The following is a 144,179-nucleotide window of genomic DNA, read 5'->3' on the forward strand; positions in this document are numbered from 1 at the left end:
TTCATGTACTTGAGTTGTTCGGTAAACACTTGCACACATACAGCCATGCGCATATGTATGTATGTGTATGTGAATAGCGTATGTGTGCAAATAGTTAATATAGGAGACACTATAGTTATATATATGTATATATGTACGTATGTACATATAGCTGTTTGTTAATTTAGTTGATTTACCTTTGAATTGTTATGTAATCAAAGCAAATAATTAAAGTAAAATTATTTGTGAACTTTGTAGTTAGTAGTAAGTACTTATGGAACAAGAATAGAGAAAATACCAAAGAATTGCGAAGAAATTCTTATGACAGTTTTTTCCTCAACCGAGCTTTTATATAAGTATATGCGCATGTGTATATGTTTTGCAGAAAAATCAAAATTTCGTTTAAGCATTTTTGAGTTGTCTCGATGTCTATGATAAACCATTATTTCCTAGAACAATATTAGCTAAATAAAGTTGTGACAGATAACTAGTTGACTGTATTTTTCTTACTGTAAAAATATCAGTCAATAAATTTTTTGTTTTGGGAATTTCTATAAAAAGCCTTATTTGTACAGTTACAGCTGTTCAGCTCGAACAAAAGTGATTCTCAGTTTAAGTTAATCGTTACTGGAAGTTGAAGAGCGAAAATGGGTCAGCACTGTGACTCCAGTATACCTGTTCGTCTTAACTACTGTTTATACACTAGTTCCCATATCATTCTAGATTTAATTACGTTTTACTTTTGGGCGTATTCAAAAACTATTGAAAGCTTTTATCGACATATTTATGTAAAAATATTGTGTATTATATAAATTATATATTTAATGTTATTTAATTGTATTGAAAGTTAAACTAAATTAGGTTAATTAAGCGGGAAAAATTCGCAGACAAACTGACGGATGATTTGTAATATGAATATAACTAAAGAAACTTGTGAAATATTTGAATCAATTTAAATAAAGTACCATAAGATCATATTATATTAGCTGTAAAGTCTTTCTCTGTCTATGGGCAATAATTAAGTACTTATTTCAGGGCATAAATATGAAGTACATAAAAATTGGGTGGCAGAGCGTTTCTACACAGTCAATTCTTCAAGCATAAGGACCACCCTCCCAGGTTGCGTATGGTTTCATAACTACATTGAACTTAAATGCAAAACCGTTACAATCAGAATCGAACCTATAACGTGTTTTTCAGTAGGGACGCTACAAATTTAGACCGATAGAGACAGCAAACGACGCCATATTGCTCCCGCTCTTTCTATATTACTCTTCAGTAAGGTTTGTCATTTCATCATGGAAAGATATATTGGTCCAACGACGAGTCGAAATTATTAAAATTTATTACCGAAATTCGGAATCAGTGGCCTCAACTTTAAGAGCGCCACGTCCAATTTATTGTCGTCATATTCGTCCTGTCAGATTAACAATTGAGCGTCTAGTGGGAAAATTTGAATCCACAGGCACGGTACAAAATGTTTCCGTGCCAGTGAGACAAAGAAGTGCTCGTAATGTCGACAATATTGCTGCCGATAGCGCATCAATTGAGGAAGACCCAAGTCAGTCTCTCACACTTCGTTCTAAAGCATTGGGCATCTCGGTGACGTCGTTGCGGCGAATTTTGCGAAAATATCTTGGCTTACATCTTCACAAGATTAAATTGGCAGAAGAACTGAAACCGTTTAAGACAGCATCGTCGTATGTTCGTGAATCGGGCTGAGAAATAACTTGAAAATGAAAACATAGAAAAAATCATTTTCAGAAATGAGGATCATTTCTGGCTTACTGTCTTCGTCTATAAGAAAAATATGCGTTATTGGTCAGACAGCAATCCACACGGACTCCCTGAGTCACCATTGCATCCCGAAAATCCCTTCTTCTTCGGTGATGAACAAAACCGGCACGTTACTGGAATCGCTACAGCTCAATTATAACCGAATATTTTTTGCCCGACTTGGATGGTATGGACTTGGACAATATGAGGTTTGAACAGGCGGGTGCCACAAACCAAACAGTGAATGTCACAATCGATTTGTTGAAAAGCCAGTTCGGTGAACGTGTTACCTCAGGAAATGACCTAGTCAATTGGCCGCCTAGGTCGTGTGATTTGACGCCTAGTTAAGTCTATCGTCTATGCTAACAAGCCAGCGACGTTTGATGAAAATAAGGAAAGGAATAAAGAATTTCATTTACATATATCCTAAACCTTTTCGGATTTATTAAAAATAAAGCTTGTGTAACGCTTTTATTGAAAAACCTGTTATGTAGTATCTAGAAACGAACTATAATCCATGACAAATTTGGTGAATTTTAGTAGAGCAGACAATTTTCAATGATTTCATTTTTTTCCATTGTTTTTCTTCTCCACCATTAATATCTTTTAAATGGTTAGGTTTGCGAAAAAATCGTTTTAGACCTTTTTTACAGAGCATTCAATTTCCTACAAAATCGAAAACTAAATATTTTTTCCAAAAGCTGGAAATGAGACACAAAGTTTTTTTAACTGATAATAAGAATAAACTAGATTAGGATGAAGTCCTGCCTGTTATAATTGAGTGCTCGTACTTGGAAAGTCTTTTTTCGAGGTGCCTATCAACCAATTAGTTACCAAGCGAAAAAAATGGACTCTAATACGGTATGCGAATGTAAAAAATTCCACTAATTGAAATATATGTTACGTTGAAAGAGTCTGAAGTATCAGTTTTCTCTACATATTGTTATTATGTTCACATATCATGAAATTTAAATTAACATCCACGGAATGAGTTGCAATTTAAGACTTTCATCGGCTCCTCTTCGCTCCGATATCGCGATGAAGTGCATACTCGAAAGCAGAGTGGTGAGCACCTCACGTATGATGAGCAGAGCAATTGATTTATTAACAGAGCTTGCAAATACGCAAACCAACATTATCACCCACCTTTCGCTCACTGCGTCTCTCACACTCTGCTGCTTTATCTCTGCATAAGAATAAAGTAAAGCTGCTTTCTATGTTGTGGATCTTCACTGTAAACAACATTTCCAGCTCATTCCTTGAGTGCCGGCGCTAGAGCAATATATGTTGTGTTGCCTTCCAATTGGACCACATTTCGAGTGCTGTCCGATCGTGACGTTAGTACTTGTGGATGTCATAATATTTTTCTCATATAAGCGCGCGCAGTAATCGATGGAAAATTAGTAGCCAGTGAGTATACGAGTCGCATTGTCAATTTTCAACAGAGCGCTGTGGAAATCGGAACGAAAAGTTGGCGGTCCGAATCGAGCGATAGTAAATTTTATTTGTAAGTAAATATTTGTGAAAAGTGTCTTGTGTTAAGAAAAATAAATATTTTTTTCAAAATTCATAAATATCATTTGACATTTCGATCAATTGACAAATAAAATAAAGCAATTCAGTACTAAAATAATAGTGTGATAGCTGAATTGCTGCTTAAGTCCACACAATCTTATCAATTACATAAATCGTTCATTATGCTCATGCCTTCATATGTACATATGTATGTACATATTTGATTACACATGTTTGTACCCGCATGGGCAGAGGTGTGACTTGCAGAAGCATAACAGAAGTGAGTTCTGTTACTGTTTTCAACAGTTCAATGATAATCATTGAAAAATTTGTTTAGCAGAAGAATATATGTAACTATATATATTCATATATATTCAGAATGATATTAATGGCAAAACGCGGGATTATGGCGCTTCTAAAATCACATTCGCCATAATACTTGTTCTGGTTCTGGTTCTGGTTCTGGTTTCAACTGCAACCTAATCGATTGTTTGTATGTATGTAAGCGATAATATACATATCAAATTAACAGGAACGTTTGTTTACCTTTAAAAAACAAACAAAAAAATTATTTATTTTGACTTTTTAAAAGCTGATTAGTAAGCTGATGACCTGGATGACTGAAATGAAATACACTTAGTTACCAAACATTATACATTATTATATTATATGAATATCGATGGTTATCAGCTATTTCAATAAATTGAAATTTCGTTGACTTACTCTGTGCATTTCAGCAGTAAGCAGAGCTTGGAACATTAATTTGTGACTACACTTGAGCCCCTATATATCTCCAAACATTTGTTTCACCCTTTTCATTTCGGGTTTCTAACGATAATTAATGGGAAATCTTCTGAGCGTAATCAAACTGATATATGTACTTCAATCTATCGACTCCAGTATTTATAACTTGTATTTGAAAAGTTAACTGAATTTTTCCAACTGTATTCCTATTTCTATACACTCAACACTTCACCGATCATTCCCGCCAAATCGAAATTACAAATAAATGAAGCGACTTACGAAGCAAAAAATTATATCTATATTCATTCTATTTGTTTATTCTAATAAAGTTGCGGAAACATTCCATTTCGACTGCTACCAAGTAAATTATAAAAACATGTCGCACTACGTAATTGATCTTCGTTCGGATACGGTAAGTCAGCCGACAGCGGAAATGCGCCAAGCCATGTTTGTGGCTGACGTGGGTGACGACGTTTATGGTGAGGACCCGACGGTAAATGCATTGGAGCAGAAAACGGCAAAGTTGTTCGAAAAGGAGGCAGGTCTGTTCGTGCCCAGTGGCACTATGGGCAATTTATTGGCTTGTAAGTATAGAAAATCTGGTAAACAAAAATGATATCAGTTGATATACTGTACATAGACATGACTCAAACGAAAAGTGCATAAAGTTAAAAACATGTATAACAAAATTACGAAACATTTAATAATATAGTTACTTATTTATAGAGGAAAATATTCCAACTATTGATCGAAGAAATACTGAAAAAAATTAAACTCAAATGCACTGACACTTATAGTTTTGGTTTGAGTGCAGCCAGGCAGCAAAACCACGGTTCCCAATTGAAACGAAATCTGCTATCATGGTCCCATAATCGAATAATCTACTTGTATAAGGGAGCCTTACAATCCTAAAGCAATTTAATTGCTGTTCCATATTTCCCTTGAACCCAGACACTATAGTCTAGAAAACCCTTTTCATTAAAAGTCCTTGACAAGTCCATAGGTAAGTCTGTATATTTCTGTTTAAGTTGCAATAATAAACGTCTTCCTCATAATATCTTACCTGTACGGTTTCTGCCAACAAGATATCAGATAATAGAAAATAAGTTTTCCAGACAAAGAGATTAATATTATTTTTCATTCGATGACCGAACATAGCTTGACAATCATACTGATTACGTTTTCGGGTAGCGCCTTAAGTGCAAACGAATTAATTATGTCATAACCTGGTGACTTTTTGTTTGCCAATGCGTTGAGCTTCTCCTGCACTTCTACAGCATCTATTTCAGCACTCGGATTGAGTCGTACATGTCTTAAGGCAGCTATCGCTTTATTTCCATTGCAACCTGAAACCAAGGATATTGTAAAGGTTCAAGTTTCATCTAAGAGATACCAGATTTTATAAGAACTACAGCTCCGTCTCTTGCCTTGCCACTAGGGTGATTTGATTTTGTAAAATCGTACCCTGCGATTTTAAAATATGACCAATCATTGAAATGATTTTCTGCTACAAGCAGAACATCGATGTTGTTGGTTTTGACATAGTGCTTGACTTCAGCCCTGCTCTTGTATAGCCCGTTGGTATTTCATATGGTAATTTTAAGTCTTATTTGCATTGTTCAGAGAGATGTCATGAGTTGAGTAATCATTTGTGTAAATTGAGCAGCCATCTGCATTACCGTTTGCTGAATAAGCACTACCATTTTTTCAACATTTATTCCTTATTAGCGACTGACTATGACGATCACGGGACTTGACATTCCATAACAAACTGACAAAGTTAGTAACAGGAATAATATGACTGAATGTAGCAGACTGAGTTCCGTATTGATTACTTGACTGATAGTTTCTGCTTTATAAACCCTTTATGGGTATAGGCTGCTGTTTTTTAGCTGCCTATCTATTTTGATATCTTTTAATGTTGAGCATGGTGGAAGTGGAATGTCATTGAAGGAATTTAGTTAAAACTGCTGTTCCTTGGCGGATTCTCGGACAAATATTATTCGTAAATGCAGAATATATATACTATATATATTGGATTTCGTGACTCCAGCACACAACCCAGTTGTGGCCGCTCGATACAACTATCGATTCAAATATAAAAACCCAACCTATATAACAGTACCGAAAACTTTTTTTCAACATTTCTCTAATTATTTTAGACCTTTCAAGAGAATCTCTTAGAGTTATCCGAAAAAATACCTCAAGCGACAGTATTCTTCTTTATAGAAAATAATGTTTTCTTTGCCGTGAGGTCACTTTACTGCTGGCCCTTGATTTATAGGCACATTTATGGTGTCAACTCTGTTTATGTTGGGAATTAAAAACGGCCATAATGCGCGTTAACGCCATTAAAAATTGTGACTTCAGTTAGTACGACCGTATTGTGGAGAATACGAGTGCGCTAGGAAATTATTTTCCTAAAATTGCCAAAGCGCTCTAATTCCATAAGCACTTAAGACCGCATACCTAATAAATATTTCAAGCATGGAATTTGAACACCTTGCTGTAAGGTGATATTTCTTTATGAATTTCATATAAAATTCCCTTAACAGAAGGCAGCCAGCACGACTTCTATTGCAATCGCTGCATAGTTGTTGCTGCTACTGTAGTTGCCGGTGCTGGTGTCAAGGAATGTAATTCACTTTCATGGTTTCTGCACATTTACACTGCGTTTGCGTTCCTGCCACTAAGTGCATACTGTTGCAGGCGCCTCACCATACACCCATTGGGGAAGTTAACTGGTGCAACATTGAAGGGCTTCTAGTGATTTTTGAGCCGCCATTGGTTCAACGTAATATTTCCATTAAAGTTGAGAAATAAGAGAGGTTAAGTTGAGAGTAGGCACAGACCCTATAAGATTTTCTAAAAAAGGTAACATCGCAGAGTTTTTATGTGCTTTTTTAGATTAGAGTCAAGCCGAAACTTATAAGACTAAAACGAAGAAGAGTCTTTATTTGTTTTAAAGGAAGTTGATGACTATCCTCCCTGTTTTCGTTGCCTGTTGCTTGATAAAGTCCTCTGATCACTTTCACAGATTTATATATCTCTAATTATTTATGTTACTAGGAACCTACACATTCCTGAAGACGAGGTTTTTCTTCTATTTTTAGGGTGAGCCTTGAAGTTCAATGCAGGTTCCTTTCATTCAATTTCACTAAAATGTACCATTCAAACAACACCAACCACATAGCGCTAGATGTAAATGCAATTTTTGTCCATCCAGCTATTAGACCATTTGTGTGGTCTCGCAAAGCCACAAGTGTCCTGCAGGATATCAGCATCCATACAAATGTGTGTGTGCATCAGAAAATGTGTTCCGGTGCACGCTTTCCACTAAAATACTTAGTTCGGCTAAAATCAACAAATTTATGCTCCCTTCAAGCATTCCGTTATATACGCACACACTCATACATACACATGGCATATATATCACATTCTTATCTAGCCATTTTTATACTTTTCAGGTATGGTGCACTGTCATCAGCGTGGCTCGGAAGCAATTGTGGGTGATTTATCTCATGTCTACCTCTACGAACAAGGTAAGTTTCATTTCCTAAAAGTACAGCGAGAAGAGTAAAAATTATAAGAGAAATTAAAAAAAAAAAGCGAAAACGAAGTCTAAATATAAAAACTTTAATAGTAAACGAGGAAACACGGAAACGTAGAAATGCCAAAAATTGGGAAAATGTTCGACTGCGTCCCAAGGCGTCCCGCTGATAGCGCGGCGCAAGGATAACCAGTGAGATCGGGTTAAAAGTGGTGTGGCAGTCGAGAATTGCGATAGTCTTCCGTGTTTGTGTTTTGTGTTTGCCTGTGTGTGTGTGTGTTGTGCCGGTGCTGCATGGCAGCAGCGCGCCGAGCATACACCGGATATGCGAGTTTAAAAGCCGCGCCATGTTCCCGCTTTCGATAGCAGCTACAGAAGACAGCGCACATATGCGCACACACACATGTGCCCACGCACACACAAACACATGCGCATGTGTGCTCACAGTTGCCTGTTTGAGTTGCACGTCTAATTGTTGCAATTGTTGTTGCTGTTGTTGATATTTCAGCTTTTTTTGCAGTTATTAAAATGCGCACAATAATGCAATTTGCAACACAAAAAACGGTGAAAAGTAATAATAACAGTAAACAGTTAATGGCAAAAAAGCGAGAGACTCTGCGCAAATATGTGGAAAGCTCAAACGAAAAAATTCACATTTCCCACGCTGGAAAAAAATGTAATTGCGTACACACATACAAACACGTATTAATATAAGCATTTCGATAAAGGCATACAAAATGAGAGTTTCATGTTTGTAACCCATAAATCATCGAAGGCATGAGGATTAAATAAACATTTATTTATGAGGATTAATTTTGTATCAACCTTTTCCAAAAAATTTCACAAGGTCACTAGTGACGTGTGTAGACGCTGCTTCTTCTTCTTCTTCTTTATTGGCGCCGACACCGCTTACGTGGTTATAGCCGAGTTTTCTTTCTTTCATTGGAAGTGTTTTTTACGTGGCGAGTCCCAAACCCAGGCCTTCACACTTTAGCCCACCTTCAAACGAATGTTTTTTGGCTACCCAGAGAATACTTGGTTTAAGGCCAGAAGTCGTGATCTGCTTAAGCTATAGGTAAAAGAATCCTTTCTGGACATTCCAAGTCAATGGCTCTGAGAGAACTTTCCTCACTTGCGTGCACTTCTACACATTACTTCATACTCCAGAAGCTGCTCTGCATTGGAATATTTTCTAATTTTTTTTTAACTGAACTTTAATGCCAAGTCTCAGAAGATTTTTGTAGTTATAGTTCAATCAGAGCGAAAATTTGTTTCTTGGGACTTAAATTTCATACAAACTTCTTCAAATCAGTTACTAATTTACTTGCGTGTCCTCTATTTCGAATCAATACAAATTAAAGTGCTTGCCTTGTTTGTTTTTAATAATTTTTCCACCTTATAGGCACGAAAACCACCCCATACAAATACACATATAAATTTCATGGTTTGCAAAAAAAGCATAAATATCCATGCTCGCACCCACGACTGACCAATGCAGCACGATTTGTTGTAAAAAAAAGTTGGAAAAACAAAACTTTTTTGATTTACCGCCGTTGAGTGCCCTCCGGGTCGCGCTGCGCATATACTTCTTCGCCTCGGTCCCGGCAGATTTGAATGTCGACATTGCTAATGAATGCGATGAAGTGCCGCTGGAATTGTTGCGCAAAAAAAAATTAAGTGCTTTGTACTTTAGAGCGAAACCAAACAAACTAATTTCAGCTTGTAAAGCTGGTAAAAAGTTTGCGAATCATATGCTACCACACCCGGGTGTATTGAGGCGCTCACTTTCGCGAATGCTCACAGTGAGCTGGTGATGATTACACTCAGAGCTTTGTTAATAATTATTTGCTGATTTAAGTTTGATGAACGGTTATTAGTGGGAGTAAATTATATTACATTATAATCCAATTATTATTTCCTCTACTTTATGCGAAACTTTTCCATTATGAAACATGTCAGGCAGTTTAAAGCAGGAAATTGCTTCTTTGATGAGAGAAATATGTATTGCCTCTATAGCTGCATAGTCGGTCAAAACTGACAGTTAAGTAACGGCATTTCATCTCTGCGATTCGATACTCTTTTTTAAAATTGTTATTTTGTTATATTCATAATCTTAGTCAAGCAAATAGTTCCCAATTTAGAAGGCTTGCAGGGCTTTGAATATTATAAGAAACTCACAGATTTCCTGGGGCTACAGTCATTTGAAGTCTAGAAAACATTGCTTAATAAAGTGGGTTCTTTTTTAAGGAGCTCTAAACTTTATTTTTACTTCAAAGCCGATGAAATATTTATCCATTAGAATTATTACAGCGCGCAAAAATTAGTAAGACTTTTTAATTTAAATTGCGCGAAAAATCTGTTTTTCCAGACTGGTATGACCGCCAGTGACATCTCTGCCAAATGTCACTTCAAAATAGTTATTAGTATTTATTATACGCTTGTCTTTCTGAGCTACGTAAAGTTCGGTGATTTTTACGATCAGTGCAATTATTCAACAAAAAAAACTGCATGGAAGGTTTTCTGTGTGGAACCAAATTTCTGGGGCCGAAACGTAGAGAATGTTGGAAAAGGTCTTCGGTGTGTTCCCTACAAACATTTGTGTTTGATTGACACAAATTATTCGAAGGGCGTCAAGAATGCGTTAACGAAGAACCACATTCAGGACGACCGCCAACATCAACTGGTGATCAATAGGTCCATAAAATAAAGGAATGGGAGCTTGAGAATCGGCGATTAACAGTCCAAGATTTTACCGGCATCGTTGGAATATCGAAAGGATCAGTGAAAACCATTTTGAAAGATTATTACAGAAAACTCACTCAATTTTTTCGAAAAACCGCGTCGCGTCTTTCTGTGTACCAATGAATTCCGTTTACCAGGATGTGATAAAACGTATTATTACTGGCGATGAGTCTTGAATCTATGCTTATGACCCGGACAAAGATGATCAATTGGCCAGATTTCGTTGCAAAAGGAAGCCAAAACCATGTCAAAGCAGGTCAAAAGTCAAGGATATGCTGACACTTTTCTTGGATTATCGAGGTGTGGTGCACTCCGAATTCCTTTCATCCGGCCAAACTGTCAACAAGGAATGCTATTTCAGAATTATGCGTCGTTTGCGTGAAGATATTCGTAAAAGAGGCCGGAATTATGGCCGCGAGACTTGGTCTTTGCAAGATGATAATGTACCGTCGCATACTGCAATTTCGTGCCACAATCACCGTGTTCGTCTGATTAAGCTCCGTGTGACTTTTGGCTATTCAGCAAACTCAAACGACCACACCATGGGAGCTGCTTTGACTTAATTGAAAACATTAGACGTGAATCGCTACGCGCAATGATGGCCGGAAATTGGCTTTAACAACTGTTTCGAGAACTGGAAGAAATGCTGGTACAAGTTATTTTGAGGGGACGAAATAAATTTTGTAGAAAAAATTAACAATTCTAAAATTATGATGAAACTCTTACTATTTTTTGCGCATATGTAGTTGTATATTTCTATAATCAGGCATGTTTTTCAAACCATCCCAAAATATTTATAATATTTGAAATGAGAATGTACCAGACTTCTAATATCCGCCATTTAATCAGAAACGCAGTTAAGTTTTGCAAAACTCCTCAGTGTCTTCTCATTCATTTTGGAAGTAAGGAATGTGCCCTTTTAATATTTAGTTCTTCAGTGCAATTATTCATGCTTAGTCCACATATCGCTTTGCGCCAGCAGCATATCCACGCGCACACCTACACACACACATACACATGTTGGTCTAATATTTGTACGCCTTCTCTTTTAGGTGGCGCTGCTCACATCGCTGGCATACAATTAGCCACAATACCCAACAACGTGGACGGCACATTCTGCCTCGAAGCACTGCGTCGCAAGGTGCGCTTGGAGGACGATCACGAGCCAATTACGTCCCTGGTAGTGGTGGAGAATACACACAACATATGCGGCGGCAAGGTGATTCCGCTGGAGTGGCTCGATAAACTGGCAGCGCTAGTTAATGGCGATAAACAGCTGCAACCCTACGGCAAGCGTATTGCGCTGCACATGGATGGGGCGCGCGTCTTTAATGCGGCCGCAGCGCTGCAGGTGCCTGTGGCACGTATTGCGCGCGATTTCGATTCGGTTAATATTTGTTTGAGCAAAGGGCTGTCGGCGCCGGTGGGCTCAGTGCTGGTGGGATCGGAGGCTTTCATTAGGCAGTGAGTAAAGCGTATTAGACGGTAGGCGATAATCATATAAAAGACGTGTGCGAGTGTGTCGCGACTATGTGGCAAGTGTTGCAGCTAAGGCGATTATTATTGCCAGCCGAAAGGCGATTGTTGGGCGATAGCAAAGGAACACAGGCAATGCTCTCAAACACTTATTTCATGGAATTAGAGTTTGAGTCTCCACTTTCGCGCCGAGTGCTTCGCTTTGAGATTAATGTCACAGACTAAATGGCACACACGCCCGCTCTGCACCTTTTGCTTTCCAATCGCATTCTTAATCTTCGCACTTGTGCTGTCTTTCTCTTGCCACTAACTTTTTCTTCGCGCTTTCATTTGTCTCACAGAGCACGCCGACTGCGCAAGGCGCTGGGAGGTGGCATGCGTCAAGCAGGTATTCTGGCGGCAGCCGGCATTGTGGCCTTGGACACTATTGTGCCGCGTTTGCAGGAGGATCATCAGAGGACTCGACGCATAGCAGAAGGTAATTTTTATTGCAGCCTAATAACAATACATCAATGTGGCAAGTTGCGGCAAGTGGCGGCTGATGAGGCGACTAATGGCTGCTGATAAATGCCTTCGATTTGGGCGAGTAAGCACTCTGGCTCTGACTCTGACTGCGTCTAGACACTTGCCTTTAAACTGCTATTATTCTTCCATCCCCACATTCCACCTCACTTTGCGTTGAAACAATTAATTTCCCTTAATTACGCCTCGATTAATTTTGCCTGCATTCGCTTCTCCTCTCTTTCAGCCATTCATAAAGCCAAAAGTCCCAATGTCACCGTCGATTTGGCGACTGTTCAAACGAACATTTTGCTGATTCATCTGCCGAATGCGAAATTCGGCGCCACGGCGTTCGCCGACCGCTGTAGCGAAGTGACGCCCGAGGAGCTTGCCGCCGGCGTGCATGCCGCACACAAGGAGCAGGGTATTAAGGTGAAAGTGAGCGCACGCGATTGGGAATTCGCTCGAATTGTGTTGTACCATCAGATCAGCGATGCGGATGTCGATTTGGTAATCAAGAAATTCAATTATATAATACGAGATGTGGATGTCCGATTGGCAGCATAACTGTCAGGTGACATAAACGTGAAATAAATATATTTTTTTTGCATTTTTTAAACGACATTTGTATATATAAGTGCATAAGTTCCTCCTTGGGTGAATGATATTCGTATTCATTTCACTAGACACACTAGAGCACTTTAAATAAGTCCCACAAATCGACCATTAAAGAAGACCTTTTTTGTATTTCTATTAATAAAGAAGAAGGAACCCTTAAAACTATGTTTATGGCGATATATGGAAGATTGAAATTTTTTGAAATAAAATTTAAATTTTTAAAAAATTTTTGTCAAAATGTAATAATGGAACTGAGTCATCTGTTTTATTTCATCTGGATACTTATTCGGGGTTAAGAAATTGGTCTTCTTGTTCTTTACTGGCGTAGACACTGCTTACGCGTTTACAGAAAAGTTAACAACAGCGCGCCAGTCGTTTCTTCTTTTCGCTACCTGGCGCCAATTGGATATTCCCAGCGAAGCCAGGTCCTTCCAAGAGAGTGGTGGTCTTCCTCTTCCTCTGCTTATCCCAGCGGGTACTGCGTCGAATACTTTCAGAGCTGGTGAGTTTTTGTTCATTCCGAAGTAGCACCTGTTGGCAAGAGTTATGCTGCGTTGGATTTCCAGGCTGACATTGTTGGTGGTGCTTATACTGGTTCCTAAATAGACGAAATTATCTACAACTTTTTAGTTATGACTGCCAACATTGACGTGGAAGTCTAGTCGTGAGTGCGACGACTGTTTGTTTGATGACAGGATATATTTCGGCTTGCTATCATTTACTACTACACCCATTTGCTTTGCTTCCTTATCCAGTTTGCAGAAAGCAGACCTAACGGCGCGGTTATTATGGCCAATGATATCGATGTCATCGGCGTACGCCAGCAGCTGAACATTCTTATAGAAGATTATACCTGTTCGATTAAGTTCTGGAGCTCGAATAATTTCTCCAGAAGCAGGTTGAAAAAGTCGCACGATAGGGAATCGCCTTGTCTGAAACCTCATTTGGTATCGAACGGCTCGGAAAGGTCCTTTTGGTATTGCTTAACGTCAATTTGCATAGCCGTATTAGTTTTGCGGGGATACCAAATTCAGACATCGCGGCATAAATGCAGCTCCTTTTCGTGCTGTCGAAAGCAGCTTTGAAATCTACGAAGAGGTGGTGTGTGTCGATTCTCCTTTCACGGGTCTTTTCCAAGATTTGGCGCATGGTGAATATCTGGTCGGTTGTTAATTTGCCTGGCCTAAAGCCACACTGATAACGTCCAATCAGTTTGTTGAAGGTGGGCTTTAATCTTTCACACAATACGCTCGATAGAATCTTATTATATACGCGATGTTGAGGAGACTTATCTCACGGTAGTTGTGGATTTGGCAAGCACACTGAAATTCCAATCGTTGGGCATGCTTCCGATTGGGGAATCGGGTTCGACATCGTCTGGTGGTATGTTTTCACTGCTTTTCAGCAGGCTGGAGAAGTATTTGCTTCACAATTTTAGTATGCTCTGGGCATCGGTTACTAGATCACCTCTGGGTGTTCTACAAGAGTATGTTCGGTATTGAAATCTCCTGTTAGTCGCCGCATATTATCGAAGAATTTTCTAGCATTACCCCTGTCGACCAGCTTGTCAAGCTCTTCATACCCACGCATTTCGACCTCTCTCTTTTTCCGTCTGCAAATACGTCTCGTTTCCCTCTCACGACTTTCTGTCTTTGACCAAGTATTCAGAAAGCATCTGTTTGAAGAGGAGCTAAGGTGAGAAGACGAAACATCCCTTACACAGGATTGTGCGCTGTGTTAGGGACGTAAAACACACTACCAATGAAAAGAGGAAAGCAGCCATATGTATATAAGTATTTATTAAGTATTAACCTTTTTCTTAAACATCTTTAAATACCATGCGTTGCGACTTATTGGACAAAGGAGCGCCGCCGTCTCCATTGCAATATCGCAATTTTTCAATTTGTGGCGCTTATTTAGTCACCCCAACAAACGCAGCAAGTCAGAATATATGAAGCGCCTAAAAGTATGTGACACGCTAATGCGCAGCAGATTTATAGCAAACGAGTATTTGATTGCGTTACAATTGAGCGCGGCTTCTATTATAGTTCTTTATTGACAGAACACATATGAACATAGCCGAATGGACGATTTACTTTTTCGTGAATTTTATTTCGGATAAATCTCTGTGCTACTTACACGCCTTTCACACAATACGGTACTTGTGACCACAAGATTTTTCCAAAATAGATTTGTTCGATATTTCCAAAGCACACACAATCAAAGTTGCTGCAGCAAAAGCGCAAGCGAGCAAATATTTAAGCACTTTCACATCATTTTTGAAATCAGCACGACCGAATGTACATATGTTCGTGGCTGTTCGAGTAAGACCACAAACAGGGGCGAGCTGGTTATATATTCTGCCGAATTAGAACGTCAGAAAAAGCTACACCGAAAGTTTGAATGGACTATTCACTTCCGCCAAGCAGCGCTGCTGCGCTTGCAGTGCTGTTGCTGCCTTTTCTTGCTGTTTGGCTTTGTGTCTTTCTTCTGCGTTTTGCCAACGATTTGAAAGTACAAATAATAGAATCTCCGGGCCATCGATCAATTTGAATTAATGGAAATTAAAATCGCATTGGCAAATGGAAAATCAATTTACTTAAGTGATGAAGTGCTGCAAGTGCTGCCTCTGCAGCAGCAGCGGCCGCAGTGAGACCCAAGCCGCGCGGCATGCCATAAACCAGAGTTGTTTGCGTCCATTTCCACCTTTTGATGGCGCGCAAAAGAAACCGGCAACAAACGCGCTGGTTATGGCAATCGCTCGAGAAGCATTTCCTCAACTCACTGCTGCAGTCGCGGTGTTAGAGAGCGCGCTTTTGCTGAAACGCAAGTTCGGCGCGATAATTGCCGAGCGCAAAAATTATGCAAATCTCATTTCAGACACCACCCGCCACCGCCGCCGCAGCGCCAACGGAATTTAGTCGAAATTTAATATAACAAATTTGTGCGCTCGCAGAACTTTCGCACGCTCGAGTGTTGTAATTATGCAGGAGCAATTTGGCGTTTCCCTCCTGCGCAGCATATCATGGCATGTCTGTTTGCTACACGCCTACTTGGGGCCTGCTGCCAGCACTTTAGCGGCGAAATTATTTGCATATCAAGAGTCGCTTCAGCGCTTTCGCGTGTTGTTGGCGTAGCCGCCTTAAGCCAACTCAGCGCTTTCATTTGGCATGCGGCTGCGCAGTCGCTGGGTGCGGAAGTTTTTTTTTGCACAACTCGTTACAAACAAAAACCAAAACCGAAAATGTGAAAATGCGAAAAAAACGAAAATAATAATTTTAAATTATATTTCGTTTTTTCAATTTCCCTTAAGACTGTTCTTCAAGCCACAGCAGCGGCTCGGTGCTGGCGCAAGCCGATGGCATGGTAAATTGCGGCTGGTGCGAATATTCTTATTTCGCGCCTTAAAATATGCCACTAAGCAACGAATACACGCATACTTCACGAAAGTATGCTCATTTTGTGGCTGCGCATGTGTGTATGTGTGTGCGTGCGTGCTTGTGTTCTGTTTGCTTGGCATGAAACGACTGTTGATGTTACAAACTTGGAGAATTCCTCAACGCCTCCAACTATTTTGCATGATGCATGGGTGCGTGTGCATAATTTGTATTCAAAATGGCGCGGCGGCCATAATGATACTTAAGCCGGTCGCTTTATGAGCAAACAGCGCTTCGCACAAGACACATAATGGCAATATAATCGAATGAGAATTAAGCTGCTTAAGCTTTGCGGAATTATTTTGGCGCTTAAAGATTTCAAAATACACGCTTTTATTGTTGTAGGGCCACAAAGGAAATCTGCAGCTATCAATTTCGGCTTCTCTCAAGACACTTGGGTATTAAGAGAAGGCTATAAAGCATTGTAATAGGTCATCTCAGTATTTTAAACTCGTTGAAAATCAAAGCGTCAGACGTTCATTTATAAGGAGAAATCCAAATTAGGCAAACAAAAAAAAATTTTCTGAAACCCTCAAAAGTTAAGGTTTCTTAACAGAGGAACCCATTTTTACTCCATACAATGTAGCTGCGTACTTATTACCAAACAAAAATTCGTAGCGCCTGAATATATGCTACACGCCTCATGCATTGCACATCTACTTGGTGAGCTCTTAAACAACAACAATGTGGTTTAGTTAAGCTATTAACTTCGACGCGGAGCAGCGCATGACTCACCAATCTATTTTTGTATTGCTTATTTTTATCGTGAGTGTTATGTCACTACTTCAGCTTTATTACTGGTGTTTATGCTGTGCTTGTTTTCTTGCTGAGCAACACTTGTGTGACATTTGGGCGCACTCATTTCGCATGTCAGGATGGCCGAGCGGTCTAAGGCGCCAGACTCAAGAGCGATTCTTGCTCACAAAATGTGCTCAATACGAGCGCATTGGATTTGTGAGTTTCAACTGAGCGTTCTGGTCCTCTCTGAGGGCGTGGGTTCGAATCCCACTTCTGACAAATCGTTTTTTGGTAATTTTTTATTTTTTTTTATTTTTATTTTTTCGGTGATTTTAGTGGAATATGTGATCACAAATTTATTTTTAAGTTCATGTATATAATTACCAAGGGCACATAGACATTTTATCGGTATAAATTGTTGTTATTATTTATAGTTGTTAATCACTTTTATCATAGCAACTCATTGGCAAGTAAAACACAGCAATAAATAAAACACATTTTCCCTTTTTCTTTATTTTTTCTCTCTGCACATCTCTACAAAAGTACATATTTGAATGTGACATGCATCATGTGTGAATTGCCGGCTATCAAAAGCCACGAAATGGTTTCGTATTCAGTTTACGAAAACAATATTGCAACATGTCATTCTGTCCGTAGTGATACTTTGAGGTTATAAAGATTCCAACATAATGACAATGTCAGCAGCGTGTACAAAGAAAATTAAAAGAAAATATTGTGCAAATAAGCAGTTGAAAGGCATACGAGCAAGGGAGTTTTGGAGCACACATACCTTCGTCATCAGCTCTGGGGACTCATTCTTCGAAATGACTGGCGCTGAAGTTGAAATGACGTGGAGAGGAAAGAGCGACTGCATCATTTGATTTTTGTGGCGTTTTGTTGGTCAGTTTGTATATTTTCTGTGTCAGTCAAACAGCTTAAGAAGTTGTTTTTCGATTTGTTCTTGACACATTTTTCAACTTGCGTACAGGTGCAGCGTTTGACGGGTTTTCATCTTACAACTTAACCGCATGCATGTACTTACTTACTTACTAGTATCTGTTAGAGTAGGGAAATTTGTGAAAATTTGGTTTTGTAAAAGGCGATCCATTTCGATCTCCATACTTAAAACAAAAAAGCACAGAAGCTTAAAATTTAATGGGGAATGCTTATTAATCATTTGAGAGAAGATACCTTGGCACTTATTTTTTGAATACTATCTCCACCAAATGTTGGTCGCGGCTATATCTCAGATAGTTCATCCGAATTGAATCCAATTTTCGATGACTGGCGAATGGCACACACCATGCTTTGCTCCATGGCCCGAATTAAAGCGTGATTGTCGGGGTAGATTTTAGATGCCCACATGAAAAAGTCTAACGGTGGCCAATTGACCTGCACAAATCTCCACATCGAAGTGTTCTGTCGATAAATCCACTGATTGATGCGATGTAAGGGAAGAGTTGAATTCAAATATCGCCTAGAACACGAGATTAAATTGCAGGCATCAAATATTCGGTTATCATAGCGCGATAACGGTCGCCATTGACGACTACGTTCTCACCGGCATCATTTTTGAAGAAATATGGACCGATGATTCCACCCGCGTTAATTGAATGAAGCTTTTGGTGAGCACATTATCTCGAGTCGTGAGTCTTTGACGTGACCTCCAAAATCGGGTGATTTATCAACGATGGACTATTTTTTTTTGTTTTGAGGTTATGTGAAGTCGCTTGTTTATGCAGATAAGCTCTAGGCGATTGAAACCTTGGAAGATCACATTCGGTGCGATATTGCTGATATATAATTATATATGAGGCGATATGAATATGTGGAAATAACTTTTTAACACAAACCCAGATCTGTACAAAAGCGGCCAAATATTATAATGTATATCGCGTGCAAAATGTTTATATCCCGTTATAAAAGGCAACGTACAATTAAAATTTTTGTGTCGTTTCAGCAGCAGGCCGTACATAAATTCAATTTGCCGCACAGCAAGCACAATCGAACAATCAAAGGGTACAATACACCGTCGGCAGTGCGGCGGAATGTGGCGCACGAACGATAAGAAATGCATGGGCCCACGCAGTGCATCCTGGGTCTCACGCAAGCAGTCCACAAATTGCGTTTCCTTGCTTGCATTCGGAATTTCAATTTTAATGCATTTGTACATCCACCGGTCCCACGGGCGGCGGCCAACGGACGGTGGACTAATACAGAAGAAAATCGTCGACTGAATTCCAACTTCCGTGGGGTCGTGCCGTTGGGCCGCGTACGAAATATGTTCGTAATACGGTGTTGTAATGATTTTATCCTGCCAGCGGAGCATTAAAGGAGCGCTGCATATGTGCTGTGTACTGTCAATGTTGCCCTCCATTGTGCGTCCCCTCTTATGCGGCCAGTACATGTGTGAGTATGAGTGAGTGCGTAGGCGTGCGTTGCCAGCAAAAATTTCGCTTACACTTTCATGTGTTCTGGTAAATGCACTGGGAAAACAACAGATAACAGTTAAAGTGCGTCCAATATAAAAGCGCTTAACTTTGGTACGCCTCCGTCGGCACCAGGACACAAGCACACGTGCGTATGGGTGTATATGTATATGTATGTATATACACGAGTGTAGTGGTTGTAGTACAAACAGTTTCGCAACCCACGGAAAATGGTAAATATTTTTACTTGCAAATTAATTAACTATTTATCCGGTTTAACCAGCACTATTCAAGCGTTTTCGATCCAAAACAATATGTGTACGTGTATTATTTTTTGTTCAATTAGATATTTTATGGAAACATGATCAAGTTTGTAGTTTGCTTTCGTACACTTAAATTTATACTAAAATTGAAACTTATTCTAATTTTCGTTAAAAAAAATATTAAATTAAATAATAAAAAAGAACGAAAAAATTATTTGTCAGAAGTGGGATTCGAACCCACGCCCTCAGAGAGGACCAGAACGCTCAGTTGAAACTCACAAATCCAATGCGCTCGTAATTGTGCACATTTTGTGAGCAAGAATCGCTCTTGAGTCTGGCGCCTTAGACCGCTCGGCCATCCTGACATGTGCGGAAACGGCGCGCTAAGCATTATGTGGATGCGCTGCGCTGACTATTAACACAAAAATAAACTAAATAATTATCACAATATTATTGAGGGATAAATCAAGTAAAATTATTGTATTATTTGATATTTGCTTTATCTGATTTGTTTGCTACATTTAGCACATTACTGTGCTTACGACAGTAAATACACATTTTTTATTTTTTATTCAATATAGGTCCCCTCAAGAGTGATATACTAATTTTAATCCAACTTTTCGATACAATTTTTGTGGTGCAATTTTCCTTTGCTTCAAAATAGGCAGCAGTTTCGGCGATCACCTCTTCATTCCATTCTACTGTAATTTTTTGGTAAATTAAGTATTTTTAAAGTATTTTTATCTTAAAATTTGGGATTTGTAAATTATATGTTATTTATTATATTAAAAAGAAAATAAAAACAATGCTTAAAAGTCTTAAAGAAACGCGATAGCTTAGACTAAACTTTTCTAAATATTCTACTTTGATTTTAAACAAGGAAGGAAAGACCACGATTGAAAAAAAAATTTTAATTAAGGTAAAAAGCATTGCAAAAAGATACTAAGACGCAGTTAGGCTATTTACTCACATAATTTTAAGCTAGAAAATATCAACTAGTTGTACTAAGATAACTCTTCATTCTAGTATCCAATATAACCTTACGTGACAGCACTTGTGTTATGCATATATTGTATCATTATCTTAGTTTTACTAAAGCTCTTTACTGTACGGAGGAGCAATCTAGAAGAGATATTGCTGAATAAAGTTCTCTGATAATTTTAATCAGAAGCTTAGATGTATTTATTTCTTATGTTTTAATATTTAAAAAATTTCTGCAGTAAAAAAAATGCATTATCTTTTGAAAATAAAAACGAATATATTTTTTACCCTTGTTACTCTGAAAAATAGGATCTTAGACGACTTTAAGAAAGTCTTTTCAAGGCTGAGTTCTTAATTGTAACTGAAAATTCCCTAGGTTATTCTATTTTTTTCTAATTATCAGTTAGAAGAATTCATACCTCGCTTTCAGCTACTTGAAAAAATATGTCGTTTCATAGATTTTGTAGAAATTATATTGCTGTATCAGGTAAAGTCATTTTCGGGTCTGTTAAATGTTCATAAGATATCCATCATCAAAAATCAACGATAAATAATAAAAAAACAAGTAAGGAACGGCTAAATACAGGTGCAACCGAACATTTTATACTCCATATATAAAAAAATGTTTTTTAGGTTTCATTAAAGGGTTACACGGGTTTCCTCGGCTCAAAAAACAGATTTTTTCCACAATTATTTTCTCATATAAAAAATAAATATTTTATTAGAATTTTTTATTTTTATAAATACACACAAATAACAAAGAAATTCTCAAATTTTTGAAAAAAAAAATTTTAAACTCGGCCATTACGAAGCCATTTTCGGTGACTCCTCGGAAAAAAGATGCGACCGCGATGGCACGATAACTCCTTGCAGGATCATCTAAAGTGAAAAAATACGTGTTTTGGTTAAAATCTTAACTTAGAACTTGGACGAAGAAAATAACGGAAAATTGGATTTTTGACATATATTCTTACAAGAAAATGAGTATTTTAGTAAAAATTTCGCGTAATTTTATTTCAAATAGTTGTGTAATCGAAAAAAATTCTCTGTCCAAGTCTTTAAGCATTGTATCTCAAAACCTGTGTAAAATTTCATGAAGATCTTTTGAGTAGTTCTCGAGAAATCTTGCTAACCGACTTCAAAAACACAGTTTCGAAAAAATCGCGTTTAAAGACGACGTTCTTAGCCTAACTATACGTAGCCTCGAGCGAACAAGTTCTCAAGGCTGTATCTCCGAAACTATTACTCGGATCACTGAATTTGGGACAATATTCTAGATGTGTTGTAGAAATCAACAAGACAATAAAAAATCGATTTTTTGAAACCTATAAGTAAACCCTTAAGGAACCTCACATACAATTACCAATCATATCGAGCAAAGTCAGCCGGATGTTCGAAAATCTTATGTTAGGTATATGGAGCTAGGGGAAATATTGACCCGATTCAATCCAAAGAATTTTCTCTAAATTGCAATTATATATCTCGTATATATATACATACATATATGTCTCGCATTTGAAGAACACTTGATTTCCTACAAAATTTATGAAACGATACGTGTTTCAAGTAGTTGGAAGGCAGATTTGAATTTTTCGAAATATTTGTTTAAGAGCTCATACTTGGAGATACTTTCATGGAAATGCCTAAGAAGCTTTTTTTCACCAACCCTAATGTGTGTATGTAAGAAATTAGCAATGAGAGTAAAGGAATAGTTAAACACCTTGTGATTATGCATTAAACTGGTTACATTTGTACACTTTGATTGGCATATTTATTTGCATAACTTTTCGAATTTTAACACTTACAGGGTTGCCACCAAACACGAAGGGGCTTGCACAACAGAAAAACACAAAAACAGTATGGGTATGGTGTGGCAACCATTTGCCTATTTAGATATTAAAAATTGCAAACATGCCCCTTTACTTATGTATATACTAATGTACAAGGTGCGTTCCAAAGTAAACAGGACTTTTTGAATCTAGCGCCCCCTGGTGGCTCCATCTATATGTCGACTGGTGGGAATCTGCTATCTTTGTCGATTGTCCAGTGAGACATTCATGACATTTCATCAATTGGAAGTGAAGTTATCGAGTTTTAAGTGTCAGTATGTTTGTGCTATCGGTGCGAAAATGAGCTTCGAACAAAGAGCCAACATTCAATTTTTGTTTTAAAATTAGTAAAACTTTTACCAAAACGTTTCTGTTGATGAAACAAGTTTATGGCGATGATTGCCTATTCCGTAACAGAACGGTTTCAACGATTTCAAAGTGGTCGTGAGGACATAAATGACGATCAACATGTGGGCCAATTAAAATCCGTGAAATGTAATTGAACATCTCCAAAACATCGATTTATCGCATTTTGGAGAAGCCCACAAAGAATTTGTTCTACCCGGCCAAAACGTTAATGCGGTATTCTACCTTGGAGTTTAGAAGCGTTTGGTGCGCCGTATTCGACGTGTTCGGCCCGAATATGACCGATTAATTGTCCAAAAATCACATTTTAACCATTATCCACTCCCCGTATTCACCTGATATGGCACCGTGCGACTTCTTCCTTTTCGGAAAAAATGCTTTTACCCATGAAAAGAAAGCGTTATGCAGACGTAAAGGCCATTCAAAAGGCTTGCACCGGCGTACTGGCGGCCATACCGGCCAATGAGCTAAAACACTCGTTCGACATGCTTTTGGACCGATCTGAATTGAATCAGAAGAAGACTATTTTGAATAAAATAAATTGATTTTGCCGAAAAAACTATTTGTTCTGTTTGTTTTTTTAGGCCTGTTTACTTTGGAACGCAACGTGTACATATGTATAAGTGAGCTTGTTTGTTAGCTAGTGAGGTTGGACGTCCTCGTAAGTACGGTATCAGTGTGCTTGTACTTACTTGTGTACATATAACATGTACTTCTATAACTTACAAGAGCAAGTGTAAATTGCTTTTTGCTCTCCATCAGCGGACTCCCCTGCACCCGATGAGCACTAAATTAGCTCACTGGCGTTCACAACAACACACACGTGCTTGTTATGTAGCATAATATTATAATTATGTACCCGTGCTCTGGCTAAGGACTGCACTTTCATTGTAGAGTTGCAAGTTGCAAGCCAAGCGCGCCTCGGCGTGCTTCTTAAGTTTGCCGGTGCCTCTAAATTTGAATGCCAACGGAACATGCTAATGCCGCCGGTGGAGCATATGGCGTGTCGGCACACATACACACTCGCTCGCTCTTTATAAACGAGTACCGTTATATGGCTGTGTAATATATTCACGAGGCAGGATTTATAGCGAGACAGAAAGTTGTGTGTGGGTCTGTGCAGGAGGCGCTGTTGCTGCGCAAGAAATGTCTTATTTATTTACTCGCTTCCACACAACTCTTTATTTCTCCGCACAGTTGCCGCTGTTTCATGTTATTTCGCCATTATGTTGTTGCACCTTTCGGTGTCGACTGTAATGTATTGCTTATTTTGTCAGACAGGAAATGCAACCGACACTGAACCAGCCGAGAAGGAGCTGAAAATATAAAAATGCGCGCCTGCAGGTGATCATTTAATTCATTGAGACGCTGTTTTAAACTGAAGCGGATTTATGGGAGGTTTTTCTTGGCCTATTTTTATGAATTTATAAGGTTATTTTAAAGCGTTGTACTTACTGGGAGAGATATAAAACCAGCATTCCTTACTTATTTATGTTCTGCACACATAACCACACATTTGACTAAATACTTTTAAAGACTTTCACTGCAATAACGGTTACCGTCAAATCATCATCGGCAATGACGCAGATTTCTAGTTTTATTTACCTGTTAGGCAAAATTACGGTATTAGAAGTGCAAACGCAAATATAGTCTTGCTTTCAAAAAGTTAGTGGTCTGTGGTCCGTATTACTTGCAACAATAATCATTTTAATGGTACTAAATGAGCGATGCAACTAATCTCGAAACCTGCTGAAACCAATACGCCAAAAGTAATATGGGATGGCGAGAAAAAGTCGTATAAAATGGGATCGATAAGATAATTTTCATAATCCACAATAATCATAACGATATTCTCGAAAATAGAGATTTATTCCAACTCTAATTTATTCACATATAACAAACTCGGGCATTGAGCTCAGGACATTGAGCATTTTTTTATGCAAATGATCAGCGTGATGAGCTAAGACAGTTCAGCAATTTCCGTCTGTTTGCCCGTAGATAAGCGATCAAATTTCTCAGTTTTTGAGATATCGATCAAGAGCAAGTTTTTGTATAGAAAACTTTTTTATTTGACAAGATACCTCCATTGGTATGGATCCTTTTATAAGACAATTCTACAATATTCGAATATATTGATCAGTTCGGACCAATATAACATTTAACTGTCATTCAAACTAATTGATCAAAATGAATATTAAGATTTTAATAAGAAATACACTTGCGAAAGGTAGTATAGCTCCGGTTAAGTTTAAGTTGCATGGCTCAATATTTCATTGATAACACTGGTCTATAGGGGTTTTAGACTTATAGAAAAAATATATATTATTAAATTTTTTTTTGTAATTTTCCAGTTGGCAATCTCCTTTCAAGGATCAGCAGTAATCTGCCTTCATCTGACGACCGCATCAAACTTGATACCTTTTTATACCCTGAACAGGGTATATTAAGTTTGTCACGATGTTTGTAACACCCAGAAAGAAGCGTCGGAGACCCTATGAAGTATATATATAAATGATCAGTATGTTGAGCTGAGTCGATTTAACCAGCCTGTCTGTCTGTCTGTCCGTCCGTCCGTCCGTCTGTCTGTATTTATACGAACTAGTCCCTCAGTTTTCAAGATATCGTTTGGAAATTTTGTAAACGTCATTTTCTCTTCAAGAAGCTGCTCATTTGTCGGAACGGCCGATATCGGACCACTATAACATATAGCTGCCATATAAACTGAACGATCGGAATCAAGTTCTTGTATGGAAAACTTTCACATATGACAATGTATCTTCACGAAATTTGGTACATATTCTTTTCTAAGGCAACAATGTAATCTCCGAAGAAATTGGTCAGATCGGTTAACTATAGCATATAGCTTCCATACAAACTGAACACATAGTTACTAAAAGAAATGCACCTGTGAATGGTATATTAGCTTCGGTGCAGCCGAAGTTAACGTTTTTTCTTGTTTCTATTACTTTTAGTTCCCGCTCTCCCTGCTCTTCACTACAATTTCCTGAATGAACGGAATATGTATACATATGATGGCGGGATATCCTAACTTGATATTCATATTTGCTCCTAGTGTCAACCAGTCAGTCAGTTTGTCAACCTAATTTGCATAATTTCTCCATAATTTGGTGCTTTATGATTACTTGAAAATTTTTGAGGCAAATATCTTTGATGTAGATGTTTCATTCTCTCACTTTTTTTGGTAGACTGTACCGATTTCTACGATTTTAACGACTGCATTTGTTCTGAGAGCTTGCCAATTACCTTTGAAAAGGAATGGAAGATTTTCAATAAGTAGAACAGGACATTTTGTATAGTGTAGATATGCCCTCGTTTGATTTTTTTATAACCTTATGCGTACTTTTTCGCATATTTTCGGTAAGAAAAACGGGGATCACGTGATATTTGTATGCGTGAAAAAGATGTGCAGAACCCCAATCAGAATCAAAAAGTGTATAATTTCTATGAGATTATTAAATCATAGCTTCCAGACAAAACCACTGTTTTTGTAAATCGACGGTCAAAGTGAATAATTACATACAAATTAAAAAACTGTAACTTATTATTATACACAAGGTTTTAGTTAGGATGTAAGATGAATTTACTGCAAGTTTTATACAACGAAGGAAGAATCCTTGAGAGCAACAACTGGTTCATGAGAGAATAGTACTTTTTTAAAAAACTTGCCGAGATACATTTAAACACGCAAAATTGAACATTTTGGAAAGTTAAGAGTGTGTGTATGTGTATGCGAAAAGTATATACGAAATCATCGGATGACGGGTTTAACTCGCTCGTTTTTCGACCATTTATTCGCTTATTACTTATTCACCTTTGGCTGGCGCATTTGCAAACGAACTTATCTCATTAGCAGCATATTTTTTGGAAGCGCTTCTGTATGTGTATGTGTGTGCGTGGCCGTGTGCATTTTACAGCGAACAAAACTGAATTAGCACAATTTGTGCAAGTGCGCCTGTGGGAGTGTGTGCACTTCCCCTTCCGTCACTCTTTCGCCAAATCACCCACACAATTGCGCATTGCCATAAGCACCACATACACATACATATGTGCGAATGTACTTGTGTGTACTGTCCAATATATTTGTTGTAATTGCACACTTTCTAATGGAAACACGCAAACTCATACACTCAACCGTATAAATATGTATACATGTGTGTGTGTGCATGTGCGATGTTGAGAATTTGGCATTGGCTCACCAAATGTTGCAAATACCATTCATCAGCAGAGAGGACTTAATATCCGTTAGACGGACTTAAATGTGTAGTACGTGTGAATGGCGCTCGGAGGCGCAACCGCTATCACCGCCGCAAACTATCGTTAACGTGCACGCTGCACATCCGCCAATATCGCCAACAGCTGGTCATTATTGAGCGCGCAGAGTTGCATGTGACATTAAATATGTGTGTAATGGCTTTGGCAGTACTGCTTTGGCTCAGCATGAAGGACACATAGCATTTGAATGGGTGCATGCCACATGTCGCACATACGTTTGTATGTACATATTAGCGAATGAGCAGTTTGTGAGTTTAGGGGTATAAACGGGTGCTTACTTAGGGGTGCATAGTGGGGACATGATAAACACATTATTATCGGAGCTGACCATCAGCAGCGGATTCAGCCCGATACTCAGAGATTTCAGAAAGTATATACTTCTGTATTTTATATAACTATATGTGGACTATCCATGTTTGATATACTTTTGATGGAACTTTTTCTGAGTTCCTTTTCTTTTTAAACTCCAAAAGCCTGCAAAATTTTGTACCGTTGGTCCATTGCTTGGACACAAGACGCCAATGAATATCTAACTCGACCTCAAAAGAGTCTGTTGATGAGTTATCTGATGGTATTTCAAGTGAGATCAGTCACTCCTTGACTAGACTTTAAGAATGATCACTTCCTTAAAGGAGGTCTTACTTCATAGCAATACGTCTCCCGCCACCTTGACAGCAGCCCCTTCTTCCTGAAAGATTCTACAGTGATCCGGTAGCCTAAAGCTAAGATTGATGGAGAGATCGTTACAGAAAACTTTCCCTCCAAGTAGACCTATCTTCTTACTCAAAATTTATATACGATTACAGCCCCCTCGCCATTATTGCCAGAAAACCTTTCAGATTTGCCTAGTGCAACTTTTTCTGCTTATCATCACATATTTATAACTAGAAAAGCATATGTGCAAGTGCCAGCCATCACGTCATTTACAATAGTTATTCCAACTTTGTTGTAAATGCATGTTGTTGTAGCCGCTGAATTGCTGCAGTTGTCATTTGAAATTACCGCATGCGAATTTTTCGGGGTTTCATCAGTAACTTTGTAGAAAGTTACGAATGATGTGCGTTTCGAGGTTATCCAAAGAACGCAAAACGAGTGAAAAAATACTCACACAAATGGGAGAACGACGGCATGATTCGCTGCGAGTGTTCGCTTGAGTGGTTAGTTGAATAAAAGAACAGAAAATAGATGAGCTAAATTTGCTTTCAAAATTAATGAAGGTCATAAGGTCATTAGGGCCGTTATTGTGGCGGGAGCACGTGGCGGCTACTAAAATATTAAAGTTATTCAATTTAAAATTTTTTAGTTTTCTGCTAAGAAGGAAAATATGTGTTTTTTATGGTACCATAACAAATTCAAATTGTGAAGATAATACTTATAACATATCTTGAAAAATATTTCGTTCGAGCATGCTATGGCAAACACTTCGACACCAGTGTTGAAGTCATAGCAGCCGTAGCTGAGAATGTACACGAAAACCGTGAAGAGTCGATTCGGCTTCGTTCGCAACAACTCGGACTAACTTATGGAACGACTTGGCGCATTTTACGTCAAGATCTTAAATTGAATTTGAAAGAACTGAAACCGCTTGACCTTCCCAAACGTCATTGATTGAGATGATACGAGGTTTTCGAGTAAAATTTTGTTCAGCGGTGCCAATTTCTGGTTCAATAAGTCCGTATACAAGGAAAATTGCATCATTTGGGACGAAGAGATTCAAGAGCTGCCATTTCATCCAGAAAAAACCGCGGTTTGGTGAGGTTTTTGTAGCCAATGGAATCATCGGTTCATATTACTTCAAAAATTATGCCGGTGAAAACGTAACCATCAATTGTGACCGTTATCGCGCCATGATAAACGACTATTTGATACCTGAAATTGAAGCTCATGACATTGGTTTCAACAAGATGGCGCCACTTCACAGACATCACATTAATCTATGGGTTTATTGAAAAAACACTTCGGTGAGCAGTTCACGTTTTGGGCCGGTCGATTGCCTACCAAGATAGTGTGATATCACACTGTTAGATTTTTTTCTGTGGGGCTATGTAAAGTCTAAAGTATATCCGGACACTCCAGCTTCGATTCAGGTCTTGGAGCTAAACATCTCGCTTGTCATTCGCCAGTTACCAATTTACCAGTCGAAATGTTCGAACGACTCATCGAAAATTGGATTGAACGGACGGACTATCTGAGACGTAGCCGCGGCTAATATTTAATTGAGATAATCTTCAAAAATTATAATAAACATTCCCCATTAAATTTGAAGGTTCTTTTTTTCTTTAAAAAGGTAGGGAACCTCGAAATGAATCACTGATTATATAGCCAGTGTTACAAAATTTTCGGAATAGTATTTTCACATCTGCATTCGTTGAATCGATAATCGAACTCAATAAAATCATCATAAAGGAATTAATCTCCAGGCTTAAGAAGGAAAAGTTTCACACGGAATTGAAAATTAGCTTGACTTCGTTTTCTAACCGACCGCATTTTAATAACTCTATTTGCACCTTTTTGCCCAGCTTTGTTCCTGTTTTAGATGTGTTTGCGCTTTTACATTGTGGCAAGTATCCAATTGACACCTGTGCCACTAATGTATGCACTTAAGAATTTCCAACTAACACTTGTGTATATGGACTTCGTTCCACTTTCCCCACAGCTGCCAGAGCTGCCAGAGCCGAGCGGTTCTTTATTCGAACCCAAAAAAATAGAAATAAACCAAAGTGAACAAAAGAGGGAATGAAAACACCAGCACATAACTAAATAGACGCTCGTTTTTCCGAAAGAGTTGTGGAAATGTTGCAAGTCTATGGCACAATAGCGTTAAATGTTGGTAACAAGTTGTTGCAAAGTGTTTAGCCGCGTCAAAGGCATCAAAAACTTCAAAGCTCAAACGGTACTACAAAACGCTTTTAGTACTCGCATTTAAAGCGGTCTTCTGGTCGGCAGAAAAGAACTTCTGTTACTGCGTACTTTCACATCTAAGAGTGTGTGAAAGCCCTGCAGGAAATTGGAATTTATATTTCAAGTTGCGACCTGCTGAGAGTTGTTTAGTCAGTGTGGCATGGAATTTGCGATTTCTTGACAAAACCGGAAAGATATTTTAATTTACATAGTTTTTTTGTGCCTAAGTGTTTCATCAGTTCTCACTAACTGGTATTTATATTTCGAGGGATTTTCCTGCTTGGTGCAAATGACAATATTTTACTCCTGTTACTCCTGGAAATATGCGTACCTTGAGCCTGCACATCTACAGCTATGCGCTTAAGCAACTAAAAAGGTAAAAACACCCGTTTACCTACTTATTTTATGAATTTATGCGATATATACCCACCTCTCCTTCTTGCCAATATCCCACCTTCCTGCAACGCCCTCATGAACCTGAAACTTGCGACTTACTTTTCGTATTGTGGACTCCATAACAGCCGCTTGCCTTCCTCTTCTTCCTCGGTCTTTTTCAGCATTTTTTACTTTCCCTATTTATCATTTACATACGTACATAACTTCATTCGTAATGTGAGTGCATTATGAGTCGTTGTTGTTGTTGAAACCACACCAACACACATGACTTCTTTGTCTTGGCGCATTCTGGAATAAGTAGTTCATGCGAGCATTTTTTCTGCTCGGTGTTTTCGTTATTACTTTATCCTTTTGTTGAGGTTTCGACGGAGAAGACTTTGTGGCATGCAAACTCAGAAAAAGGTGTGCAATGTGAAATGGTAGCATTCATCTTTACTTACCAGCACACATATGTGTTAAGGTTGTTGCCGTTGTTGGTGTATGCATGTGTGAGGGTATGTGCGTGCAGTTGATTTCCATCGACTTTGGGTTTAGAGCAATTTCATTGTGCATTTTCACTTAAGTTGATTACTATTTCGATTATGAGTCTGAGCAAGTAAATTTCCTGAAATTAATCTATGAGAAAGCACATAACCAATATACACACAAGTATATGCGAGTATATATATACATTACTTTCCGATGCGAGCATAAATGCAGAAATTGGACTAGGAGAACACTCATTGAAAAAGTGTATTAATTGTCTTAATAATGCTGAGTGAAAATAGCACTATAAAAGTACGAGTTATTCATTTTTCTTTGAGGTAATTATGAATGGATATATACAGCAGTGAGCCGGGAGCTGTTAAAAAAGAAATTCGAGCAAATAACATGAAGCAAACTAAACATAAATATTGATTGTCGAAAAAGTCTTTTCGTATTTTGTCAAAAGATTTCGTCACAGTCGTATATCTCGAGTGCTACCAATCTCAAAGTGTCATACTATATGGTGTTGGAAAGGTGATATTTTAAGCTTCTTTACTACAAAAAAATTAAATTCGCGGAAATTGAAAAAAAGTTTCAGCTGCTCAAAAATGAGTGAAGATAATGAAGAAATTCGGTGTTTTGAAATTTTTTTTTAAAAAGGGGAAGAATGCCACGCAAGCCACCAATAAAATTTGTGAAGTTTACGGTGAAGATTCTGTATCAGTTCGTGTAGCACAACAATGGTTCGCTCGCTCCCGTTCTGGAAATTTCGATATGAAAGATGCATCTCGCTCTGATCGACCTATCGTTGAAAAAGTCGATGAAATTATGAAAACGACTGACCAGGACCGTCACACAAGCAGTCATGACATCAAACTGTTTTGAACCATTTAAAAAAGGCTGGCTACAAACAGAAGCTCGATGTTTGGGTACCACATGAAATGTCTATGAAAAATTTAATGGACCGAATTAGCATCTGCGATTCTTTGTTGAAACGAAATGAAATCGAACCATTTCTGAAGCGAATTGTAACAGGAGACGCAAAGTGGCTCAAATACGACAATAATATGCGAAAACGATCATGGTCCAAGCGTGGGGAAGCTCAACAAACAGTAGCAAGGATTGACACCTCGAAAGGTTACGCTGAGTGTTTGATGAGATTGGAAAGGAACCATCCACTATGAGCTGCTCCAGCCTGGCCAAACAATTGATTCTACATTTTACTGCGAACGACTGATGAAATTGAAGCAAACAATCAAAAAAAACGGCCAGAACTGATCAACAAAAGGATTTCGTCTTCCATCTGGACAACGCTAGACCACACACATCTTCGACGACTCCGCAAAACTAGGAGAGTTTGGCTGGGAAGTTTTGATGCATTCACCATATAGCGCTGATCTTGTACCATCGGATTGCCATTTGTTTCGGACAATGTAGGACTCCCTTAATGGAGTAAAATTGGCTTCAGGAGAAGCCTGAGAAAATTACTTGTCGCAGTTTTTCGCCGAGAAACTAGAGAAGTTTTACGCTGATGGAATAATTTCTCTGACGGAAAAAAGGCAAAAAGTGGTCGGCCAAAATGATACATATTTGGTTCATTAAAGCAGATAACAAATATAAAAAAAATAATTTGAAGTCTGATTAGAAAGACGAAAAGACTTTTTCGACTACCCCGTATCATAAAACGGCTGAAAATGAGGTATATAAACTCGTGAATTTCAAAACTCCTTTCGTCTATACTGTTTGCAGAGCAAGCATTGAACAACTTCCCCCACAAATACTAACTTCACCTGCCGAAATTCCGGCAATAAAAATCTTTAAATCGCGTCATTTTCAGAAATTTTAAGAAAACACAAGAACATGATTTTTACAAAAAAATTATCTTCGGTTGCACCGAAACCATAATAACTTTCACAAAATAAGGGAACTTGATGTTGATTAACAAATGAACAATTGTTCCATACAAGCTCTTAATTCCGAACTTTCAGTTTGTATAACAGCTATATGCTCCTTTAGTTCAACTTATGCAGTTTTTCGGTGATCGCACCATTTTCATAGATAAAACTTCTGCCAAATGTCGAGAAGATATCTCGACACATCAAAAAGTTTCTCATTCTAGGATTTGATTGCGATCCTTCAGATTGCTTGACAGTTATATGCTATAGTGGTCCGTTATCGACGGTTTCGACAGATGAATAGCTTATCAAAGATTGAGGGACTAATTAGCGTACTATATGCAGACAAAAGGACATGGCTAAATCAATTTAGTTCGTCACGCTGATCTTTTATGAGATTATATTTCTAACCTCGAGAGATATCACTCCTAGCACCTCATGGCACCTTTTAACCTTTACTTATACGGCTCTTTTATAAATGCTGCTGCTTACACACAATACGTAACAATAGGAAAACTGAAGAGCGTTTGCTGGCACTTAAAAGCCATCACTATTTATATATGTGTGAGTGTGGAAATGAGCTGAGATGCCAAGTTCGAGAGAACACGCTGCCAACCGACCAACTGTAAGTACCACAGTAGCTCTAATTACTTGAATATGGAAGCCTAAATAACGGCAAGCGAGTAAGAGCTATATTTCTATTTGAATAGTTGTTATTGTGGGCTTCTACTGCTGTTGATGTCAATGAAAGTTATTACAGCCATATTCCACTGTGTTCAGCTTTGTTTATACACAAGTGCTGGGAAACAATATACAAACAAAAGCAATCAAGAAATAGCCCTTGGCAACTCCCAGGAATTGAATGCATTCAGGCGTTCATTAGAAGCAAAGCAAGCCTCGAGCCCTTCAAGTGTGCGCATAAAACACCTGTCTGATCCAGGCTTATAATTGAGATTTCAAACACGTGCTTACATAGGCTGACTTATAAATTTGGTGCCCCTCCAAGTAGGCTTTATTCAAATGAGTATGTGTATGTATGTAGCCAATGACTTGCGAAACAATAAATTTAGGCAATGTGTACGCCCACATTAAGTGGTAAACACAGAGGCAAATGTTTACAACAAAATGGTAGATTACCACGAAAACCGATTACAAGTTGGTGAGGGAGAGTGGAGGCCTTTGAATTATAGCAACCAGAATGAAAGGCAAGTGCAATGCAATTGATTGCTTTGCCGACGACATGAGGTAAATGACCAGTGGGCGCTGCCTATCGGCCAGGCACACGAACGAAGCGGAAATAGTCGCGGAATCAATTGCGCTCACCAAATGCACGCAGTCGCTGCTGAACCTCCTTTGCCTAGGGCATTGCGTGGTTTGCATTAAAAGCCGAATAACGGCGCTTAAAGCGCCAAACCAGACATTATGACTCAAGCGATGTTGCGTGAGGTGCTTGTGTATAAACATTCATAAGGAAATCGAGGGTTAATGTACGCAATAAATTCATTTCTATGACTTTTAGTGTTGCAATTAGAAATTACACTTTCTTCCTGCTTTGTGTGACTTTTGCATTTTTCGCCTGCTTTTAGTGGAATAAGTTAGATTGGACTCCAGAAAGTGATGACGAATGGACGACGCTCAAGCAATGCGCCCTAAAGGCATATTTAATTAATTTAATTGAACGAAAGGGTGGCTCAAATTGCAGCATTCGCTTCGCTGTGAGCCCTTTGCTTCGATAAGTGTTGAGAAAAGCTGCAGATACCAAACTATCAACGTTCGCAAAATAACTCTTCATCACTCTTCAACAATTTCACCTCACCCCTTAGAATTATACCAGCAATAAGGATATACCATAAGTAGACAGCAGCACGGATTTTCTATAAAAATTTAATGAAATTTACACTGCTTAATCGCACAGCCGGGGCAAACAGAAAGTGTGCTGATGGAAAAAGTTCAGAGCAAAATGTAGGCTATGCAATAAAAATAACGGCGAATCACAAAAAGTAAAAAAGTAAAGTGCGAATGTGTCTCGTTGTAGCTGCCAGACCTAAATAAAGTGTTAACCAAGCAGTAGCTGCCGCAATAAGTCAGCAAAGCCCCAACGATTACCTCCACAACAATTCCGCCATCACCGTCCCATCTTCGGCAAGCGCCGTTGCGCTGCTTTTTTCCCAAATACAATTTTACAACATTTCCACATTATTGTGGCGCTGCTGTGCAGCCTTGCCACCTCGCCAGCCGGCGCCGACAGCAATGCGAAAATCGATCGGGTTCCCAGTTGTGAAGCGGTTTTATTCGCTGCTCCCTTTTTTATGCTCCTCTAACTCTTATGGCCATATAGTGGTTATAGTTGTTGCATTTGTTGTTTTTGCAGACCTTTGCGCCGAGCAACTCCGTGAAATTATGTGCTTGCACTACTTTCCGCCGCGTGTGCGGATGTTATGCACTTGCCACACGTCGCCGCACAGTGCAACATTGCAAGTGCGTGCGCTCTTTCTCGTCCATTTTGTGCGAGAGTTTTGTTGCATTGTCGCACTTTAACCGTACGATTATGTGCAGCTGTCAAGTGGATTGTACGCGCTCCGCTTTGTGCAGGCTTGTTTGGCGTTTCCCTTAATTTCAGTGTTGCAATTATGATAGATCGCCGACACACTTGCTACACAAAGCCCAACCGCGGCAGCCGTGTCAAGATAATAATTACGATTGCTTACTCAACGCGGCTGGTGGCAGGAAGCTTTCTTCCCACTCCTTCGTTGCTGTTGGAATTGGGTGCTTTGATGATTGCGCTTGAAATATAAGTTCACACTCGTCCCCAAGTAAAATGCTAACTGCATTTATACTCTTTCATTAGGAGCATTCTGGTATACTTTAGCCACTTTTGAGCTGATGATTCAACTAATTAAAGCTCGCTACACTTATAATTTATAAAGTATGTACTACTCTTCGCTCTCTTGCTCCTGGATTATAGTAATGAAGAAAAAATGAGGACGAAGATATCAGCGCTCAGTTTGCAACTTAATTAATGGTCTTGATCTTCTTAAAATTAACTCTATTAATATATCCAAATATTATACTGTTATACGAGGTTCAAAATATATGGCATATTTGGTATTTCCAAACAAACTGTTTATTCATTCATGAATATGTAATTTCCCCCAAATATTTTGTAGTCGAAAAAGTCTTTTCGTAATTTGTCAATGGATGTCGTTGCAGTCGTCAATATATTCCAGGGCTACCAATCACATACATGTGACACAATAGTGTTGGAACAAAAAAGGAAAGGTGAGATGTTAAGCTTTATCTAACAAAAAAAATTAAATGCGGGAATGCGGAAAAGAAGTCACAGCTGTTAAAAAATTGGGGAAAAATAATGAAGAAATTCGCTTGAAATTTTTGTAGAAAAAAGGGAAGAATGCCACGCCAGCCACCAATGAATTTTGTGAAGTTTACGGGGACGATGCTGTATGACTTCGTGTAGCACAACAATGTTTGGCTCGCTTCCGATCTAGAAATTTTGATGTGGAAGATGCACCTCGCTCTGGTCGATCCAACGTTGAAAAAGTCGATGAAATTATAGAAAAGATTGATCAGAACCATTACGTAAGCAGCTATAATATTGCAAATGAACTAAGCACTCATCATCAAACGGTTTTGAATCATTTAAAAAAGGCTGGCTACAAAAAGAAGCTCGATGTTTGGCGACCACATGAATTGTAATGGACCAAGCTAACATCTGCGATTCTTTGCTGAAATGAAATGAAATCGATCCATTTCTGAAGCGAATGGTAACAGGAGACGAAAAGTGGCTCAAATACGACAATAATATGCGAAAACGATCATAGTCCAAGCGTGGTGAAGCTCAGCAAATTGTCGAAAAACCAGGAATGACGCCCCAAAAGGTTATGTTGAGTGTTTGGTGGGATTGGAAAGGAATCATCAACTATGAGCTGCTTCAGCCTGGTCGAACAATTGATTCAACATTTTACTGTCAACAACTGATGAGATTGAAGCAAGCAATCAAAAACAAACGGCCAAAACTGATCAACAGAAAGTGCTTTGCCTTCCATCAGGACAACGCTTAACCACACACATCTTTGATGACTCGGCAAAACTGGGAGAGTTTGGCTGGGAAGTTTTGATACATTCACTATATAGCCCTGACCTTGCACCATCGGATTGTCATTTGTTTCGATATTTATTCACAACAAGAGGTTATTATATAAATGATTTGTTTTTCAACTCGTAGGCTCCAAAAATCGTTTCTTAGTATATCATTACTGTCTGATCTTTTGTGTTTGCTGCGATTAAGTTGATAATATTTTCATACCATAACGGAATGAATGTCGAACTTTGCGTCTTTAGCCTCTCAATCGATATTTATTCCCAACAACAGGTTATATTTGAGGTAATTCCTGCTATTACTGTCTGATCTGCTGTAAGATTCATACCACGGAATGAATGCGCTTTGCGAGTCGATATGACGGTTTAATAAATTAAGCACTAGTACCAACCTTAACGAACTTCCGTTGTATGAAATTGAAACACATTTTTCGCAGTTTAACACAGACAGTTTTCTCATTAATTTATTTGCATTGCTCCACCCGCAGGCGATTTATAATCACCAGGCATTCCACTTGCAGCAGCGCCTGTCTGCTTCACTCTTGCTACATATGTATTGTATATTTGTTGCTAATACTCAAGTGTTTGGGTTAGTGAAATATAAAAATAAAGTAATCATTAAAGTAGTTGCACTAGAAGCGCAGATAATGCGAGTATTACACACATACACACAAATGGAAGCGGCTTATCGCTTAAACACTTAGCTAATACAACATTAATGAGATTTGTACATAATTAATATGAAATGCATTTACAGTACTTATTTCATCCAAAATCGCCTACCAAATTCCATATTTAGTCGAAGTAATTGCGCTTTAATGCAAACATAATTACATGCACCGAAGCACCGCCAGCCAAATTGAAACTCATATGTATACATATATGGTATATATTTAAATGTGTGCACTAAAGCAATTGGTCAATTTGGTTTAATGGTCTGCTGTCTTGCCGCTTTTGTTGCTATATTTGATGCGGGCATTTGTCTTATTATAAATATTTGCTTGTATTAATTTTTGTTCTTTGCTTCCAACTTGACATTTTAATTACATTTGTATATATTTACAGTCATCAGATTCAATTACTTCAATTATGAAATATTTCCAAATAATTATTTGTGGTTTTGCCGTGGCAAAGCAGGGCTGTCATTATAACCTTAGATGTGCGTAAAGAGGTCTAAGCAATGGCTGCTGTTTCTAAATGATTTTGGAGGAGTATTTCGGTTGTTCATAGATGGTCAAAGTGAATCTATCTCCGGACTTTACAATGAAGCAATAAATCTAGCTGACATACTTTTAAAACTATAGATGAGACGCTATAGTCCAAGAAGCGGAATGAACCATAAATACAAAGCCTCAAATAGGTAGGTATAATCGATTTTAACTTTCGAAGTCCCTGACTCTACCTAAAAATTATTTTATTTTCGAGATCGAAAAATTTACACCTTATCGGGAAGGAAAGTATCCGAGTCTCGGTCGCTTTTCAATACTAAATATCTTTACACCTAAATTCACGATCAAGCTTGATCTGGACTGGTACAATGAAACTGCAAGGGCTAACCGAATCGTTAAGTACGTTTTTCCTAGATTAGCATAACCTTTTTTTTAAACTTTATGTAAATTTTGATCTCTATACGCCATTCATTTATGATCTCTGTGAATAAGGTTTTGTTTGGCAACTATTTTTTAAAAAGCAAAAAGTTTGCCATTACAGCTATGAAATCGTTGAAAATGCTTCAAAAGTGTTTTGGGGAGTCAAACATACTTTATCATGAACACTTTACTTTATACAAGCACGAGTATTACAGTGTCACAAATCTTTAAGTGTAGAACGTGAATTCATCGAAAACTTGCCTCACAGGATTTGTCCGTCGACCTCTATTTTAATGATGATAACATCGAGAGATTTGAAGAAAAGTGCTTGTAAATCAACGTGTTGGCATCAGAAAGATGACAGAGGATATTAACAACTCATTTTGGTTAAAGTTTTGAGTATAAAGCCTACCAATGCTCGATTTGCACCAAAAGTCGTTAGGGTTGACTTTTTGACTAAATACGAAACGCGAGCTCAGTCTCCGCATTCGCCAGTTACTTTTTCTATTTCTTTGAATAAAAAATTAGCTTCGGGAATGCGCCTTGAACCTATTGACTTAATACATAAAATCACCAGGCAAACTTGCAGCAAATAGAATTTGCTTTTTTTTTGTAGAAATTGAAGGAATTCGACTTTCGAATGAGAAAAAATGTTTATTCAATTGAAATCAGTAAGCGAAAGTTCGAAAGAAAAATAACAAGCAGAGACAGCAGCCATTGTAGTAGTGTATTTAACACATTTTTCATTCTAATTTTAGATGAAAGCAGAAGTTCGGTGCTAGTTGAAGAGTCAAAGGGGAATTATTTTCCATTGATTAACAAAATAAAGCAAAACTGCACTCAAGTCTCTGAAAATTGAATCTGAATATTGGCTTACTTACAATGCTTTTGATTTTTTTTTTTTTTTTTTGAAAGTTACTTTTGGATCTAATATACATAACAAGTTTGCGCTGCTTTTTGTTTACATTTACTATATACTTGTATTGAGTTATATATTATGTAATATATTTTATGCAATTTACAGTATTTTCAACAACCAAACTTCTCTGCGTGTCTTTCGCTTAATTGCATGCAATTTCTATTGAACAAATCAATTTATTGCTAGCACAAAGTATTTCACAAACCTTAACTTTAACTTAACCGTATGCAAGTTAGCCACTATAGTTGAATGCAATGTTGCGTATACGCCACGCCAACCGCAAAGTCAGCGAAAGACTCTTTAACACACTCGCTGGCATGCAATGCAAGACTTGCAGTTTCTCTCCTTCTTCTTACACACTTTTATTTGCTTTGCACTAGCTTATGTTTAGTTTGTCTTTGGTTAACTGTACTTATGCTATTTTGTGTTTTATTGACTCTCGTTATTGCGCACGCTTGTGTGTGTGTGCCGATGCAGGTATGGCTTAGTGTTGGTGTGTGGCTAATTTGTTGCGTTTATGCTCGGTCGGTGCTCAGTAGTAATTGACATTTCATTGTTAGTATTGTGACGGCGGTCAGCAGGCGCAGACTGGAGAGGAAATTACCCAAAGGATGTAACCGAACGGCCGAACCACGTACTGGAAAGAGAGAATTGAAGGAAAAAGAAGAAGAAGATTAATGAAATTTAGTTATAAATATCGCTCGCTTGGCTGCTTAAGAAACCATTGCCAGCGGAAGTGATGTTGCAACGCCAACTATTTGGCTGACTTTCATGCGGCCCCCGAGTTTGGCTGCCTGTCTCGCGCGGAGACACCGTCAGCATTTCAAGTGTTGAGCAATCAACTGCGGATGCAAGCAGCTGCTACCAACGGCAACAACAACAGTATGCGCCAACAGCATTGGCATTGGCAATAAATGCAGTTTTCGGACGCTGCGGTCAACCATAAATACACACGCACGTCTGTAAGGGCTGTAAGGGCCGAGTGGTCGGCTGGTGGGCAATGTGTGTGTGTGTGTGTGTGACGTGATTGCACTTGGCACTCAGCGATGCCGCACACGTACTGTGCCGTTACTGGCAACGTCGGCGTTCGTAGCTCGTAGGACAGAATGTTGGCAGTGAATATGAATGGCGGCAACATTGAAATTCAAGTCAGTGCCGCAGCATAAGACAAAGACAGGACATTGAGGAGCAAGCAAAAGAATCGCACAGATGGTGGTGATGGAAAGTTGCAAAGAGCGCATGTTCGTTCAATGCAATTTCGTCGAAATTGTGGCGCATTAAATTGAATTTTTCGGGCGCGAGAAGTTAATGCAGTTTTTGATTTCGAGCCGAAAATAAATCGAAACACGAAAGAGCTATGTATGTTTAAGCGCTTTTGGAAATTACTGCGCATAATAAGAGAAAGTCGCCTTTGTTGCAATTTTTGTTGTATTTCACTATAATTCTTCTTTCATTAGAACTTCGAGCGAATAATTGAATTATCAATTTAAGAGCGTTAATTTTGCATTTGCCTCCTTTTTTCATATACAAACGCTGAGGAGGCAGGTTCAAATAGAAGCTGAGTTTGCCCAAAACTCAAATTGGCACCAGGTGTCATGTGCATGCTTCAAGACCTCACCAAACTCAGTGCGAAGTCATTTGAACTAAGTCTCGAAATCGAAATGAAATAATCGTCTCTTTCAAAAGGCTTTTGGAAAACGACCGATTTTGAAATTTTTTCTATGAATCCACAAAAGAGTTCAACTTTATTATTAGACACTTGCGAAATTGAGTTTGGTTCAAGTAAAATGTTCGCTTAAATCGAGGTTCGATAAATGCCAAAGTGGGTCACTGAAAACGTTTTCAAGTCAATCAAAGTTTTTCTCAGTTCTGCCATTCAGCGCCTTGTCAATCAGTCTCCGCTGACCGATTTGTACACCATAAACCACTACAGGAAAGCAAGTCACTATATTTAATAAACAATTTGATATTCACGACTCGCGCTGGACTTTTAAAATGCACTAAATTGAAAGATGTTGAGCTATTTAAGTTTATCGCGCTTTCAACTTACCTAGGAGCATTGCCTCTCGGTTGTCAATAATGCCGCGCCGTCGCTGTAACACGCTCTCCTTGTCGCCGCTCCACAGCACCGGCGATATGCTGGCCAGGCATTTCACGCGCATTTCGCCGTCCTGAAAGTGACGTCCATCAACTGTCAACTCAAGGCCGAGCATTGACGTTATGAGGCCATGTTTGTGCACGGTGTCATTGTAGGCTACCAGATAGCTGTCGTCGACCACCTGAAATGCATAGAACAAACACACGTCACACTCATATCAAAGCACGAGCGCAAACAACGGCACGAGTATGCAGGTGGTGGCACCTGGGTGCCCGCAGCCCGTTTCCGTCCCGCTAAAGTGAGCCAAACGGTAAATAAAAATGTTGATTGAGCGTTTGCCCAAGCGAGGTATAAGCAAGTGAAAATCGTTGCTCGTCTCGTGGACACGCTGAATGGCGGAGCTAAGCGGCTGTGTGTTGCAATGACGCAACACGAGTGATTTTTATTTTTAATTAAACGCTGCTAGCCCACTAATGGCCATGCAAAACCCGACGTTGGCAAAACAGCGTTTAAAAATGTGTCACGGCTCAACGGGTGAAAGTGTTGGCACCAATGACAGCTGTCGCCGGTGATTGGCAATTGCGGAAGGCAGAGCTTCGGCTCGCATTTTGATAGAGTGTGGGGTTAAGCAATTTATATGCAGCTGGGACATCTAACGGCATCGGATAATTGAAGAGCTTTTAATTTATATTTTTTTGTTAAATTTTATGAAAATGAATTATGAAACAGTTTAAGCGATTTGGCATTTAGAATCATGGATTTGAGAATTTTAAAGTGTTTATGTTACCAAATAAATGCTGGCAGTTTAAAGAAGAGTTTAAGTTTTTATTTTCAGTTTTGATTTGGATTTTGAGTAGGATTGCTGACGATTTGTGCATAATTTAGGAATATATTGTAGAAATAATCCATTTATATGATTTTATGATGACCAGAGTGGATCATTTTCGAAAGCGGAGAAAGTGATGAAACAACAACAAACACAAGTAAGAAAGGCTAAGAATCAGACCAAGGGAAGTATCTTAAGATGTAAAATAAAATAAGCAATTCTGTATATACAAGAGGATGGGTTCGAGATATGTGGAATGGGCGTTGCCACGCCTATTGTCAAATTTTTTCGTAGGCTATTAATATTGAAAAGTACCGTTATATGGCGAGTGAGCAGGGTTATTCTGATCTTGTTCGTTTTCAGACTGTCCGTAGAAGTTCTTATGGTATTTGCTCTGTTCGAATTTGGTTGTTACAGCTTTCGTAGTTTAGGAGATATGTACACAAATGGATGATTTCTCATCCCACTATAATTTTTTCACTCACTCTCATTTTCAAAGCCGACTGCACTGACCTAATTACATTTGGTACTATTATTTTTTATGATAATTATTTATAATTTTAACATTTTAATTATTCGTAATTTGCTTAAAAATATGTCGCCAATTATACAATCTCTAATTACACACAACATCAACACTCGCAATATTTCAATTTTCTCTTTCTATTACTATTTACCAAAACAAAGCTCAGATAAACGTGTTCCCTTGTTGCCAACCAAAAACAGACGTTTACTTTGTTAACGAACTCAGATTTTACGTTATAACTGTGAGTCAGTGCAGCTTTGACAATGACACAACCGCAGATGATAGCAGCGTGTGGCAACAACTCACATGGCCAACCAGCATTTCTGCTATATATCATGTACAAGGTCTGTCGCAAGAGAAACAGGACTGTTAAAAAAAACAACAAAAAACAAGTAAGGAAGGGCTAAGTTCGGGTGTCACCGAATATTTTATACTCTCGGATGGTAAAGTGATAATCGAGATTTCATAATACGTCATTTACATATTTTTCAAATACCGTATTTTTGTAAAGTTTTATTCCGCTATCATCATTGGTTCCTAATGTATATACTTATGTATTATACAGAGAAGGCATCAGATGGAATTCAAAATAGCGTTATATTGGAAGAAGGCGTGGTTGTGAACCAATTTCACCTATATTTCGTACATGTCATCAGGGTGTTAAGAAAATATTATATACCGAATTTCATTGAAATCGGTCTAGTAGTTCCTGAGATATGGTTTTTTGGTCCATAAGTGGGCGAGGCCACGCCCATTTTCAATTTTTAAAAGAAGCCTGGGTGCAGCTTTCTTCTGCCATTTCTTCCGTAAAATTTAGTGTTTCTGACGTTTTTTGTTAGTCGGTTAACGGACTTTTAGTGATTTTTAACATAACCTTTGTATGGGAGGTGGGCGTGGTTATTATCCGATTTCTTCCATTTTTGAACTGTATATAGAAATGCCTGAAGAAAACGACTCTGTAGAGTTTGGTTGACATAGCTATAGTAGTTTCCGAGATATGTACAAAAAACTTAGTAGGGGGCGGGGCCACGCCCACTTTTCCAAAAAAATTACGTCCACATATGCCCCTCCCTAATGCGATCCTTTGTGCCAAATTTCATTTTAATATCTTTATTTATGGCTTAGTTATGACACTTTATAGGTTTTCGGTTTCCGCCATTTTGTGGGCGTGGTAGTGGGCCGATTTTGCCCATCTTCGAACTTAACCTTCTTATGGAGCCAAGGAATACGTATACCAAGTTTCATGACGATATCTCCATTTTTACTCAAGTTACAGCTTGCACGGACGGACGGACAGACGGACGGACAGACGGACGGACGGACAGACAGACATCCGGATTTCGACTCTACTCGTCACCCTGATCACTTTGGTATATATAACCCTATGACTCTTTTAGTTTTAGGACTTACAAACAACCGTTATGTGAACAAAACTATAATACTCTCGTTAGCAACATTGTTGCGAGAGTATAAAAATTAGTATTTTCATACGTTATATTTTACTTTCAAACTAGTTACCTTGTGCTTCGATACAGCGTTTAGCCCGGTCAATTAGCATTTCAAATGAGTGTTTAAGGTCATTTTTCGGAATGCTCTTGAGAATATCCTGAAACCAGTGTCCTTTCATGGGCAAATAAAGTTTTACAAATAGGTAAAAATCACAGGGTACCAGATCAGGTGAGTAGGGTGAGGGATTAATGGTTAATATGGAGTTTTTTGTCAAAAAATCAGTGATAAGCGTCGACCGATGACCGTGCAACAGGTGCCAGAAACCTGCCTCACGGTATTGTGGTCGAGCACGACGAATGCGTGACAAAAGACGCTTTGTAACACCAAGGCAAAACACAGCATTAATCGTTTGGCCAGGTGAGGCGAACTCTCGGTGTACAATACCCTCGGAATCGTAAAAACAAATCAACATTGTCTTTATTTTTCACTTCTGAAGACGACCGACTTCCGATCGTCACAGAGGTCCTCACGACCTTGTTGGAATCGCTTAAACCACTCATGCACATTACTACAGGATAGGCACTGATCACCATAAACTTTTTTCATCATTTGAAATGTTTCAGTAAACGTTTTCCCAAGTTTAAAGCAAAATTTTGTATTTGCTCTTTGCATTTCACGACCGATGACCAAAAGCTGCTGTAACTTTTTGATCGATAACAGCGATTGTAGTTATCCAATTGTCTTAAAATTTTTACGAAATGTCAACAAGAGATCAAATTTTTTATTTCATATACCCACCAATAGGTGGCGCCAACAGAAACAGTTATATTTAAAAAGTTCTGTTTCTTTTGCGACAGATCTTGTATGTATAACTTTGTATGTCTAAAACAAAAAACAAATGCAGCAACCGCAAAGGTTCATTTTATTCTTTTGCCCATTTTGAATAACTGTTTTTAAAATATGTATATTTGCTTTTGGATTGCGGGAAGGCATAGGTTTCGTCAAATCGTCTGCGCCAAACGAGGTTCGACTGGATGAAAGCTGCAGCTTGGTCATATATAGTACATAGATGTATGTATGTATATGCTCTATCCACTTCAGCCGCATGTGTTGATTTACCATTTGCCGAGTACCTTATTCTGGGATCACCGCGATCGGCATGGCGTAAGGAGTCAAGCTCGTTAGCTGCATCTGCTTCGAAGGAATGGGTAAATCGGTGAAGGTGTTCTCAGTAAATTCTGTGAATCCGACCCAGTTAGCTTTGTTAAAGTTAGCGAAAATGCGATTGTCCACAGAAATAAAGGCGGGAGGTGTTAAGGGGAGTTAAGAATACATCAGCCAAAAAACGTGAAAATAATCGCATATGCGGATGATCTCATAGAGGTAAAATATCTGGATGACCTGTGGCTCAAATTCAATGGTAGCATAGATAACCTGCGTCATTGGTTTGCTACCATGAGTTTAGAGTTGGGTGAGCAAGAAAAGGAAAGACTTGCTCATAAGCAGAACGAAGGTGAAAGATAGGGTATCATCCAGTAAGGCGAATTCGCGCGATTGGACCAGCTACCAGAACCGTCTGTAGGTGTAAAAAAAAGGAGAGAACCAACGCATCACAATGTGGCATCAACGGTGGCTAGCTCAACCAAAAGACAGTGGGTCCACAGACTAATCCCGGACATCCTTTAGTGGATACATTGGCAACATGGATATGTTCCGATTCCAACAACTTTACTACTGCCCACCTAACCCAAAGTTAAAAACTTCACTACTGTAAGTCCTCTGGAGAGCTGTCAGGATGCGTTAGCTCTAATTAAGACAAAACTAAGCCATACACAGTATATTAGGCGTCAGTCAGTTCATATCATAGATGAGACTGAAAGCCTTTCTATCTCCCTGAAGTACTACTTAATCCGGTGATTCCGTGGGAGAGATACTACTTGGGAATAAGTTAAATTTAATGGTCTAAAGTTCCGCACTGTGGCTTTTAAACCTTCCCGCTACTATAAAAAACCCAACAAGCCAAGCGATTTAAAATCTTTGGTATCACTTTTAGAATCGAGATCGAAACACCCCCCAACAATTTGGCCAAACATCCGTCACGAGGGGCATATTATTATTATTTATTTTACATGAAATTTTGTTTACTCTATTTCTTGCATATTCTCAAGCACATTGTGTCTCCCTCTCGTCCTCTCTCGAGAAGACTAGCGCCCTTTGCATATTCCTGCCGACAAATCTTCTCCTGTCATCAGCATCTGGAAATTGGCTTGAGCGCGCCCGGCGCCCGCAAAGCACACGCCAGTCTTACCGGCATTGACACAGAGACAATTTTCTTTCATAAATATTTAAACAGTAAAGTACCGCAATGGGTTTTCACCAATTTTCCAGACATTTTAGCAGCACAGCAAGACGTTGCCAGTCTGCACAGCGTTGAACCCGTTACGGCGGGAGACCGACAACGTCAAACCAAGCAGCGCGGTGATAATCTCCTGGACTGACTTGCTCTCATTGCCTATCTGCGCTGTCGCGTGTGTTCTTGTTGTTGTGCACAGCAGTTTTAATTTTTCTTATTGTTAGAATTTAGTGCTCCATTTGCAGGATATATTTGCATTCATGCCAAACTACTCGGCCAAGCTCCAAGCCAAGCCTTTCTCGCATCTTCACACACAACCACAAACACAAGCACACACTCACATACGAAACAAATTAAGCAATGCACAGCCGAAGACTTAGAGAATTAGTGGCATGAAAACAAATCGAGTCCATAAAATACCCACACATGGCGCTCTGTGCTGCAAACCTCAATGTCTTCCGTGGGCCAGGCGGGCGCTGAGTTTCTGCCAAACAACAAATGTGGCTGCTGCTTTAATGCGAAGTTGCAAGATGCAAGATGCAAGAAGCACTCAACAAAATGAAATCTGCGCCCATTCACATTCGCCTCGCCTCAGTGTGTTTGTGTGTGTGTGTGTGTTTGCGCTCCCTTATATTCGCAGGCGCACGTGTGTGGCAAGTAAACCAGTGGCGGAATGAAAAGGCGATGCGGAAGTATTCATTCTCGAGTTGAATGCGAATTTCAGTGTAAATAAAATCTTAGCGAATCGCACTGTGTAAACACTGGAATGTATGCTGACAGTCAAATCGTTGAGTGTTATGGTGTTTGCGGCATGCCACCGTAACAGAAAGGCATTGTGCCACATCAAATGCAATCTCAACGTGTGCAGGTGTTGCACGGTGTTTATATATTGGTATGGTTTTGCTCTCAACTGGCTTTTACAGGGTACTGTCGGACTTTATACTACTTTTTATAATCTAAACACTTCCGAAGAGAATATGCTCAAGGTACAGGTTTTGCTTTGAATACACGAAAATTCCACCAAGTGGTTGAAATTGCATGGCAACAACATAACAGCATTCATATTTGGTTGTTGTTGTTCACAGTTTGTTCATTTCAAATGCGGCGTTTTCAAACTTGAATTTCACCGCAGATTTTTGAACAACTTTAAAAAATTTTTATTTTCCAAGCAGTTTCTTCAATATAGCAATATTTTTATTCCCCACCGTATATGTAAATTCCTCACAACAAGCCGCTTTTATGTTGCATGCTACATGATGCACACTTTAATATTCCGTTAACTTCACAATCGCATGTCTCACCATTTCCTCCTACAACCAACTGTTAAGATATGACGTGCTGCGCATACAAATGAAGCAAAGAGTTCTTATGAAGAGGTATATATGTAGGTCATCGGAATAAATTTCTTAAGACCGCTTAACTAAAGCCTGCATATGGCATTATATGTCAGCATATGTATACAGGTATGTATATTCAAAAGCGGTTATTATTTAATTACAAAAAATCACAGATGGCTCACTCACTCACTCAATGTATGATATATTCATGTAAATCGTTGAAATTACATGGATATATCATACATTGAGTCAAAAAAGCACCCGGAAATTGTAATTAAATTCCCCGTGTAGATGATTTTTCAAACAAATACATATTTCTATTAATTAATAAGTTGGTAGGACTGTCCTTAATTAATATGCCAAATATGAGCGCGATCTGTCAATCAGTTTGTTTACAGCAGCTGCTTAAGTTGGTACACATCAGTAGGGCGTTGAGATTTTTACAATAGATAAAAATATCTGAAATTTGGTTTTCTAACCAAATTTCGTTTGCGAAATCGTTGCGAATGTTGGAAAAGGCTAATGGTGATTCAGTTTTATCAAAAACGCTAGCCTACGAGTGGTACAAAGCCTTCAAAGACGGTCGAGAAATCGTTGAAAATCGCCTCGTTTTGAATGACTCTTGACCCCTTCAACTGATGAAAATATTAAAAAGGTGCGGGATATGGTGAACATCAGGAAATTGAAAATCGTCAGGCAAGTGTTAAAGAGATGGCAAGAGAGCGTCTCTCGAGAGTGCGTTCGAATGATTTTGCTGGATATTTTGAGTATGAAACTATGCTCAACTAAAGCCGAATTTTTTTTCCAAAAAGAGTACCGTAAACAGGTCTCTTTAAACATGCTTGATTGAGCGAATTCCGATCTCACATTCATGGAGAGTATTTGAACTACCGATGTGACATGGGGTTTATGAGTTTGGCATGCAAACAAGTCAACAATTATCGGAATGAAGGGCCGTATTAAGGGCTTTGCGTGAGAACATCCGCCGTGGTGAATGCACCATTAAACAAATTTCGCTCTGTTTGTTTTTTCTTGTTCCCCGAACTAAAATTGCCACTCCATGGAATCAATTTTCTGTCGATCGAACATAAAACATCTCTAAAGAAGCTGAAATGAAGGAGGGGTTAGAGTTAAAAAAGGGTTAAAAAAAGACTTTTTTGCGAATTTATTTCTTATGCATGGGTTGAGTAATTTTATTCGGACTTTTTGTGTATTATTGAACATACTTTTTTTGCAATATTAAAGCATAAGCCGGTAACAGACATTCCCCCAGAACCTCTTGGGAAAAAACAACAATTTGCTTGTTCACAATAACTCGGCTGTAAATTATCCGAATATAAAAATCAAAGAAAAATTAGTAAAAATATAAACAAATCTTCCCCCATCGTTCTCTGATATATATTTTTTTTAATTTACAAATTTTTGGCGACCATTTACAGTAAAAACTGCTATTTTCCATTTAAAAATTCCGCCATTTTGTGGCCTACTTTTTTACCTTGAAACCCTAATCTCTCCCTGAAGGCCATCCCAAAAAGTTCTTATGAAAAGTGTATCGAGGACTGGAAAAATCGTTAGCATAGGTGTAGTACACCTGCTGAATATTACTTTGAAGGCGGAAAAATGAATATTGATGAATAATATTTTGCGTTTTATTTAGAGTTTCGTTTTATTTAGAATTTCGGGGTACTTTTTTGTCGCATTGTATATCTCAAAAAAAGTCAGCACAGTGCTCAAAAAATTCAGTTTAGTCTAATTTAGCAGAAAAATGTTGCCATATTTAATGGGTTGGGTTTACCATTCATTGAGTTGATTGTTAAACCCTAATTGTATTCATCGCACCATACAATGAAGCATTTAACTAATTGCCAAACCAATATCAAAAAAAAATTTGTATTAAAGTGTTAACGAATGAAAGAAAGAAACAGAACTCGCTAGAGTGTTTACTTAGCTTGCAATGAGCACATTACTGCACGAAAATTTATTGAAGATCTATAAAAACGTGCTACCATAAAGCCCATTTACTCAAAGCGATTTAAGAAATAAAAAACAAAAAACCATTCTGGTAATCTACTGATTCTACACATGAATCAGACGAGTTAAATTTTCCATTTTTCTTGACCACAAGTATTTCTGTATATTTATTACTCATTTCAGTAATATCGCTGTGGGTGAATTGCCGCCTCAACGAAGCTCTTCCACATTTTGCTTTAATTTGAATTTTTTAATAAAAAACTAGAAGTACCTACGTGGTTGATAGGGGTCTTCTGGGAAATGTCTGCAATCATGGGTATATTTGCATGTTCCTACACATGTACCAAAGCAGTGTATTTTACACATGGCCATCACATGCGAGCAAAGAAACTACCAATTTGTACTGTTTCCCCATTTTATATTTCTCTGCTTGTTCTTGTTTTTGGTTTTGTGAGCCATGCAAATAGTTAAATGATGGTTTTGCGCTGAATGGCTGCATGCTTATCTGCATGAATGCCTACCGACTTGTGACTGCAGCCCCAATACGCAAGCGAGCGGTAGGAATTGGTCTGGGGGTTAGGCTGGGAAGGAGTGAAGAAGTGAATGAACGAATGCGAAATAAGCAAATACATTGACTTCAATTTCGGGTTAGTAAATTTAGTTTTCAGACATGCAAATGGGCGGCTATCAGCGGGAATTCAAATGCAAAATTGTGGCTACATTTGTAGCGGTGCTCATTCGGGGCATGCACATGCCAAAATGGGTTAGAATACTCGTATAAATATGTGATGGGCACTCACACATGCTTGCTGAGGCGTAAGCGTACACGAGCGACAAAAGTAAACAAACAAGAGAGCGTGTCTAATCGTACTCATTGATTTTTTGCTAACGTTTAGTGCATATGGCTGCGTGGTTTATATAGCGCCGCATGTGTAAGGGAAACGCGCATGGGGCCCATTTAAAGCGCAATCCACTGCGGTGGGTATCATGCCCCAATCATATAAGTAAGCGGTAGTTTTTTGATATATGAATAGTTCTACTAAATGGTATTTTTGGAAATTCATAACCGAATAGATTTGCAAATGCTATTGAATGACATTTTTACCCGCATTCATCCACTCATAGCTACGTAAGTGCCTATGTATGCATGTGTTGGATAAAAATTTGGCAAAATTTCATGCAATTTCGGTTAGATTTAATGTGGCTGCAGCCATGCAACCCAATAGCACACAAGTGCTGAAGCCATATGCACACATTAGCACACGCATATATTTCTCAGCAGACACTGCAGCTTGGCAGCTTGTGGCGCCATGGGCAAAACGGAAACCAGCACACTTATGGCTTTATGACGCAGGTGTTGCATGAATGCATTCATAACCATGTTTCGTATCCCACTTGCAAATTGACAGCAGCAGCAGCACTAATGTCTGTCGACTACATGCCAGGGATTTGCTTCATTACAACCCTTAGCCACAATGTCACGCATACGACCTGTTGTACCTGCAGTGCCAATCTTACGTATGTGTGAACTGCCTGTGCTGCATTTGACCTCAGTGTGTTTTTGTTGCACAAACAGACTCAGCCACTAAATACCCATTTAAATGGTAAGCAAACGCTCAGCTGCCTCTCGGAGCAAAGTCAATGACTAAGAAAGGCAACGCAAATGTAAATTAAACTACAACCAGAGACTTGAAGGTGGCTGCAGAAGGTGAGCAAATGTTGGCGGTGATTTGCATAGAAATTGCTTTTGCAGTTGGTGAAGTTGGCGAAAGGGGAGACAGTGGCGCTACGAAAGTATAATTGAATGAGAATTTTGCCACTGATCGCTGTTGAGCTATCGCACACATTGACATATGGGCGCAAACGGCAGTTTGTGGGAAAATATTCATAGGCACCATAGTTAGAAAGCTTCAAGCTAGTAGATGCAAGTGTCATTAACCTAAGCAAGCTGGGTTTGGCTTCTAATTCTTGAAAATAAGGAAAGGACTTCGCTTAACAGCTACATTTTTATAGTAAAAAGGGCATAAAAATAATTTTTTATTTTGATTTTGACCGATTGCATGACAGCTTTTTTTAATTTTCCATTCTGCCTTTAATAACATCCCAACTCTATTAAAGTCACTAAGTTTTATTTTGTTATGTTTGATAAACCTCCACTCATCTCATAATCTTCGGAACAAAATATCAATAATTCAGTGATTTTTGGAGTAAAAATTGGGAGCATACTCTCACCCATACCTGCTAGGTTATTTGTATGTCAACGCCAAGAAGGAGAAATATTTTTATAATTTATTAGGTAGTCGAAAAAGTCTTTTCGTATTTTGTCAATAGATGTCGTTGCATTCGTATGTCTCCAGTGCTACCAATCACATTTTTTCATACATCTACGATTATTTGCTGAAACGAAATGAAATCGAACCATTTCTGAGACGAAAAGTGGATCAAATATGACATATTGTGTGGAAAAGATCATGGTCTAAACGTGGAGAAGCTCAACAAATGGTTGCAAAACAAGGTTTGACGCCTCGAAAGGTTATGCTGAGTGTTTGATGGGATTGGAAAGGAATCATCCACATTGAGCTGCTCCAGCCTAGACGAATGATTGATTCTACATTTTACTTTCAAAAACTGATGAGCTTGAAGCAATCAATCGAAAAAAGGCCAGAACTGATCAACAGAAAGTGCTTTGTTTTCCATCAGGACAACGCTAGACCACACACATCTTTGATGACTCGGAAAAAACTGCGAGAACTTGGCTGGGAAGTTTTAATCCATTCACCATATAGCCTTGACTTTGCACCATCGGACTACCATTTTTTCGGTCAATGCAGAACTCCTTTAATGGAGTAAAGTTGGCCTGAAGAGAAGCCTTTGAAAATTACTTGTCGCAGTTTTTCGCCGAGAAACCAGAAAAGCTTTACATTGATGGAATAATGTCTTTAGCGAAAAAATAGCAAAAAGTGGTCGACCAAAATGGCACACATTTGGTTCATTAAAGTTCATTATAAATATAAAAAATAAGTAGAAGTTTGATTAGAAATACGAAAAGTCTTTTTCGACTACCAATATTTCATAGAAGAATATTTAGCAGAAAATACAGAGATTTTCAGAAAATGAATTAATAAAAATTTTTGAAATTTCATAATATTTGATATTTTCCAAAGCTTTTAATAACATTTACTGCTAACTGTATTAATTAAAACATATTGAGGTGAAAAAGAAATAATAACACCAAACAAGTTACTTACATATATACAATCGAAGAGTAACGGTTATTAGTAAATACAAATATTGGATAAAATAATTTAATTAAGACGAAGTAAAAACAAATGCAAATGCTTTAAATTCGTGAGGGCTTACAAGGATGAATGAACCAGGGCATTGTAGCATCTGGCGCTACATATACAGATAGCTGAGTTCAGAACACACACACACACATACTATAAAACCGCTTAATAAGTAACGAATGGCATTTGAGAAAATATGCATGAAATGTACGTATATGTATATATACATATGTATATGTGTGTGTAATATTCGATAATTCAATGTTCATATGTGCTTTAGTCTGTAACTGACAAGTTATTACTCAACCAAATTGCATTTGATTACAAATATTTGCATAAATTCTTGGTGAATGCACAAACAAATCTTTCCATTGCAAGCGAAGAGTTGAGAACTCGAACGTGTTATACTATTTGACGACAAATGTAAGTATGTCTGCACTTTTCATATTTATGTATGTTTGTATTGAATTCAGCACCTGACTAAATAAATTCAACATTACCGTTATTTTGCATTTACAATGATGAAGTGACAATTTAATTAAAAAGCACAACGCTGCAATATTTGCTCCTCATTCACTTTGAAAAGCCGGAAAGCGCTGTGCACGAAGCGTATTACCGTTATGCTGTCTGTTGGCTGTTGATTGCCGTCTATTGTCTACGTATACAGGCGGTCCGCTTGAAGGCGAGACACGCCAACACAGCTCAGCTTAGTCAACAGTCTGGAATTTATATATTTTTTCGTGGTTTGAGGTTATGTGTCAAATAAACGTTTCTAGGGTTACTAACATACATTAAGTTTCCAGAATGTCATGTCGTTTATGTCAGGCAAGTTGTCGGTGAAGACACTTACTCAATTGAAACTAAGGAAAAACGTTAACTTCGATTGCCATAGCTATAATACCCTACACAGGCACATTTCTCATAGCAAGTACTTATACGTTCTGTCGCTTCTTTCTAGCCACGTTGTTTGATATATTAACCTTCAAATTGAATTAGGAAAACTGAATAAGAAAAAAACGTTTTACATACAGTTAGCATACATATAATTTATAATTATGCCAGAAACATTAAATTCCACCTCCGGGAAGGTATGGGAGAGCCTTATGAAAAACCGTGTGAAAATTGTTGAAATCCCATATCGCGGAACCCGACTAACCGATTTCAACAAAATTTAGTACGTGGCATTCCTCTTACAATTTAAGGCGCTCTGTGAAAATGAAATCGGACAACCACCAGGCCTACTTCCCATATAGCACAATTTTAAATTTCACTTGATTCTTTCACTTTCCGGTACACAAATCAAGAAATAATTAGTATTATGACCAGAAATAGGTATCGAATATATGGACCCCAATATCTATAGTTGACTTTTGACCGAAAATATCGGTAAATGTGTGAGATATACAATTGAAATTTAGAGAGAATCCTTTCCCGATAATAGTAATGCTGTAAATCAAAAATGGGTTAGATCGGATCAATACTCTCTGAGACCCCATATACCGAACATAAAGATGTTTGAGCTTCCAGGTGACTTTATGCTAGATATATCGGCCAAAATTTATGTTATAACAATGGAAATTACAGCATTTCTTTTACTTATAACTGTATGTCTTTGTACCTAAAATACATACAATTGGGCGAAAACTTGACCTAGACCCCTTGTAACTAATATCAAGATTTCCGAACACCCGGTTGAACTTACTCCATATTATTGGTGAATGTATGTGAGGTACATCTAACAAATCTTATACCAAATGGAGTATACATATGTATATACATATGTATATACCTTGCCTAGACTCCGATCCTTTGGTTGACGTTTTACATTTTAAGGTATTTCTCTGGCTTTGGTTATTGCAAGTTACAAGAGTATAAAATGTTCTGTTGCACCCGAACATAGACCTTTCTTACTTGTTTGAAATAGTTTTTAATTGGTGCCCTATCGAAGACGGAAGATCGGAGGGAGCACTTCGGCAAATTTTACTGTTTCATTGCCAAAAGGTAAAAAATTTAGTTCAAATAAGGCGAAAATTATGTGATGTGTTCGTAGTAGATGTGCTAACAGAACGCCAATAGGAAAATTTCGAACTTAAGAATTCACGACATCTTGAAAGGACTCTTGAAACCGATGTGGAGAAAATAAAGTCGTCGGTCGATGCAAGTCGTCGAATAACATCTAGAGAGATTGCTGAAAAATTAAATTTATCTAACGTCAACGTTCACAAGCACATACAACGTCTAGGGTTAATATGGAAGATTGACACATGGGTTACTGGCAACGAAAATGGGGTTGTTTACAAGAATGTAAAGTGAACGAAATCATGATCTAAAAAGGATAAACCACTTCGAAAGCCGATAGTCACTAAACAAGATTAACTTGTCTGCTTGGTGCGATTTCAAAAAAGTCATTTATTTTAAGCCTGCTGATCAGCTGCACAAATTGGGTGATGCACTCAAACAGAAGAGGTCAGAATTGATCTGTAGAAAAGGTGTAATATTCCACCAAGGCAATGCGAGATCTTATAAAAGTTTGATGAAACGCCAAAAGCTTTTGAAGCTAAAATGGGATATGCTGCCATAACCACCATTTTCACTAGACTTGGCAGCTTTAGGACTCTTAGTTATTGCGATTTGAGCCAAATTTCTTGGGGAGGAGAGCCTTCTTTTCAAATTAGAACGTTAAAAACCACCTTTTGTTGCAAGAGTCATACATTTTATGAGCCGGGAATCAATCGCTTGCTTGAAAGATGGCAAGAAGTGTGGTATAAATTGGAGGGTATATAATTTCATAAATTGCTTTACGCAATTCAAAAATATGTGCATAAATTGCACTAAAATAAACGAAATTACTTACGGCCACAGTGGCACCGCTCCATACATTTCTTGGAAAAAAATAGAAGGAGTGGTCGTACAACAATGAAACTTTGCAGAAACACTTCTCTGGACTAAATTAAGAAATTTTGAAAAAATCTTGGAAAACCGCCCACTGCCACACCCACCTCCCATATAACTGCAATTGCCAAAATTTTTATTTTTGGACCTAGGGACTTGAAATTCGGGACACTTCTTAATTGAGTTCTCCTGATGAAAAAAATTAAACTTAAACGCAAAGTGACGTTATTTATACCTTTACCTTGATAAAATCCAATATAATATGCAATGTTTTAATTGAATATGTAACAGGCGAAAAATTGTGTTAGTTTTTATTTGTAATATTATGCAAGCACCATATCTTTAACAATAGGATCAAGTTCTAAGGAAATTTTGTTCGAATGACGCCTTAAGCTACTTATGTAAGGTTCCGAAGTTATAAGAAGTCTGTTGAAGACATCAGTATTTGTGGAAATTAAAATCGATGTTACTAAAAGGGACGGTAATTGGCGGTTTTTTTTTTTTGTTTTAATTGAAAGTACAGACTCGGAACTTTCATTTTTTTATAGTGAGAGGGCTATCAAGGCAAAGCACATAAAGTTTTTTTCCATCAAAAATGAAAAGTTGATATTTTTTAGTATAATTTTTGAAAAATTATAAAAATTAGCTTACTTTGCCAATTTCAATAATTTTTTTTTTATAAACAAGTAGGTGCTATATTTTCACTAAAAAATAAAAGAAAAGCCATAGCCATAAACTTACACACAAAAAAATTCTTTATTTGGACAATAATTTTAATCTGATTTTATTGAATAACTTTCCGTCGACTTCTGTTAGTTTTTTTAACTATAAAATTTCACTTTTTATAAAAAACCTTGTTGAATTTTTCTTATCCAAATATTTCTTTACAAAACAAAATCATTAAAGTTTTGAAATTGGAAACTGGAAAAATCCTATTTTTTCCGCCGAAATGCCACTGTGCGGCCCACAAATGCTACTATGGTAATATCTGCACTATTATACCCTGTTAAAGGTATCAATACATAACACATAACAGATGTTTAGAGAGTTCGGAAAGGCAGTATAAAAATCTAGACTTAGTCTAATACTCCTACGTGCCACTGCACTACGAACAAAACTTGGTGAGGATTCTCTAGTCCTTACTTCAACATCACTTTTTTAACCCTAAGCAGGTAAGTTTTTTTAAATTATACCAACTGTAAAGAGAATACGCAACGCTTCACTGAAGTGGGCAGGAACAAATTAATGCAAATTGAATAAAGAGCGCTCTGCCAAACATGTAAGGCGCCATGGCGGATGGCATTCGCTGGCAGTGCGATCACATGCTCACTACTTTAATGACATCACGTTCATCATGTAAATGAATAAATTTAATTAGTCAACTGCTGCGCACAACCACATACGTGTGTCACATGACTGCGCCGCGCATGTCAGCTTCCTTTGAACCGAAATTTAATGGAATTTGAAAAAATTAAATTGTCTCAACAGCCAACGGCAATTGCCGACGCAAACGACGCGAAACCCCAAATACTGTCGAAGCGCTACAAATGCGGACAACCAACAAGCGGCAACCACCAACAACGGAAGTGACTATTATTTATGCAGATACATTGTCGCAAAGCCTTGCCATGACGCTCGAGATAAAGACGAAATTTATCACATTAGCAGACATTGTAGTACACTCTGCGGTGCCGCTACGAACCAATACTCTTACGGCAGCCAAATTAATTACCAAGCTGTGAGTACTCGTACGGGGTAGTAAGGGCGGAAGCGAATCAGCACCGACCCAACGCGCTGTAGTTTTAATTCAAGAGGAACTGGGTTTTACTAGAACTTGATGGTCTAAATAAAACCTGTTAGTGTTTCCAGCGCATCTGTTGTCTGATTGTACATATTTCCTTCATCAAACTTTCCCCGTCCTTTATAGCGTGAACGACCAGATGAAAAAGCGATTTGAAGTTTTCTTAAAATAAAATAAAGGCGGGAATGACAGGAAAATTAACGGAAAAAATTATTGAGTCACTGTCATTAGCAGTCATCCTTCTTAATTGACTTATTAAAAGTACACGCACTTCTTATCCAACCGTTCTGGAAAGCGCATGTGATCCATTCAACCGCCGCGAACAGTCACTCCGCTATTAAGGCACTGCAAGTCATCGACCAAACACCACTCAGTCACAAGACCTCAAATATGAAGGCACATATGTATGTACGGTACAAGTAAGGCGTCTATCTACTTACTTTATGTCTAAGATAAACGATCAAATGTCTCTGCCTCACAATAAGGCGGTTGCCAGTCACCTTCTAGGTAATTTGTAATGAATCTAATGCTGGAACTTAGTCGAGCACGTGAGCCGGCACATACCGGAGGGCCTGATTGTTGTGCAGAAGCTTGTTTCATTTGCAATATGTGTTGCATTGCTGCAAGCCGCTGCAAGTGAAATGCGTGTTGCATGCAAATGGCGCTCATTAATTTCCAGCGGTAATGGCATGTGAGGCTCTATTTGATGTGCATATTTATTTATGCGGCTTTATTAAGATGTCTTACATGCCCAGGGCAACATTGCGATCTTCCTTGGGCTACAACAAACTTAAACACACACATATGAACAATATACACAACACACATTCAAGTTATGCATTATTGCCACCGACTTGCAAGACATTAGTTAGCTTTTCTTACTATGTGGAGAGGTAATTTGCATATCAAAAGTCGGAAGATTTGTGAATTTAAGATAATATATTATGTTTGTTATTGTTTTGCCACGCTGCACTCAGTTGAGAATCCTCCACATTTCCTTAGGTTACTTGCTTTATTGATATTTTTCACATCTTTACAAGTGTTCTTTGACTAGGTAATTACATTTGAGAAATTCTAATAAATCTTGAAGCAAAATTACACACAGCACTTTGCGGTTCAGAGCAAATTCAAAATATAAATAACAATACAGCAAAAGCAATTGCATTTATATTCTAACTGCACATATTAAAGGGCACAAAGGGCGCCTTCTTATACCTAAAAGTTGTAAAATACTCTAGTAAAGGAAAGTAAAAAAATAACCATAAATAACCTTCAGATTAAGTGGCAACTCAAGTTTTCCAAACTTCCTTATCAAAAATGTGTATATTAGGCTTCTTAGTTCTTTATTAAATATATTTAAATATACTAGGTCACTTTGGACCCGAACTGCTCCATTTAAACTGCGCGCGACTCGATATTTTTTCTTCCTAACTTGGTACAACCTCTTTATATTGGTGTGAATTTTGATCTTGAGCGAACACTTCTCCAGCCTGCTAAATGGCAGTCAAGGATAGTGAACCCGGTTCCCCAATCGATGACGATGGAGCGAACGTTCCGTTGCCCCACCATGAACAAGTTACAATTACCCGTCTGAAGAACAACAAAGCGGCGGGGGCCGCTGGATTGCCGCCGAGCTATTCAAACACGGCGGTGAAGAACTGATAAGGAGAATGCATCGGTTTTTTTGTAGAACATGGTCGGATGAAAGCATGCCCGATGATTGAAAGTGGTCTTCCCAATCCACAAAAAGGGAGACACCACAATCTGCGCCAACTACCGTGGGATAAGCCTCCCCAACATCGCATATAAGGATCTATCGAGCGTATTGTGTGAAAGATTAAAGCCCACCGTCAACAAACTGATTGGACCTTATCAGTGTGGCTTTAGGCCTGGTAAATCAAGAACTGACCAGGTATTCACTATGCGCCAAATCTTGGAAAATATCCGAGCTGCTTTTGACAGGAGCTGCCTTTATGCCGCGTTTCCTGAATTTGGTAACACCGCAAAACAAAAGCTTTGACAAGATCGGGAAGCACCTCTCCGAGCCGTTCGATATCAAACGATGTTTGAGACAAGGTGACTCTCTTTCATGTGACTTCTTTAATCTACTCTTGGAGAAAATAATTCGAGCTGCAGAATATCGCATTCGATGGAACAAGGAGCTGTATGAAATATACGACAACATTGGCAGAAGGAGGCAGAGCAAGAGGAAGATCTCCACTCCGTTGGAAAGACCAGGAGGTGAAGCAAAAAGGGAAAACCGAGTAGCGCGCTGTTGTAAACTCCCCAATAAAGAAGAAGAAGAACTTTGATCTCCGTATGTCAATAATGATAAAATCGAATAAGTTAAATAAACAGTGTTTAAAAAGCGCCGTGTTGGCATCAGAGAAATACAGCGGATGCCGAAATCTCTAATAGATGAACTCTACTCATTTTGGCTAATGTTTTCGATATGAGGCGGATCAATGCTTGACTCATACTAAAATACCTGAACTTTTTGCAAAAACGTCGTCAAGCAGAGCGCCCAAAAGGGATGCTTGACAACGTAGGTAAGGACTCTACATCCATAAAACACATCATTAGTGGTGACGGAATGTGTATAAATACTATGGCGAAACTGCCGGAGAATCGAGTGAAGAGTGCTTTAATTATTCAAACCTAAGTTTGGACAGTATATTATGATAAGGAGGTCCATGCGTTTTATTGGCCTAATAGTACATAGTTTTGGTGTTCACAAGTCTCATAAAGTTATAAGTTAACATAGCATTGATAAATGTAAATATGTAAACTCATTTTTGTATGAAATCCAAGAACAATTTTTTTAAACAAGTGTAAACATTTATAATTTTACGATTTTACGATGCTTTACGACGGGTTGTGAGTACCCCCAGGTATACTTAAAATCTCCTTTGAGATCAAATAGATCTTTATCATGAGTGTAATCGTAAGTATATTTATCAATATATACTTATATATCATAATAAATTGGAAGCAACATCCTTCTGGGTTTAAAAATTATCTCGTTAAAATTTAAAAAACGAAAGCCGTCTCCGATCGCCATATCTCTGTTCGCTACTAACGGGATACAAGAGAGCTTGGGAAATGCCACCTTCAGTGCTTCAGTGCTATTAGGAATCGTCCTAATTAATGTAGTTTCTTTGGTGGTTTCTCTAAAATGGTGTAGGAAAAGACGAAATATAATTTCTAATTTTTTTGTATCTAGAATAATATCAGCTGCAAGTTTATTTTTCAAGCAATGTTCAGCTTTGGGAAGGCTTCTGCGAAATTAAATACTTACAGACACTTGAATAAAAAAAAAAGTTATCTTATGGTTGACTACTATATGGCTTTTAAAACAGGTTTCCACCAGCTCATGTTTGCGGATATATTTATAAATTAGAATTGTATGTACAACATTCTTTTATTGTGCGCTTCGATTGGACAATAAATTTAATTTTCTCCTAGGTAAATTCAAATACAAACGAGACAAGGAATAATGTTAAAAAATATTGACAATTACATGCAGTTATAATGAATGACCCATCCACAACTCACGGCGAAATTGTGCAATTGAATTTAACAATGTAAATGATGGCTGAGTACAATAGAATTACTTGTGAGCGACCAAGAGACATTGGTATGAGTAAAAGTTAAATGTGAAAGAAATGAAAACTATGCGCCATAAATTGGCTGAAGGAGGAGGCAGAGTGGAATGCAGAAAACCAGCAATCGGAATGGAAATGCAATGAAGTATGAAACAAATGAATGAACAACATTTGAACAAAAGAAAAGTGCTGCACATTAATAGGCAAAGTACAGATAAAGGCAAAACAAAGAGCAAAAATGAAATACGAAGCATGAGAACGGAGGAACAACGAGAACCATTACAAAGCGTGCGAGTCTAAGGTAAAAAGCGAACGAACCGGTGCAGCCATCTGTCGCAATTTAAGTGGAACAATTGTAAAAATTGCAAACATTGTTTTGTTTGGCTTAAAAGTTTGATTGGCCGTCATAAAGTAGACTGCAGAGGCCGTCGCCACATCAATTGCAAATTGAAAAGTGAACAGTGCAGAGTGAAGAATAAAAGATAAAAAACCTGACACGAAACCAAATACAAAGAATAAAATAAGAATTTAATAAAAATAAAATTGAAGACAATCAATGAACTTCCGCAGGATTATGAGTAACGAGAGAACTTTTTAAAACGCAACCAGCAGCTAAGAGGAAATTGGTTTATGCGCGCTCGCAGCGCATGCAGCTGCCTGCGAGAGCTTTGTTGTACGAGTAGACGTGAACAAGTTGAGCAATGGCTTAAGCTTAAGGAAGACAAAGGTAGAACAAGCACTTGATTTCCTGGTGAAATCAGTCATGGTGATGAAATTATTGCGATGATAAGACCATGTCAGTAGAGACTGCCAGGAAGAGTTGATCAACTCAACTTTGTGAGGTCATTTTGTTCAATTTACTCACTTTGGTAGGTATATGTATAAAAAAACTTAAGCCGATATGCATTATTCACTGATAACTACAAGTATAAGCTGAAACGGTTTTTAGTTCAATACTCAAAATATTTAAATATTTGAATATATAGAAATACAAGAACGAGTAGAAGATGGCTCAGTCTGCTATCAAAACGACAGAACTTTTTGTGAAAAATACTTACCGGTTGATCGTTAATTAACCACTGCAATCGTGATGCTGGATGTGACTTTCCCGATGTGCAGTTCAACGCTAAGGTGTCACCTATTTGGTACTGATTTTGTTGGCCTCGGATATGCGGACCATCGCGGGGCAAAACTGCAAGGTGAAATTAAAAGAGTTTGATAAATTAAATGTTATTAAAGTCCATAATATATATTATTAAATTAAATATTGATTCAAAATAAGATAAATAAGTAAGATATATAATATTATTTTCAAATCGTATCAATTGTGACGGATATATTGGGTAGTCGAAAAGTCTTTTTGTATTTTGTCAATAGATGTCGTTGCAATCGTAGATATACGGTGCTACCAACACATTGTTAGAAAGATGAGACTTTAAGCTTCATTTAACCAAAAAAACAGCTGTTCAAAAATGAGTGAAAATAATGACGAAATTCGCCATATTTTGAAATTTTTGTATAAAAAAGGGAAGAATACCACGCAAGCCACCAATGAAATGTGTGAAGTTTACGGAAATGATGCTGTATCAGTTCATATAGCATAACAATGGTTCGCTCGCTTCCGTTCTGGAAATTTTGATGTGAAAGATGCACCTCACTCTGGTCGATCCAACGTTGAAAAAGTCGATGAAATTATGGAAAAGATTGATCAGGACCGTCACATAAGCAGCCATAACATCGCTAAGAAACTTAACATTCATCATCAAACGGTTTTGAACCATTTAAAAAAGGCTGGCTTCATAACAAAGCTCGATGTTTGGGTACCACATGAGTTGTCTGTGAAAAATTTAAAGGACCGAATTAACATCTGCGACTCTTTGCTGAAACGAAATGAAATCCAACCATTTCTGAAGCGAATGGTAATAGGAGACGAAAAGTAGATCAAATACGACAATAATGTGCGAAAACGATCATGGTCTAAACGTGAAGTAGCTCAACAAATGGTCGCAAAGCCAGGATTGACGCCTCGAAAGGTTACGCTGAGTGTTTGCTGGGATTGGAACTAAGAGCCTAAGAGCCATATACCCTTGACCTTGCACCATCGGACTACCATTTGTTTCGGTCAATTCAGAACTCCTTTAATGGAATAAATTTGGCTTCAAGAGAAGCCTGTGAAAATGACTTGTCGCAGATTTTCGCCAACTGTTTTTAACTTCACAGCTGATCAATATATGTTTTTTCGCAAATGTGCAAATTACATCGAAAAACACTTTCTTACAAATGAGTTGCAATGCCGTTTTCCCTAGTTTACTATAAGTTTCCGCCAAGCCGCTATGCAAATTATTCTGTAGCCGCGTGTCGAAGTTATTTCCATGTGATCTGAAAAATTACAAGATTTAAAATCAGTGCTGCTCGCAGGTGTCACAGCAACTTAGCGCGCAACCCCCAACCGCCACCCTCAAATGTTTGGTTCAAATCGTATTTCACACGCTTCGACACTTTTCTTCACAGTACATAAATTTGTTGCTTTGACGAGGAAAAACTCCAAAGCAACAAATTGAAAATCACATCACGTCTTCAGCGCACACATGTAAGTGTGATTGTGTGAAGGACTACAGTGGTGGCTAAAAGATACGAATGGTAACAGCGTATGATTTCTAACATCCAGGAGTTCACTTCTTTCAACAATACAAATTGGATTTTTGTTAAGCAATTTAAGAGTTTACATGGGTTTCCTCGGGTAAAAAACAATTGCTTCTCAAATAAAAAATGAAATATTTTTTTAGATTTCTTTATTTTTTGAAACATACACCAATAACAAAGAAATTCTGAAATTTTTGGAAAAAAATATCTTAAACTCGGGCATTACAACGCCATTACCGGTGACCCCTCGGAAAAAAGATGCGCCTGCGTTGGCAGCATACCTCCTTATAGGATCATTTAAAGTGAAAAATACGTGTTTTAGTTAAAAATTTGTCTTAGAACTTGGACAAAGGAAAAAAAATGGAAATTGGATTTTTGGCAAACATTTTTGCAAAAAATAATTTTTGCGAGATATCTTGCCAACCGACTTCAAAAGCACAATTTCGAGAAAAACGCCTTTAAAGACGGCGCACTTAGCCCAGCTAGCTTCGAACGCACAAATTCTCAAGGCTGTATCTCCGAAACTGTTACTCGGGTAAACTTCTTGTGGAATTTAATAAGACAATAAAAAAATTCGATTTTGTGAAACCCATAAACCCATGTAACCTCTTAAAAAAAGAACTTTGCCAAAACTAAACCAAATACTATAAAGTAAATACTATTTTTTTTATATTTTTAAAGTTTAACTATTCAAGAACACGTCCACATGAGGATTTTTCAAAATTCAAATTATTTTCGGAATCGATATTTCGCTGATTTGGCATCTAAACTGGTTCGGCCGTAATTGAAACTTTTCGAGCTTTTTTCGAAGTTATCGTTTTCCCAACGATACCTATGATTTTTCAGGTTCTACTGGATTGATTAACTGAAGTTTTTATAGGGTCTTCTTCATGGACTTTCCTATGTCTGAAAGTATGCATATCCCCAAAATTTAAATTTTTGATAATTTTCTTAAAATCAAAGCAGTAAAGTGATACAAAAACTGTTTTATTCGGCAGACGCCATTTTGTAACAAAATTTTTCCAACTCTTTCGTAGTTCGAGAAATTGCGACATTATCTGCTAGAAGATTTGATATCGTAGGTATGGTCAAGTGCTAAATTTGCGAGGTTCTCACTTTATCCCCTTCTAACCTTTAAAATTTTGAACTTTTTTCCTTTTGGTTTTTATTTTCTGTATTTTTCAAATACTAATAAATGACTTATAAAAAAAATAAAGTGAAAATATTAATTGTCTTTTTTAAGACTATTGTTATTTTTTACAAATAGTTCTTTCTAAGCCAAAAAACAGTCGAAGTCGATCATTAGCAGTTATCGGCTTCAAATAGAATATTTAGATGATTTCCCATATTTTCTGCTAATTTAATGATTTAATAATTAGAATAATGAATGAATTATTGTATTAGAATCAATCAATATGACCACCACTGTACTTTATGAACGAGTATTCACTGTGCCACCAACCAAGCTCATGAATGAGTGGTTTTCCGTGCATGCTGAATGTAGCACTGCAGTTGTAAAAGAGGTGGACAATTTTCACATAAATATATATACATACATATGTATATAATAAAGGATATGTATATAACATGCCAACGTGATAAAATTCTCACAAATATTTAGCATTGACAACGATTCATGGATTCATTCATAAATTGAGCTTGTTCGCACAACTGGCGTGGCGTATTGGGGAGCACGTGCAACGAATAGACTCTGAACTACGCGACAGGGCGCCGATACGCGATCGCACTCCGGTTGCGAATGCCAAGCGTTTTGAACTACACACCAGTCGCCATATGATTACACAAGGAATATATGAATGTGCTTACAGTAAGCCTATTTGTTTCTAGGTTATAATGCCAAGTAGCAAAGCTGCCGGGGTCGTGATGATTAAAGTTGCCAGTGAATCATTGGAGGAGAGCAATTTTATTATATTTCGCTGTTTGAGGATAGAGCAAATTTGGAACTGAAATTTAATAAAGAAATATAGTTAAAAGTTGTACATATCTATTGTGGGGACCGTTGAATCTTGAATTCACTCATCAAGTCTTTGCAATCTGTGTTTCAATGAGTTAAGCATTTAGTCCGATTATTTTTGGTAGCCAATTTTACAAAGGAATTCGCCACCATAGTTGTTGAAATGAATCCTGAACACATGCTGAAGACAATATGTCAACAATTGGCGTATGAAGAATGTACTAAGCAACAAATACGTAAGTTTTGGAAACTATGTTGCCAACTGGTTCAAACCACGTCAAGTGGTCCACGAAAATTTCGAAATATCACCGATTTTGAAAATTAGCAGTTCATTAGGAAGGGGACCAGACGCATACCCAGTGATATAAATATTTCGTCAAAATTCTTTTTTTTTTGTTAAAGTTATTAAAGGTTGAAATTTAGAGCATGATAAAATTGTAAAATTTTTTTCTCATAAACTACTAGAGATAAATCGCTAACATTTTGTGAAGTCAAAGAAAATGGTTGTGCTATATTATAGATATTTTTTCAAGATCCATTTGTTTAAATAATAATATTTTACATAATTTTTTGTTAAACAATTGAAATTTTCAAAGTGTTCTTCGCGCTAAAAAAAATCGAAAAGTATGTGACACAACGCAGAAAATATTCACCTTTAATAATCTGAAAAAAAAAATTTTATTCATTCATACCATCCCACAGATATTGAATTTTTTGTCTCCCTACCGCTCTTAAAACATATTGCACATCGATCGTTGCGTAACACACAGCGAATGCGCTAATGCTTTTCTTGCAGCACAGATGTCGGAAGCCAATGAGCGCACTGCGCAACGGTGGATGTGCCACTTCGGAGCTCTCAAATTCGTTGAAATTTCCATGCAAACGTGCCGATTTTCCATGCATTCAAATGCATTCTATTCAGGCATTAACTAATAATTCTCATTAAGAACATAAGTTCTGTTCAAACAATGCAGTTATAGATAATACTTATAATGACAACATTAAAGGTGGAGAAAGTGTATTTAAGCAGAAATTACTTGCAGATTCGCAAAAGATGTGATTACTTTTAATAAGTATAAATGTGTATTTAGTAATTCAATGGCTAAGTATGAGTATGAATGAATTCCGTAATGAATTTTACACTCATTTTGTGAAAATTATAATTTCAGTTATTTAATAAGAGACAATTTTAATCGTTTTGTACTCGCAAGCACCTGAAATTGCCGAATTTGAGGTATTCTTCAGTTTCCGAACAACAATTATCGATTTTGATCTATTAAATGGTGAAAAAGCATACAAGTATCCATATGCTATTAGCATAACACCTGAATTGCATAAGCGGGATTCTGTAACCAGTCTCTAGTCTCTATTTGAGACATTTTGAGGCAAAGTCTCAATTTGAGACTAGTTAATATTCACTAAACAGTCTCTAGCGTTAGTCTCAAAATATTGAGACCTGGTAGTTAGCTGGTCACAAAACTAAAAAGAACTCTTGTCTGCCATTTTGAATATACTGAATAGAGATCATCATAAATATTAATCGATTGTCGTTTCTTTATATTTTGTAAGCAACTCAAACACGAAAAGGTTAAAAATAAATCAATTTTACATAAATTTCGTAAATATTATGAAACAAAGTCAACATATATTTTTATTTTCATTGATAATTATGTTTTTTGACTATGTTATAGAAAATTTAATATTTGTTAACGACATATTTATTTTCATTCAAGTGTAAAAACATCTCTGAATAATGAAATGTAATAGATTTTGTGACTGTCACTTACAGAATAGCAATATCATCTCAAGTCTCAAAAATTGTCTCTAACTTAAAATCTCAAATTTAGAGACTTGAGACTGTCTCAAGTTACAGAATCGCACGGTTAGTCTCTATTTATATTGCTCTTTGTTTATATTTATGCTTTGATTTCGATCACAATACCTCTAGGCGAGTCGATTAAGCTCTTCTGTCGGGAACTTTCAAACAGAGGTGGCAGCCACCAAGCAGATGGATTTCTCTGAAGTCGGCCGGTTTTAGAGAGGTATGCATTCACTCCGAAAGCGGAACTGCTATACAAGACTTAAGCTCGCTGAGAGTGAGTTCAAAGCTAGTCAAGGAGTGCATAACCTCACTAGCAGTAGCTGCAAGCTACTTTCATGTTAAACTTGTATAGGTGCCTGGTCAAGTGGAATTGTCAATAAATGTAAAGCCGATAAGCTAACAAGAACAGGCACCCATACCCACATTCCAGCAGGATGGAAACTAGCAGGTGCGCTGGTCTAATGGGCATCGCGCGAACTCAGCAAGAGTTGGCCAGCAACCAGCACTAGTAGGATTGGAACGTAAAAGATCCATTAAACTCCTGATTCTTAGCAATGCCCACATCGCCACAATGATAGGCATCCTAACTGGACACCCATTGGCACGCACACGTTGAGGCTAAATATTTTGGAGCATTAAACTTGTCAAAGTTGCAAGAATTGGAAACATCAAGACACTTTCTCTGCCGCTATCCAGCTAAACTAAGACTGAAACATCGCGGTTGCTTTGATATTAGCCGCCACAATAAATTTGTGGCAGGCTCTAGACGTTTTGTCAATATGCGACGGTCATACATACTGAGGAGTTCCGGGCATCACAATGAACAAGCAGGTTTAGCAATCCAAGTGGGATTATTCGTGGCTTTACTAGAAACAAGACTGTTTGCCTAACCTCACCTAACCTAAGGTCCCGTGATTGATGGTATATTACCACAAATTTTTTCCGTATATCTAAACTACTACTATTCATATCTATATAGTTCCAAAAGTATAAAATTTTCAGTTGCTTCCGAACTTAACCTGCCTTACTTTTCTCTTAAAACTATTACGTAAGTAATCTGATTAATAACTTTACTTTCCTTCAATTAACGTAACTATTAATAGTTGTAGGACTTGTTATTATTTTACACTTTTAATCGGGAATGTTTTCCCGCTTGTCAGCCAACATTTTGCCGCATTAATGCACTTTAAATAAAAAACAAGGTTTAAACAAATACTTGAATGAGTATATAAATTGAGCTTTGCAAACACACACACACGCCTACTTGCCGGTTTTAACAGGGAAACCTGTGGCGATTTCACACTCACATTCACACTCGTGCGCCAACTGTTGAGTGCGAAAAATCGCGTCGGATAAAATCTGATAATATTGACTTTTGAAGCACTCGCATATCTCGCAAAGTGCACTCTTACATTAACCGCAAATCCTTGCGTGATAACACAGCAGCCGCACACCGCATCCCCTGCGCCGCAAGGCACTTGTCGACCCACTTCCTCGCTTGCGCTGCAGATTTCCGGGGCTTAACAGCACTGCCGCTGACCGTTAATGGGTCGCGGCGGTCGCCGGCGTCCATAGGAGTGTGTGAAAAGTCACTTGAAAATCGCAGACAAAAAACCGACATCCGCATAAATGAACTGAATGCAAATAATAATGCGCGAAAAGCAAAAAAGTTAAGCCGAATGCAAATTAAGTGACCACACCGCACTGAGAGCGCATTGCCATGTAGGTGTGTGTGTGCGACGAAGCACATTAAAATCCGCAAAAAGTAGCACAGATTATAAATACACGCTGCGACATTGCTCATGCTGAGTGATTTACCACGAACAGTTTCGTAAGCAAAACTGGAGCCTTCTAGCGAATTTCTCTGCAATTCAAACTTAGCCGAATTTAATTTATCTTTGGCGTTGATTAGTTGAATGAACGGAACACGTTAGTATCATGCGCTATCCCACTCTTTGAATGAATAATATCTGTGATATTGACCTAAGTTGTAGAAATTTTCTTGCAGACTTCTAAATATGTGCTCATCCACCATAGTAAAAGGTTCGACGGAATCATTTTCTTCTTTTGAGTTTTGAAGGATGTCTTCTCGAGCGCTAAACAAAAGTCTGACTAAAGTCTATTTTTTAATTTTTTTTTAGCAAAATCCAAGATTTTTCTTTCATTTTCGGCCAGCACGAAACTGCTAATATTGGGTTAAACACATTTTAAGCACTATCCTCTCGATTAGGGTCTAAATTTCTAAGCAAGCTTATATTGGTCATAAAATAAGCCTTACTTCATTTGTGCAATTCCTGTCCTTTCCTCCAATTAGAAACTATACTTCGTGCTCTACGATCAGGAATAGAAGAATTTCTGAAACTCATTCTATATAATTCAGTAAATAATGTTTGGTATTCAAATATTTTGGCCCGCAATAGGAACCTCTTGCCGACGTTCAAAATACTTTTATTGTTTCCCAAATATTCTCCATTATGATCAAGACATTGTAGTTTTCAGTTGAGAAAATTTCACTGAATGAATTCTTAAATTCTCTCTCCTAAATTTGGGTTGAAATCATTGTACCTAAATGTGTATATTAAGTTTATTAAGAGAGATCTCATTTATTTTGAAAAAAAATGCTGCCGTATATTAGAAGAGATATCCGATAGAACTTCTATCGATCTCTGGGATATCTATTGTCAAAGCAATTGAACTGATATTCAAAAAACGGTATTTCAAGCGTTGATGTTGTGATTGAAAAGCCTGACATATGGATGCCTACAGATATTTAATTAGCCCTAACTTACAAAAGGCGCGTGTATAAATCTGAAAGCTGTCGAATCATTAGTTTCATCATCATTTTGAGTAAAGCAACTTTTGTTATTATAAAAAAAAAATTGATAAAAACGAGTTTCACAAGTTTCCGGACACTACCCCCGAAAATTAAACCATTAAAACAGTCCACAAAATAATTTTGGATGACCGTAGAGCAACGAATATTTCAGTATGAGAAAGCTCTGTGCAAAGTGGGTGCCACGCAAGCTCACTTTAGACCAAAAACAATGACGATTTGTTTATTCAAAGCAGTTTTTGGAGATGTGCAAACGAAATAAACTCGAGTTTTTGCGCCGATATGTGATAACGAATGAAACATCCATCCATCCTCCATCGTTTCACTCCGAAGTCCAATCGACAGTCATCCTTGTGGACTGAGCACGATGAACCCGCTCCAAAGGATGGAAAAAGGCAACAGTATGCTGGCAAAATTATTGGGTCTGTATTTTGGAATGAAATAATTTTTATTGACTATCTTGAAAAAGGAACTTTGAAGAACGAAATCCCCGAAAAACGACCTCATTTGAAAATAAAAGAAAGAGCCGTTTCACCAAGGCAATGCAACGCGTCACAAGTCAATGAAAACGATGGGCTTTCAATTGCTTCCGATTCCACCGTATAATCCAGATGTGGCGCTGAGCAACTATTTCCTGTTCTCAGACTTCAAACTAATGCTCGCTTGGAGGAAAACATTTTCGCCGAATGAAGAGGTGAATGCCGAAGCTGAGGACTATTTTGAAGCAAAGCGCAAATCGTACTAAAAAAAGGTATAGAAAAGTTGGAGGATCGCTATAATCAGAAACCGCCGATATCGGACCACTACAATATAAGAGCTGTCATACAAACTGAAACATCGAAACCAAGTTCTTTTAAGGAATCTTTTGCGTTTGTGAAGGGTGTTAAGCGATAGTTTCGGTGAAACTGAAGTACATGTTTTTTCCTCGATATTTTCTTTTATTTGACAGTATAAGGAACAACGTTGTATGTTATAGAAGGTAGTGGGATCGTGTTGCGTGATCAAACATCTTTCCAATAAACTAAGAAGCACTCCATATGACATTAGAGTTCCATAATTGGAATGGATCCTTCTGTCAACTTCATTAATAATTAATTTTTTCAGTGCGGGTTTTCCAATTTTAAGTGATAATCCCAACTTCATCGTCTCTTCATACCAAACATTTACCGAATAAAAACTTTATGCCCTTTCCACCAACCAAACCGGGTAAGAAGACAACGCCGAATTCGAATTTATGTCGAATTCTAAGTTTGTCTGTATGTTTGTAAAAAAGTGAATTTCTCATTTGCACAAACTCAAGCCGTACATTTATGTACCAGCATGTACCTACATTTATTTGTATGTATGTGTGAGCAAATGCGAATATATGGAGCAGTGGCTGGTGGCTGGTGGCTGGTGGCAGCTGCATAAATTTTAAAGTAAACTTTGGCGCAATCAACCAAATGCACCGCTGCACAGATTGCCCCAGCATCTTTGCCAACTTTTGCTTTTATTCCTCCGTTTTGCATTTTTGTATTTGTCTTGCAAATTGTTTGGCATATTTCTTCTTCTTCTTTGTTGCTTGCTGAAAAATTTCCTAAAATCGCATCGATACTCTCGGTTAGTTGCACTAAATTGTTGTTACTTGAAGTGAATAAACAAATGCACAACGCACCCACACATATACACGTATACACGCCCACATTCACACACAAGCCATGAAGTAATAAATATGTATGAGTGGATATTTTGCCGAAAACTGCCGGAAGCTGCAGCTCTGCTGGGCTTCAATCTGTGCAAAACTATGCACTCAAGCCTTTTGATTTCGCTCACACATACACACACGCACTCATACACACACATAATTCATTTAAATGTACGCACTTGGCTGCTGAATTTCTGCTTTGTGGCCCGCATACATATGCAAATGCGTGCTGCGGTGGCTCGGTCGGTGCCGTTCGGTTCGGGGTTGTTTTGTTTTGTTGTTATTTAAGTGCGGTAATAACAAGAAATATTTGAAATTCACTTTCTGGATTTCTCGAATAATAAATCTGGAAATTAATTTTAGAAATTCCGGGAGAATGATTGCATTTCTGCGTAAATTCATTTGAAAGGCGGCTATTGGTCGGTGTGGGGCATAAATTTTGATGAAAAGTATTTCCACCTAACGAGTGACTTACGTAGAAGGCAATTTGCTAAAGAGGCATATCTCGCTCATAAAATGAAATTGATTGCACTAAGGAGAGCTGCTTCACTCTCTTGGTTATTAAAGCTTGAAGCGAAAGCTTCTCCCGGCTTGCATCTGCTGCAACAAGTGCCAAATCACATAGAAGCTGGAAAAATCCTTTCAAATTATTTCAATTACACTAAAAATAACATCCAGAAGGATTTAGATGTGCCCTAGAACCACTTTAGGTTATCACTTTCCATCACAGAGGCTCTATCGCCTTAGATTCCAAAACCAAAATATCAAATAAAATACCTCAATTCAATTAAAAGAAATGCCCAAGTCGAAATGGCCTTCAGTATTCCATTTCGAAACTTCTGCTATTACATAAATCATTCTAGGAACACTCTTTATGTGGTACTTACATACGATGTCCATGCGGCCCTCGCCCTGCACCGACGAAAAGTTGGGCGCTTCCGCTGAGATCTCGCAACGGTACACGCCGGAAGAGTTGAGCGTCAGGCCGCGCAGAAAGACGCGCCAACTGTCTGAGTGCTCCTCCTGCGAATAATAGAAAAATTAATTTTAATAAAGAAATTTAAATTGTGAAAAGAATAAAGCCACTGCAGACGCTTTTATGTAGCAGCAAGTGTGGAGGTGTGTCACTGTCACTCACACATCCACATTGCGCGTTTTCCAATTTCCTTTGCCATTAGAGTTCGCCAATTTCGCATGTATACTTACACTGACACGTATGCCATCAAAGCGATAACTCGTCTTCTGCGGGCGCGCTTTCGGCACAAAGCGATAGAACTCCTCGTTGTCCTTGTACCATTTTATGGCATACAGCGCCTCACCGTCCTCGTCCTCATCATCATCCACTGCGTCATCTTCCTCCTCCTCCGCCTCCTCGTCATCATCGACGCCGTCGCCGAATTTGTAGCGATGCGACGACCCCTCTGCCGTCGCACCACGCGCACCGCTAGTGAAGGTACTGGCGCCAACATGCGCGCCACTGCTGCTGCTGCTACTGCTGCTGACGCCGCTATTACTGAAGCCGGGTATGCCCAACGCTTGGCTGAAGGCCGCGCCGCGATAAACGCTATGCCCGTAGGGAGAGCGCTGCGTTTGATATGGGTAGTGTTGTTGCTCGTCTTCTTCCTTTTGCTGTTGCTGCTGATAATAACTGCCAGCGCCATTTATATCGCTGCTGCTGCTCCCACTGCTGCTGCTATAACTTTGCGATGGCTGATATGGATAGGTTTGATGCTGCTGCTGGTATTGTTGTTGCTGCTGGTGCTCTTGCTGCTGTTGCTGTTGTTGATGCATTTGCAGTCGCTCCGTCTGGTAGGAGTATTGACGTTTGTGTCGCCTAAATTTCGGTCTCATGGCCACAAAGTGATGTGCATCGAAGAAATGCATATTGCCGCCATAACGGTTGCGTGTGTTCGTGCGTGTGCGCGTTCGTGTGTAACTGCGATGTCGGTTGCCAGCGTCACTGACTAAAACTTCACTTCCGATGTTGCTGCCGACGCCACCATAATATGGCGGGCCGCCTGTGCGATTCAACTCGTATTGGCATTCGAGCATGGCAGACTCACCCCGAAATTTGAAAGCTGGTATTGAGACCTTCACCAGACGCAGTCCGGCGAGACCTGGAAAGGAAGGAACGGAAAGCAAACCAATTTTGGACATTTTTTAATAAAAACTTGTGTGTTAATTTAATATTACGTGTGTTTTGTGTTCGAGAGCATTTCTGCCTGAAAAGTGCTCCTCCTAAATCAAGCACCCATTTTTTAAAGTTCTCCCTTTGGTCGCCCGAAAATTTTAGCTTTAACAAATTTACCTTCTACCAGGTTGTTCAGTAAGTTTTGTCGTTTGATAAGAATAATACAATTTATGATTCAAAATATGCTTTACAATTCAGTACAATCTCCCTGAACACTAATACACTTGCTGCAACGATTCTTCAATCTGTGGATCCCATCCCAGAAGTGAGAATCCGGATGCTCTGCAAAATACGCTTCAACAGCTTTTATGACCTCTTCATTTGATGAAAAACGCTTGCCACGCATACATGTTTTGAGTTTTGGAAACAAATGGAAGTCGCTGAGGACCAAATCTGGTGAATACGGTGGATGCGCCAACAGTTCGAACTTTAAATCATGGATTTTAGCCATTGTCAAAATGCTCTTGTGACACGGTGCATTGTCCTTATGAAAAAGGGTTTTTTTTTTTCTTCTGCAAACCGGGTCTTTTTTCTGGAATTTTTTCCCTCAACTGATTTAAAAGGTTGCAATAATATTCAGAATTAATTGTTTCACCAGTTTGCAAGTAATCCACAAGTAAAATTCCTTTCGCATCTCAAAAAACTCATGACATAACCTTCTTGGCCGATTTCCGGACACGAACTCGTTTCGAAACCGAACAATCAGGTACACATCACTCTTTAGCCTCTTGTTTTGATTAGGGATCATGATGATAGATCCAAGTTTCATCCACAATGATGAGTCGACGCACAAAATCCACTTTATTATTTTTAAAACGTTCCAAATGTTGCTGAGAAAGTCGCATTCGAATGTGTTTTTGTTTCATTGTTAGCGAATGGGGCAGCCATTGTGCACACAGCTTTCTAAAACCAAAAATTTGGCTCACACTGTCTAATGAGATGTGTAGAGCCACTACTAATTCTTCGCTTTTTGGAGGTCATTCACGGGGATCGTCTTCAAGGCTTGTACGACTACGTTTAAATTCAGCAACCCATCTTTTTACTGTTCCAATTGTAGGTGAACAATAATTATAAACCTTTAACATTCGTTAGTGAATTTCTTTTGGTGCTACAACTTCCAAAAACAAGAATTTTATCACTGCACGATATTCAATATTTTCCTTTGTAAAAAAAATACTGTGAATCGGCGACACTTAATGGCTTGTAAACAAGGAATGAATTTGACAGATTGAAATGAAACTTCTCATACGTTCATACGTATGAAGAGTGTACCAACAAAACTAAAAAAAGCAAGCCAAAAAGTAATAGCAACCCCCTCTCTTATCGAACGACAAAAGCTATTGAACAACCTGGTATTCATGTTACTCATATGCCTTGGCTAACCATACACACCTTCACTTAGTAACTGAGATAACAGGTAAGATATCTTTAAATAGCTAATACCTCACAGTTGTTTATTATTTTTCTTATCATTAAACAGAAAAATTCGTATCTCCCTTCCAACTACTTGAAAAAATATATCGTTTCATAGATTTTGTCGGAAACTGAACGTTCTGCAAAATGGTCTCCTACGATGTTTTCGTAAACCTGTTTAAAAAAGTAGCAAATTTCCTAAAATTTTTAATTGAGTCATAAAATACATAAGAAACAATTTTTGTCTTCAAATAATCACGCTTCAACCATTAATATATTTTAAAATATTCCTGTTTTTTACCCAAGCTTTCAAATAATTGCTCATAATCGTACGAGCATGCACAAAATCCATTAAAAAATAAAAAAATGTAAAAATTGTAAAGCAAAATTATACAAACATCATTTGTCTTGCGTTCGAGTTTCTTATAAATCCTTCCTTTCCTTCATTGATTGAATAATCGAAACTACTTTTCAGTTTAAATCGATGAAAGTGGTTATGGACGAAACTAATATATTTAAACCAATCTCAAATTTGTTTAATGGAGACAAGTTGGCACCCAATTGCATTTAAAAAAATTAGCCGCTGGTCCCGTATATGGTCGTGACGTTATCACTCCGTGAACCAGTTCTCTAAGCGGAAAATTCTAAACTCGAAGCTTCCTTGATTTAAGACCATGCTTTTGCCGAATAGAGCAATAGGAATATACGAGTATTGGGAAGAATGATGCACACTGCTCCCTTGTTGGTACATACTAAAATTAACAGCAGCCGCCTTTCGCTGCCACCAAAACACACACACTCGCACACTGCGTTAGTTATACCACGTATGCAAATATACCCACACTGCCGTATTGAAGTTGGCAGCTTGCTTGGAACATACATTTCAGTGTGCACAACAACATTGGCTCAAGTGGTCCATTGAAACTTGCTAAAGCGTAAAGTGTAAAGCTCGGCATTACAAGCCAATTGTTAGCAACTTATTTGCTGATTTTTTGCCCTCAACTTGGTTGAAGAGTTGCGAAAAACTGGTGATTTATTTTCCTCAAGCCGAGCAGGCGGAGCGCAGACTAAAGTAGCATTAAAGCACACGCAAACACAGTCGCGTTAATGGAAAGCGTATAATAAAAATGGATATAGGCCTATTGACCTCACTCACAACTTTCCACTGAAGTGGTGTAAAAGTTTAAGTGCCATTCTGTTAATCCCACTGCTTGCAACTTGCTGCAGCATTGAATTGTGACAACAAATTGATGACTGTCAAGAGTGAAGGCGAAAGCTGCCAGCAGCAGCCACCGCTGCCGAATGGTGAATGCGAGAATGTGGAGAAAACATTTCGAAGTAAGAGAGTGGGAAAAAACTGCTTGAAAAGTTGTCGAGCTGTGATTGAAATGATTCGAGCGAGCGTAAGGAATATAAAGCGCATTGTGCCAACAAAAAGCATATGTTAGTGGCACTCTTGGCGCTGCTGCCGGCTAAGGACCAATAAATTACTTAAGTATAATTTGTGCAGCAACAGCAAACTAAGTAGACCAAATGCATGAGGCCGAGGCGTTGCGAAAGTATCGAGCAGCAAGCAAAAATTAAGCCAGTGGAGCGTAAGCTGAGGCAAAGTGTTCGAAATGCGAAAGCTTGGCAGCTGTCAGCCGGTGGAAGGTACTTGGCGCATTCCGCACTCTGCATAGCCACTTAAGTGAGAGTGTTTTCTCTCGGCAAAGTCATGTGCATTTATGCGTTAAAGCGCTTTTAAATATTGGGGAAAATGTACATATATGAAGCGTAGAAGGTGCACTTTGCCAGCTAAAAATCTATCGATGCTAATCGAAAAGAAAGACATATGTTGAATATTGAAGTTTGGAAAATCTTTCAGTTCAAATTGTTTTAATGAACATTCTTTTAACGGACAAATAGAGTCGGAAATATGATGAAGTACTCAGCATTTCATAGTGAACTTGAATTCACTCTGAATTTCTAATCCTCATTTAATAACAAGTGTAGAGGGATGTTAAATTGCTTTATATACTCACAGCACTCCTAATGTTTTGTAGGCGTTTAAATACCAGTACTTGCAGCAAACTTTCGCCCTGCTACATTTGTAATGTTGCATAGCAGCATTTGCAACCGATAAATAACCCAATACTAAGTGAATTCGGAATGAACACGCCACACCATAGAACATTAAGAATATATGGCTTGACTATCCCTGCAGGAAATGCAAACTAGTGAGAAGAATTACTAGTTCTTAACTAAAATAATTTCACTAAATTCACCAGAGTTCGAAATAACATCACACCGAACAGCTTTCGAATTTTATTAAAAGTTTTTTGATGACATTAACTTGTTCAGCGGTTATTAGGCAAAACTGCTTTGGCATCAATCAAAATGGCGGTCGCACACAGGACGTGCTTAGTGATAGTGACTATATTTGTACTACGCCAAAAATTATATTAAATATTGAAGAGTCTCTATGAAAAATCAGAATTTCGTTTGTCTTCGGCGAAAGTAGAATTTCCTCCTAGGAAGCTATGCGTTCCCTTAATATACATACAAATACAAGACATTTACAGCACATGCCATACTTACGTAAGTGATGACATATTTATGTAGATTTACAATCAGTTAGCCTGCAATGCATCGGCGCAATCACAATAGAAATAACTTATCCCATTTCACATTGATATTCCATTTGCTCTGAAAATTTCACTAAAGTAGAGCAGCAAAAAAACTGCATTTACATACCGTTGCTGAATGGCTCCACACACACACACACACACACACCCTCCACAAAGGCTCACCTTACACATTCCTCTTGCACATAACCGAAATGCCGCCGCTAATGCTGATAACTGTACAATACTCGAGGTAAGTATAAATTCACTTCCACGAAAAGTAAAACTCTCTGTTGATGACAACACCGCTTTATAACGGCTTCTCACATTCCAACCCCTGCGGACTCTGGCAGCGTCACAAGATTGCTTGTGGCACTAACGTGGAAAGGATATTTTAACACCGAAGACAATAAGACGAGCATTCAAGCCAATTTTATTGTTGCCGAATATGTTTTGTGTGAATTTCAGCGGCCATTGTGTTCGCAACGAAATGGAGCTTCCGATTTGTTTTCGTTGTGCATTGTTTGTTGTGTATCAGCAGCCAGCTATCAAAGGGTTTACCTGAGGATTTCAAAGCCCCCTCCCACGCTGCATGCTGCCGACGGAACATTAGGAATATGGAAAACTGAGCTGCTGAAGTAAAGGGCTTCGCGCAACTTCTATGGTTTTATTTACAGTTATAAGTAGGTTTATGTTTACGGTAGTTAAGTTTAGACTGTCGAATATAGCTAAACTTACGAAATATGTATATGAGTACAGACAATACCGAAGCGATTAGACGATGGTGGTCAAACAAAGGTTGTCATCCACGGCTAGCTTAAAAGAGCGCAGGAGTTTAATATTTTTAATAAAACGGCTTCACATAAAATCCATTAGTCAATCAGCGTAAATTCTAAACTTGCAATGAATATTCCAGATAATATTTTCGAGAAATGCGAAGAAGAGCTCGTTTCAGATCTAGCAGAGATATCAGTGTAAAGAATGACTTTAGCAAACGTGGAAATGCCGCTGTAGGGATGTAAATATCAGTTTCATGTTTTGTAAAAGAAAAAGTGTAAAAATTACAATACGAAGTTACGTTAGAAGGCCGATCTTAAAAGGGTTAACACTTGTACGACATAGAACGCCGATCCGTTGTGATACCTAAAAACTCCTATACGTATATTGAATCTTGATGGAATCAAAAAAGCGTTATGAGCCTATCAGAAATTTGTTGAGATGGCTTATGTCATTTCGGCTATGTTTTCTGGTTCGCCGAAGGTAAGACTAACGAGATGTTTCAGCCTCAGACTTGCAAAGGCTGGATAATCGAGGAAAGCCCCTGGATGTGTCCACCTCACTCTTCTCCATACAACTTTGATTACAAGTGCCTTAAAATCCGAGCTTCGACGGGTTGGCCATAGTGAAAACTTTTGTTTGGTGTGAGGTGTATGAGCATGTTGGCTGTAACTTGCCATTGAGTCTTGCCGTTTTTTTCACTGGAATCATGGTACTTTGCTAGCTGCAGTCATCGTAAACAGATGTGTCTCACGTGCAACAGCTGCAAGGTAGTTGGAGGAATATTGCAACGCTGCTGATTTGTATTTCCCTACTTTTATTTGGTTTTCTATTATTTAGATAAGGCGGTTGCAAAGTTGCTAGCTAGCACTTCAGAATTTTTGTATATTAACGTCAACGCCAACATGCTGAACAGTCTAAAATAATATGATGTAGTCAATGTAACATTTTATATACATTTTAAGGGGTATTAAAGGGGTTCCCGGTAGTTAGGATAACCGCCCAGTAGGACAAATCAGCATTAACCAACCTAGTTTGCGAAGAATATGATCTCAGAAAACAACTCCATTAAACCTTTCCATATGCCGCCCATAAATGGGGCTAAGTGCCTAATAAGCGATCTCAGCAGCTCAGCTCACAGTATCATGCCTAACACAAAAGTTTCAATGTCGAAATTTCGAAACTCACAATCCGTTCAATATCCGTTTGTCTTGGCATGTGTGTAACGTCCATTTGCGAATCCATCAATAAAGCAGAATTTCGAAAAATCCAAAAAGTTGAGTGTGTCAGCGGCCACGCACGTAAAGGTCATTAATTCGCTGACATTTGTAACCACTGTGATGAGAGCTCCTGCGCTTGCCATTGCTGCTCAACGACGAAGACGCGTGACTAGCCTGCCATGGAAGCGACAGCGATGGGAAATATCTGTCAGCTGAATGCAGTTTTGACAGCTGCACATCAAGTCTGCGGTCTGGGGTCTGGGGTTCGGCGCTTTAGCACTGTGCAACACTCGACTCTGTTGCTTGAATGACGGCAGCACTTGGAATTTCGATTTGCTGCTTAAAATGTCACGGTGCGTTCGTGTGGATCCGCCATCAAATGCCATGAAATAGCTCAGTGACGAGCAAAAAATTCAAGCTGCAAGTGGAAAACTCCAAGCAGTTGGGTGGCAAGAGATGTGCCTGAGTGCAAATACATTTTTACACTGCACGTTTGTACATCTTTGCAGCACTTGTACGGGATGCTAAGTACCATATATGCCAAGCTAACCTCCGCTTGACGCAATGTGTTACCTGTTGTTGGCGCGGCAGCGCATCGCTCAGCATTCAAATCACTCAAACGCGAGGCTATGCGACCACCATAAAGGATTACCGGGCGCTCCCGTGGAACTGCAGGAGGTGTGTGCTCCAAGGATAGCGGATATGTGGATGCTGTTCGTTTTCGAGGTTATGTATAGCTAGTATGTTAGCGAGTGTCTACACGTTCCCTTAGCGGTATTGAATTTAAATACACCAAGAGCAATTGTTGAAAACAATTTTTTAATCAAACTTAAGATGAATCACTTTCAGAATTATTATTAGCTTGACCAGGTCCGTCACATAAGCAGCCATGCCATCGCAAAGGAACTTAACATTCATCAGCAAACGGTTTTGAAGCATTTAAAAAGGGCTGGATACAAACAGAAGCTCGATGTTGCGAAAAATTTAATGGACCGAATTAACATCTGCGATTCTTTGCTGAAACGAAATGAAATCGGACTATCTCTGAAACGAATGGTAACAGGAGACGAAAAGTGGATCAAATACGACAATATTGTGCGAAAAAGATCATGGTCCAAGAGTGGTGAACCTCAAAAAATGGTCGTGAACCCAGGATTGACGCCTCGAAAGGTAATGCTGATTGTTTGGTGGGATTAGAAACGAATTATCCACTATGAGCTGCTCCAGCTTGATTCTACATTTTACTGTCAACAACTGATAAGATTGAAGCAAGCAATGGAAAAAACGGTCAGAACTGATCAACAGAGAGGTCTTCGTCTTTCATCAGGACAACGCTAGACCATACTCATATTTGATGACTGGGAGGGCTTGGCTGGGAAGTTTTGATGCATCCACCATATAGCCCTGACCTTGCACCATCGGACTACCATTTTTTTCGGGCAATGCAGAACTCCTTTAATGGAGTAAAGTTGGCTTCAAGAGAAGACTGTGAAAATTACTTGTCGCAGTTTTCGCCGAGAAACCAGAAAAATTTTACACTAATGGAATAATGTCTTTAGCGGAAAAATGACAAAAAGTGGTTGATTCAATTAAGTTCCATACAAATATAAAAAGAAAGCCATATCCTAATTCGGAAGCAACCAGATTTTAGATTGTAACCGCCTCAAAAGCCGAAATAAATAGTATGTCAGTTGTCTGAATTCTCATATTTTTGATAAGATGGAATCATATGAGAATAAAAAAATCAAAATTCTAACGGTTAGATAATTTTGTGAGATATGAAATCTGCACTGTCAAACCATTTTGTTTATAGAGTATGAAATCAAGCGTCGTTTATTTTTGAAGCATCATCTTAAAAGCCTACTGTCATACATTTTCTGAAAGTTGCAGCTTAACAGGAGATGGCCGCACAGCGTTTTGTGTATTATTTTTCGAGCAACAGCATTCTGTGGACTCGGTAAAAGCTCGATTTCGTCCATATTCAATGCCGATCTTCATAATGTACTCCAAAAATGGGTTTCAACTTTTTCCGTTTACAGAGACAGAAGAACAGCTAGTAATCAACCACTCTCGACATTCTAACTTTGGATTATACCTCTTTCGATTAGTTTTAGTTGCTACAAAGAACCGTTAGCTAAAAACAACTTGTACACCCTGTGCAACATGTTGCTAGAGCATAAAATATCGGCGGTTGCGAAAATCATGGAGAAGGTGAAAGAAGCCGAGTGTATTTCTTTCGTTTTTATGAGAAGGGCTTTTGGTATACACATGTATGTACATAAATTCGTTTGTGTGACTGTCTGCATGCAATTGTCAACTAAGCTTTGGTCGGGTATCAGTGCGATGGCATACGATTGCCACGTGTGTGCAAATACTCGTTTGATGGCACTGCATAAACAGCGACCGGCGGCTATGGCACCAACAGCTAAAACGACGACGCAACAGTTTAAACATACAACACTGCTTACATTGCCAACCATAATAGCTTTGTGAAGCCAGCGGGTGTGTCTCTTGGTAAATACAAAAGTGAACACGTTTCTGTGAGGATACAGGCGACCTACAAGTGCTCAAGCTGTGCGAGGACCAGCGGTTTAATGGCATTGACGAATGCATTTTGCAATTTAAAAATGAAATAAAGCTTAAAGTGGTATTAACGAAGAAGTCTAAGCATATTTAGTACAAACGTTTCCCAACAGCCTTTTGTTTAAATTCACATTAGAATATAGATGACTTGGTGTGTACTTTTTTCCCCTCAAGGCTTACTTCACACAGAATAAGTATAACAGACACCCAAATGAGATAAAATCAGACCAATTTCGTTTACTAAAATAAAAATTTTTCCTAATCAATGCAGTTTTCAATATCCATCCAGATTTCCTAGTGGGTAATAAGTGAACCATTCGTTAAGCAATGCCATCTTCACTTGGCAAAAAACGACCTGCTTCAGCAATATACTAAGCACACATGCACAAAAAATATGCAGACTAAGCACGTGCAGGGTTGCACTCCCACACCTGTGGTTTTTCTTGAGGCTGTGACAGAGGAAACAGCCTGCAAACAAAAATTCAAGCCAACCAAACTTCTAATGCAAACAAAAAATAAGGAAGCAGATGAAACCCTAATTGAAAGAATTGTGTACCAAAAAATGTATGTATGTCAAAAGCAAAATACTTTCTGTATTCCTTGCATTCCTTAAATGAACACAGAAAAATTAAAACTTATTTCAATAGCTTACGTAACAGAAGTAATTACAAATTATGGTGAGATGAACGGAGAGTTTAATGGTACTCAAAGAACTCTTAAGATATGCTAAATATTTCTGGGTAAGCCTTCTTAAATCTTATAAAGTATTCAGTCGATGACGGATACTAAAGCTCTCTATGGACATTGTACGTATGAGACAATTTTTGTGGATGCGAACTTCAATAAAAAATAATATTTTTGATCATACTGGATTTGTCTGATTCTTACTGAAGAAATATGATTACTGATTCTATTTCCAAGAAACCCTGAAGTATAAGTTACAACACGTGTGGGATGGATTGACCGAGAGCTGAAGAGGGAAGCAGACACGCATTTTCAGATAAAAAAAGAGGCAGAAATGGGTGAGTACGAAGAGCTTGACAAGCTGGCCGTCAGGGGTAATGCTCGAAAATTTTACGAAAAGTTGCAGTGACTGACGGCAGGTTTCAAAACCGCTGCAATGCTGCCATTAAGTCAGGAGAAGCCGAACCCGATTCCACAGGCGATAACGATGGAATAGATAATCCATTGTCCCACTATGATGAACTATTCAAATATGAAAGCGAAAAAATGAGAAGGTGCATGCATCAGCTCCTTTTCAAGATATGGCCAATGCACAAAAACGGAGACTTTGTGTAAGCTGACGTTGAGCAACACCAAAAGCTACGTCGAGATCGGGAAGGACCTCTCCGAGTCGTTCGATACCAAACGAGGCCACCCACTAGCGTGCAACTTCTTCAATCTGCTTCTGGAAAAAATAATACGAGCTTCAGAGCTAAATTGAGAAGGTACCATATTGTACAAGTACTATAAGGAAACGAAGGATATGGGTCTGGTTGCGACCGAGGACAATATAAAGTATCTCCGGTTATGAAACAAACAGTCGTCGCATTCGCGGCTTGTCTCCCATGCCACTGTTAGTTAATCCAACACGATATTAATTTTTATAAATATTATATTCTTTTCGATACGTAATAATTGTAAGCATAGCAATTTTCCTCAACGCCAGACTCTTCTTTTCAGAGGTCCTCCAGCGGATGGCCTACTGAATCTGGGAAATCTAAAATTTTTCCAAATGAACCGACGATTGTTAAGTCCAGTAAGTTCACATTGTTTTATGTTTCTTCTTCACAAAAGAGCGGTTTTCCTGACTTGGATATAAACCCTTAACTCAGTGTCACCTTAAACATGAAGCGATCCTCTTCCTGGTATACAGTTAATAATACCATTAAGTAATGCATTTAAAAAACCCCAAACGGTTATGCAGAGTTTAGAGTAAAAAGAACCGCTATTTAATTGAGCACATAAAATATTTGTATGTAGTAAGTGCATGAGTATGCGTACACCGTAGCATGTATGCAAGGAGAAACACAAACTCAGTCATGCCCGCAGCCTAACAGGTTGGTAAGCTGGCAGTGAGCTTGTGCAGGAATGTCACTCAAGTGTCTGTCACATCAGATTCGTCGACGCCCGCTTGATATGTGCATATAACATTATTGAAAATGTGCCCCGTCATGTCACATGTCCTACAAGCACCACATGCGTACTCATGTGTGGATGTATGTATGTACATAGTTGCACCGGCGTGTTTAAAGGAGAGTGACGTGTGCATGTCGCAGTTGATTTGTTTGCTGATGAGTACGTGGCGTGTCGGTAGTAAATCTACTCCGTTTTATGAGCGCGTTTTTGCCACAATGCAAAAGTGACAAGCGTAAGCTGGTGGTACACTTTCTTTCAAGCACTTTCTTTTAGTAGGTAACGCGAGATATGAAAATTTTAATTACCGCCTGCGAGGCATTATGCGCAAGGCCACAAAAAGGCACCAGCAAGAGCTCTTGATTTACATAAAATTAATATGAGTGTACTTTATACTTCATGCGCTTCTTATGTTGGCTTCGTTTTTAACACTTACTTTCGTTTAATGAAATACGGTACTAATTAATACAAATATGTGGCTAAATTGCACTTTCGGGTAGCGACCCCAGTCAGCCCTGCAGGCGCTAGTTTTCACAACTGGTGTTAGATATACTATTTTTTTCAAGTGAAGTATATAAGCGCGAACATACTCCAGTCTCTCTTTTTCAGGAAATGTCGTATGTGGTTTACCAGAAAGAGTGGAGATACCTTTATCACCGCCACTTTGTTCCGTGAGTGTGGGAAGATCAATATTCGTCATGTTATTGGCAAAATAAGATGCGATGACCATTAAAATACCGATTCAATCTTAAATTCCACAAATTTTACCAACTCATAAGGTCATATTAGATATTCTGGCGTTCCCTATTATCAGATATTCCACTTTTAAGGCCCATATGGCTCCGACATATTCTTGTAGAGCACTGAAACATCCACATTTAAAAACTTTGTGGTATCCGTTGAGAGCTGTACTGTAAAATTTTTCAAAACTTAGAACAAATTTACTCAATTTTTTCGAAGTTGCAGTAATTAAATGGAAGCAACATATACTACTGATATTAATAAATAATGTTAGAGTTGTTCCTGAGTTAATGTAGAACACTAAGATTGCTATGACTACAATAAACAGGCACATGCGCTACTTTCGCCAGGCTGGTTCTAAGCATTTGTCATCTTTCATAAAACTTTTAAATATTTTGAAACATTCACTGCTCAAAACGTTCATCGTACGTAAAATCTATCAAGCCTTTGTACTATTTGGCGCCAATTCAGGAGGGTCCAAGTACACTAGCTCTCATTATTGTTAATATAACAACAATGATATATATATTTTTAACTGATTCCAACTCACCATCCAATAAACTAACGCTGAGTAAAAAAATTCGAGCCTCTAATGTGAATTTCATTTTTTGCTTCCTTTACTATTACCACACGTACATACGTCTACAGCGCTCTTCATTCAATAGTATCCTTAAGCTTGATCATTTTAGAGCAAGAATTACTTATGTCGCACTTTTCGCGCCATTATTTCTGAAAGAAAAAAATTACATAATTATCAGAACTAAAGCAATTTTATAGTAAAGCATCAAATATAAAGTACTTATAGAATATTCAGATGCCTGCGAAATATTGACACTAAAAAATAATTCTAAAATAATAAATGGACGAAATTTCTTGTTTACCAAAGGTAACCATTTTAAGAGTAGTGTGGGGCAAGCCAAAAACCACCCACCAACATTTTTTGGTAAAATTTTTTCCAAAATTATTTTATTTATTGTATCTGCTTTTTCTTAAAAATTTAATTAGTGGATATTGCAAGGACATTATCGCTACAAGCGCTATCGCAAAAGCCTTCTGGCCCATGATCGTTTGCAAGAGATCTAGTGATCTCTTTACCCAAAGTAAGGCTAACTCTACTTGGTTTTGGAGCTTTGTAACTTGCTATTGCCCTATTGGCGTCTACGCAATAAGGCTGGGATTCCTACCAGACGCCCTCTGCAGAAGCTGTATGGAAAAATATGAGATGGAAACAACCAAACACTTCCTTCTTGACTGTCCCGCGCTTGGGGGATCAAAACATAAGACATCCCACCGAATTGGCGGGAGTGAAAACTAACGTCTTTGCAAATTTGTATTTGTTACTAAAATTTAATAAGTTTTGCTAATTTATAAGTTCGAGCACAAGAGTCCCTGTTCTCTATGGCCTCACAAAAGACTACGATTTTTGATCAACCGTCTAACCTAACCTTTCTTAAAGACAATCAGCGTCAAATCGGACAACCGAGGCGGCTAATTGACAGGGCCATTTCGCGAGATAACACATTCACTAAAATTGGTTTTCAATAAGTCGATTGTGACATTCGCTGTGTGGCTTGTGGCACCATCCTGTTGGAACCACATATTGTCCAAGTCCATATCATCCAACTCAGGCCAAAAATATTGGGTTATCATTAAGCGGTAGCGATTCCCATTCACAGTAACGTGCCGGTCTTGATCATCACGGAAGAAGTACGGTCCAATGACGCCGAAGGGCCATAAACCGCACCAAACCGTAATTGTTTCGGGATGCAATGGTGACTCATGTAGTACGTACGAATGTACTTTCACAGGAGTAAATTGATTAAATACAAAATATAAAATATTGATAACCCATTTTGTTTTTTTTTTTCAATTTCGATAGTAAATTTTAAAAATTTCGACTCGTTGTTGGATCGTATATCTTTCTATGATAAAATGGCAAACCTTACTGAAGAGAAATGTCAAAAGAGCGAAAAATATGACGTACTTTGTTGTCCCTATCGGTCTACTTTTGTATTTACCTATTGAAAAACCCTATATATAGTATACCATAATTTGTCTCTGACGACAACTTTTGGGATTTGGTTATGCTCAAAAACCTTTTCCAAAATGAAAAGAGTATGTTCACGATATTTGATGAATATAGTAATGATTACCCTATATTTGAAATGAATACCAAATTTGAATTTTTTTATCTACAAATTCCCCCTTATGTTAGCTGTAAGAAAATTGTGTGACGATGTTAAATAAAAATGCAAAGTGAATGGACTTCGTCTGTCGTTGCACGTTAAAAAAGCATTAATGCATAAATATGCAACATTAAATTGTAAGCGCTAACAGAATAAAAATGCAAAATATGCAGCAATTTCAGTAAACTCGAAAAATTTGTTCTTGGCTGGGCTGGAGTTGCTGAGGCGAGAGGCGTTGAGACGATGATTAACACGACAGGCCATGCATCTTCGAGGCGTGCCGCAGGCAGACGGGCAAGTGGCAAGGAGGGCATTGTGAAATTACAGGAAATGGCAAACGTGGTGGAGCCATACGGCGTGCGCTCCGTTATAAATTATGCATATGTATATGCATAAATGCATAAGCTACTAGCAGTTACTTATACGCCATCGTGTGACATTATTATCATCATAAAAAAGACATAAATCATATGCGCACATTTCTCTTCATAAGCGCGCGCGACGCACGAACATACTGGCAGCAGCGGTGATGACAAACGTGTTAAGCGAAATTGCGCTGCTTTTGGCGCTTATGGGCCATAAAACATAGGCGAGCGCTGCCAGTGGAGAGGAAATCACGAGCGCCGAAATATCCTCAAAACAATGTAAGAGATACTAAAATGAAAGCAATGCTCTATGTACCTTCTAGACAAATGCTAGAATTTGACAGTATTGGCTAGCTCTATGTGACTTTTTCAATCACTTTGTGCACATATCTTCGTATTTATTTAAGGTTTCGAAATGTTTAAGGCGTTGCCACTGGCGTGCACTGTGCCCTACACAGATTCAGATAAAAAGCAAAATGAGAAAGTGCAATAATATTTCAGTCTCTTGCTTTAGTTTTTGTTTAATTTTTCCCCTCTGCCTGATTGTAGTTGTTTTACGGCTCTGTTTGCAGATACTCTTGCGAATTGATAACGCGCTAGGGCTTCTTCTATTTTTGCATCTTCTTCTCGAAGTCGAAATTGTAACGCGAACCTGTCAGCGTCTCTCAAAGTGATGAATGTGCCGACGAACCGCTGCTACCGCTTGTCTTTCTCATTTGGTGAGGCGATGTTGTGGATCACTTAGTGTCAGCTGAGGAAAAGTTCACTCTAATGGAATAAGATTGAAGCAGCTCAGTTTTTGGATAAATGCGAAGTTTGTGCAAGAGTGAATGAATCACGTGCTCTTGTTTTTATAGCGGTTATTACAACAGTAAAATAATAATAATATAATTTAGCTCCCACTTTTCTACAATGCAAAAAGAGAACCAAATATGCATAAATATATCACAAATTATTTGGTAGGCATTAATGAGATTTGAGCTTCCTTAAATACCAGGCACCGATAGTTCGCTCCGAAGAAAAAATATAATTTGTGTGAAACACAAAGAATTAGACTCAGTGAAGCTACAAATATACCTGATCTTCCTTTTGCACTTATTTCATGTTCCAATCTGTTGTAACCCTTATTACTATTAGCCTATCTTCTTTCTTGCTGGAGTGTGGCGGCTCTTTGTTTGCCAGTTTTGCCACAAACAAAATTTGAAGCTTTTCTATAGGTTGCACAACCAAAATTGTAACCTACATTCTCTACATATGCAGTGGCTGTCCCTGTGCAAAGTAAGTATGTACAAAATAATATACAGATGTAAATTGTGTCAGTGTAAACCGTCATCACCCCATTTTCCGCTGCTTTGAAAATCTAATTTAATTAAATCATGCATTATTCAACCTCCAGTTACATTACTATAATTTGGTTAAGAACAATAACAACTCCGAAGGGGTAAAATAAATTAAATAAATTGACTGGCCCGTTGAAACGTTCGTGTCCCTTTATTAAGGGTGTGACAATTCACAATTCATTTTCATTTTTTTAATGATACATTGCTGGTGAATTTTGTTTTGCTTTTTCGCCGTTTGTTGGATTTACGTTTCAACAATTATATTATTAAATATTTCACCTATACCGGTTTTAATTGTAAGCACTTAAAGGTTCAAAACCACGTATTCTTTTAATTTTATATATATATATATATCTTTTATATATATATCTTTTCTTTTTTTATACATATAAACCTCGGTAAGTGAGAACTGAATAAGTAACTAAACTCTATAAGTGAGAGTAATTGCCCGGACCCGTTAGTTTAAGCTCTCAAAACCTCTATTAGCGGGAAACAGAAACCTCTGTAAGAAAGACTCGTTTTATGCTTCCTTGAACTTGAGCTTATCCAAGTTCGACTGTATATAGGTTAGGTTAGATTAAACTGGTTCTTTGCGATACCAGATAGAGTTTAGGTAGCTCGCCATCTGGTTTTGATTTCTTCACCATGCTTCTGTCCAAATCGTCGTATCGCCAATGTATGGGTTTTCTAATATTGATCACGTTTTTAACCGTACACCATTCATCACCAATCTCGTCCACTATTTCATTGCGCTTGATGCCTTTGTGGCCTGGTACGCAGTAGAAGTGAAGTTTCTTGCTTCTGGCAACACCCTCCACTGACGCCCTGCTTCCTAAGACATTTCTGGCCGATATGCGATACGGGGTTACTGCTTTGATTGCTACGTAAATGTTGACTCTGGAATTGCCCGCAGGCGGCTTAAAGGCCAGTTCCGCAGCTTTTGCAAAACCCCAGTTTGAAATGCACTATAATGGTCAGACAACTTTAAAGGCTGTCTTATGCCTAACTCTGGACAGTACATTCCCTCACCAACACCATCGCCCATTTTCGGACCTTTTATATATGTAGATCTTTACAGTGTTGCGCGTAACCAACATACATTTACGCTAGCCATATTTTTCTTTGTTTACTTTGAACTTTCTTTCCTAGTTTAAAATTAAGATCATGTATTTGCCCAACCGCCATTACTCATTGAGCAATGGCCGAGGATTCTATATGTTTATTCGCCTGCAGCTAATATGTCCGTTTTCTCAGTGTTCAAGCCCAGCACCGCATGCGATGCTTAATTTTAGACTGTATTGAGAGTGGTGGCCATAATTCTGCTAATGGTCTGTAGACACCTAGCCATTATTAAGATGGCAATGTCGTCCGCATATGAAACTACCTTAGGGGCTTTACCTTCCAATCTTCTTAGCAGTTTATCACTAATGTACATAGAAGCGGAGATAGCACTCCTCCTTGCGGAGTACCTCACAAGACTTCCTTAGTCATTTTAGGGCTGCTTCATTCTGCTCTTATCCGTCTAGCGGTCAAAAGGCTTCTGATCCAACGTTGTATAACAGGATTATCATCTATTGACTGGCCACTATTAAGAAGAGATTCCCTAGACCCTCCAGAATTTTCCAGCAATGCTCCAAGGGCGTATTCCTTATATTAAACAGCTCTTTCGATATTAAATACCTGTGTATGGAGTGCAGTCTTTACTGATCTGCTCTTCGAATATGAGTGTTGCGCCTTGAACAAGCTTCTAGGAGACGCTGCGGCCCTAATGTACGCGTCCAAGATTTTCTCTTTCGTTTTCAGCAAGAAGTTCATCTTATAAGCTTAAACTTTTTTGAGTAAGTTGGGTTGCTTCTACCTTCGATATGAAAGCTACCCTAGCCGCCGTCCATGAGGGTGGCGCATATACATATAATTCTAAAAAAAAATTTACATATATGAGATTTATTCATGATTATTACTATATACACCCTGACAAGAAAGTATCGGAAATTTTTCATTTCCCTCTCTCATCTCCCGCTTATATGGCATACAGGTAACTTTTTTCCCTAGGTTGCTACAACTGTCCTAAATTATGATGCCAAAAATTAGCGCGATCTGTCAACCAGTGTTTCACCGCAGCTGTTTATGTCAGTCGACCTCAGACAAAATTTTTTAACATTTTTTTGTTAAATTGTCATTGAAACCATTTTTTTACTCATTTTGATTACCAAAAATAGTTTATAGAATCCAATTGTCAAACTTTTTATTTCATTATGATTACCACATATGTATTCCCCAGAAATATCATACAATTTTCAGATTGCTTACTTTGGCTGTAGCAGCCCCTGAGATTAGACATGCTTATATGAGCTTGCCAATTGTCGATTAGTAAAAGCTCACAGTTCGTTGCTTCTTAGTTAGAATTCATAATCTTGAGCAAAAATACTTTAACGATGTCATAGCCTCCATATTCGCTAAAAAAAAGTAGAGGCAGCCTTAAACGGCCGTCGTTTTACCAGATAAATGAAAATGATTGAAAGACTAAGGGCTAGCCCAAAAATCGAGTTTGAGAAATGTTTCGACCATTGGAAGAAACGCTGGCATAAGTGTTTAATATCAAATTAGGACTGTCTAGACGAATGAATAATTTTTTTTTTTTTCAAAAAACGAAAATTCTCAAAATTTTTTTGAACATCTTTTATATTCTCTCAACAAATTTACCTCTCAATTTTATACTGCTCATAACTATACCAACTATTAATTCCAAATAGACACCCTCTTTATGAAAGATGTAAAATTCAATACAATGGAAACCAGTTTTTCAGCAAAACATGAACTTTTGATTTCCGTTGTAAAGTTGTAAAAGCTTTGTGTATTTATCTGCAGATTTATTATTATCAGATCACGAGTTGCAATATAAAATATGCTTAAACGTACATTTTTATTTTGCCTATTATTTTCTTAAATATTATATTCGTCACTTCAAGTAGTGTAATTTTATATTCTGAAAAGGCATACCCCTAATCAACAATCACACACACACAACCAGCTATAAAAGTAATTTGGATTATATGGCACTAGCTGGCTCTTATGAGCTTACATGCTGGCCAATCCAGTTATGTGTGGAGCATATAAAGTGTTCTAAAATTGGAATGTGCTTAATTTATCTGTTATTGCTCACTCACTGATGCACAATTTTCACGATTAAAGAATCCTTTTAATATTATAGGCGCATTATATTATCAAACTCGAACGGCTTATGTTGGAATGATATACTTCCACGGATATTGCATATATGTAAACTGCAGCACCTGCCAGCCGTTACCATAAAATCAAGTAGCACCAAGAAGGAGCTGAAATTCATGTTTGTGAAAAAGTCTTTGACAACTCAGCAAAGCGATAGCTGTCCTAATTTCCAACTCTTTAGTTTCCTCCGGGGTTAATTGTCTACATCCACACACAATTACCTGTTAATATTGTAAACTAGAATGTATAATTTAGTTGAATGCAAATTTGGGAATTTCAATTGACCTAGTAAACCTATTGTGGCAGAAGGCGGCCAACTACAAATGTGCATGTAAGTATAAACTTTTCAGTGCGCTCGCACCTGCACTCACATACAAATGTTGAATAATGCTTAGAAGTGTAATGGAATTTCATTTTCTGATACAAATTTAAATGAAATAATTTCTAAATATTTATTTTCATGTTAATATGCTATAGCTAGAGCTCGGTGAAGAGAGAGAAATGTTTTTTTTTTTAATTAGAGTAACTTGAATGCAGATAACTCTTTTAGAACAGAGTTAGAAGTAAGCATCAAAATGATATAAAAACAATGGGTAGTCGAAAAAGTCTTTTCGTATTTCCACTCAACCTTAAACTTTTTTTATATTCATGCTAATAAATAAATACACAAATATGTACCATTTTGGTAGATCACTTTTTGCCATTTTTCCGCTACAGACATTATTCCATCAGTGTAAAACTTTCATCAGTATAAATCAAAATTTCGCAATTTCCATAACGAAAGCGAGCGAACATTTGATGTGCTACACGAACTTATACAACATCGTCTTCGTAAATTTCATAAATTTCATTGGTGGCTTAGATGGAATTCTTCCCTTTTTTATACAAAAATTTTAAAACCGCGAATTTCTCCATTATTTTCACTCATCTTTGAATAGCTGTAACTTTTTTTCAACTTCGCCGAATTTAATTTTTTTTGTTAAATGAAGCTTAAAATCTGACCTTTCTAACACTGTATGGTGTGACACAACGTGATTGGTAGCACTGGAGATATACGTCTGCAACGACAACTATTAACAAAATACGAAAAGACTTTTTTGACTACCCAATATATGTATATTGGATTATCCAGTGCAAATTATTCATTTATTAATCACATTTAACCAATTAAAGTCCACCAATATTTGTTTATCTAAATTTACATAAAATCCTTTTAACTCAATTTTCAATTTTGTGTCCATAAAACAGAACATTTACAGAAGTAAGTAAATGCTAGTAAGTCACTGCGTTTCGATGCAACTGAAAAAGCTGTAGACCCACACTTTCAATTATTGATTTTATTATTTGTTTTGCGAATAATACAATATTTCCTACAACGGAATGTAGATATGAGATATTCTACAAATTTCCGCCGTCTTATTGTACCGTTATGCATCAAAATTCGGAACAGCCGCACAACAAAATTTCCATATTTGCTTTGTCGATGCGCCAATGCCAGAACCTACATATGACGCTCTTAATACCAGGGCACATAACTGTATGGGAATATATACAGCAAATATGCGCACAAATGCATACTAGTACAGATGGTGTGGCCATGCTTAAAGTAATCCCGTGCACCGACATTCAACAGCCTGCGGTCAGCATCGAATGACTGCTTTCATATGCCGTTTCTGTCCACCAGAGCATTTATAGCGCAAATGTCTCTTTGAGTATTTTTTTTTTTTTGGTGAACTTACTCATCATCGGCGCTGTAACTTCAGTACACGTAATAGCAATAAATCTCTTTTTGCTTTGCCACAGCATTGATCCTGCTGTGAGTCAGTGGAAATTCGTTGCATGGCATACAAGCTCACACACACAAGCGTGCCAGATATATTTTGCAGCAAAATTCTGCAGTTAAGTTTTCACGCCGACCCGCCTTTTGACGAAAAACCGGAATGCCTTTTGTGTTTTTGGTGACAAGCAGAACTTTAGTTGGTAATCTCAGAGAATTTTGTTTGAGGGAAAAAGTTTAAATTTTCTATGCGGTGTAAAGAAGAGGATTCTGAAATTCCTTTGTGCTTTTTGATTAGACACCAACAAATAAATGTGTATACTGAGTAATATGTTGGAAGGAATATTCAAAAGTATATTAACAGAGATTAATTGCAGTAAAAAATTAGGGATTTGAGTTTGTTCTGTCGACTTTTTCCATATGCAAGCACGGTCTGTGGCAAATGAAAGAGAGCTACGCTGCGTATAAGTAACATTAAACCGTTCCCATTTAGGTTCACTTATGTATGGTATACGAAATCAGGAACTTCACTTCACTACATCCAATACCACACTGTAAGTGTATCTTTAAAATTAAATGAACACGCTGACATATTTATACCTTGAAGGGGATGTATTAAGGTGCTAGGGGTAGTCAGAGGCACGAAAAAATAAGAGTTTACAGTATTTTTTGCTATTAAATCATGTTATTTTACAAAAGTAGTAATATGGAATTATTATAGGATGTGTTGACTTGAAGTCACGAAAATTTCAAAGAAAAAAAAATTTTAATTTCCAAAGTTATAGTTGTTTGTGTTGACCCTGTTCCAAAAAAAGGTACTTGCGGTGACAAGCATAAGTCCTTGGAGATTCATCTAAAATCAATCGGACAAAAAAAATGTGTTTTATAAATAGATAGTCCCGGTCCTGATCGAAGGATTTTATTTTTTTTTTTAATTTACAAAATGGCGGCCTCAGGGAATTTTTTTTTTAAATTTTTGCGAAAAAATCAGCATTGGTCTTAAAAAATCGAAATTTTCTGAAAAACAAAAATACTTCTATCAAGACCGAGTTTATTATGTAATATAAAAGCTGTAGAAATTTCATTAAAATCTACTGAACGGTTTTCGAGTTACACTTGTCACCGGTTCAGAAGACATAGTTTTGAGAAAAACGCGTTTAAAGTTTCACACTAGCGCTTTGTGAGTACCCGAGCTCTCTTTGTTATTTGTCGAATAACTCAAAAACTAATTATAGGATCAAAGTGAAATTTTCAGGGAATAGTTTTAAGATATTACACTTAACGAAAATGCAAAGAAAAATTAATTTTTTGAAAATTCTAACCACCCCTAACCCCTTAAACTTGAAACACCTAGAAGGAAACGGCGAAGACCCTATAAAGTATATGAGCAGTTTGACTCAACTCAAGTGAAACGATCGCAAACAAATGATCAGTCTGCCAGTCTCAGTTTTTGAAATATCGATCTGAAGTTTCACACTTTTCCTCACCTAGAAGCTGCTCTTTTATCGCAACCGTCCATATCAGTTTGTTATATGATCCAGCTGCGTTGCAAACTGGCAGTTCAAAATCAAGTTCTCGCAAGTAAAAACTTTTTATTAGACAAGATATCTTCACGAAATTTGGTACAGTTTACTGTCAAAGGCAGCGCTTCAATATCCGAAAAAGTTGCTCGGAAAGATTTCAAGAAAGCATATGACAACCGAAATTATATGCATCTAACTCTCCGGTCTGACATGATGCAATTTTCGGTTTCTTCAAAAGCGACACCAACCAAAACAGAGATATGTAATTGACCGCTGGCACCTGCAATGAGTCACGGTTCGAACACTTTGGTCAAATTGCGAAGCAAAATCCTGCACTAATTATGAGTGTGCTCACGCAAATAAACAAATATCAACACATCAATCGTTCTGAATATGCAGCAAGCCAACTAGACAAATTCTCTTATTAATTTTTAACTCAGCTCCGCGCCATTTCTTGGTCTACAATAACTTTATTACCAGTCATTTGGCAACAATTTTATCATTGAAGCGACGAATTCGATGAATGAGCAGGCGAAGGCCGTCGCGGTGGCTTGAATAAAGTGATTACTGAGGGGAGCAGTTAGTCAGCTAATGGCCAACTATACACACGGTACGACACACTCACACGCACATGCGTACTAGAAGCAACCGCAAAATGAAATGTCATTGCGCCATTCGAATGCCAATGCAATTGAAATATCACCTAATAAAAAATGAATTGCCGCGCCAGCGCGAAAGGAAATAAAAGCAAACTGCTTCTCTTTCTTTGGCTTTTCTTCTAATGCCAAACGTGGCGTTGGCACGAACACCACCACACATAAATGACACTCACACAACGCCCATTGTGTGCATTCGTCGACTGGCGCGCAACTGTGTTTGTGTGTGTGTGTGTGGGTGCATCTCTTCTCGCGAGCCAAATAAGGAGTAAGCAAGAACGCGCTGTTGCGAACGAAGTGAATTGCAGAGACATGTGCGCTGATGAAAACAAATGTGCATGTGTGGACATGTGTGTGTGTGTGTGCATGAAATGCTTCTAAGCATATACCGCAGCGCCTTCTTGTATGCTAAAGACTGTTTTCCAAGTGTCGTCTGAGAACGCATGAGGGTGCGCGTTCCTCCTTCGTATTTTTGGCAATTTTTAATGCTTTTCTGTTCTTGTTTGTTGTTATTTCGCGCGATTTATTGCTGAGGATTCGCGTTCTGTACGCTTGACAAATACTCATGTGTCACATCAATTTTCAAATTAAAGCAGTAAATTTGTGCGCTTATTTATAACGAGGATTGGACACAATTGCAGTTCGTCTGAATATTTTTGATAACAATAATAACAACAATAGAATGTTATTTGAAATAACATTTGTGTGATTTTTAAAAGGTTTTTTCAACGAAAGTGGCGACATTTAAAATGAGTAACTTTTAGTTTTATGATTTGAAGGAGATTTGGAGTTCATATGCTTCCGTTTGATTTGAAAGATATTTCCACTAGAAACTCGAAGAAAATCTGTGAAATGTATTATGTATGTCACTCTTTGCAGGAACTTAATTACCGAAAAGTGTTTGATATTCTAAGTTAATAAGATAAGTTTGATTGAAAAAGTTGAAATAGCAAATAGTGAAATGTATGAGACATGTCTTCATTTGTTAACTACCCTTGTAAAGAGCATATTTTAACATATTTTATATATCCTATCATTGCGTTACAACCTTATTTTGCTTTTCTGCTGTAGTAATGTTTTCTTTATTTAACAAAGAATTTTTAGATATTTTGCTTTAAATTTTTTATTCCCAAATCAAACAAACCGAAAAGTTTAAAAAGAAAATATTCCAACACAAAAGTTAACGCTGTAAAAAGCGATATTTTTCCATAAAAGCATTGCATTGAATGTTATGGGCAGTTAAATTTATGCATCCAATGTATTGTATTCACCTGGTACACCATGTCGTATGAGTACCACACATTTGATCTATAACTTTAACCACGCATAACTTTTTAACTTTCAAAGTCTCCAATATTGTACATATATATGGCATGGATGTGAATCATGTTTTATTTTGTTTCGAACATTTCACTTCAAGAACGATTTCAGAAATTAAATCAACTTGGAAAATCAAGGGTAAACGGTCAATTATTAAAAAAAATGTGGTCACTGGAATAATTATCTCATAGGAAATGATAATAGTTGAACAAACGTTTTAGCAATTTCTGAAAATGCTATTGACTTATAACCCTTACACATTTATAGGAACTGTGAAAAATCTCTCTTAAAGTAATAATTATTGCCGAGTCATGATTTATTGATAGGTCATAGATAACTTCAGTATAAAATTTTCGGCTAAATGAAATTACATTTCATATCCCTGACCTCGAATACTTATACTTATACTATATGTATATATATAAATATGAATATTATAAATGTTATAAATGTGTGTTTGTTTCTTTCTTTTCCGCCAAAACTACTGAACCGAACACACTTATTCCCTGTGGTCAAGGGGGGTGTAAACTGTAGAATTTTAATTTTTCAATTGGAAAACTATACAAAAATATAGTCTCGAAGTTTCATTGGCTTACTCCGAATATTTTCGAAGAAATAGGCCCAGAACCACCAGCATCTCATGCAGCGGCTGTATAGGCCGGAGAACTTTGCAGCTCGTTTCCTCGAAACTAACTTTTTTTATCCGGCCGTCAAAATTGTGAGTGAATTATTTAACCGATTTGCTTGTACTAAAGCGTGTTTTATAGATAATTTTATGCTCAAGTGCGTGATAGAGCGCTTTTCCGAGAAAAATGGCATTTTAATACTAGTAAAAATTGCACTTCTTACAAAATCCAGGCATACACCACCAATTTTTCGAAATTTTAAAAAACCCTTCTATTATGCGTTTGATAAAAGCTTCGTGGTTGACAAAAAATTTACTTTTTTCGTTTCAGATAAGAAGCCTAGACAGAAAATTGAAGGCCGCAAAAAAATGTCAATCAACGAGATCGTTGATATTTCCGCCATTTTTTTTACATAAAATAATTTTTATTTTTTAGCTCAATAATACCTATATTTATTCTCCCATAATAAAAGTGGAAAAAATAACATTTTTTGACGGTACTAGGGGTGAGGGTATCCCCCTTTTAAGGAAAAGAAGAAAATTAATAAAAGGATTTTGAAAAAATTTATGTTGACTGATATATTTGACAAAAATGTGAATCCATCAAAACCAGAAATGCATCGAAAGCGTATTCCTTATATTTCCACGAATCATATATAATTGGGGTTTTCCTCTTACCACGAAGGACCTCGTGATAGCTGGTGAGCGAACTTTAGTATTCGTCTACTTACTATTTATTTCGTTTCTTCAGCTAAGGGTCTTTGATATTTATTTAAGTTCATCAGTGCGAGCGAAGCCGCAGGAACAGCTACAATCTTGATAACATAATTTAAAAAGCTCCTTTTTTACTAGTATTATTAGGGAAAAATAACATCAAAAACGCAAGAAAAAATATGTTTTAAAAAGTAAATGATTTTAACACAATTTTCTAAACTTTATGACAATATAAAACAAAAACTTCTTCAAACTTGTTCTTTGATTATCAAAACCCTATATTATTCAATTTATTACACTAGAGTGGCAACCACAAAATAAAATGGGAGTTTTACAAACTTCGTTGCAATAAAGTCATACACATACGCAGCTGGATAGCGCAATAAAAGCAAAAGTTCTGGCCAAAGAACTGCGCACGATTTCCATATTTATCGGCTGCATTTGCACGCATTTATGCTCGCCGCATGCAACCCTGGCAATATGGGTTATGCATGCTTAATACTTAAAGCGCCGCTCAAACGATAAACGGTGCCACTGCACTTGCATACTCATGAGTACATATTGCATATGTATGTACATATATTTATGCTCTCATTATGTTACGATGCGCTTCGCAAATTTTCTATGACTTCAAACATTTACTCTCACTTGCAAAACAATTGAAGTAAGTAGAACGCAACGGTTTACGACTTTTATTTATCTCGCGTTGTCAGTGACTGGAAAATGTCATATTTATATAGCAAGTGCAACAATCTTAAGCGCTATCAATGATACTGAGATAAAAGAGATAAAAATGGGTTTGATTTTGCTTTAAAGTTGCCTGTGCTTTGTGGCTGATTCAAAAAAATCGGACTTTTCATCGAACTTGCGTATGGAAGATTTGACCTGTTGAGGGTGAAAATAATTTCCGTTTAAAGTATTGGAGAGTCCTGGGAAATATAATATAGGTTTTTAATCAACGACTTGAAATATAACCCAGACATGATTTGGTTTCAAATAACGACTAAATTCTGATAATAAAATGTATTATTCTTTCGTGGAACTAGCAAAGTTCTCCAAGCAAGTAGTGCTTCTGTTGTGACATTGAGAAAACTACGAAATTGTGAAATCTGGCAAAGGAGTATCCAATAACAGTAAACAAACTCATATATAGACAAAAGAACACGTAATATTGGTAGTCGAAAAAGTCTTTTCGTATTTCTAATCAAACTTTTTTTTACATTCTTGCTAACAAATAAATAAATAAATACAATATGTATTATTTTGGTCGACCACTTTTTGCCATTTTCCGCTAGAGTCATTATTCCATCAGTGTAAATCGAAATTTCTAAATTTCTGGAAAGGAAGCGAGCGAACCATTGTTGTGCTACACGAACTGATACAGCATCGTCTTCGTAAACTTCACAAATTTCATTGGTGGCTTGCGTGGCATTCTTCTCTTTTTTATACAAAAATTTCAAAACCGCGAATTTCTTCATTATTTTCACTCATTTTTGAACAGCTGTAACTTTTCTTTAACTTCCTCGAATTTATTTTTTTTTTGGTTTAATGAAGCTTAAAATCTCACCTTTCCAACACTATATGACACAAAGTGATTGGTAGCACTGGAGATATACGACTGCAACGACAACTATTGACAAAATACGAAAATACTTTTTCGACTACCCCATATATGAGTTATCCACTTTTAATACCCAAAATGTATCGAGTTTTTTAAGAAAGTACGTAAAATTTGTCTGACTTGAATCAAAAACAAAAAATTTTAATGAACTCAAATGTGCCTGCAAGTTGCTACAACCACTTCTTCTTTAAGTTAGTAAAATGGTAAATGTTATTAACTGTTATTAACAAAAAAAAACACACATTGTAACCCAGTTACCTTGAGTTGATATATCCGCAACAACAGTTGATGTGCCGCATTTTTATGGTCTTCTTTAATGATCCTAAATTTGTTTATACAATTATTTTTACCAACTTTCAAATACTTCCATAATATACCAGCCGTTATTTTTATGCCTGCGCAATAGCATGTCGTTGTTACCAAATATTTCCAATTATGATATAGGTCACTTATGCACTAGTATAGTATTTATACACATGATATATGTATGTATACTGCAGGGGCTTTTATTATATGGAATTATTTCATCTGATATTTAGACACATAATATTTGATTCTTTGAGAGACACGATTTTCTTGTTTTAAACTTTATTCTTCATTTTTGAAATACATATATACAGATGTCAACCACATCACTTCACTCCAAAATTGCCGCACATTGCACATTGCCGCAAGTTGTAATTATTTTTGTATCATTACTGCTTTTCACATCACTTATGTCCTTGCTTTCACAGCTGAATATATTTTTCAACAAAATTTGAAAGTCTCTCATTGGTTTCCATTTCCCTCCTAAATTATTGCCCCGCATACAAAATCAACCGAAGTTTCAGAGCGAGTTTATCACGTTTTCCCACATAATATGCCGCAATCCTTTGCATGCCTTTCGACTCGTTTCAGCGCACATATCCTTTCACGCACGTGCATTCGGTTTCAACGCCAAACAAGAACTGCCGCCGTCAGCACACTGTTTGGAACTGAACGCCACGCATTTTATTTACAAACATTTGCCCACCGCAACACAGGAAATCACGCTCTTTGGCTCAATGCGGCGCAGAGTGCCAACAGCGCTAAGGAGTGAGCGACTGACTGAGTGAGTGAGCTGGAAATCTTGAGTGGAAACAAGTTCAGTCGCCGGCACAGACACACTCGTCCCTTCAGCATTTTCGTTGTTACGCTTAGGCACATGCGTTTTTGTTTGTTTACTTTTGTCGAGCTTGTTTATATACACGCCAGTTATGTGTGTGGTTGTGTGTGTAGGAATGGCTTTATCTGCCTGTCTTTGGCCATACACTGATTGATGTCATTTAAACCCCATAACTTTGTCATTGCTCTGCTGAGGCGAAACAGGTGTGAATTTCTATAACAATACCCCTGCGCGCTCCCCCAACTACGCTTTGCGTGCCAATGTGTGAGTGGGTGAGAATCATACGGTACCGCACATTTTGGCGGGAAAACTCAGTTGTGCGCACGTTTCGGCGTTGGCTTTGCCTTCGGCTGGTGTCATCGCGTGCCCGCTTTTTGTAAATAACTGACGAGCATTTTACTTATTACATTACACAACGCAGCAGTAAAAGCGCGAACTGACATTAATGTGCGATGTTTTTTTCTAACTGGCGGCACACGAGACACGCTCATTACGGCGAGTTAATTTATGTGCTGGCGGACACACGCATGTCGTGGCAGTCACAAAGCCGAAAATGATGGTGGAAACTGTCTCCGCTAGCTAAGTCATTAAATTTTATTAACAATTTCGTGTAGTGACAAAAGAATGATCCCGAAAGAGCGGAAATTAAAAACAATGGGAAATCAAGTTACGGCTGAGGCAAAAAGGATACACTCGGGAGTTAGCCATGCCTGAGCGTTATTTTAACTGAGCCGTGAGCACATGACTTTCAGAGTCTGTCTTGACGAGAAAAGTAGTTTACTTCATTATTTCGATATGGTATTCAAAACGCGACTGCTGGCCAGTGGTGTATAAGCTGCAGGTGCTATGGAACATATTTTTAAAATAATTACAGGTATCTGAATATTATTTTTTTTATTTTCAGCTCCAAATTTATTTCAATAGAAAGAAAGCTTAACTAAAAATAAACAATGGACTTATTTTACAATTATTTTGGTTATTAATGAGAAGAGTATGTAAAACTATGAAACAAATACGATATATTTGGTAAAAAATAAACCAACCATTTGCAGATTCTTGCAGTACTCATATGGGAATTAATGCACATTATCATAAGGAAGATGTTTTACTTGAATTTCAATAATATATCTCACAGATTGACCAATGTTTTCGGTAACATGTCAGCCATACGTACTGGCTTCCATATATTTGGTATATGAGGGCTTGAAAGGTGATATTTGTATGGAATTTAGAATTGTTATATATGGAAAGTAAGCGTAGTTGTAGTCCGATTTTGTGCGGAATCATTGCGAATGTTGGAAAATGCTTACGGTGATTCAGTTTTATCAAACACACAAGCCTACGAGTGGTACAAAGCCTTCAAAGATGATAGAGAGATCCTTCGGCACGGCCTTCGATCTCTTCAACTGATGAAAATATTAAAAAAGTGAAGGATATGGTGCTTGAAAATCAGGCAAGTGTTAGAGAGGTGGCAAGAGAGCTCGACATATCTCGGGTATGAAACGTGTTCTTGCTCGACTTATTCCCATTAAACCCAAGTTTAAATATGTTTAGCTCTCATATGCCGTTTCGTATCATAATTTGTTTCTTAGTTACATCATTTTATAGTGCTAGGTGTTACCAACAACCGTTAGGTGAATAAATGTATCATATTCTTTAGCAATATGTTGCGAGAGTATACAACTATGTATATATACATATATGTACTTAATATATATGGCCTTAGCTTAACCAAAGTTGCACTCCGCATACCAGGAGCGTTTCGGAATTTCACTGTAGTTAATAATTTCACTACAAACAACTTCTGTCGTTATTAGCCTAATAATTGCTTAATTTTTATTTCACTTAAATGAATCAGTATGACAATTAGTATTTCTTTGGAGAACATATGTATATAAACCTACATCAGAAAAAATTGAACTTTTGCTCTATATCAAAAATTTGGTTGTTCGTAAGTAATAAGCCTCAAATGTTTACCCAGCTGTATTAACATCGCGCCTCTTTACCTCCCAGTAAATAATTATATATGCACATTTTCACACATATCAGATACATATTAATTCATTGTTGAGGTAGGACCAGCTAACTAAAGTGCAAACAAACTCAAATAAGCTCACTCAAATTGAGTAATTGAGCTTAACCTAACATACATACTTCCTTGGGAGGCATGCGCAGTGTAGAGAGTAATAATGGCTCATGAGAAAATTGTGAGAAGAATACTCTCTCACTCAATGCGATCTAAGAGCAGATGTTATTTTTCAATGGCAAAAGTTGACTGTTACCGTTGTTTTACTGCAATGTGAATAATAAGTAATGAGCTCGACAATTTTTGAAAATACCGACAACAAGTTTAAAAATTTTAGAATGATGTCTACAATATCATTTAAAATGTACTTTACATTACATTGGTGATTCATTTCGAGGCTCCCTACTTTTTTAAAGAAAAAATACAGAAACTTCAAATTTAATTGGGAATGATGGGATCTCAGATGGTCCATCCGTTGAATCTAATTTTCGATGACTCGTTCGGGCATTTCCTCTAATAACTGGCGAATGACACGCATGCTATTTAGCTCCAAGGCCTGAATCGAAGCGGGATTGTCCACTTAAACTTTAAACTTTACACATCCCCTCAAAAAAAAGTCTAAAGGTGTGTTATCACACGATCTTGGTGGCCAATCGAATGGCCCAAAAGGTGAAATTATCAGATCAATTAATTGATGCGATGTGTGGAAAGTGGCGCCGTCTTCTTGAAACCAAATGTAATCGAGATCACCAGCTTCAATTTATGGTAAACAACCCTGGAAACATGTTCTCGAGTATACTTCAGCAATACCAAGTTAAGTTAATGTAATCAATCTAGGCCTTAACATAACCCCAATATGTCTGACATTGTGATTTCGGATTTTCCACCTGAATTTCAACTGTTTATGATGGTCGATCTGTGTAATATTTTTATATTTGTAACATTATGTGGTTTCATATATCCCTTATGCCTAATAAATGTCTTCGTCCCCATATTCCAACAATATAAAGAATTCATAGTTTCATCAAATAATGAATTTTGAGTCTTTACGGAATATGTAGTTTGTAATACAAAGTCCGTCTGTCTGTATATATACGAACTAGTCCCTCAGTTTTCAAGATATCGGTTGTGAGATTTTCGTTGGCAACATTGTTAAAAATTGCCAATTTTTGTCTATTGTGAATGAAACACAAGCAACCATGACAGCTGTTTATCAAATTCTCAATATAATGGCAATAAAACTTCTATGTTATAATGCATTTTAAAAATAATGTGTTGATATGCTTTTGTAAAAATTGGTCGGCTAACAACCGTAATGTTTATCTTCTATCAATTTTCATTGAAAATATTATAAAAAGGACAATGAGCTGTTTATGAGAGTTTCAAACTCGCATAGCTGCCGTCTGTCACCTACAAATTTGGATCTGATTAAGTGCGCAGTTAATCCGGATTAACGCTGCCGTCTGTCAAGGCTATTAGGCTTTCTTTACTTGTTTCGTATATTTTTTCATTACATAAATAATAAAATCTTTTTTGCTCTAAATAGGTATTCTAAAATTATTATTAAAATTGCTCGGCTGTTGTTTGCTACCAGATATCTAAGTTGAAGTTCATTTGCAGCATATAAACGTAAATATAATAAAAATTATGCAGCTGAAAAGTGTTACCATGTATTCACATTTACATCACAAAATGATTTTCTTATTAATCAGACAAAGGCACTTACAAAGTAAACACAATTTTGTTGCAGGAATTTTCCTTGAGGGACCATATATGTAAGAGCAGTTAAGATTTACACCGATTTTTTCGACAGTTAAAGCATGTGAAGAAGTAGTTGACAAACTATACACATGTTCACAAATCAACCGCCACGAAATTGAATTAATATTTGCAATATGTAATATTTGTTGCATACCCCAAGGCGTTTACTACTCATTTCATCTCCAAGAGCGCCCCACCCCACACACCACCAGCAGCCGACGCTGTCAAGGATAAGTCTTAGCACACTTTCGCCGCTCTAATTATACAAATCACTTAAAAGCCACTCGGTTTGTGCCGGTGAAATGGGTCGTGAAAAAGCTCAAAGGCCACGCTAAACGGCGCACTTCCCCACATGGAGCAGGCGTAGAAATGCAATTTATTTAATGTTCATAAGTGTTTATTCAATACATATTTAAGTGTGTTTACGAACGTGTAAGCGTGATTTATTTACCCACGCGAAACATAAGTAATTTGTTGCAAATGCGTTTTAATCAAGCGACTACAAGTATTAATGAGCGGAAATCACTTAAAACGCTGCACAAAAAATCAAATAAAACTAAATAAAACACAGTGTTTTAATTTGCGAAGCGTTGACATATTTTAGTCGGCATAAATATTATTTTGTGCATACGCCTGATTAAGCAAATACAATGACATTAACCCGTAGACAATGAACGTGCAATTTGCGAAATTAGAAATTACGATTTCAATTAAAATATGTGACAAGTTACAGTTAGATTTACTTTTGGAAATCTAGGCCTTGTGTGACGAGCGCCCTGATGTTCACAAAGCTACGCATCAATCAATCATCTCGGCGGGAAACCACTCCGCAATCTCATGCTAAACACATACTCATTTAATTTAGAGAATTTAGATGTTTGCCAAATCTGGAAGTATAGCAAGAAGGTGATACCATCTAGACCAGTGTTTCCCAAAGTGGGCGATAACGCCCCTTTGTGGGCGCTGCAGGTATCAAGGGGCGCGGTAAGAGACCCAGAAAGAAAATGGGGGCGTTGTGTAGAAGCCTGGGGGGTTATTTGTAATTTTATTTAGCTAGGAGGCCTCTTAGACAACGACTACAATAGCTCTCGACTCTCAACAACAACTTGTGAACATCAACTAATATGAATTAAAAGATTGCTCAAACTCAGTTCTATATTTCAATCCGCGTAGTTCATATATCTGTCTTATTTTATTGAATATAGAAAAAATGAAAATCATGTCAATCGGTCGCTCCGTTTCATAACGGGGCATCTCCACAGGATAGAATTTATAGAATACTAACTGTCAAACCTATTGCTATTGCCATTGCCTAATCTGTATGTGGGCATTTGCTATCATAATATAATCAATTGCGCAAAGGTGTAGGGTAGGTAGGTTCGAGCTGATGTAGCGAATGCTTTGAGCTCTTAAATAATCTATCTTATGACTTGAGAAATGACGTCGGATAGGTAGCTGATGTAACGCACGTTTTGAGCTTTTGAACTCCTTAAATCTTTGATGTGGAAAATAAAAAAAGAACTTTATCCTTTCTTACAAATGTATTTCTGGGAAAAATAAGAATTCATATTTTTGGACAACTATATAATAATTGTGCTTAACTTAAGCAGCTTAAGCATTCCTATATAAACAATGTAATATTTCATATTATTCATTTATGGTTTTGCGCGCAATAGATGAGCATTACTTACGCCTCCTTTACACTACTCGCGAAGTTAAACGTATTTCTCAAAGCAAAACAATGTCGGAAGTAAAAAATAAGAGACGGCAATACTGTGCGGAATACATTAAATTCGGATTCATTGAAAATCCCAAAAAACCCATCCTCGCCTTTGTGTCTTCTATGTCTAAAAACATTTTCGAATGAAACAATGAAGCCTTCAAGATCATTTGAATAAAGTGCATCCAGGTAAGAGAGACAAGAATGTAGCATATTTTCAAGACCTAGAGAAGAAGCATAATACTCAGCCAAGTGTAGCAAAACTACACATTCGAGCTTCGTACAATATCTCTTTGTTAATTGCTCAAAAAGGCAAACCACATAACATCGGAGAAGAGTTAATATTGCCAGCAATAAATGAAGTAATAACTACCGTGCTTCATAAACCGGCCGCAGATATTATCCGAAAAATTCCTTTGAGTAATAATTCTGTGCAAAGACGAATTGATGAAATGGCTGAAAACATTGAAGAATCATTGTACGATCACCTGAGGTCAAGTAAATTTTCATTTCAGCTGGATGAGTCCACTTTACCAACTAATGAAGCATTGTTGTTGTCTTACGTGAGTTTTATTAAAGATGAGAAAATATGTGAAGAACTATTATTTGATAGAAATTTAGAGACCGATACAAAAGGCGAAACCATATTCAATATATTGGAAAAGTTTTGCGATGAGAAAGAAATTCCTTTGAAAAATATTATTTCAGTTGCTACGGATGGCGCTCCGGCTATGACAGGGTGCCATAAAGGCTTCATAGCGTACTTAAAAAATAAAATTCCAGATGTCCTTGGTGTACATTGCGTTATTCATAGACAACATTTAGTTGCTAGAAACTTAAGTGAAAAACTATTTCAATCACTGCAATACATATGTCATCAAAGCAGTCAATAAAATCCGCAACAGCTCTTTGAATGATAGATTATTTCATCAGCTTTGTGTTACTAATGACGAGGATTTCAATCGTTTGTTGTTTCATACTGAAGTTCGTTGGCTATCAAGAGGCAATTGTCTGACTCGATTCTGCAACCTGTTTGACTCTGTTATAGAGTTCTTGGAAACTAAAGATACAGAATTTCAAGACAAGCTCATAACATCAAAGAATGATATAGCTTACATGACAGACCTGTATAAATTGTTCAACGACATGAATCTCCAACTGCAAGTCGATAAACTAAATTTAATTAAAACAAAAACGTCGTTGCTGCTTTCGCAGCCAAACTGCTTCTACACAAACAGAATCTGGGTAGACGTGAGTTTCACAATTTTTCGAATTTATCAGTATCATGCAGTAACGACGAATTGTTTGCCTACTGCCAACATTTGGAAAACCTCCACATTGACTTCACCGAACGATACCAGGACATTTTGAACTTGGAAATACCAGACTGGGTGTTGGATCCGTTTTCAAATGTCAACACAACAATGTCACCTCAGCTGGAAGAAGAACTTATAGAATTGACAACAAACGAGGAAATAAAAATCAAGTTCAAAAATGGTTACCAAGAATTTTGGCTACAAAAACCGATCTCGCAATTGTACCCTGGATTGTGGTCAATCGTTCAACGATTGTTGACAGCATTCCCATCGTCATATTTGTGCGAACGTGGATTTAGTGCTGTGACAACACTGCTTACTAAAAATAGAAATCGTTTGCTTGTTACCGAACGAGGCGACTTGCGACTGTTCTTGAGTAAATTGGAACCTGATATTAACAAACTTATTAAACAGCATCAGATACATCCTTCACATTAGTTTTTACATATGGATCGATTATTTTAGTTTTATTTTTAGTAAAAGATTGTCTGTTTTAATACTATAAAGTTGTGTTTCAATAATCATTCTTGTTGGCAGGTGGAGCCCGTAAGAGTTAACTTGAGACCTAAGCGCCGTTGTATGTTACCTACTGCGCTTAGGTTTCAAGTTGCTGGTTATAGTAAAAGTTTCGTTTAGAATTCTCCGTTAATATACATATATATGTCACAATAATTAATTTGAAGTTATAGTGGTTTTTAAATAGGTGAAAAAATGGGGGCGCTAAAAAAATATTTATTCTCAAAGTGGGCGGTAGACAAAATAAGTTTGGGAACCACTGATCTAGACCCATATGTTCGTCTAAAAGAAGCAATCGCCGATGTTGCATCGCCAATTCAACAAAGCAAACAAGCAAACTTACCGTTTATTGAGTGAGTCGAATCCATAAATACTCGTAATCCAAGAGACAGACCTTTACCCAAAACGAATCACTGCGTCGTACGCACTTTCATCACACATAGCCAGACCGGTTATTGCGGAGCTCCAATCAAAATTTCGAAACAAATTAGTATCAAAAAACTCCACTTTCCGCTGGTACCCAAGGTCACCTGACCTGACTACGCAAGATCTTGATAAGCGGATTCCGTAGTACAAACCATTTCAGTTTTACTCGAGTTGACGATTAAACGACTTCTGTTCGCCCAGTTGGCCGCCAAGATGAGGTATTTTTGACTTAGCGCGTGGACTGAAGTTGGAAGTTTTCTATTTATTGAACTCACTCGAAGAAAGATAAGTCTTCGGATGAAAATAACATAAACTCACCTTTCCTTTCAGCATATTCTTAAACTCAAAACATGAAGAAATGTGTAGATGTGACGAGGGTATCGTTGACTGTTGTGCGCATATCAGATATACTATATAACAAACATTTTTTGTTGCAAATATATGTATTCTGTTCTACTAGAGTGCCATAAATTTTTAATCAATAATATCATAAGTTAGTTAAACTAATATAAATATATTGAAAAGGACCGATTTTCCAAACATCCGCTATTTCCAATGTCTAACATGAGTGGATAACACCAGTAAGCCAATTTTGACCTTTGTCAAATATCAACATAACCCAAACTCCCAGCACAACTTGGCGTAGTCAGATATCGCTAGTTTGCTGACAATACACCTATTTATTCCAAAAAATCCTTCAAATTGTCCCCAAAGCCCATGTTGATCATCCATGTGTATAATGAAAACGCAAATTTGACAATCTACAAAGATAGGGAAAACACAAAATTTGAAGTTTTTGCAAAGCTTTACTCACCGACAGGTTGGTTGTCAGATCGATTTTGAAGAATTTGAGTGCAACAAAGGTAATGTTCTCCTGAGAACGATGTATGAAGTAGATGATGAGTTTGCGGGAACGCTTGTCCATGGCCAACCAATTGCAATGGAAAATGGCGTCAGGCAGCTTGGCGCTATCATCTTCTATCATCGATGCTTGATAGCAAGTAGGCATGATCTGAAATATAACGCCTAAATAATAGACTACTGTCAACATCTGTTGTCGGCGATCAGCAAACACGAAAAAATTTAGCAAAGAAACGCAGAGAGCGAAGGCAACAATAACAAATTGAATAAATAGTGTTATCGAGCAGACGGAGCCAACGACATTTTTCGCCCTGAAAAGAAAAAAACATTGTTTGAAACTGGTTTGCTTCAAATGGCAGTTAGCTGATCTTACTCCAGCAATTCCTGATGGGTTACAATACAATCCACCAATTCTTCATAGTTCTGTTCATCAGTAAACTCTGGATTCTCGCCCAAATGACTAACACGTTCCGTCAACAGATTGAAATGTGTGCGTAAATTTCGTATATAAATTGCCGGGAACGCATCCATTGAGGCTTGCACCGACAAAAGGAAAACCATGTGAAAAAATTCGAAACTAAAATGTGCCCAATATCTTATGGTTGGCTGAGAAATAGAATCAATGAATGGCAACCATGCGTGCATAGGATAGCTTCCTGTGAGAAGAGCTTGGAGATATGTGGTGCAGCCATAAAAATTAAACACAATTATAACGCTGGCGAAAAAGCGTATGCTGGTGATAACGCAATTTTTTATCTGCTCGCGACTCGCGACGCCCTGGTAGCGTGCATCCATACGAGCAAAGATCGGCTCGGCGCTTCGTAAATGCGTTACCAAAATTGTAATGACAATCGCCTTGATTGGCAGTCCCAGAATATTAAATATTGCTTGCAAAATGCTAAGTTGAACAGTTAAAAGCTCAGTTTCTAACGTATGCAGGTAGCCCATAAAGAAGGTAAACGGACACAGGAGAAGTAGAAACCAGCAAAAGCACATTTGTACCATACCACGCCATCCGTACAGTTTTAGTGGCTTAATACCAACCAGAGACCAAAATTCAAATAAAAGCTGGAACGATTCATTGGTCTCGAACTTCGTGGCGCCACGTCCATATAACAAATCGTTGAGTTTGCGCATATTCCTGGAGACCACTGGCTGTCTGCAATGATAGTAAAATATGTATGTATGTTTATAGATATCCTTTTGGAAAATCACCTCTAAAACTACTCAGTTGAAGTTAAACCAGATTCTGTTCACTTTTTCGCAACTCATGCCCTTATAAATGTTAGAGACGTGTACATCACCTGATTTTTTTGCATAAGTATTGGTGGGTAAGCCATATTGATATCGGAGGAATAATTATAGGTTGCGATAATCGGACGACAACTTCGATTCATTATATAGTTCTCATGAGAAAACTCGAATTAGGAAAAGGATGGTTCTATTTATAAATTCAACGGTACTAATTGCTCTCTGTGAAATATTCAGGAGTTAACTGTTTCACACAGGGGCGTAGATTAAGTGAAATATAAGACTGTCTATCAGATTTAAACATGACAGTTTTTTACACTCTCGCAACAAAGTTGCCAAAGAGAGTATTATAGTTTTGTTCACATAACGGTTGTTTGTAAGTCCTAAAACTAAAAGAGTCAGATATAGGGTTATGTATACCAAAGTGATCAGGGTGACGAGTAGAGTTGAAATCCGGATGTCTGTCTGTCCATCCGTCCGTCTGTTCGTCCGTCTGTCCGTCCGTCCGTGCAAGCTTTAACTTGAGTAAAAATTGAGATATCATGATGAAAGTTGGTACACGTATTTCTTGGCTCCATAAGAAGGTTAAGTTCGAAGATGGGCAAAATCGGCCCACTGCCACGCCCACAAAATGGCGGAAACCGAAAACCTATAAAGTGTCATAACTAAGGCATAAATAAAGATATTAAAGTGAAATTTGGCACAAAGGATCGCATTAGGAAGGGGCATATTTGGACGCAACTTTTTTTGGAAAAGTTGGTGTGGCCCCGCCCCCTACTAAGTTTTTTACACATATCTCGGAATTTACTATAGCTATGTCAACCAAACTCTACAGAGTCGTTTCCTTCAGGCATTTCCATATACAGTTTAAAAATGGAAGAAATCGGATAATAACCACGCCCACCTCCCATACAAAGGTTATGTTGAAAATCACTAAAAGTGCCTTAACCGACTAACAAAACACGTCAGAAACACTAAATTTTACAAAAGAAATGGCAGAAGAAAGCTGCACCCAGGCTTTTTTTAAAAATTGAAAATGGGCGTGGCGTCGCCCACTTATGAACCAAAAACCATATCTCAGGAACTACTCTACCGATTTCAATGAAATTCGGTATATAATATTTTCTTAACACCCTGATGACATGTATGAAATATGGGTGAAATCGGTTCACAACCACGCCTTCTTCCAATATAACGCTATTTTGAATTCCATCTGATGCCTTCTCTGTATAATATATACATTAGGAACCAATGATGATAGCGGAATAAAACTTTACACAAATATGGTATTTGAGCTGAGGTAACCCTTGTGGAAAAATTGTCGTGATCGGACTATAACTTTTCAAGGTCCCTGATATCGAACACGAAGAACTCAGTGCCTAACCTAATATAACCTAATTTTTCACCGAAAATATCGGTAAATCTCTCAGACATTTTCATGTAATTCAGAGGGCATCATTTTTATACTCTCGCAAAAAAGTTGCTAATAACAGTATCTCGATTATCACTTTATCATGCGAGAGTATAAAATGTTCGGTGACACCCGAAATTAGCCCTTCCTTACTTGTTTTGTTTAATATTAAGTTCATAGACCAGGACAAAATATCGTTCTTGGAGGACTTTCAACTGAAGAGTTAATTTCTTATGGCGGTGACCTACTCATCATTTCAGAAATTATAACTGTAAAACGTAAGGTTAGGTAGTGTTTTGTAAATGGTTTTATAGTAAGGAAATGATTACTGGAGCAGTCTTTGATGTGCGTGGGATACTGGAGAGGTTCCTCATGAGGGCAACGGATTTCTTTCTCATGACTTTTCAAATTTTATCACACGCAAAGAACTTTTTCCACAAAACTACTTAAAATATCGAAAAGTGTTTTCCTCGTTAGGTCTTCTTTATCTTCCGTAGGAAGATCAGATCTCAGTCAGAGCATATTTTTGAGGGGCTATATTCAGTTTACTTGTATATGCATATGTAATTCAACTCTTTTCGCGCTTTCCGTATAAACGTGTAAACGGTCCAATCAGTTTGTTAACGGTTGTTGTTTTGCATGAAATTTTATTTACAAGAGAGCAGCAATGAGCAGAGAATATTCGACATAAAATACTGAGTTCAATTATTCCAATACACAAGACCAAAAATGATGAAACAGATGCAAAAGTAAAAACAAAATATTTATAAAAATAAAACATCACTATTTAAAGACAAGAATCATTAAAAAATAAAATTGAAACCGCATTTTAATATGTAACTATTCTTTCCTTAAAATAAGGAGCTTGAAATATCAGAAGTAAAAATTAATATTTAAAGCTTAATCAAACATGATCTCAAGAACAACCCATAATAAGAATATATGTATAAAGGAGATATGTATCCTTAAAATATGAAGATGTTTTTAATTTTACCTAAGCAATTATTCAAATAGAGACTATTTTTAAATTCATAACATAATATTTCTCATCTGCAATATCCCGTGAAGAATTACCACAATATTAATAGCCAATGTCTGACAGCACCAGTGTCATCTGGGCTGCAAACAAACTTCGACAGCCGCCTATTTATTCCAATATCTCTTTTAAATTCTGTCCAAAGCCCATGTTGTTCATAAATGTGTACAATGAAAAACCAAATTTGATAATCTGCAAAGAATTAGAAGACTCACAATGTGTTGCTCTTTCCAAAGCTCACTCACCGAAAGGTTAGTTGTCAGATTGATGTTGAAGAGTTTCAGTGCTACGAAGGTAATGTTCTCCTGAGCACGATGTATGAAGTAGATGATGAGCTTGCGAGAACGCTTGTCCATGGCCAACCAATTGCAATGGAAAATGCCGTCAGGCAACTTGGCACTGTCAACTTCCATCATCGATGCTTGATAGCATGTAGGCGTGATCTGCATTACAACGCCTAAATAATATAGTAAAGTGACCACCCGTTGAACCGAATCGGCAAATACGAAAAAGTTTAGCAAGGCAATGCAGAGAGCTAAGGCAGCAATTACGAATTGAACAAATAGTGTTATCGAGCAGACGGATGAAACGATATTTTTCGCCCTGAAAAAGGGTAATTAGAAACTTGTTTTACTTATTCAAAAATCCATTTGAGTTGGTCTTACTCCAACAATTCCTGATGGGTAACAACGCAATCCACCAATTCGTCAAAGTTCTCTTCATCAGTAAACTCTGGATTCTCACCCAAATGACTAACGCGTTCCGTCAACAGATTGAAATGTGTGCGTAAAGTTCGTATATAAATTGCCGGAAACAAATCCATTGCAGTTTGCACGGTGAGTATGAAAACTATGTGAAAAACCTCGAAGACATAATGCGCCCAATATCTTATGGTTGGCTGAGAAATAGAATCAATGAATGGCAGCCATGTGCTCAGAGGATAACTATGTGTGAGTAGCGCTTGGAGATATGTGGTGCAGCCATAAAAATGAAACATAAACCCTACGCTGGTGAATATACGTGTGCTGATCATAACACAATCTTTTATCTGCTCACGACTTGCGCCGCTCTGGTAGCGTTCGTCCAAACGATCAAAGATCGGTTCCACTCTTCGCAAATACGTCCTCAATATTGCAATGGAAATGGTCTTGAGTGGCACGCCTATGACATTGGCTGCTGTTTGCAGAAGGCTAAGTTGGATTGTTATTGGCTCGGTTGTCAAAGTGTGCAAGTAACCCATGAAGAAGGTAAACGGACAGAGGAGTAGTAAAAACCAGCAGAAGCACATGTGCAGTAAACGACCGAATCGATACGGTTTTAAGGGCTTAACTCCAATCAGTGACCAACATTGAATTAAAAGCTGGAACGATTCATTGGTCGCATACTTCGTAACGCCTCGTCCATTTAACAAATCGGTGAGTTTGCGCATATTCCTGGTGTTCGCTGGCTGCCTACGATGATAAGATAAGATATATACATGTTATACATATATGCGTAGCCACTTAGGAAATCGTTTCCAAAATTTATTTTGTAATGCAAAAAGATACTATCAACATGAAACTTAAAATCTTTACTCGTTACTTTATATATTTCACAATATTTTAGCCTATTCAAAATATTTAGTTTAATGCAACTTTGAATATTTACTAGAAGGCGCGACTATTCCATTGAAATAAAACCAGATTCTGCTCACATTTTCGCAACTAATGGCCTTATATATGGCGTGTTAGAGGCGTGTAGATAAATAATTAAAGGTTGTGTTAATTTTGATGACAACTTCAATCTTTTACAGTGAACACCCCAAGGGCGTAATAGCAAATTGAACTGCATTAGCTTTAGGATATTAAATTTTTCTCGGTTATACGTATAGTTATAGTTATTCTCGTAGAGATCTTTTTAATGAAACATTAACACGTATTATACTTTACTTTAAGATTGAGAATATAGAATGCGTTTTTGCCAGATAAAAATCTGACAGACTTGTTTAGTCACAGTTCAAATGACGAGGCTCTATCTTAGTTTATAATATTCATGATATGTACGATAAAAAATCTTGTTGCCTGACTACGCGCAGGTCGATAGTTTGTTTTGAGTAATTATAACTGTAATATTTAGCATATAAAGGAGTTGTTTGTAAATGGTTTTCTAGTAAACAAATAATTACTCGAGCTTTCATTGATGTGTGTGGGAAACTGGATAATTGAAAGGCTCTTCATGAAGGGCAACGGTTTTGTTTCTCATGACTTTGCAAATTTTAGCACACGCAAGGCATTTTTTCTCACAAAACCCATGACTGAACGAAAATTATTATATATAGTATAGGGCTGGGGTATTTTAGAAGTAGATGCGCTCTGACTCTCATTAAGATACCACACAGGTTGGCCGACATTTTCAATAAAAAGGAGGCTATAGACACTATGGTCCACTGTGGACATGTTTGATATCTGGCGGATTGTTATACTCTGTGGCATAACATGTTGCAAGAATATAACATTTGAAAAAGAGCTAACTCCATAAATAAACAGCGAAGTACCAACCTAGCAAGCTCATCGTCTTTGAAGTTTTTAATGATTCCGCTTCCAAACAAGACTAACAAAGAAGCTTAATGCTACTGATAAAAAGTTAAAATTTTCTCTCCTAGACTAACCCTAAGCGGACTGTCCGCGAGCTTGAACGCCGAACCAATTAGAGCTCGATTAACCGCCTCCAGCCGTGTGGTATTAAAGGACTCTCGATATTGAAAAGACACGGACCGTTTTTAAGATACTTAGATATGGCAGCTCTCACTTTTCGTAATGCCCATTCGACGCTTGAACCACTTCTACGAATCCTATTGATAGTTTTCTGTTTGAAGATATGTTATCCGATAGCTTCAGAGTCTACCAAAGGGATTTATCGAAGCTGGCTACACCAAAGTTCCAAATCCGTGTTCCTAAAGTTAATATCGGATTTGCTAGCCACTGCTCTGTATTAACTAATATTTATACGTCCTCGTTATTGAAATTAGGTAAGATATACCGATAGACTCCTTGATCGACAAAGCGTCTCGATCCATCCGAAAAGTTTTCTACCTTATCGCATGTACGCCTACAAGATAAGCCTTGTTTGTAGTACGTAGCTAAGTGGAGCTCTACTCTGGGCCAGAAGGATCTTCCAGCTGCAGAAGAGCTAGCTGTTGACAAGCTCTTGATAAGCGCGCACGCAAAGTCTATAGGTCCAGCACAATTACGGTAGAGGACAACGAAGAGCAAGGAAATCGCAACCAGGGGACCCTCACTTGTAAGCTCATCTGCTTTGCAGGTAACGCAATGCTATCGATAGTGAGGACAAACACTCTGCATTCTCTGCATGAAAACCGCACAAACAAACATAAACTCCCTAATTCCCGATTGACCGTTCTTTTAAGTCTCTTGAGAACTTCGACGTAAAACATGTCGTTGACGGTTTGTCCAGGAGGAACAAATTCATAATGGACGATGCCTTTGATGTCAAAAAAGACAATGAGCTTTGGCTTTGTTCATAGCTAGGAACGCACTCTCCCGAATACAGTCGGTGCGCGCACGCCCCGAAGTACAGTCTCAGCGGAAGAAAATCAGTCCTATTACTTTCCGGACAAACCTTGTAGTGCTACGTGATAGTTTATTTCTGTTGCGATGATGGCGCCATGTAGAAGTGACGTTAAGTACTTATTTAGGCGTTTTCTGTCACCAAAAAAGTTGATTCTATCTTCCTTGTACCCTTCATTATATTTTCCTATAGCACTCGCGAGCTGATCAACTGGGATTTTTTACCTGTTTCATTTTTGGAAGGCCGCAACCCCTTGAAAACTTGTTTTTGTGTGACATTATCATTACTAACGAGCTGTGACATGTTAAAGTAGTGTATATAGTTTACTTGATTTTACTGCGTCTCACTTACAGTATTATTGGCATTAGCAATTATTCACACTAATTAAGACTTATTTCTTATACATCCATATAAAAGAGGCTAAGCGCTAGTTCCAGGGCATATTTTTACACGGCTGATCAGTTGAATAGCAAGTTAATGAAATGAATCTTTTCACGGTGTTAACAAGTTTTTGGATATTATCATTTAGGCCAGTGCTGACGTGTTTCTCACTCTTTATGCCTTCTTGGGACTATATGCAAGTGGATTATCAAATGTATTACGATTATCAAACCGACCATAAATCAGATTGGACCTGTGCTTACCTCATAGAACCCATAAAGGATGTCTGTTTGAGCGGACTGTGTGAATTTGGAAGCGGATTGATTACGGGGACGGCAAAGGACTTATTGCATGCTTTTGTTAGCTACGTCCTTAAAGGGCATGACGCTGACCATGGTACTGCGGTCCACTATGGAGGGTGTGAATGTGCAAATGAGTATCGGAAAGAGCAAGCAAATGAACACCACGGTTTACATACTATTAAGGACTATGGTGGTAGGTGGTATACCGAACTACTTAATTAATCTAGTTCCAGGCTTTTCTTCCAAAAAGGAGCCAGAAAAAAAACTGTGAACAGACCCTAATTGTTTGGAGACAGAAAATTATTCGTGCTCAGATAGAACTAACGAGCCTTGTTCAGGAAGTGCAACATCAGAAAGTGCGGATAATTCCTGCCCCGATGAGTGTAACGAGTCTTGGTTCATGTGATTCAGCATCAAAATAATCACGTCAGCGTTATTTAGGAGAGATCGGAGACCGATGTTGAATTAATTCTTTTTCGAATTAGTGAATAAATTTTGTAATCCAACGTAAAAGGGAAGATAGAACAGTAAGAGTATCGAGCCGAATCGAACTTCATAACGATATAACATCGTTTAACTTTAGTGTAGGTAATTCTAGGTGATTACCTGAAAACTTCAAAAACTAACTAAGTAAGATATACTTTACAAGATTGTGTGCAGTCCGCGATATGTGTGTTAAAAACAATTTTTTAGCTATCTGCGGTCAAAGGCAATTTCAAGGGTAATTTCATAGCTAATGTAATCAAGAACCTAGTAACTTGATTGAAAGAGTTTTTTCATTTCATTGACAACTTTTAAAAAAGATTTCATTTGCGGGAATTTATCTTTCGACACCAAATAAGAATATATCATTACATATTATATATTTAAGGAACCATATAAACATCTATGTTCAATGAAGTGTTCAATGAAGTAAAAAATAAGGAAATAGAGAAACCAGCTAAGACTTATTTAAGGTTTTTATAAATTTTTCCTGGTTCTACTCTTTGGCTGTAGAAATCAACTTCTTAAAGGTTTCATACTTTCGAGTTACGACAACTAATAGATTATACATGTTTATAAACGAGGAACGCACCGTGCCCTTAGGTCTATTGTGCCCTCTCCTAAATCACAAAAACTCTCCTAGCCTAAGCAAATCGATAAAGTCCAATATACTGCTGGGTGCTAGCGAAGCGATGTTATCTCTATTTGGAGACATGGATCCAAGGCCTTTCAACCTGAGTCTGCAGACTGCCATTCAGTCTATTAGCAGGTGTTCAGGGTCCCTACCGCAGAACCGGCAATTTACGTCAGAAGCAAAGCCCATATTGTATACGTGCTTTTTCAGCTTGCAGTAGCCAGTGCAGAAAAAGACAAGTAGTCTGTATTTGTTCCTAGGGAGGTTAATTACATATTTAAACCTGCTGAGGTTGTAACCACCCATTAGCAATTCGGCATGTCGCATGCCTTGCCTCCGATTTCTTCTTTGCGGAGCAGCTCCTTTATAGAATGGGGGGCGATGTTCATGGAAGCTGCGGAGTGGGCCAGCTCATCAACCAGTTCATTCCCTTTTATACCTTTGCGACCGGGCACTCAAATGAGTTGCTTTGGTTTCATTCCGCTAGGCTGTTCAGCACTAGGTACACTCCTGCACCTGTAGCGATTTGATCTCATTTGCAGAGGTTGCTTTAAGTGCCGCTTGACTATCGCTAAGTATGGTTATACGTTCGTTGCGATAGTTGCGTTGGAGGTTTACCTCTATGCATCGACTTATAGCAAAGACTTTTGCCTGAAAAATGCTCAGAAAACTTCCCACAGATATGGAACGAGATTACTTTACCTTCGCCAGATCCTTCTACTGTCATTTGTGGCAGTGTGTGCTTGGCTACCAGATTACTAAGTGAAGTAGTGTGAGCTTAAGCATGATTTCTAGTGCTGCCGTCCATCAAGTGCGGGTTGCAGCTTCGATAGTTGGATCCCTACCGAAGTCTGCGAAGCTTTTGAGGCCCAAGCTATTGCTTCGTAAGTGATTGTCGGTCCCACAATCATGGTGTATAGTATAACCATCTGACGATCCTTGGCTTGCAGCACCAGGATTACATAGTACGTATTTTTACAGCCTGTCTATGTCAAGAACCTCTCGAAATGTATGAATGTTCCCCGAAGGAAAAAGGGCAAAGTCAAGACGCGATCTTTTTGCCAAAGAATTATAAAATCCTTCGCCTCCGTTCAATATATGTAGAAACGATGATGCAACGGAATGGATGTTTTAGAACAAATTTCAATATTATGAGAAATGAAGATTATCGGGCAGGTTTGTCTTCCCAAAGAGCTCAAACTCCTTTCTACCAGAGCTATTTGCAATTAAAGAGCAGACTTTAAACTTATTTTAAATAATCCACTATTTTCATTTACGCAGAGTAAAATGGCCGGGAGACCTTTCAGCAAAGAGTAATTATTTCGAAATTAGCAAAAGTGCTACACCATGCAACAATAACAACAATAACAAGCACAGTGTAAACAAACGTGTTGACTTTCTGTGATGAGCTGCTGCGAACACTCAGACTTCACACTAGACTTGCTTTGCTAAGCATAAAAGTGTACAAACATTAAGCAATTGAGATATGAGTTTAAGCCGCTTCTAAGACCACATTTGCCCCAGCAACAGGCATCAACAGATTAACTGCATAGAAACACTTCCGGACGGGACGAAAGAAGATTAGCAAAATACGTTTCTATGGAGTCAAACGGCAAACTGAAATTTGTTTAAGTATTCTTAGTATTTTCATACATAAATAAAATTATGCTTGTTGGAGAACCTAACAAGCGAAATAATATTTTACAAATAACGGAATTCAAGTAACTGTTCAGTAGTAAGCGAGGCACAAAATTGTAAATTGAGCGAGCTGAACTCAAAAGAAACTTAATATGATTCTTTCGCTGTTCTTATTTGAATGAAAGAGCGATAAAAAGCCAGACTTTTAGGTCATTTTGCAAACGTCACTGTTCTGCTGAATGCTGGAAAAGCATAAATTTAGATTGCAACAATGTTGAACATTTTCTCTTTCCACATATTAACGTTCTGGGTACAAGACAGTAATGCCTGCTTTTTTACATTGTATTGCTGCCAGCTGAACTTAGTTTTATGCAATGCGAGAAAATCTGTTGGTAAGTTCAGTAAAAATTAATTCGCCGGAACAATTGGGCTACTTCACTTCTTTAACAAATAAGCTAAAATATTCGAACTAGAAGATTATAGGCTATAGCTGGCTCTGGGATTTACATTTTTCGTCAGATGAAATTTTACTAAACCAAAACCTGCTAACGAATGAGCGGCTGGTCAGTTGTCTCCGAGCACCTTGAGAGTTAGGACGATGTGTTTCTGGAAGTGGTGCAAGCCGAAACTCAGTAAATCTGCGACAGAGACGTTTGATACCAGGCTTTTTTGGAGGGCCGGGAAGAGCTCGCTGATGAATACCGTGCTGGGAGACCTGCGACTTCGACAAACACCGACAATGTGACTTGTGTCCGCAAAATTTTGAACTCAGACCGTCGACTAATTATTAGTTTAATTGCTCAGATGTTAAATTTATCAAAGTCTGTGGTTCATGATATTGTGAGGGAGCACTTGAACATGCGCAAGGTGTGCGCAAAGATGGTCCCAAAAGTGCTCACTGACGAGCAGAAATTATGGCGAGTGGAAGTGTACCAAGAAAATTTGAAAATGTGTGAAAGTGACCCCAATGAATCTATTTTGAATAAGGTAATCACAGGTGACAAGTCATGGAGCTTTGAGTATGATCCCGAGATAAAGAGGCACTCTTCCTCGTAGAGCAGCATGCACCTCGGCTCTCAAGGCTATTCGGGAAAATCACGCTGGCAGCTCTACATTGACGCAGAAGGAGCCTGTTTTGAAAGTTTTTTAAGAATTGTAGCGATTGGTTCAATAAATTTTTTTTTAAATCGTCTCAGTCCTATTACTTTCCGGACAAACCCTGTATGTCTCATCAAAATAATCTTTAGTGTATAGTATACGCTTGTCTTTCTGAAGTACTTAAAGTGTTTCGGCGATTTTTACGGGAACTGAAATTATTCAACAAAGAAGTTCCATTAAATTTTGTGTGCTGACTGATATTTCTGGTACCAAATGTTAAGAACGTTAGTAATGGCCTTCGGTGATAATTTTCTGTCGCGAGCAAGTATTTTTGATTGGTACAAGGTATTCAAAGAAGGTCGAGATTGCGTTGACGACTAACCATGGCCAGAACGACCATCGACACCAACTGATGATGAAGATGTCAATAAAATAAAGGAATTCGTGCTTGAGAATCTTCGATAAAGAGTCATACAAGTAGATCTAATTGGCATCGTTGGAGTATCGGAAGGATGAGTTAGAACCATTTTGAAAGATCATGTAGGCCTAAAAAAAAGGCATGATTGGTTCCAAAATCGCTAAATTTTCCAAAAACAGCGTCGCTGTTGTGTAAAGTCAGTGAAACAATGCTTTTCGGCTACCAGGACGTCATGAAACGTAGTATTACTGGCGATGAGTCTAGGATCTATGCTTACAACTAAAAACCACCTCAAACCAGGTCAAAAATCAAGGATATTTTGATAGTTTTCTTCGATAATCGAGGTATTTTCAAACAATATCGTGCCGCAACCACCACCTGATTTAGCTTCGTGTTACTTCTGGCTTTTTAAACGACCGCTGCGTGGAAAACATTTTGAGTCAATTGAAGAAATTAAACGTGAATCGCCACGCGCGTTGAAGGCTATTCCGAAAATTGACTTTAACAACTTTTTCGAGGATTCAAAACGACATTGACACAAATGTACTGGGGCCAAGGGATATTACATTTAGAGGGGCGACACAGATTTGAAGAATAAATTAGGAATTTCAAAATTATGAAAAAAGTCTTACTAATTTTTGCTCATAGCAGTACATGGCCTTTAAACTCTATATTCTTTTTTTACTATTTTTTATAGAGGAGAAATTTTTTCGAACTTCAAAATATTCGAACTTTTTAAAACTTGTTGATTTATTTATTTTGGAGATAAAAATTTTATAGTAAAAGATCGAAGAGTCATTTTAAATTTGTTGGAAAACGAAATAAGTAAGAAAGCTAGTCCTAAATGGGGCTTACTGTATTTTGAGCTCCAATCTTCTTCCATCAATGCACTGTTTAATAAAAGAATATCGCTTAAGCAGCATTCCTTTGACGTTGCCATTTACACTTTATGTCTTTCAGATATCAAATGAACTTCCGAATATGTATTCTCTACCACTCACCCATTTTTACTCACTTTCGAACACTCGAATTCTCTTCATAAGACATATGTACATCCTTTGACTGCGTGAAGCCTGTACCTTCTAGACACTTTTGCTGAATTTTAAAGAACGTGATTTGCCGAAGCATGATTCTGTTAAACTTTACAGAAATGCATTTCAGTACTCATTTCCGAAATATTTAAAAAGAATGCGTTTCAGCCTTCTTGCTTCCCTTGGCGGTGCCCGGGTGGTCAGTATTAGAGAGAAGAAGCAATTCATACAAAGCATTAAAAACACACAAGTTCTTTTTGTTTTTCTTTTATTCTCTATGGCCTCCCGTCAGCCGTGTTAGCGTCTATGCAAACTCAATCGCTTCTAGTCGAATGCAAGTCGAACTTAACCATCCAAACAAATGCGGTAACATTAATAATTTGCCAACATTATGGAGTAATTTAAAAGACCGGCCGTTTGTGGCTCGACATGTACGTGTGCACGTCGGCTTTGTTTATGTCGCTGTTGCACATTGCCGCATTTAACTCAAAGCAATGCCTTTTTGTGCTGAGACACAGTTGAAAGCCCGGGCAGTTCACGCGGTCGCATGACCGGCAATATGTGCAAATGCTCGCTTTATGCCTTCTTATTTGCATATGCACACAAGCGTCTCCTACACCCATACACAGCTACAGCTTTCACACACATATACAGACAGCGTGCGACACCGTTATGCGCCCGTATATCACAGTATGCAGCGCTAGTTCATTAATTATAACAAATAGCTCCCCACAGTAGTGCCGCCAGGCAAGTTTAAATTGGTGTAAAAATATTAACGTGTGCTCGTGCGCATGCGTGTGTGTGTGTGCGTGTAAAAAACAAACGAGTTAGCTGTTGTTTCGTTCATGCAATTTATAATTTTCAGTGAGTCGATGCGACACATAAGTACATCAATTAAGTGCTGGAAAGTAGCTTTTTCTTCTAACTATCTGTCTACGGCTGCTGGCATTTATATGTATATAGGGAAGGCAACAGTGCATATGCGTGTCGCTGATGCAGAATACTTTTGACATGACTCGCAAAAAATGTGAAAGTCCGAAATTAGTAGATCTAAATAATAAAATCTCTCAGAATTCTCGATACACAAAAAAAAGCAAAAACTACCTAAACTTAAAAAATATTGCCTTAATAGAAATAGGTGGTCACATAACGCTAAATATAATCTGCGGATTGTTTTTAGTCTATAAATTTATTTGCTTCTGCATTCAAGATCTTTCACTCCTTAGCCAAAAGCACCACTCATAACTATTTTCGCAATATGTAGATGTAAACCGAACAAGCTTCAATGCTTAATACTCAACCCCTCAACTCATTTTGATGACAAATTCAAAACGCGCAACAGCTCACCGCAGACATTCGCCTTTGATTTGCAGAAAATCAAAACTTTAACTGGCGAAAGCACCATTCAACAGGAACTCTTCTCTAATACGAAATAGTTTTGTGTCAAACTAATCGCAATGAAATGTGCGGAAAATTAGAGTACGAAACTTTTTAAGAAGCTCAGAGGTGAAGGAAATTCGTTAGGCCAAAGTGAGCGCACTAGTGAGTGATAGCAAGCTAAACGGGAAGCAAGGAAGGAAGCAATGTGAACTTTCGAAACTGCAGCAAACGACCGGAATGTTTGGTTAAGCAAAATTTACACATTTAAAAAAAAATTAAGAAAATTTCCGTAAAGCTATTATTATTCTAATATGTATTACTGGCAAATAAATATCCAAATAATTAAAATAACAGTTTTAATAATAATTTGAATGATCAAGATATACATTTCAAGTAGACGGAGTACTTACTCGAACTAATCCGGTAGAAATTTTCCTAGGATTCTTTTTAGAAAAATATAATTTATTTGTTTATACTTTGCATTAGTTAGGAGCTTACTAGTTTCATTTTACTTAGGCTACAATGTTGATAATCTTATATTAAAATGTTAGAAATCCGCAAATATCATAACTGTTTCTGAAATTTCCACTATTATTGCAAATAACTCCTTCACCTCTAATATCTAGCTCCTCTGAGTTGTTCTTATCCGTCAGCTTCAACATTTCCTGCAAATAACAACTCTAAAATAAGACAAAGTCAAATCTCTAAACTTATTATCTTATTCTTAAACAAGTAAGGAAGGGCTAAGTTCGATTGCAAGAATCAAAGTCAGGGAAATAATTTATAGTATAAAACATCAACCAGAGGATCGAAATCCAAGCAATTTTATATATAACTATACTGACAGACACAAAAGGTTTATTAGAAAAACGAAAATCGTTATATGTATTATCTATTTTTCTCTATACCACATACTATTAACATGCCACGTACTAAAAACCAATCATCTAGAGTAAAGTCAGCCGAATCTTCGAAAATTCTGATATTACTTATATAGGGGCAAAGTCAAGTTTTCGCCCAATTTTATTAATTTTAGGCACAAGGACACGCTCTCTCATTTTCATTGAGATAACTCACATATTGGCCAATACATGCGGCACAAAATCACATGGAAATTCGAAAATCTTTATATTAGGTGTATTCGGGCCAATGGAAGTATTGGTCCGATTCCACCAATTTTTGACATACAAACACACCATAATCACAGAAGGATTGTTATTTAATTTCAATTATATATCTCACACATTGACCCATACATTCGAACAAAAACCAATTATAGTTAACGGGGTCCAAATATCCGGTACCTACGGGCTTGAACGGTTTTTGTTGGAATCAACAATTTTTGGTCATAAGTTGGCATATTTATTTATTGATTTACCGTTATATGGGGCATGAATGGAGTTAACATTCGATTTCACCTTTTTTCACACTGTCGATAGGAGTTCTTATAATAATTGCACTAGACGAGTTTGACTGTTGCAGCTTAAGTGATTTAAGAGATATATACACTAAACTTACTGAAAGGTGGGTCCACACCCAATTTTAAAAATTTGCTTCTGCGATTCCCTGTGCCAAATTAGAGTTTTACTATATCTTAATTAAGTTGCTTATTTTGTACTAAGGAATCCGCTTACCAAGTCTCTTCAAGATATATAACTTTTTACTCAAGTTACAGCTTGCACGTATGGACTTAAAGAACATGTTGCAAAAGTATTAAGTGTTACGTTGTTTGTCCGAGGTAAGCTCTTAAACTACTGAAGAGATTTTAGAAAAATTTAGCACACTCTTCGCAGTTTGTACCAAGTTAAAAGATAGGATACTATTATCTCAATTATGTTTAAAGACAAACCAATTCATGTGGTTAAAAATTCATTAATTTTCCATTGACGAATCTGAAAATATATTTCCGACCGATCCTATCTGCTGGATACGTTTTCTCTCAGCGGAAAAGTTCGCCGCAATTCGTCCACTCTTTTTCTTGTTTCTCGCAAAACCAAACTCTTTCCAAAGGGCAATCAGTCAAACAAATCGCCTAAGCACTCTTTGGCGATGGCTATTCGAGCGCACGAAAAGTACACATCAATCTATAATTTTACTCCCAACCGCATGCATGTGTGTGTGTGTGTGCTCTCCTGTTTTGTCAGAGTTGACCAACTGCAATGAAGTACAATTTATTTAGTACATTTTTCAACGCAATTGCAACAACATCAACCATTCAATGCATATATGAGGAGCAGGCTGCTGCTCCTGCCGGCATTCGGCATCCTGCTAGGCAAATTCTGCTCACCACCCACAACTCCTCGCTGCGCCGTACACAATAAATTTGATTTATGAAGCAACATCGCATAACGGGGAAAAATTAAATAAAAAATGAAAAATAAAAAGCAACAACAAAACAGTTCAACTTGCACCAATCTGTTGTCTGTCCAGTCCTTTTGTGCTTCAAGGCCCGGCTCTTTGTTGCCTGCACGTTTTTTAGTTATTCATAGCCGCCGCAGCGCAATGATGTCGATGGCGTGGGCGGCCGCGCCCACATGCACGCTCACCGGGGCAACGACGGGCACATACAAACGCACACCTGCACACATGCGGCATGCCTCTGTTGCGGCAGCAATAATTTTTAATCACATCAATGATGGTTGCCACAAGTCTGTTGCATGCAACATCGTTATGATGTAACAATAACGAACACCAGCACAGTAATGCATGCAAACACAACACCCGAGGCAACACGAAGGCACCGGCAAGGCATCAAACCGGGTGTAAAAAAGGAAAATTAAAGCAATTTGTAAGCGTCATAAATCATTCAGCAGCGCTAACATAAAGCCAACGCAAGACACACAATATTTATTTGCCACTAAATTCACTTTCCCACAAGCAAACACATATGCGCATGTTCGCATCTGTGTGTGTGTGTGTGCGTAAATGTGAAGCATAGCAAATTGAAAATTACAGCCGCAGCAAAGAATTGCTCAATTATTTATGAGAAATCATCATACAGTTACCTTAGAATATTCCTCAATGGGACATTAAGGACTCCAGGCATGCGAAAGCATATTTTGCAGTTTATACTAATTAATAAGTATATTGTTGACCATACTTTTCAATTAAATAAATACATTACAGTTATTATAAAGTGAAACTTTTTATCTATCGTCCCAAATTTGGTTCGTCTATTTGTCGCGCATCAGTCAGTTGTTAAAGAGCGCTGGGCAAATACCGACTACGTGATCCCTCTTTTCAACAGGGAAAGCAGGTTCAAGGTAAAAAGACGAAAAGATGGTTGGCGTAAAGATAGCCACGCGCAACACTCTAAATATCTATACGGATGGCTCGAAAATGAACGATGGCCAAGCAGCTATCAAAGCAGTAACCTCATGTCGCATATCGGCCAGAAGTGTCTAGGGAAGCAGGGCAGCAGTAGAAATTATTGCCAGAAGTAAGCAACTTCACTTCAACTTAATTTTACTTTGTATTTCCAAAACTTCAAGCCATTATTTAATTCGTTTTCTGAGATTTTTTTTCGTTTGGTACTCTGAAAAATAGATTCCTAGACACCTCTAAGAATGCCTATAAGTTTCATCATTCATAATTTTTTTTTTTCATTGAGTTATAAAATTCATAGGAAATTAAAAATTTTCCCAAAAATAATCAAACTTTAACTGTTAATATCTTTTAAACGCTTGGGTTTACGAAAAAATCATAATAGACCTTTTTTGTAGAGCATTCAATTTCCTACAAAATCTAAGAAACAAGATATTTTTTTAAGTAGTTGGAAGCGAGATATAAATTTTTCTATCTGATAATAAGAAAACATAGAAAACTGTATGTAGGAGGACCTTCCCGTTACAATTAAAAACTCATGTTTGGAGAGACTTTCTTATAGGTGTCTAGGAACCTATTTTTCCGAGTACAAAATGAAAAAAAAAAATTCCTTTTTTTTTTTGAATCACTCTAGTGTGCATGCATATGCGTGTGGGCGAAAAAACCCAGTGCTTATCGCTAAAAGTACACACTTCATAATAGAACCCACAATTTACCCTCGAAGCATTCTATATACTAAGCTACCGCTAGTCGGAAAAGGCCGCTTCTGTATAAAAAAAGGCAATTCAGTATTACGAAAATCGCAGAGTTGACTTAAAACAAACGATTAATAATCTTTTATAACTGGCTGAAAACTTGAAGGACACATCGATTGTCAACAGTCAACAGCTTAATAAACGCCCGGACCCATAGAAATAATTATAAAGAATTCGCAATTTCTTTATATTTTCTATGAGGATTCAACTCCTCACTATGATGTAAACTTTTATAATTATAATTTAAATTGTATTTAATACTAGCTGACCCTGATCCGTCGTTGAACCCCCCTCCGTTGTTCTTTTTTTTTCATGTAACGCAGCTTGATAAACAACAATTTTGGTTTCTGTGCCCGTGTACAGAAAAGATGGTTTTCCAACTCGTGAGCACGCCGCGTATATCTGACCCTGTGAAAAACATAGCATTTCCAAATTTATGCCACACACTATGCGACTATCCTTGTGTCCTGTTGATTGTCATCTCAAATGCAATTTTCACTGGAAACGGAATACGTTTGAACTGACATGGAAAATCGTTACAACTGAAAGGAATTCGTAGAATCAAGCATTCTGCCTCCCTTGTATTCGATAGGTGCGTCACAATCAGTCAGGTTCCATTGCACAGTTTCGGCGCATGCAGATTGCGAAACATAACAACGATAGATCCAACTTTGAGAAGCAAATGATGCGGTGGCATACCAAGCCTCTCCAAAGAATTTAGAAATTCCACTGGATAATTCACGGCGTCGTCTTCATTGCCAAGACGATCGATTCATTTGTATGAGCGCAAGTCTCCCGGAATTTGACTTTGAATCTTCCAGTTTAAGTCAACAACATCGGTATTTTTGGCAGCTAACATTGCGCGTGCACTTAAGGAATCGTAGTTACGATAATTTGACCAATGTCCGAACATTCGTGATGAGTTCATCTTTCGTGAATTGATAAACGGCAGATGGAATTGATATCAAACCTCCAGAAGTATCAACTGGAATTGACCCATTTCCATTTATTAGCGAATACGATGTAAAATGTCTTCGGCAATGTCATTTTTGTTCGTATCACATAATTGCCGCGGATTTTAAGGCTGACATGTCGAAATTATTATCGCAAAAGTGTGCGATCTTCATTTGCATTCGAAGTAGCTATTGCATCGTCCATCGTTTCATTCCAGTAATTATCATGTTCCAGCAATTGTAATTGTAATTTTAATTAGCTCTGCTCTTATACCTCTCTCAATTTTTTGCTACCGTTATGCCGGAGAAGAGCACAGCACTTCATTTTTGGCTATTGCTACAGCTATAGTTTTTTACTTAACAAAACTTCGAGCAGAGCAGAGCACATACTTTTACATTGTTCTGCTATGGCTCCCGTCAAAGTGAGAGCGGTAGCTATAGCATAGTAGCAATAATTCTAGAAATTTTGCTGCTACGGAGTAGTAAATGAAAATGGGTTCAACAAATGAGCAGTTTCTGGATGTGAAAGGTGCAGATGCAAATTTCAGAGCGCTATCTCAAACACTGACTAGCAGGAATAAGGGGATGTTAAACTTATTCCAGTGTGAGAGCGCCTCAAAATTAGCGTTTTTTATAACATTTTCCATTATGGCCAGATCGAACAAAATAACAATTTTTGGGCATTTTAACCCAATACCCAACATTTAGTACGAATATAAATTACTAAATAGTGGTTATTTATTATATGGAGCAACTATTTAAATCTTTTTAAAGAATATTATAACAACTGACTTTTGTCCTTTCAATACCCAATAATAGGATTTAAGGTTGTTAGCTCTCAATCATTAAAAGTTTTTAATAATTTTCAATTGAAAATAATACTATGATGTTTCAAATTACAAAACATCTCATCAAATACCTTTAAATTTCACAAATTTATTTAATTTTCATTGTTTTGCATTTTTGATAAGAGGTCTTGAACGATGCAACAAATCCCTCCGTATATATATTTTTTGGTAAGATTTCAATCTGGCCATCGCTCGTTTCCAATTGCTAAACGTCAAAACCTCCTGAACTCGATCAACTGTCAAAGTTTAGGTGGTTTTGACGTTTAGCAATTGCTCTCCCACTTCCAGTGAGAGAGGAGTTAAACATCTCTTTATCTCTGCTGACTAGTTTGCATATAAGCAGAGATAAAGAGATCCCCAACTCTCCTGTCACTGGAAATGTGAGAACCGCTCACCTACCGAACTTTGACAGTTGACTGGATTGGGTAGGTTTTGACGTTCTGCAATTGGAATGACTGGAACGGCCAGATTGAAATTATACCAAAAAAATATATGTGTACGGAATTTGCTGCCGCCGTTCAAGATCGCTAATAAAAATTTATACAATGAAAATCAAAGAAAATGCGAAATTTAAATATATTTCATGAAATGTTTTGCATAGTAGAATTATATTTCAATTACAAATGATTAAAAACATTTATTAATTGAGAACGAACAGGCTTAACTCACTTTATTAAACATTGAACGATCAAAAGTTGGTTGTTTTAATATACCATAAAATCATAAAAAAGGATTGTAGTTTCGCCATATATTAGAAGTCCAATATATAATATTTTGCAATCGTAATAAATGTTGGGCGTCTTAATTTAAATGCTCAAAAATTCTTATTTTGTTCGGTCTGGCCATAATGGAAAATGTTATAAAAACGCTTATTTTGAGGCGCTCTCACAGTGGAATAAGTTGGGCATCCCATTATCCCTGCATATAAGTATACAGACGGACGGATGGATAGACGAATATGGCCAAATCAACTCAGCTCGTCACCAGAGATAAAGAGATGTTTAACTCCTCTCTCACTGGAATTGAGAGAACAATTGCTAAACGTCAAAACCACCTAAACTTTGACAGTTGATCGAGTTCAGGAGGTTTTGACGTTTAGCAATTGGAAACGAGCGATGGCCAGATTGAAATCTTACCAAAAAAATATGTAAATGGAGGGATTTGTTGCATCGTTCAAGACCATTTTTTTATATTCTGTACCATAATACGAAGAGTGAAAAATTTGGATAACTTATCTACTGTTATTGATTTTCAAGTTAAATTGAAGGACGCGATTTTAAATTTCAAAGGCGAAATATCCGAAAATGTATTTATCAATGGTTTTGCTGGGTGCCCTACATAAACGCGAGACCCGCATTTTAATTATCTGATTATGGCTATCATATATGTAAACTCCAGTTACAATATTGAGAACGACCCGACAGCCTGTGAAGAGAAGTATTTCCAAATATGGAAAACCCCGACTATTGTATGCACCATTACAGCCGCTAACTTTTCTAATGCAAGTTTTGCCATTAAAAAGTATGTAGGCCAATAGGAGCATAAAATAAATTGCTCTCTCAGTTAAATTGAGTTACTGAACTTTATCTGAGCTGCATTTTTAAGTGAAACATAATTATGTTTTTTGTAAATGAGCACAGTTTATGATTTATATGCATGTGTGCACTTTTATTATGAGTACATATTTGCTAAAGAGCGCACAGTGGACGAAGTCAGCAATCTGGCGCGGATTAATGCAAATTAATAAATTTAAATTTTGTTAAATTTTTTGTGCATTGTGGGGATTTGCGTTCGTGTTGCTTCAACCTTAAAGTTAATCTTCGAGAAAATGTGCAATTTTTTGTGGTCGCCGTTATTTGATTCGGGTGCATTCGGGCTTGTGATTATTTTTTTTTACTAGTATTATCAATTATGAAGGTTAAATTTAAAAATTAACTTCAAATTTTTTCCAAGAAACGCAACCTGAATTTTGAATGCCATCAAAAAGTACCAACAAAGAAGGTTTCCGAAATTGAAAACTATATTTTAAATGAATTTATTGCTGAAGATAAATATTAAACCGATGAAATCAATCAGATAAAACAGCAATTGAGAAATTTTGTGAGCAAACTGGTAGAAAGGTGAATAACTGGTCATGCAATATTAGCAGTATTTGAAGTAAAGAAATAAAATATGTCATCTGGACGTCCATTTCAGTCATTTGAGGACTGAAGACGGACGAACAAGTATGAAAAGTTGGAGCAATTGTGGATGTAAGCCTTTGTGAACAGTTGATGGTGGCTTCTAGTATAAGTCTATACAATAGTGGGGGGCTTCGCAATTAGTACCGATGGTTGGTGCTTATACAGAATTGGCATAAAAAAATTAAAAAACTATCGATTGTGATACTGAAGTACCTTTCCTATAACTGTACGATGGTTTTCGATGCATCTGGCATAGTCATAAATTTTATGCGAAGATTTAGCGTAATTTTGCGCATCATGGCCTGTGAATATGCAGTGTATACGGAAGCTTTTCGCACTTACACATGAGAAACTGTAGACATCTTCGTTAGCACATTTCGGTGGTTCTTCTGTTTATAATATTTTATTCATGGAACGGATATAATAGAAAATCTAGGACTTCCAATTGGGATGATGTCAGAAGTGGCGCTAGAGGACCGCACAAAATAATTTCGTTACTTCCGCAAGCAACAACCTCGTTTTTCTAGATTGACTACAGTTGGAAGATCGTTTGCACTAAAAAAATTATTAAATTGAACGAAGAGGTGATGCTGTTTTTTTCAGCTAAAAATGGCTTTTAGTGCAACTGTCCCTCCGAAACTTCCGACTCCGAATGCGTCTTGAGCGCCGAGTGAAACATAACTACTGAAACACACACCAACGAAACTGCGAGAGGAACGAACTTTGCCTTCCCTTGCCGTGCATTTCTGGAACTTCAAGCTATTCTTTAAATAGTGTTTCTGAACCGAAGATATTGATTGTTCAATGTACTTATGTGCGTATGTATGAGTGCAAAACACTTCAATTCTTAACTTTATGCTTCACATAATTGTTCTAACACTAAATTCTTGAAATATTCTTTATGATAAGCTAGAACTAAGCGAAGATTATCGCTTCTGTATAAATTAATGGCGCGAAATACTTGAGTCAACAGTTGCCAAGCGAATGAGCACAAGTCCGCCTAACTTCTAAGCTGCGAAAATGGTTTCGATGCAAGTAACCGTCTGCACAATACTCCTTGCGTTGCTGTGCTCGCATGTCGGAGCACAGGTGGGCACCAGATCTTATTTCTACTTTAAAACCAAACTACAATTACCCTTCTTTTGCACAATTAGAATATCGACGAGGATTTGGCAATGATTAATAGCGATTTGGACGCAATCCTCGGGAAGAAAATCGGGCTCCCGTCTACACCGGATGAAATGGAATACAATGAGGAAATTGATAAAATACAGACCGCCAGGAATATGGGCGATGGTGGTAGTCAAACTGAGAAGCGAAACTCTCTCAGGGCAAAATTGGAAGCCAAAAAGCAATTTGATTATTACGAAAATCGCAGAAATGACTTAAAACAAACGACTAATAATCTTTTATCACTGGCTGAAAACTTGAAGGACACTTCGGTTGTCAACAGCTTAAAGAACGCCCTGACCCAGAGAAATGGTTATAAGGAATTCGCGATAGCGAATGCTTTGGAGCAATTGGTGGCGGACAAAAATAACACTGGGATGCCGAATAATATGATTGGTGGCCCTGTTCAGCCAAATGGTCCGAGTGGTGGCCCGAGTGATTTAAGTAATTTTCTTGACATTTTATCAAAATTCGTACGGGCTGGCGGCCATTTGTTTTCACCTACCGTGTATAACCAAATAAGTCCTTCTAATCCATCGATAAACTCGCAAGCCGACAATAACTTAAACCAACAACTAAAGGATTTGTTAAAAAAGTTAAACAAAAGGCTTGGTTCTTTAAACGATGATGATGACTGGTTGCAGTGGTTTGATTGGTAATACAAAAGGTTTTGGTAAAGACACGAGTAACGGTAGCTCACTTTTTGGACGACGATTGGACCTTCGTTAGTACGTATAAGCTTTCTCGGTTTATTTTCAACTATTCTATCAACTATAAATAGTACATATATTTATAATTTTTATCCACAATAAATTCATTTTTTCTGCAAGTTGACGTTTTTTGACATGGAAGCACAAATGCAGCGAAAGAATTTGGAGGTGCCTTTTAATGGAATAGTTAGTCGAAACGACGCTTTCTTCTTTATTAATTTTCCTTTCTTAGACTGACAGTTTATAGAGGCGAGGTAAATTTTACTAGATAATTCCGCTATCTCGCCAGCAAACCAATTTGCATTACAAGCGATGAGAATTAAGAGAAGATAGGAATAAAACCGAAAAGGCGCATGAGTGTCTGATTACAACTGGGAGTGGAAGCCTAGTCCAAACCTCAGAAGTATAAAAGGCGCGAAAGAGTTAGAAGATAAGAGATTTAAACTTTGTATACGCAATGAGCACATTCCTGCATAAGAGCTTAGAATCACCAGGTGTATGAACTGCCCTCGAAAAATGCTAAGAAAGAAAAATACGAAAACTGGGAATACGCCAAATGTAAGAAATCAGCCTTCGAAATCCTCTTTGTGGGCAGAATAGTATAGACCAACAACAAATACTCGTACCATTGAACAAATTTACATACATCATAGACCAAGCTTACACACGCGTACTTATAGCGCCATTCCTTTGAGCAAAACAATCTCAAGGCCTTTAAATGCAAAATTTGAATACTGAATTCTTTCTACGAATAAGCATCAGTGTGAGTAAGATTTAAGCACACACCGACCTTTACCCTTACCTTATCTTTTTCTTGTTCTAACTGCTCCCATCGCACTCCCTTGCGGTAACAATTGTTGCTTTTAATATATGCATGTATGTGATACAGTTTCGAAAATCGGAATTTTTCGGCGCAAAATGAGAGAAGCTGAAATAAAAGTAAAAGGGAAACTGTAAATTATGTAAATGTAAAATGTTAGTATTAACCTTACAAAGGAGTTACAGAAATATACTCAGTACCAAAAGAAAACATAAAAAAGCAAAAAGTCTCCTTTGAAGAGATTAAATTCAACTGTATTAGTGTTTCTGATTTTGAAGTAGGACAAAGCTTTAAGGTCTCAAATACAATCCACTGTGAAAACAAGTACCTAATCAAACTTTTTCTAAAACCCAAGACTCCTTCTAGGTAGTTCTACTACTGTACTGCTTTATTGGATTTTAATTGTACATGATGTATTAGAGAGGAGCGAAGGGCCTATGGGTTTAACTGATAGTCAATCAAATCCATTTCGAGGTTCACTACTTAAAAAAAAAAAACACAGAAACTTCAAATTTGGTGGAGAATGGTTATTATTATTTTAAAGATCTTTCATTTATTTTTTAAAGACTATCTCTTTCAAATGTGACGGCTACGTCCCAGATGCTCCATCCGTTGAGTTCAATTTTCCATGACTCGTTCGAGCATTTTCACTGGTAACTGGCGAATGACATACTTGTGTTTTGCTCCAAGGCCTGAATCCAAGCAGGATTGTCCGCCTAGACTTTACATTTTACATATCTCCAAGAAAAATGGGTCTACGGTTTGATATCACACGATCTTATCTGCTCTCCGAAGTTTTCTCTCAATAAATCCATTGATAGATGCGATATGCGTGAAGTGGCGCAGTCTTGTCGAGATCAAATGTCACGAGCTTTAATTTCAGGCATCAAATTGTCGGTTATAATGGCGCGATAACGGTCGCCATTTAAGGATACGTTCTCACCGGCATTATTTTTGAAGAATTATTGTCCGATGATTCCACCGGCCAACAAACTACACCAATTTTTTTATTTTTTCAGGATGAAATGGCAGCTCTTGAATCCTTTCAGATTGCTCTTCGTCCCAAATGCGGCAATTTTGCTTGTTTACATACCCATTGAGACGTAAATTAGCCTCATCGCTGAACCAAATTTAGCTCAGAACCGTCGGATATTCTTGGAGCTTATCAAGAGCCCATAGAACGAAGCGAGGTCGTTTGGGAAAGTCGAGCGGATTCAGTTCTTGCACAAGTTGTATATTAAGCGCTTTCAATCTGGACGTTAAATGCGTCGGTTGTCTGAGTTCCTGCGAACGGCGCCGAATTGACACTCCGCGGTCTTCGTGTACACTCTCATTATAAGGATTTTACAAATTCTACTGAAGAAACACTTCACCACTTCATACGCTGAATTCAAAGAGTCTTAAATGCTCTGGAACAATCAAATGCGAAAAGGAATACTTGGTAGCACAACAAATAAACGCTTATGCTGCAACAAGTTACTCAAGCATTGTTGTTTGATTTGCCCCATCATTAATCACCTTTAATTGGCAAACAATACGCAAGTGTCCACATGTGTGTGCTGTGGAACAATGACATATTGGAAAGTATAAATATTGATTCGAAGGATGGCAGTTCGTTTTCCCACAAAGCCAATCAATTTTCCACACAATTATTACAGCAGCCTTCTTGCTTCATGTAGTCGTATTTTATTGCCAAATCAAACCCAAAACCAGCAAATAAGAAAAATAATTTTTTATCTTTTCAGAAAAAGACACACGCTGCCTGTATCAATGGCAAAGACATTTTCTCATTTACCTCGCAATTCTGAAAGGCATAAAATCTGTGCGTGGCACGCACCCCTACGCACACATACACGTACACACCAGAGAAGAGATCCCTTGAAAATTAACAAAATTATTTGCCTTGACTTTGATTTATTGTGCGTGTGCTTACTTCGAGCACGCAATAAAAGGAAACTCAACACCCGAGATGTTCGGCCTGACTTTGACTTGAAATGAATATCGAATTTTGATTGATGTCGCGCCAAAGAGGATTTTCAATTTGGTGCTTATTATTAAAACGAAATTGCCCGTGGCCTCGCAATAAAGTGAACATTTTTCACTCGTATTGCTAAATTGCAAATTAATTGTCTTCGATTTACAATATCAGCAAAGTTTCCCCAAGTATAGATGTTTTGAAGAGTCAAGTGCAGGAATCATGTTTTTATTAAGAGCAGTCTTCAACATTAGTAAGCAAATCGTGGCATTAACCGGTCTCTTCAACTACGAAAGGAAGTAATATTACTCGAGATGAAAAGTCAGACATGAAGTATGCTTGAAAGGAACTTTATTGAAAAATCGAAAACAGTCGAGATATATGTATTTATGGAAATTATAAGCAAAAAAATAGAACAGAGATAATTATACTAAAAAGAACAACTGCAACAGATGTTGGATTACCAGAGACTAGTCTAAGAACGGCGAGCTCCTAAAAAGCATCTGGTTTTCTGGTTTTATCCTTCCAAATATTCTCAAAGCAAATCCATCTTTCATTCAGATATTCAAATCAGTTGAATATATCATGAATTGCCTGTTGTTGTTGTTTTAGCGAGTATCTAATCCCCGTTAGGATGGTAGGGATTTGCTAAGTTGTCGTCGACGTCACCTAACGAGAGGCCCAAGAAACGACGAGGTCGGACCAAAGGGAGAAAGGTGTCAGATGAGACATCAGGAGGCAAGTGTGAAGTAGTTGAGGACCGGCCGGCCGATTGCTTTGTAAGTTGCCAACAACGTTCCTTTGTCCATTCCCTATGTGCTGCCGGCTAGCGCCTTGAAGATTTTGTTGCGGCTCTGTACTTTGGCGGTCGTATGAGGAGTGAAGGAGCATATACTATCAAAAGTTACATCTAAAATATTAAGATTATTGACAGTCGGAATCTTGACGCCAACGACTGCAATATTAAAGTCAAGTCTATACTCCTTCGCCCAGTTTGTAAATATGGTCGCTGTGGAGAGTGTTAAGTTCTGTGCAGATAAGAAACGAGAAAGATCGGAGAGAAAGCCGTTTACCTTTGAACACATGCCATCGATTCCATTGCCCGACGTCAATATCGTTCAATCATCAGCGTACGAGGTTATGGCAACTCCCTCTGGTGGATGTGGGAGTTTCGAGATATAGAAGTTAAACAATAGCGGGGAGAGAACACCACCCTGGGTAACCCTTTATTTAACTGTTTTCAGTTTTGATTTTCTCCTTGAAACAGTACGGATGATTGACAACCGCTCAGGTTGTTCATGAACCACCTCTTTAGTTCTGGAGGGAGCGTAATTTTTTCAATATCCTGCAGTAGAGTTGTGTGCCTGACTGTGTCAAAGGCTTTTGACAAGTCCAACACTACGAAGATCGTTCTCTCACTGGGTGAATTTTGGTTAAGGCCACGAACTATCTGGGCGTTTATGACGCTGATGCTGTGGTGGTACTGTGCACTTTACGAAAGGCATGCCCCCCACCCATATGAATTGCCTAAGTACCTTTGAGTATTGACAGAGAATTAAAATACACGAATGCAACCCCGTAAATCGATTCCATTACAAAGATGTAAAGGACTGACAACAACAAAACTACAACTCCTATCGTTCATGTGGTATTAGTGCTACAAAATGTTTGCTGGCAAAATTAAAAGCAACAACAACGAAATATTTCATTTAAATCAATCGACCGAAAAGCAGTCGTCTACATCAGTAGGCGGTTTCAACTAGATGGGGCACCGCCAGTGGGAGGATGGGCAAATAATGCGGACAAGAAGCAATTGCACGGCATAACACCAAATTGAAGGGGTGCGACGCAGGTGTGGCGAAAAGCAGTCCGGCCGTGTAGGCTGGCAAACTAGGCAGGCACATTTTAATTTATGCGAATTAGGCAATACAGAAACAAGTGCGCGCCGTTGTTGGCTGTAGTACAAATATTTGATAGGTAAATTATTTGGTAAGCAACTGTGCTGAAATTAGCAGCCACAAGGAGTGCGCTCAGCGAGCGCGCGGTGGCTGGGAGCGCACCTCCGTTTAATGCTGAAACTAAAGCACATGAACGCAACAGCCAAATAGCTAAAAAAAAAAAAAAACTATCGTTAAATTTAAATTGAATAGAATTGAGTATTAGGAGAAAAAATGGGGTTTCAGGGACTTGTTTCACTTTGACGGCGGCAAAAAAAGCCAATATTTTGCGCGTAACTAACTAAATTCTAAGCCGGAGATTTACACATTTATCTCCGTTACTTTTTCGATTGTTAGTTGTGTTTATTTAGTGTTAGCTGCGCCAAAACTTTTGCGCTGCAGAATTGATAATGTGCGCTGAATTTTTTGTGCCTCTAACCACAAGAGGATCAACTGTTGAGCGGCTAAAGTGTTGACTCTTGTGCTGCCTTTAAGCTGTGATGCATGTACATGGGTATATATAGAGCCATATGTATGGCTTATATAATACGTATGTGAGTGCGCATAGTGGCTTTGTGGTTCCAACTCTTCTCTTCCCTTTTATTGCTGCATAAACACTCTGATCAATATACGGATGGCCTTAAATTTCAATAGAACTTTAATAGAACGAAATTACTGAGCTTTTAACAAAGTTAAGCGTACATAACTACTAGTTGCCAGAAATAAATGTTAACTATTGTATATTAAAATTCTACCGTTCATTACGCCAAATCAGAGGAATGTATTTTGTACGCGTCGACAGTGTTTATTTGTTATCATTTTGGCTGGTGTTGATGGCTTCTTCAAATTAGACTTTAGCGCAGTTTTCTTTTCGCGCATTTCGGATGCACCGAAAATATAGCTGCCTTCGACTAGCTGCCTTATGATTCTTTCTTTATGGTGAAATTGTTTTTTGAGTTAAAAAACGTTGCTATAACCCATTATTTTTGTTTTCTATAAACTAATATAAGATCATGGTCTGACCAAACGGAACTCGGCTCCTTCTCCACTTATATAACAAGGAGGGAGGAAAGAAGTCGTTAGAGGAGAGGGGCAGTGAGCTTCTTCACGGATGAGTCATAGCTTGGGAGGAAGGTTGGTGGAGGCGTTTACTGTCAAGAACTCTCTGTTAACTCTGGCTTCAGAGTTCCAGACTATTGCAGTGTTTTCCAGGCTGAAATTGCAGCCATTAAAATAGCAGTAGGTTTACTGCTCCGGAGTGCACCATCCTTCGGAGAATCTACTCAGATAGCAGAGCGGCAATACCTTGAGCTCATTAACAGTGCATTCAGAGTTGGTCAAAGAATGCCCAGCTTCGCTATCAATAGTATCGAGTGCCTTTGGGATAAGACTCGTATGGGTGCCAGGCCGCAGAGGAATAGCAGGAAACTGTAAAGTTGATGAGCTGGTAAGAAAATGCACCCAAGATCGATCGCAAGAGATTTGGTGACCTCTTTGCCCTCAGTAAAGCTAGCCTTTCCCTCGATTTGGGGCTTTTAACGAGCCATTGCCCCATAGGCGATCACGCAGTAAAGCTGAGAATCCTACCAGACGCCATCTGCAGAAGCTGCATGGAAGAAGATGAGATGGAAACAACTCAACGCTTTCTTCTTAACTGTCCCGCGTTAAACTTATTTAATTTAATTTAAATAGTTGGGAGCGCATACCTTCAGACATCCAACCGAGCTGGCGGAAATGGAAAACAAACGCCTGTGCAAATTTGTGTTGGCTACTAAGCGTTTTGCTAATTTATAAGCTCGAACACAGGAGTTCAAACCTTGAATTGAACACAATATATTTGTTGTTGCTTTTGCATGCATTTTTTTTGACAAGAGAGCAGTAGTGAGCAGAGAAATCGAAGACAATTTATAATACTTTTCACAGAAACATTTCTTAACCCAAGGTGTGTTCCAAAGTAAACAGGAATTTTCCAATCTAGCGCCCCCTGGTGGCGCAATCTATGTGTCGACTGATGCGTTAGAGTTTTTATGGATTGTCCAGTGAGAATTTCATGACATTTCAAAATATTGGAAGTGAAGTTATTGCGTTTTAAGTGTCAGCATGTTTGTGTTATCGGTGCGAAAATGAGCTTCGAACAAAGAGCCAACATTAAATTTGGTTTTAAATTTGGTAAAACTTTACCGAAACGTTTTAATTGATGAAACAAGTTTATGGCGATGATTGTCTATCCCGTAGCAGAGAGCACGAATGGCTCCAACGTTTTCAAAGTGGTCGTAAATGACGTGAATTCTTCAAAATTCTGTACGCCGAAATCATCATTGAAATTAATGGAAATGGAATTGAAAATCTCCAGAACATCGATTTATCGCATTTTGACCGAACATTTGGGCTTACGAAAGGTGTGTGCACGGTTTGTTCTGCACAAATTGACTGATGACCAAAAATTGCTCAGAATCCAACATTCGAAGGACATCATTAAAGAGGTCAAAAACTTCCTTTACAATATTGTGACTGGTGACGAGACGGGGTGTTTCCAATATGATCCCGAAACGAAACGCCAAAGTGCTGAATGGAAGGCACCACACGAGCCGAAACCCAAAAAATCGCGCATGGAAAAGTCAAAAGTGAAGACAATGCTGATTTGTTTTTATGATTCCAAGGGCATTGTTCACAAAGAATTTGTTCCACCCAGCCAACACGTTAATGCGGTATTCTACCTTGGAGTTTTGAAGCGTTTGGTCCGCCGTATTCGACGAGTTCGGCCCGAATATCGCGAAGATGAAAGTTGGCGTTTGTTGCTCGATAATGCGCCGTCTCATCGTTTACCGCTTGTGACCAATTATTTGACCAAAAATCTCATTTCAACCACTAACTACTCCCCGTATTCACCTGATATGGCACCGTGCGACTTCTTAATTTTCGGAAAAATGCATTTGCACATGAAAGGAAAACGTTATGCAGACGTAGAGGCCATTCAAAAGGCTTACACCGGCATACTGCGGGCATACCGGCCAACAACCTGGACCGTGCAAAAAGTTTTATCATTTTTGTTCTATTTTTTTTAAAGTCCTGTTTACTTTGGAATGCACCTTATATAACTCTGATGAATAATTCTGACGACGTAACATCCAACGAAATCCGTTTTGCAGTTTCTTTTTAACTTCGCTGTTTGATATAAACAGCCTTTAAGCTGAATTAAAGTTGCTTAATTGGGCAAAAATATCTTTTATAAAGATTTTCATCTTGATTTGATCGCTCACCAATATGCTACAGAGGTCCGATCTGGAGATTAAAGCGTTGCGTTGTGTAAAAATGCGTGCCAAATTTCATGCAGATGATAGCTTATGAAATAAAACAAGAAAAAACATTAACTTCGGCTGCACCGAAGCTAATATACCCTTCACAGGTGCATTTCTCTTAGTAACTATGTGTTCAGTTTGTATGGAAGCTATATGCTATAGT

The 144,179-nt window shown here is 37.9% G+C and overlaps 5 protein-coding genes and 2 non-coding genes across 11 annotated transcripts; 3 read left to right on the forward strand and 4 right to left on the reverse strand.

Annotated features, from left to right (window-relative positions):
• Positions 1 to 3,075: 3,075 nt before the first annotated feature.
• LOC126751487 (uncharacterized) lies at positions 3,076 to 13,128 on the forward strand. Of its 2 annotated transcripts, XM_050461798.1 has the most exons (6): positions 3,079 to 3,262; positions 4,344 to 4,598; positions 7,482 to 7,556; positions 11,359 to 11,770; positions 12,124 to 12,260; positions 12,531 to 13,128. In XM_050461798.1, exons 2-6 carry the CDS (start codon positions 4,391 to 4,393, stop codon positions 12,848 to 12,850), a joined length of 1,152 nt encoding a protein of 383 aa, XP_050317755.1. In that variant the 5' UTR covers positions 3,079 to 3,262; positions 4,344 to 4,390; the 3' UTR covers positions 12,851 to 13,128. The 2 variants fall into 2 exon arrangements, with proteins under 2 accessions (XP_050317756.1, XP_050317755.1); XM_050461799.1 differs by lacking the exon at positions 4,344 to 4,598 and having other exon boundaries at positions 3,076 to 3,262.
• Positions 13,129 to 17,207: 4,079 nt separating this feature from the next.
• On the forward strand, positions 17,208 to 17,355 carry Trnal-caa (transfer RNA leucine (anticodon CAA)). The gene is made up of 2 exons: positions 17,208 to 17,245; positions 17,311 to 17,355. It is a non-coding gene; the product is annotated as a tRNA-Leu (tRNA).
• A 2,629-nt stretch (positions 17,356 to 19,984) lies between these two features.
• Trnal-caa (transfer RNA leucine (anticodon CAA)) lies at positions 19,985 to 20,133 on the reverse strand. The gene is made up of 2 exons: positions 20,096 to 20,133; positions 19,985 to 20,029 (listed from the first exon to the last, which is right to left on the reverse strand). It is a non-coding gene; the product is annotated as a tRNA-Leu (tRNA).
• Positions 20,134 to 37,447: 17,314 nt separating this feature from the next.
• LOC126751480 (uncharacterized) lies at positions 37,448 to 102,598 on the reverse strand. 2 transcript variants are annotated; one of them, XM_050461784.1, is made up of 7 exons: positions 101,901 to 102,598; positions 86,838 to 87,016; positions 73,827 to 74,737; positions 73,508 to 73,643; positions 62,722 to 62,855; positions 41,569 to 41,797; positions 37,448 to 40,155 (listed from the first exon to the last, which is right to left on the reverse strand). In XM_050461784.1, the coding sequence occupies exons 2-7, from the start codon at positions 86,890 to 86,892 to the stop codon at positions 40,034 to 40,036; spliced, it is 1,587 nt and encodes a 528-aa protein (XP_050317741.1). In that variant the 5' UTR covers positions 86,893 to 87,016; positions 101,901 to 102,598; the 3' UTR covers positions 37,448 to 40,033. The 2 variants fall into 2 exon arrangements, with proteins under 2 accessions (XP_050317741.1, XP_050317742.1); XM_050461785.1 differs by lacking the exon at positions 86,838 to 87,016.
• An 8,392-nt stretch (positions 102,599 to 110,990) lies between these two features.
• Positions 110,991 to 112,738, reverse strand: LOC126751485 (odorant receptor 7a-like). The gene is made up of 4 exons (XM_050461795.1): positions 112,628 to 112,738; positions 111,786 to 112,571; positions 111,366 to 111,723; positions 110,991 to 111,312 (listed from the first exon to the last, which is right to left on the reverse strand). The coding sequence occupies exons 2-4, from the start codon at positions 112,547 to 112,549 to the stop codon at positions 111,232 to 111,234; spliced, it is 1,203 nt and encodes a 400-aa protein (XP_050317752.1). The 5' UTR covers positions 112,550 to 112,571; positions 112,628 to 112,738; the 3' UTR covers positions 110,991 to 111,231.
• A 2,281-nt stretch (positions 112,739 to 115,019) lies between these two features.
• Positions 115,020 to 116,781, reverse strand: LOC126751484 (odorant receptor 43b-like). Of its 3 annotated transcripts, none has more exons than XM_050461793.1 (4): positions 116,692 to 116,781; positions 115,776 to 116,561; positions 115,356 to 115,713; positions 115,020 to 115,302 (listed from the first exon to the last, which is right to left on the reverse strand). In XM_050461793.1, exons 2-4 carry the CDS (start codon positions 116,537 to 116,539, stop codon positions 115,222 to 115,224), a joined length of 1,203 nt encoding a protein of 400 aa, XP_050317750.1. In that variant the 5' UTR covers positions 116,540 to 116,561; positions 116,692 to 116,781; the 3' UTR covers positions 115,020 to 115,221. The 3 variants fall into 3 exon arrangements, with proteins under 3 accessions (XP_050317750.1, XP_050317749.1, XP_050317751.1); XM_050461792.1 differs by having other exon boundaries at positions 116,685 to 116,781; XM_050461794.1 differs by having other exon boundaries at positions 116,706 to 116,766.
• An 18,344-nt stretch (positions 116,782 to 135,125) lies between these two features.
• LOC126751494 (uncharacterized) lies at positions 135,126 to 135,934 on the forward strand. Its single transcript, XM_050461809.1, has 2 exons — positions 135,126 to 135,194; positions 135,260 to 135,934. The coding sequence occupies exons 1-2, from the start codon at positions 135,126 to 135,128 to the stop codon at positions 135,932 to 135,934; spliced, it is 744 nt and encodes a 247-aa protein (XP_050317766.1).
• Positions 135,935 to 144,179: the final 8,245 nt, after the last annotated feature.

The sequence above is a fragment of the Bactrocera neohumeralis genome, chromosome 2 (assembly GCF_024586455.1).
Source record: "Bactrocera neohumeralis isolate Rockhampton chromosome 2, APGP_CSIRO_Bneo_wtdbg2-racon-allhic-juicebox.fasta_v2, whole genome shotgun sequence".
Lineage (NCBI taxonomy): Eukaryota > Metazoa > Arthropoda > Insecta > Diptera > Tephritidae > Bactrocera > Bactrocera neohumeralis.

Excerpts from the sequence above, each read along its gene's own strand:
- LOC126751487 (XM_050461798.1), top strand. The coding sequence starts at position 4,391 with ATGTCGCACTACGTAATTGATCTTCGTTCGGATACGGTAAGTCAGCCG. Across the intron at positions 7,557-11,358 it reads TGTCTACCTCTACGAACAAG|GTGGCGCTGCTCACATCGCT; the intron begins GTAAGTTTCATT and ends CTTCTCTTTTAG. Across the intron at positions 11,771-12,123 it reads TCGGAGGCTTTCATTAGGCA|AGCACGCCGACTGCGCAAGG; the intron begins GTGAGTAAAGCG and ends TTTGTCTCACAG.
- LOC126751480 (XM_050461784.1), bottom strand. The coding sequence starts at position 86,892 with ATGAAATTCACATTAGAGGCTCGAATTTTTTTACTCAGCGTTAGTTTA. Across the intron at positions 74,738-86,837 it reads CAGCGTTAGTTTATTGGATG|GTCTCGCCGGACTGCGTCTG; the intron begins GTGAGTTGGAAT and ends CTTCCTTTCCAG. Across the intron at positions 62,856-73,507 it reads GGGCCGCATGGACATCGTAT|TTTTGCCCCGCGATGGTCCG; the intron begins GTAAGTACCACA and ends TTCACCTTGCAG.
- LOC126751485 (XM_050461795.1), bottom strand. The coding sequence starts at position 112,549 with ATGCGCAAACTCAACGATTTGTTATATGGACGTGGCGCCACGAAGTTC. Across the intron at positions 111,724-111,785 it reads ACCCATCAGGAATTGCTGGA|GGCGAAAAATGTCGTTGGCT; the intron begins GTAAGATCAGCT and ends TTTTCTTTTCAG. Across the intron at positions 111,313-111,365 it reads ATCTGACAACCAACCTGTCG|ATTGTCAAATTTGCGTTTTC; the intron begins GTGAGTAAAGCT and ends CTATCTTTGTAG.
- LOC126751484 (XM_050461793.1), bottom strand. The coding sequence starts at position 116,539 with ATGCGCAAACTCACCGATTTGTTAAATGGACGAGGCGTTACGAAGTAT. Across the intron at positions 115,714-115,775 it reads ACCCATCAGGAATTGTTGGA|GGCGAAAAATATCGTTTCAT; the intron begins GTAAGACCAACT and ends ACCCTTTTTCAG. Across the intron at positions 115,303-115,355 it reads ATCTGACAACTAACCTTTCG|ATTATCAAATTTGGTTTTTC; the intron begins GTGAGTGAGCTT and ends AATTCTTTGCAG.
- LOC126751494 (XM_050461809.1), top strand. The coding sequence starts at position 135,126 with ATGGTTTCGATGCAAGTAACCGTCTGCACAATACTCCTTGCGTTGCTG. Across the intron at positions 135,195-135,259 it reads GCTCGCATGTCGGAGCACAG|AATATCGACGAGGATTTGGC; the intron begins GTGGGCACCAGA and ends TTGCACAATTAG.